The sequence below is a fragment of the Solanum tuberosum genome, unplaced genomic scaffold (genome assembly GCF_000226075.1).
Source record: "Solanum tuberosum cultivar DM 1-3 516 R44 unplaced genomic scaffold, SolTub_3.0 scf00542, whole genome shotgun sequence".
In the NCBI taxonomy this organism is placed as follows: domain Eukaryota; kingdom Viridiplantae; phylum Streptophyta; class Magnoliopsida; order Solanales; family Solanaceae; genus Solanum; species Solanum tuberosum.
Window position 1 is genome coordinate 144,546 of NW_006239465.1, and position 144,179 is coordinate 288,724.

The window sequence follows — 144,179 nt, forward strand, 5'->3', positions numbered from 1 at the left end:
CAATAAAATGAGGAATATGAGTAAATACAAGGATTCAAATTCAGTATCTAGCATGCAACACATTCAACAATTGGCTATAATCAACACACAAAGTGCGCTATTTGAACAATAGACAAGAGGAAAAAAACCTGCAGAAGATTGTGGTCATGGCAGAATGGAAAAATCTGATACGCAGAAAAGCCCAGTACTCCTGCTAAGGGACAGGTCCAAATTGAAGCACATATTGGAATCTATGGAACATATGTGTTTATCGTTATAGCAAGGACACATTTTTGAATGAACAAGAAAGCCAATACAAGTGCAAAATCAATAACAATGGCAAACAACATTGTCACCAGATAAGCCTTCTGAAATAATCACGTGACTTAATAAATTGCCCCAATGTTTCATCACTATCAATGTCAGGATTGTTGTACCAAGGGGCTCGAACCGGAGACCGGTGCTGAGTTGGAATCCCATTCTAACTAAGGATTCTTGTGGTTCTGAAGGATCCAACTATTGGAGAACCAGGAACGGAGGGCTTTCCCCCTTCCACCCGACTCTTTGGTCTTAAGAACGCTGATTTTAAGAATGAGTCATTGCCCTTCTCCAACCCTGACTGCCCAACCTGAGAGCGGACAACTAATGCGTTCCACTTATTGAACAAGGGAGAGTACTGGCTTGCCGCTGTGGATGTAGGTGTTCCCATGAAACGAACCGGTGCCACATTCCGCTAGGATACTGGTTGGAGTTGGTCTCACCGTAGTGACGAGAGTTCCAGCTCGATGACTAACCCATTCCCTCTGTATGTCCAAGCACCATCCATTTGTTAATACAACAACCTGCCCACCGTAATCAAGTAAGAGTTTCAATATTCACTAACCTTCCTTTCAATTATCCCTATAATAAGGAAGACATAGTGCTTGTTGATGGCCACGATTCCAATATGACCCTCTGCTTAAGGATGAAAGAGTACTTCCACCCCAAACCTGGTTGGTAGTTCTAATTCTATTTGTAAAATTGAAGAGATTATGGAGAGTTGGCTATAAAGAATAATTCGTATTTTTTTTAATTAAAAAAAGACAAATAACACAAATTAATTAGTTTAAGAGTTCATGCATAAAAAAATTAGTGATACTCGTATTTTTATCTTAGTAAATTTTGAGGGGCAAAGAAAGGGTATAATAGGAATTTAAAATTGTCTTAAACCCTAAAATTTAAACGTTTTTCACTTTTGCGTCCTTGTTCTTTCTCTGCTGTTTTCTCCCAAAGCTCGAAGAAGTTAACAATGGCGTCTTCAATGCCATCAAAGAAGCAGAAGAAGAACAAAAAGCATGACAAATACTCACTCTCGGACCTCAAAACCCTAGGTCACCAGCTTCTTTCTTCAAGAGCTCATGTCAATAACCTTCCTCTTCTCCTCTCATTCATCACCCCTTCTACTCGTCCTAAATATGCACTTGAATCTCTCCTTTCTCTTCAATCATTCTTCATTCCATTACTTCCCCAACTCCCTTCTTCTACCGTATCCTCTTCCTTCACTTCTGACTCTCAAGGTGATCCTGAGTTTATTTATCGAACATGGGTTCGTTCCAAGTTTGACGACTTCGTTCAATCACTTCTGGATATTGTAATCTGTTCGCAATCCGATGACTCACTTAGAGTAAGTGCTAGTTCCATTTCTTTTATTTTTTTTTCAATTTATGGATATGATGTGTGTGTGTTAATTTCGTGTTTGGATGATTAGGAAGTTGTGTTGGACACGTTGATGGAGTTTGTGAAAGTTGGAAACGGTGGGAAGTTTCACTCTGCTATTTACTATAGGCTTCTCCATAACATTGTAAGTCACCTCTTTTATTTATTGCTTTTGTAGTTTATGCAAGGAATTTGATTTGAGGATACTTTGTTGTCTTTCTAAATTTTAGGTTCATTCCTCCCTTGAAATTGATGATATTTTGCTCGAGTTGCTCGCATCAAAGTATTTTAAGTACATTGATATCAGGTATGGAGACTATGTCCTCAAATGATTGTGTTTTCTTGTATGAGGTTGGGGGTACGGGTAGATTCGAAGTAGGAGTTTTAAGGAGAATGGAAGTAGGGGATTTTTACATGTTTTTCTGATCAGTTGGTTTCTTTCATCAGATATTTTACTTATATCAGCTTTGAAAAGCTTTCCCGAAGCATAGGAGCCAATGATATCTCAGGTATCACTACCTTATTTGCTATATGTTGATATCCTGTCTTTGCCTCTTGCATTTATCTTGTGCCTGTTTTCATCCCTTTTTTGCTGTTTCTACAATCAGACGATAGAAGGGAGAGACTAGACACCACCGGTGTGAATCAGCCAGAATCAAGGTTGGCTTAAATATCCGACTTATGCTTATTTCCTTCAGTGAGAAATTACTTAATGGAAAATACAATTTTTTTTATCAAGTGGATGATACAAAAGTGTTTCTTACACAATTAATGTATTTCTAACTATTCTTCTTTTTGTATTGGATGCTGATTGTTTCTATAACATTTGATTAACTATGGTAGATGAGTTACAGAAAGCCAATGCAATTAATGTTGTTGCACTACGAATTGTGATTATGTCATCCACTTTTGATGCTTCAGTGTGATTTATTTATCCTGAAACTGTATTCTTTGACCTTTTATTTTTCTTAATTTTATAGCAGCACTTCTAAATTGAATATAGATAACTAGAATGTTAAAGAAACATAGGTGATAGGTCTGACAAAGGATCAGCTAAATTGTATTTTCCAGGTCATTGCATCTTGCCTGTCAATTCTCATAGAGTGTCATCTGCATAATGGTTCTCAAAAACAGTAGAGTTCACCTTCTATATCCTTATCTAATTATATAGATGCCAAGTTTTGTGGCTATCTGAATTAAGGTGTCAATTGTTTTTCACTTCAACAGGTCTTCTTGCATAAATCTGAATTTTAAACTTGACAAAGATACATTCTCATTAGTTGACATTTAAGAAGTATTTCTGGTTAATTTTCTGGACAATTACCAGGTTAAACATTTAGCAAATCTAAACTACTATTGTTGCCCTAGCCCATTTACTAGTGAATACTATATAAGCCTGGAAAATGGTGGGGTTTTATGTGATCCCTGGAAATAGTTTTAAGTTTAGCACTAATAGCATGTTAAAATGGAATTATCATTCCTTGGTATGCATTAATTAGCATTTCTAATAGAGCCACAGAAATCCAACTTGGAAGTGCCTTTCAAGATCTCTTTTATCATTTCAACTCGGAAGCAACTTGGTCTTAAAGAATCTTGCAGTCAGAGTAAAACCTTGTCTTCTGTTTTCAATATCTTTTTTCTCCAACAATCAGTAAAATTTCATGATTGGTTGGTGAATATGAACTTAAAATATCAATAAGCTACAGATGGTGAATATTAGGTTAAAGATATGCAATGAAACTTCTAATTATAGAAGTATACCAGTACAATGGTGAAAGTTGTGTATAGATAAAAGATTATTTATTAAAAGGTAGAATATAATATGAAAAAATCAGCGTCGAAGAAAATTTGCTTGTTATAATGAACTGTCGTTATAGAAAGTGATTGTTATAGAAATGTTTTAACTACAGGGTCCAACGACGACTCTTTTATCAATGATTATCTGAAATTAATTTCTTTTTCTTATTTTGCCTTGGCATTTTCTCGTTGATATGTTTCAAGTGTTCCAATATAATTTCTTATAGATAATAATAATAATTTATTTAATGTTAATACAAAAGGTAAAGCTGAAATAGCTGATAAAAATGATCTCTTATATTTGGGGATCGGTTCAAAGTAATCCTTTAAATATACTCTTGATTAGTTCCGGCTTGCCATTTGTAAACCGAGCTTTATCACCTTTTTAGATCCATGATAGTTATCTAAGTATTTAATATGCAGTAGAAGTCTTGTCTTTTTATCTTCCTCATAAGATGTTTCTACTGTATATTAAATACTTTGATATCCTATTTGACAAAGTGTACATGACAGTTTTTTGTTTTGGGTGCCACATCTATTTTGAACTCATAGAAGCAGTTCTTACCTCTAGTGATTACCCAGAGGTTTTAGTTTATTAATGTCAAAACATTGCGCTCAAGATTTTCCTTTTGTAACTTTGTTTTTCATGATTTAAAGCTTGGACCTATCAGTTCACAAGTTATCTCATCTACTATCTTGTATCCCTCCCCCGGAAGGTTCAGATGACAAGACAGAATATGATATGTGGAACCCTGCAGGTAATTTCACTTGACCGATTGTTGAATCCTAACATAGTGCTTCATTTCTGTTTGACATCTAAAACAAGTATTATAACAAATAAGCCCAAGTCCCAAGCAAGTTGGGGTTGGTTATAAGAACTTCACTGCCCATGTTATTCCATTTACCTCTATATCACATCTACTTCTCTTAAGATATGAAAGAATGTTTGTCCTAACGGATTTCATGATCTATCATACTCCTTCCGTCCCATTTTATCTGACACCGTTTGACTTGGCACGGGGTTTAAGAAAAAAAAGGAAGAGTTTTGGATCCTGTGGTCTAAAACAATCCTTAGATATTTGTGTGGTTGTAAATCATTTCATTAAGGGTAAAAGAGAAATTATAAAGTTATAAATTGTTTCTAATTGTAGTAAGGTGCCATTCTTTTTGTGATGGACTAAAAAGGAAAAGGTGCCACATAAAATGGGACGTAGGGAGTAGTATTTAATTTTGCTATTTACTGTTGTGTAATCTCTTCTTATGAACAAATAGCTTTTTAAGTTTTTAATGATGTAATGCAATTGAAATGATCACATTTCATGGTCCTGATATAAACACTTCATGGCCTTATATTTTGTGTATTTGCAATTTTTATGCCTTTTGTATTAAGTTGGCAAAGTAAGTCGGTTTGAAGAACCGTATAAAGGAGGAAGGATTGCGATGGGTTGATGATCAGGGTAGAAACAGTCTAATTATGATATTCTCAAAAAAAAAAAAACAGTCTAATTATGATTGCATTTTGAGTACATGCATTTTTAGCCCCCAACTAATTTTTGGATTGACGATTGAGGTATCTTTGTATGATTGCATTTTTAGTGTAGCTACTGAAATGCAATGCTCATAGTTTGATGAGTGATTTGATCTTTTTAGATTATAAATGCCCTACATTGTTTTCTTTGGGATAAGGTATCTAAATTTATTAATGATGGGGAAACCACATGTACAAGATGTATTCAAAAAGCAAGAGGACCTACACAATTGCCCTGATGTTAATTTTTTGTTTTTTGAAGTTGACCAATTATGTCATGTCTTGAGTTGCACGCTCTAAGATTCTAAAACACAAAACATGAAGTAGCTCAAGCTCTACATAGAACGACAAATCTCAAGTACCCAATGACAAGGCATCTAAATATAACTTCAAAATATGAAAGCTATTAAGATTTGAGGGGTTTATCCATGGTCAAGGATAAAAGTGCACAATACTTTTGGAAGTCCATGCGTCCAAAGTGCAAAAACAAAAATCACGGAACATTAGAACTTTAAATTCTAGAATCAAGCCCCAATAATTTGTTCTTCTGTGACATCCAAATGCTTTTTGAAGGAACTCTCAACTAAGCCATTTTTTGATACCTTTCATGGAGGAGATTAGTGCACAATTGATTTTTACATATCTGTATATATCTGACCAGATCTTAGATAGATGTAGTAAATGGATCTTGCACTTGGCATAACAAAAAAGACACCCTATACAAACGGAAATGTCATCATGAATAGTTAAAAGGACTAAGTAGCATATCAAGTGAAGCTCAAAAAGAGTCGTTACAAACCAGAGAATATGGAGACAGACAAATAGAACAGGAATTTGTACATGAAGCCCCCCCTCCTCCCCTTCTCTCTCTTTTCCTCATTTCTTAAATTTAGAATTGAAGAAGTAATTGCTTTTTTCTGGGATTGCACCTATCTGTTTTATGTGTGTGCTTCTTTGACCTCTGTCCATGACTTGGCTTACCCATGGAGGAGGCCGACATTTTGCTTCAGATTGTTCCATACTTAGAATGATGGTGAGAGCTCTTTAAATAACATTTAAAAGAAAAAGAACATGATCGCTTTAAAAACATTATGATTTCTTAAAATAACATCATTCCCACCTTTTATTGAATTCACTTGCATTTGGCTTCTCTAAAAGAAGTCCCAACAAATACCAGGTCGCCTAGTTGCTACCTCTAGTAAAACTTTTGTCACCTCAAATACCTCTAGTCGCGGATTCAAACACTCCAAGAGTCTGGAATTTGATTGGAGAAAGGTAGGGCAGGTTCATTATCAGTCGAGTTCCAAACTGTGCATCTAGTTATAATAAAACTAAAACTTTTGCTGGCAATGGATCAAGTTACAATGGATTGGATTTTCTTTTTTTAATAAGGGGCGACGATGAATTGGATTTGACTATACTTTCTTGGTTGTTGCGTTCCCTGAGAGTGGTAGCTAGATACTTGCAAAGCAAGGGAAGTAAAATACCAATCACACAGGTGCAATGTGTATACGATACATATATCACTCTATTTGGTTTTGATTTTTGAAACATTCATTTGACAGGATTGTACAATTCAAGTTTTAGCAGTTTCTAGTTTTTACTATTTTAGGCCTATAGCAAGCTGCCCATATCATTCTTCTTGCCAATGCTTGAAATATGACATATTCTACCTGATGTTTTTGTCTTATTTCCTAGTGATTTGATTTTATATTTATATCCTATTTAGGTATATTTACTGAAAAAGAAAATGACAAAGGATACACTGGAAAGCAGCGCAAGGGTGAATCAACTAATATCAAGGTATTTAGTGAAAAAACCTTGTGATTTAAAAAGAAAAGAAATTAAGAATAAAAAAGAACCTTTTCCTCTGTGTACCTCACATTGTTGGATTGTTCCTTTATGGACATCTACTGATTCTCTTTGGGTTTTCATGCAAGCTAATATCTTAAATGCTTTGTGATCTTCAGGTTCTATCTCCAGCCAACATTGCAAAAAAGATGAAACTGAAATTTACAAAAGCCTGGATATCATTCCTTAGACTAACACTTCCTGTTGATGTTTACAAAGAGGTGAATAACAGTTCCATTGACTGGATATCTATTTCATGCATTGGAACAGGGTTTTGGTACTTGTATTATCTTTTTATTTCCATTTTCCGGGAACATTTGTGCTTCCATGATCTCTGCTCCTCTCCTCTTTTCTTATCCGGTATCTCTTGATCCAAGTTGTGTAAGTGATGCTGTCATATTACACCTTGATTCTTATTTGACCTTTAAAGTTTTGTAGTGCATAGCATGTTTATGTGAAGAAATAGAAATGCATCTTATTGTTAATAGTCCCTTTATATATGATTTAGCATTTTCATGAATTTATCTTTATCGTGAAATTGTGAAATTTTATCCTTACTATAGCTTTGACCAACCTCAACTAGCCTTTGAAAGCCGATGGGGAGCAATTCTGGGGCGGAGAAGTAAAATCTATGTCACATTGATTTTTCTAATGACAGATCATCCAGAAGAGAGGTAGTTTCAAGTATCTTCGGTCGATTATCCAAGGAAAATGAGAGATTGACAAGGATGTCACTCATCGTATTTGTATAGTGTGTGGATGAAATGGAGGATGGCTTTCAGAGTCTTGTGTGATAAGAGGTGCCACCTAGAATAAAGGCAAGTTCTACAGAGCGATAGTTAGACCAACTATGTTGTATGGCACGGAGTGTTGGCCAGTCAAAAACTCACATTCAGAAGATGAAAGTGGTGGAGATAAAGATATTATGGTGGATGTGTGGGTATATCAGAAGAGAGAATTAAAAATGAGGATATTTGAGATTAGGTGTGGGGGACTTCAATTGAGGACAAGATGCGAGAAGCGAGGTTGAGATGGTTTGGGTATGTGATGAGGAGGAGATGCACGGATGCCCCAATGCGGAGGTGTGAGTGATTGGTTGTGGATGGATTCATGAGAGGCAGAGGTAGTCCAAAGAAATATTAGGGAGAGGTGATTAGACAGGACATGACACAATTGCAGTTACCGTGGACATGACCTTACATAGGAAGGTGTGGAGGATGCGAATTAGTGGAGAAGGTTAATATGTAGGAGTGCGTCCCTACTAGTTCGTGGGAGTGCTTTGTCTTGTGTCCTTACTAGTGGTCGTAGGATTACTCTTGTAGTTTCTTGTTCCTCGATTTTTGTGAAATATCTATTATTTCATGTAGTTTGTTTGTTGTATTACATTGTTATAGTACTGGTATGCTACTGTCTGTTGTTTTTGTTTAGATATAGTCTATTGTACTTCCATTATGTCTTTTCCTAGTTTGTCTTCGTCTTGAGCCAGGGGTCTATTGGAAACAACCTCTCTACATCACCTCTGAGGTAGAGGTAAGGTTTGCGTACCGACTACCCTCCCTAGACCCCATTGTGTGGGACTACACTGGGTATGTTGTTGTTTTACCCGCTTAACAATTTGGTTGAAGTGGTATTATTCCACAGCCAGCTTTGTTTTGATTCTGTTTTGCTTTTTTACTCCTGAAACACGATTATTATGATGATTTTTAACATTTTCTCTTTTGCTTTCTGATCTCAGGTTCTGGTTAACCTTCATCAAGTTGTTATTCCCTATCTGTCTAATCCTCTTATGTTGTGGTAACACATTGTACTTTCTTCTTGTTTGTCTCATTGATTCTATTCTTTCATACTTGATAAGTTTTGTTGAGTAACTGCAGTACTTTTTCATATGCAGTGATTTCTTAACGCGGTCATATGATATTGGTGGGGTAGTCAGTGTGATGGCTCTTAGCAGCTTGTTTGTTCTCATGACACAACATAGTCTTGAATACCCCAACTTCTATGAAAAGCTCTATGCTCTATTGGAACCTTCTATTTTTATGGCAAAACATAGGGCAAAGTTCTTCCAGGTAATAGCAAAAACTTGTATGTTCCCCTCTTTGTATTGGTTTGCTATGTGGACTATCAGACTATCAGTTCTGTTTTGAGGGATTGTAGTTTGTGCTTAAAAGGTTTTGGTTTGGAGTTCTTCTTGACTTGAGCTGCTATACCAAATCCCATATGTAACATAAATTTCCACCTGAGGGCAGGTACTTCGGCCGAAAATATGTGCATCTTTGTTGCATGCTTCCAATGAAAGTATGAATTACTGTACACTTGGAAATGTTCTGCATATTCTACATTTTCTGCATATGGTTTTAAGATTACTGTCATCTCTGTAGTTTAGGAAGTGGATTTTAGGTTCATAACGTTCACGTAGTTCCATCATTGGTTCTCTGGAGAATTGCATTCTGAACTGATCTGATCAAAGCAGAAAAGGGGATATCTGAATTATGTGATATTTTGTGTTTTTCTTCATTGAAAAATCAGTTGATTTCTGAGCGCAATAAAAGAAGATGCCAGTACAGCATGGTTTACTTGTCAATTAATTTGCTTTATTGTCTTTGATGGAAATACCTTTTTCAATATGTCGCACTATGTCAGATCTAGTTATTATGTTTATGGACACTAACTACAGAATGTCACTTGCAGCTTCTTGATTCGTGCCTGAAATCACCACTTCTTCCTGCATATTTGGCGGCTGCATTTTGTAAAAAACTCAGTCGGATATCGCTCGCTGTCCCTCCTTCAGGAGCATTAGTCATTATTGCTCTAATTCATAATCTCTTACGGAGACATCCTTCAATAAATTGCTTGGTGCACCAGGTAAGACTATGGAGTCTTGCCCTACTTTTCTGCTGAAGTCATTGTTTGAGATGTCGTATCTATGTGGGACAGTGAAGGGATAAAGTGAGACTTAGAGAACCCCTAGTTTATGTAGAAGACTAATTTGTTGAGTAGAGTGGATGTACAACACTCATATAGTTGACCCCAACTGCTTTGGGATTGGGGAATAGTTATTATTTTTTAATGAATGGATGACACACATAAGTGCAAAATATTTCTGCTTGGAAAATGTCAATAGTAAAGTTTTTTGCCTGCTGCCTCATCATTGTGACAGTTGTAAAACTCATATTTGAGATAAAAATTCTTTGTAGGAGGATGGTAATGAGACTACTAAAGACACTACAGGAGCAGAGAGTGGGGCTGACGATGATAGCACTGAAGCCTCCAGTCCCAGCAGAGAAATGTCAAGCGTCAAGTCTAGCATTGATCCTTTTGATGACAAGCAGACTGATCCTTTGAAGACTAACGCAATGAGTAATTTTCTTGTTTCATTAGTTGTCATATTTTAAAGTTCAATCATTCAGCAATTTCACAAAAAAAATCAATTTTTAAAATAAAGTTAATTGTTCAGCTACCAGTCTCCTATACCACTTCTTGTTTCTTTCTAAATTGAGTTGAAAAGGCATTCCCATGACCTTAGTACTCTAAGCTTCAGTCGTTCAACCAATGTAGTGTCAAGCGTTTTGCCATCTCCTCTTTTTTATTTCTAATCAATTAAAAGGCTTTTCAAAGTCCCCAATCAACTTGAATTGGTACTTGTCTTTGTTTTTTGGTTATTAGTATTATTACTTTTTTTTTGGTGGAGAATACTTTTCTTTCTTCTTTTGGTGGAAAGGGATGGCCAAGGAATTACTTGACCTTTCTTAGCTACATGATCTTTGCATTGGTGTTGGGAACAAGTGCAATTTCTTCTTTGGCATTTCAACTTTTGTTTTGTTAGCGTAACTTGATCAAGTGTACCTTTAAGTGGATGTTAAGTTTTCTGGACCAACATTCTCAGTGTTTTTGCTTTAGTCATTAGAAATGTTTGGGTGTATTTGTAACTTGATCAAAACAGATTGTATTCTGTTATTATGTTTTTGGTATACAAAGAGTTCCCCTGTAGATGCAGAAGCAATCCTAGAAGTATTAGAATCATGCTAGGCTTGCTGTTTTTATTCCTAGATTTTCATACTTTTTTGTTAAGGGGCTTTCAGTACTACATAAGTACTGGTTTATAATACAAATTGTTTCCTTCTCAAAAAAAGAAGAAGTGTTCGCGTTCCTCAATGTAAAGTTTTTCCTTTTATTTGTTTATAACACTATTCTTGACTTATATGATGTGTTAAATTTCTACCTTTCTACAGGGAGCTCTCTGTGGGAAGTTGACACACTCCGTCATCACTACTGCCCGCCAGTTTCAAGGTAAGTGTATCATATTTTTATAGCTTTTCCTGTGTCAACGTGCATTAACGGTTAGTTTAATTGAGCCTTTGATTTAAGTCTCTTACTTTTTTCTTTACGTGTTAGATTTGTTTTGTCCCTCGAGAACGATTTGACAGTCAGAGCTAAAACTACTGAAGTATCAGTCAAAGATTTCAGTTCTGGTTCATATGCAACAATTTTTGGTGATGAGGTAATGTTCACTACACAACTGTATTTGTTTTGGTTATATAATCATTCACTTCTTGGTTGACAATACTTTTTTCTTAGAGAAGTTTGCTCCAATTGGCTTACATACTTTCTTCATTATTATGATTGCTTCTGTAACCGATGAATTGTTTCATTTAGTTAAATGGCCTGAGTTTCTTTTCCATTTATCTTTAGGGGTTGTCATAGTAAGATTAAATCTCTTGTCAGGTTTTTGGCATTTCTTTTACTGGTTTAAGCATTTTGGATCCTTCTTTATCATATGCTGGCCATCTGCCTCATTTACTATATCTGTTAATGTTCCATGTAATAGCGTTCTAACTATAATACCTCGTTGCAGATTAGGAGGCGAGTTAAACAGGTCCCCCTTGCGTTCTACACAGCAACTCCAACTATGTTGTTTCCGGAGTCAGATTTTCTTGGTTGGAGTTTCAAAATGAAGGATAAGGATAGTACTACAGTGCTGGACAATACATCAAAAGAAAATGATCATATTTCTGCAAAACGAAGTCGAGTGGAGGAGACCTCATGATCTTATCAGAACCAAATGGTACTCGACCTTCTATCAACTTTCGTTACTAATTTTTTGTTCTTTCTAATTTGTATCATGATACATTCAAATTTCTCCTTTCTTTCTTTCTTTCTTTCTTTCAGGAAGCAATTTTTTTGACAATTTCACTAAGCTGTACTTGAATGCTTAGTGGCTTAATTAAAGTCTTGTATTTTGTCACTGTAGACTAGTCAGGGAGAGAATATAAATTGGGAGAATTTAGTCATTTACTGTTTGCCCACGAGGCTCAAAAATATTACCAGAAAAAAATACCCATTTCAGAAATATTAGATTGTATACCAAATTTGGTAAAAATATTTTATAATATACTTGGTATGTATGTCGTATAGTTTTGGGGGATGCATTTCTTATCTTGTATTGTCATATACCTTAAAGAAGTTGTTTTGGTTACCCGGATGGGATAGACAATGATATCTAATGACTTTTGAGATGAATTATCCCACTTTTTATGTACAATATTGTTTTCGGGTCTAACTTATACTCATAACTAAATGCGGGATAAAATAATCATGCATTTAATTTTGGTATTGTCATTCCTTGTTCCATTGACCAATCAATTAATGTGATTCAATTATTTTTACTTTTCGTATATATGTAATTAATAAAAACAGCACAATTTTGTACTGTGCGAATTTAGTCCAACCTATATAATCATATAATATTCCCATAAATTTGTCTCAATGAATGTAGACATTATTTGCAATAAATTTTCTCTGAACTACGAAAAATAAATTGCAATTATAAATAAATAAAACAATATTTTTATTGTTGAAATTGTGTGTACAATTTTGTGTTTTCTCGTGATTTGACGGTTATTAATAGAGTATTTTTTAAAAGGAAAAAGGAAAAATTCTTTTGGCCAGAAAATTTGGTCAAAATGGTAAAATAACATATATTCACACTATTTTATTGTACATTTGTGAACATTTTACCCTTTTAACTTTAATACATTTTAATAAAAAAATCAGTTTATTTTAAAGTAAAAAAGATATTATAGACTTTAATTTTCTGGTCATTTAACATTACCCTTTTATAGCCTTTTTATAAGCATAAGCTCGAATTTAGGGTGAAAATTACCTCCAAGAAACTCTAATGCCACTTAGAATTTAAAGAACATGAATTGAGTTTGTGTTAATTTCAGTAATTTTCGAGATCTACAAACTCCCTTTTCATTTGTGAAGAATCTAATCAAACACTTAGTTTACATGATAATTGAATATTGTTTCACTAATTTGAAAGTACAATCACATGCATGTAAACACGAACTACACCATATAAAGCCACAATCTAAAATCATGCAGTTACAACCGTTCGTTTCAATACTTTTTGGAGAAGAAACCTTCAAAGAATCTTCACACGAATTTTAATGGAATTGGAGAAGGAAGAAGGAGAAGAAGCGTTTGTTCTTTTGGAATTGTAAAGAATGCTAAGATACGTTGGTTTCTCCTGTGAGAACCCTTTTATAATTCTAAAAGGACACAACTATTCAAATAGTTGTCTTTTCATTATATATATATACGCGCACTCTCTCCGTCCAACAATACTTGTCCACTATACTATTCTAAGATGTCCAGCAATACTTGTTCAATTTATGAAATCAATGGATAATTTTACACTTAGTTTCTAATTTACCCTTATCATTAATTATAATTATTTCTCCATTAAATTTTTCAAGACATTGTATTTATTATATTCAAAAAGTGATATAGTAAAAATCACTCTTCTATTTATAGTTTCTTAAGAAATGTGTAAAGTCAATAGTTTGATAAGTATTATTGGACAAGGGAGTATATATCTATTTTCTTCTCACATTGTTCCTGATTGATCCACATGAGTGACCCGTTCCAATTTCCTTCCATTTGAAAACCACCAACCCTGCCGGGCCTAAAAATCTTATTGCTTCCTCCCTGTGGCCAATCACAGGTCCACAACCTTATTATTTAGTAATTTTTGGATTTTTTTAAAATATAAAGCATGACAAAAGAAGCAGAATCATATTTCTAACACAAAATATACTCTAGGTGTTCATATCTCACCTAATTAATCTTTCAAAATTATGTAATTGAATGCCTCATTCATGTGGAACTTCCTTAAGAATAATTAGGGCCATTAATCGGTATATGAGACTGATCTTTTCTTAATCAGAGGTCTTGATTCGAGCCTTACACGGAAGCGCTTCCTCCTGAATGGAACGTACGCTACACGAATTCAAAATAGTCAGACTCCAATACAAATATAAGGCATTGGGTGGGAAAAAAAAACAGGGTCATTAAGTGGTAATATTAATAGGATAGGATGCACTAGTAGCTCACTTTTTCATGTTTGGATACATATATGTTAAACCTAATTTTAGCAATTTCACTTCAACTGTTTGTCATAGATATGTTTGGTTAACTATGGTGCTTGTTGCTCCACAATATACACGCAAGTGTATGTGGTCGCTCAAGTAATATAGATTCTTTAAGAAACGAGTTATCGTTCCCAAGGGACTTATAATCAATTTATATTTTACACTTACTTCTACAAATAAAAGCAAAAGTAACCGTTTAAGAGATTGTGATGATTGTTATCTACTAATAATTATGCACTAAATAAAAGTAACCAATTGTGAACGACTTTAATATGATGATTCAAGCAAGTAAAAGACAATTCCAGGGCTGCAACATATATTGAATTTCATGTATCATATTTTTGGCTTAGAACTAATTTCAGTTGTCAAGTTATTGGTTTACAGGGTTAATTATATGAGTCGGGTTCACACCTCTCGTCGCCTACCCCAGTTAGCTATCTAACTACATCGTTGAGCAGGGTTAAATAGACTAACTGGCGAGCATTTATATTTCATCCTGTTTCGTAACCAAGCAAGGTGTTCATCTGGGCGTCACTCCTGAACACTAATCACCTCAATCTAATGGGTGTACCGAGCTCTCTATATTATTTGATCTATCTAATCTCTCCTCTCTCGATTTTAAGATTAGACAATATATTTATCTTACGGTGCGCAAGCATAAAATACTAAAACAAGAATATAGAAGTAATTTATAATGACAACCAAGAATTAATTCAAAAGGCCTTTAATAATCAACAATTCATTCGTAGCTACAACCCTAGAATAAGGGCGTTTAGCCACTCATGCTATTAGAAAACCACAAAATACAATTGTTCATGCGATTTCCGGAAAATAGAAGAGTTAGAAGATCAAAACCTATTATAAACTTGGAATCTTGCTCTTGCACACCCAATAAAAGTCGAACCCCAATAACGGAGCCCTAATGATCTATTTATAATAGTAGGGAAAGTTGAAGACAAAACCTACTAAAATTAGGAATCCTTTTAACTAATGTTTTTGTTGAAAAATCGAAATTTTCGTGGAGCCTCGCGCCTCTCATTGCGCCTAACAGTTATTGCAGGTGTTTCCCCTTTGGCGCGGAGCGCCTAGCAGTGCGCCTGAGAAAGTTCTCAGAACTTTGGGTGCTGGCATGTCGCGCCTAGCAGTGCGCCCAAAAAGTCTTTCTGAACTTTAGGCCCTCGCGTGCGCGCCTAGCAGTGCGCTATCCCTTGTGCCTTTTGCCTTAGTCGTTTGTTGGCTCATTTTTGCTCCTTCTTTCTTCGTTTCAACTCCAAATTTTTCGAGAGTTCCTGAAACAACTAATCACGTGTGTGAGTGCACAATCATCACAAGTTACACCAAAAATCAAGCTAATAACTAAAGATCATTCTTTAAACTAATCAATTCATGGGTAAATATTGACAACTTAAGCATATAAATATACCTAAGATCACCACCCCACACTTAGACTTTTGTTTGTCCTCAAACAATCTCTAAACTATCAACTCTTTTTTCACAACCCTTGGACTTATCAACCCACCTTAAAATCAACCAAACAATTTTAATCACGATCTTGTAGTTCACAATGGATGCAATATGTCACAACAATTACACCAAGTTACAACACATGCTCAAAGAATGACCCTTTTATTATTTTTTCGGGATAATGCAAACTCATACAAACACATCAATTAGATAATCCTACACATGCCATGAATGCCCTCACTTGTTCTTGTTTAGTAAAGCCTTTCACTCAATCAATTACAATATCAACAAGGCCTATTTTTCAAACAATCAACTCACTCTCACAAAAGAAGTTCTTACTTTTCTCAACATACCATAAGCTTGCTAATAGTGTATTCTCACTTTCGCATTATATTTCTCAAGGAATCAAGAGAACTTTCATTTGGCTGTAATGTCGGCTTAAGGTAAGGGAGGGAATATTTGAGAACAATTTTTAGTGACTACACCTCCCTAATGCACATGTCATTATCTTGCCAACAATCTCCTTCATTTTTCTTTCCTCTTAGTACACACTTCATGAATATTTACCCCTCTTTGTGGCTCCATCTTTGCCCTTTATTATATATATTTTTTCATGCCTTCACACTAGCCACCCTCACTCTAGATTTTAAGGTTCGAGTAAGGTCCACATTATCCTTGATAGGACCAGGGCCAATGTTTCAAACATGGTTCTGAAATAGCCACCCTCAATTGAGTTTAGGTGCACATTGTCACTAAGGACCAAGGCCAAAACATTTTTTATTTATTTATCCTTTTTTTCTTCCACACAATGTAGCATTTCACCCTTTATTATCTCAATCAACAATTTTCAACCCTTTTTCTTAACATTGTGCATTAAGGCTCTTATTAGGATCAAAAGAACTTGGTTTCAAACAAACGGGTTAAGGCTTATCATGTGGCTTATCAATAAACAAGGCTAAAGGCTCAATGGGGCTTCACTAGGGATAATTTCAATGGTAGACATACAAGTAGAATCAAGAATTGGCTATTTCAAAGAAACACCTCAATCACATTCCCTAAGTCATACAAGCTACAAATTCAACACAGACAAGGCAAGTTCTAGATATCAAGTTAATAAAGAACCAATCAACTCTCACCACAAATGGCATCATGACACATATAAGGATATATCAACTAACATGCTCATTAAACTTGCATTACGGTATCACTACACAATTAAGCCCATTTTTATTTTATTTTGAGTCAAAACTAGGAACACATGCTTGTTACAAGGTTAACACTCTATTGCACTTTTCCAATTATGACTACCCATGATGTTTGGATAACTTATTCGGACATAGTTTCAAAAAATCAAGGTTGGTTTCTTAATCCTACTCCTCTATGTGACTAATTTTCCCTTAAGACGGTCGCCATCCATTCATCATTGGGAACTGCCACTCCTATGACGACTCTAAGACTCAATAAAGCAATAAACTAGTCCTAGTCGGTTCGAATGAACAATCCTCAGTAAAAGTACCGAAAATAAACGCTGAGGAACCCAAAATAAAAAAATTTAAAAAATTTAACTAAAAAACTAACACTAGACTCGATAAAGCAGTAAACAACTATATACAACAGAGACATATTACCTCACCCCACACTTTAAAAATAAGCACCGTCCTCAATGCATAATTAAAGCAAAGTATAGAGTTAGGAATACTCTCTCGGGCCTCTAGGCCTCGTCGTCACTGCCATCGAACACCATCAAGGCATTCTCCTCCCCATCCACAACATCATCCTCCTCATCATCCATAGCTTCATTAACAGTGGCCTCATCATCATCCAGATGCTCTAAGAATGCGGGACCAGTCTTGCATAAAAATGCTGCACTCTCGGTCAAGGGGTAGCGCTCTGTCATGGTTTCCATCTCATCATTTGTAACATGACGGTCACCTATCCGCAGTTGCAATTCCGCCATCCCAAACATTCTTGTCATGACACTATCATCACGAGCTTGCCTCTCTTGGGAAGACAAGACATGTCCATGAGATGTGTCTAGTGCCTTAGTGCGGGTCACATCAACTAACTTACCCGTCAGATCCGGGTGAAAAGCAATAGTCAAGTCACAAGCCTCCTCCTCTATACCCTGGGCCCTCAAGAAACGGTTTATTAAACCCCATAGCAAAACCGCCACCTCAAGTTATTCCTGAATTTCATCACATTATACCTCATGATTGCCCCAACATTAATAGGTATTTCCTTCATCAACATATATACAAGCACTACTCTATCCTTTGTCACCTCAGTCAAATGCTTCGCTGGAAGCAATACACTACAAACTATCTTCAGCCACACCCTAGCAATCAGATTAAAATTCGCAAAGTGAAGGGTGGAATGCCTCCCGGTATCATTACTACGCGTCCACCTAGCCGTTAACTCTACCCCACACAATGTGTGTTGAATATCTCTATATGGGGGTTTCTCTTTCAACCTATTATCCTCCCCATCCACAACATCATCCTCCTCATCATCCATAGCTTCATTAACAGTGGCCTCATCATCATCCAGATGCTCTAAGAATGCGGGACCAGTCTTGCATAAAAATGCTGCACTCTCGGTCAAGGGGTAGCGCTCTGTCATGGTTTCCATCTCATCATTTGTAACATGACGGTCACCTATCCGCAGTTGCAATTCCGCCATCCCAAACATTCTTGTCATGACACTATCATCACGAGCTTGCCTCTCTTGGGAAGACAAGACATGTCCATGAGATGTGTCTAGTGCCTTAGTGCGGGTCACATCAACTAACTTACCCGTCAGATCCGGGTGAAAAGCAATAGTCAAGTCACAAGCCTCCTCCTCTATACCCTGGGCCCTCAAGAAACGGTTTATTAAACCCCATAGCAAAACCGCCACCTCAAGTTATTCCTGAATTTCATCACATTATACCTCATGATTGCCCCAACATTAATAGGTATTTCCTTCATCAACATATATACAAGCACTACTCTATCCTTTGTCACCTCAGTCAAATGCTTCGCTGGAAGCAATACACTACAAACTATCTTCAGCCACACCCTAGCAATCAGATTAAAATTCGCAAAGTGAAGGGTGGAATGCCTCCCGGTATCATTACTACGCGTCCACCTAGCCGTTAACTCTACCCCACACAATGTGTGTTGAATATCTCTATATGGGGGTTTCTCTTTCAACCTATTAAAGTCATCGGCATCACAGTTTAGGGTGCCCAACAGCTCATTCAGAATCCTAGCCGAAAATTTCACATCTTTGCCTCTAATAGGCACAATTTTGTACTTAGTTTCTGTGAGCCAATTAGCATAAAATTCATGAACTAAAGACAGATTACAGTCACCCGGATGATTGAAAATAAATCTCAATCCCAACAAAACGACAGTCCTATAAATACCCGGAAATTGAGACTGCAACCTTACCTCGTCGACGTACTCATCCCCCATATATTTGGGTTTCCTCTGACAGTCAAACCATGTCAATCCATACTGCTGCATCGCCTTTTTCTCAAATTTTTGGGGTGGTTCTCAATTTCTGGACCCGGAAGCTTCACCCTTCCTACTCCGCTTAGCACCCACCACATTCTTAGCCTTAGGAGCCATTACAACCTGTTAAGAAAAGAAGACTAGAGAAAAAAAATTAAGAAAAAATTAGGGGGGGTCGAGTTATGGCAGTGGTGGGGGAAGAGGAAGAAATTCTTATTTTAAATGCCTAGAACCACAATTGGTTAATATGATGATTTTGCCTCAGGATCTCCCCAATATTAATGGGCGTTCCCTTCATTGATCAGATGCTTCAAAAACTTGTTGCTCCACATTGTATTTTACTTGCTTGAATCATCATATTAAAGGCGTTCACAATTGGTTACTTTTATTTAATTAGTGCATAATTATTAGTAGATAACAATCATCACAATCTCTTAAATGGTTACTTTTCTTTTATTTGTAGAATTAAGTGTTAAATATAAATTGATCATAAGTCCCTTGGGAACGATAACTCATTTCTTAAAGAATCTATATTACTTGCGCGACCACGTACACTTGCGTGTATATTGGGGAGCAACAAGTTTTTGGCGTTGCTGCCGGGGATAAATAGACTAACTGGCGAGCATTTATATTTCATCCTGTTTCGTAACCAAGCAAGGTGTTCGTCTGGGTGTCACTCCCGAACACTAATCACCTCAATTTAATGGGTGTACCGAGCTCTCTATATTCTCTGGTCTATCTAATCCCTCCTCTCTCGATTTTAAGATTAGACAATATATTTATCTTATGGTGCGCAAGCATAAAATACTAAAACAAGAATATAAAAGTAACTTATAATGACAATCAAGAATTAATTCAAAAAGCCTTTAATAATCAACAATTCATTCGTAGCTACAACCCCAGAATAAGGGCGTTTAGCCACTCATGCTATTAGAAAACCACAAAATACAATTGTTCATGCGATTTATGAAAAATAAAAGAGTTAGAAGATCAAAACCTATTACAAACTTGGAGTCCTGCTCTTGCACACCCAATAAAAGTTGAACCCCAATAATGGAGCCTTAAAGATCTATTTATAATAGTAGGGAAAGTTGAAGACAAAACCTACTAAAATTAGGAATCCTTTTAACTAATGTTTTTGTTGAAAAATCGAAATTTTCGTAGAGCCTCGCGCCTCTCATCGTGCCTAACAGTTGTTGCATGTGTTTCCCCTTTGGCGCGGCGCGCCTAGCAGCGCGCTTGAGAAAGTTCTCTGAACTTTGGGTGCTAGCGCATCGCACCTAGCAGTGCGCCCAAAAAGTCTTTCTGAACTTTAGGCCCTCGCGCGCGCGCCTAGCAGTGCGCCAGCCCTTGTGCCTTTTGCCTTAGTCATTTGTTGGCTTGTTTTTGTTCCTTCTTTCTTCGTTTCAACTCCAAATTCTTCGAGAGTTCCTGAAACAATTAATCACGTGTGTGAGTTCACAATCATCACAAGTTACACCAAAAATCAAGCTAATAACTAAAGGGCATTCTTTAAACTAATCAATTCATGGGCAAATATTGACAACTTAGGTCAGTGCTTGCTAGCATGTCTTGTCTCAGAGGAGATCAAAGGCTTATGCTGATAATGTGTTGTAAAATTAAAGTAAACAAGAAATGTAAAAAAACAAAAGAAGAGAACTTTTTTTTTCTTTTTTCTTATAAACAAGGATAATAAATTAATAATTAATATGCATCATTACAAGGTAATGGCAACGTGACCAATAATTGTTGGGGGGTAAACTAGAAATAGTACTACTGCAACGTTCTGTAGTAGGAGATAGGCTCTATAAGCCGTATAAAAAGAGTTCCTACTTTGTCTGCTTCTATCATCATTGAAACAAACAATGACGGAACTTCAAAATATCTGCAAATGTTGTCTTCCTCCTTTTAGCCCCTCTTTATAACCAAAATATGTTCAAGTCTTCAATTGTGTACAACATAATTCTTCAAAAAATTTATTTATAAGATTACATCAAGAAATATTAAAAAAAGTCATACATCAAAAGAGTGTTATACAAAAAACAATTTTAAACCTTAGAAAATATAAATTATACCAAAAACTTGTGAAAATCCACAATAATAATATTTACAACATGCAAAACCATATAGTTTAATCATATATAACATGTGAATTATATATTTGAAAGTAATACAACAAACATATAATGTAAAGGTTATGTCATGATTAGCTTTAGGGGAAAGTAGAGCCTACCAATATCTCACTTTTTAGGTTAAATCTTCTTTAGTGAATCCTATTGGTTTTGGTGACATCCATTAAAACTGTCTTTATATAGTGCAGTATCCAATGAATATCCAAATTCATAAGTGGGGTTCTTGTTGATGCTATATATGTTTGGATAAATTTGCGTCTATTTTAAGTAATTTTTAAAATAAAATATTTGTTACTTCTATCCATAATAGATAATTAAATAATTCTGTTCACGAAAATTAAAAAGGATGAAAAAAAAAATATCATTAAGTGAGATTCTTGCTGTTTGGATTTCAGAATTCTATGCTTTGGAAATCATGTTTTTGTTTCTTAAATAAGTGGTATTTTAGTAAAAAAATATATTTTTAAATTAAGTGTTATTTTAGAAATTCAGACAAAAAACAATATATTCCTTCAACTCTATAATTATATATACTTTTCATCTTTTTAATGATGTTTAGTTTTCAAAAAAATATTTATTAAATATAAATAGTTTAATAAATAACACATTACATTTTTTAATTTTTTAATAAATCTAATTTTTATTAAGGTGATATTTATTTTGGAATGGAGCGAGTGTCATAATTGTAATATTTAAAAAAAATTAAAGTATACTCTTTTTGTTTATTTTTCTTGTGTAATATTTTTAAAAATAAATATTCACTTCAATTTGCCACTTAATATGCTAATAAACTTTTTTTATATTTTACCCACAAAATTAATTACTTCTATAATTTTTTAAGATTGCAACTATACATTAATTAATACTCTCTATGTCCACTTTTAATTATATTGCGCTTTTCAAAAGTCAATTTGACTAATTTTTAAAATTAAATTATATTACATTAATTCGATATTTTAAACAAAAAATTTAGATATTCAAAAACCATACGAAAAATATTATAAATTCCAATTTTTTGCATATCAATATGATGGAAAAATACATCGTAAATATTAGTCAAATTTATTATCATTTGATTCTAAAAAAAGAAACTATGACAATTAAAAGTGAACGAATGTAGAATAAATATTTTGATAAAATATTAATTATTATTTTTTAAAAGTCCTGCCACATAAAATATACACGTACCTACCAAAGACACGTGGCTTTATGATATTTCGAGGCATTGCCATATTTGGACTGCTTTAACATACTGGAGTGGTATTTTTAATTAAATCAAATATTCATAGCATGTGTGTGTGTTCCCTCCCTTCGATTTTATGTATTTTAATTAGTAATTTGATTTTATGAAAATAAAAATGTATTTTTTTATAATGAATTAGTACTAATAGTTTGTTTGACTATTTAAAAATATATATATATTTATTGTAGAAAGTTTGAGATATTTGATCATATTTTGTTCTTTGAAAATTTGTACTTTTTGCATAACAACAAAAGTTGAAGCATGTAATTTCTCCTAAAGAAATACTTTTCAAAAGTTTGACCAAGAACTTTTTTTTGGTTCTACATTCATAAAAATATCTTTTAAATTAATCAGCTAAATGTAAATTATTATTCTCTAACTTTTTTGCTTTTTAAAAGCTTGATAAATGGTTTGAATATAAAAAAAATTGCTTTTTTTTAATCACATTGGAGAGAAAATATGTTCATTTATCTGAATAAAAATTGTGCTGAAGTGATGAGTAGTGCTTCATCTTTAATGTTCTTTCCTAATATGAAACTTTTCGACTTGAATTTAGACTCAACACGAGACTTCTTGGCACTTTGATTACTACTTTCTTCATATCATATTAGTTGATCATTCTTCATTTTACACAATATTTAAGAAATTATAAATAAAATGATCAATATTATTAATTTACCTTTATCCATATTGATGGACATCAAAATAATTTATGAAAAATATGCTTAATGGCATATGACATGAATGGATAAAATAAATACTCCTTCCATTCACTTGTACGTGTCATTTATTTCTAAAATAAATTTTCATTTTTACTTGTCACTTTTGACATATAAGAAAAAAATAATTAACTTTTTTGATATTTTACCTTTAACATTAAATACTATTTTCTATATCATTTTCAAAATCCAATACTAAACATTAATTAGTAGGGATAATGTAATAACATACCTTAATCTATAATTATTTGTTTAATAAATATGTCAAGTCAAACAATGATAAGTAAAAATAAACTGAGGGAGTAAAACATAATTAATGAACTCTTGAAAAAAGAAACTTTTAGAAATTCCAAATTTATTTAAGCTTTCAAAGAGTATTAATTATAAGGATAAAATGAGATTTTTTAGTTATTAATAATATCTTGATTTAGTAAGTAAACATGCAGTTTCAGATACATATTTTTAGTAAAATAATCAATTAAAAATATGAATTTCTTTTTAGTCACAGTATGTTATTTTAATTTAGAAAGTAAAATAAGATCGTCACATCTTTTTAGTAAGGTGACGAACTAATACGAGATTAAATTAATTAGGCACTAGTAGTATATTATTACAACCATTTAATTGAAGCTGACCATTGTTGGAGTTGAACCTCCATTTATTCTCTTTCTTCTCTTTCCTTTCTTCTTCCTCCTCCTCATCTAGAGGAAAAATTGCTCTCTTCCTCCTTTTTTCTTTCAGATCTATCCTTCTTGTTCGTTAAATCTCCATTTCATCTTTATCCTCTGTAAGTTCTTGTTTTTATTTCCATGTATTTGATCCAATATTCATCAAGCAAAGTTCCATATTGATCTGTTTCCAATACGTTCTATCTTCTTCATTTCAGCTTCTTTACAAATTCTGTGAATTACCCAGTATTTTTTTTGTTGTTTTTTTCAGTTTGTTGAAGAAAAAAAGTTGTGAATGACGAAGGTGTTATTGATTCTGACATTGCCGAGCTGAGGGGTTGTTGTGATTTTGTGTTTGTTTGATGGGCAATACATGCCGTGGATCTATTGGAGGCAAAACTTTTCAGGGCTACACTCAGCCTGAAGATAGTTCCTGCTCCACCAATCATAACCCTTCTTCCGGCAATTCTTATTCTTCTTCTGACAATTTTTCTCCCACCAGTAACGCTCAACAGAATAGCAATCACAAGAAGGAGCATTCTTTGTCTCTTGTTAGTCCCAGAAAAGCTAGAATGAATCGTTCCGGGAGTAATCAGGCTTATTATGTAATGGGTCATATGACCCCGAATATTCGCGATCTTTATACTTTGGGAAGGAAATTAGGACAAGGGCAGTTTGGGACTACTTATTTATGCACAGAGAATTCTACCGGTGCTGAGTATGCCTGTAAATCAATCTCGAAGAGGAAGTTGATTTCGAAGGAGGATGTGGAAGATGTTAGAAGGGAAATTCAGATAATGCATCATTTGTCTGGTCATAGGAATATTGTTACTATTAAAGGGGCTTATGAGGATCCTTTATATGTTCATATTGTCATGGAGATATGTAGTGGTGGTGAGTTGTTCGATCGGATCATACAACGAGGACATTACAGTGAGAGAAAGGCAGCTGAATTGACTAAAATTATTGTTGGGGTTGTGGAGGCGTGTCATTCTCTTGGTGTTATGCATAGAGATCTCAAACCTGAGAATTTCTTGTTGGTTAATAAGGATAATGATTTCTCTCTCAAGGCCATTGATTTTGGACTCTCTGTTTTCTTCAAGCCAGGTAAATGATGTTTCAGCTTACCTTTCTGGTTTTAATTGCTTTTGTTGGGATGTTTATCATTCCTGTGTTAGAGAATACAGCTTTGTTTGGTTTTTTTAATGAATTGATGCTTCTCTTTTCACCTATGCAATGCTTTGTTATCAAACCTGTGTTTTATTTCCTCAAGAATAGTTTTTGCATGCTTGGATTAATGCCTCTCTGTTGAGATATTCACGGCTGTATTTTCCACTGAGATAGTTTCTAAGTTGATGCTGGAATCATTACTAAAGTGCATTCTTGGAGATGCTTATATATATCCCTCCCTAACTTGTCACATTTGGGAGATTAGTAAATATTAGTTTCTGAGATTCTGATTTAGTAGGGACAGTCATTCGATCATTTCCTTATATTGTAATGTTGGTTGATTGGTATTCGTTGTTTGCTCTTGCAGGACAAATATTCACAGATGTTGTTGGTAGTCCATATTATGTGGCTCCTGAGGTGCTTTTGAAGCATTATGGTCCTGAAGCTGATGTGTGGACAGCAGGAGTCATACTCTACATACTGCTAAGTGGTGTGCCACCATTTTGGGCTGGTATATCCTCTAGTAATCTTAAAGGGTATGTTCTCAACTTTCTATGCATCTCCATAAACTCACAATCTGAATTCTACAGAAACACAGCAGGGAATATTTGACGCAGTTCTGAAAGGGCACATTGATTTTGACTCAGATCCTTGGCCATTGATATCTGAGAGTGCAAAAGATCTTATCCGGAAGATGTTGTGCATGCAGCCCTCGGAGCGGTTAACTGCTCATGAAGTATTGTGTATGTTTATCTAATTACCTTATTATGTGAAAACAACCTTTTATTTGTCTATCAAGGGAATATTTTTGTTTTAGCTTCATTTATTCTCCTTGTTGAGGATAATCTGGCTGGCCTTGCTTGATGTATCAGTGGAGAAAGCAGATTTGTAATGTTGTCCTGAAACTTTATTTGTTCTTTTCATTGGTGATGGATCTGGGGATTCTTTTTTTTATGGTTACACAATCAAGAGGCAGATTTTGTAACGATGTTATGCTTTGTCAAAGTTGAGTTATTATGTAACAGTTTTTGTCCATCATGACTGGAAAAGTGTCGATTTGCACTGTTTGAAGTGTATCAAATTGCATCTGTGTAGTATACATGTGCCTACATCAATGAACTAAGGTTCATATTACAATATCCTCTAAATTCTGCAGGTCATCCTTGGATTTGTGAAAATGGTGTCGCTCCTGATAGAGCACTGGATCCTGCAGTACTTTCTCGCCTGAAACAGTTCTCTGCTATGAACAAGTTAAAAAAGATGGCTTTGCGGGTATGTGTTCAAATCTTGTTATGAATTTATGCGTCAAGAAATACTGTAAAACTCAGGTTCTTCAATGTCAAATCAAATAGTAATACTTTTGACAAACTTTATTGTGTTTCCTCTGGGTTCTTCCAGGTGATTGCTGAAAGCTTGTCTGAAGAAGAGATTGCTGGTCTGAGAGAGATGTTTAAGGCCATGGATACTGACAGTAGTGGTGCAATTACATTTGATGAACTAAAAGCAGGGTTGAGAAAATATGGGTCTACGTTAAAGGATACGGAGATACGGGAACTTATGGATGCGGTAAGGCATTCTTTATTGCAAAGTGATTAAAATATGTTTCCAACATCTTCCTCATTTCACTAATGACGAGACTATCTTCTAAGGAAGTTTAGAATCTTCATCTCTGTAGAATTGCACAAGTTAATGATGGTAAATTCTATCTGTTTGGAAAGAGGAGAGTTGAATTGGAATTTCGGCTCTCTCCCGTGTTAAATTAATTGAGTACTTTTGTAGCTTCTGAAGCTCATTTGCAAGTTGCTCAGCTTTTCTTTTGTGTGTTACAAGTCCTTGAAAGTTGAGGAAATTGTTCAGGCTTAAACTCTGACTTGGAATCACTTTATCTCTTGTTTCGGTCCACATGATATCTCTGTTGATCTTTCTAGATTCCCTCAACTACCAACTTGTGTTTCTATGATGTTCATGCAAAGCTCCTTTTAAACTCTTTAAGGCGATTGATGTAGCTAACTTGCAATTTCAGGCTGATGTGGACAATAGTGGAACTATTGACTATGGAGAATTCATTGCGGCAACTGTTCATCTTAATAAATTGGAGCGCGAGGAACATCTCATGGCCGCATTTCAATATTTTGACAAGGATGGAAGTGGTTACATAACGGTTGATGAGGTCCAGCAAGCTTGTATAGAGCATAACATGACAGATGTTTACTTTGAGGATATTATAAGAGAAGTCGATCAGGATAATGTAAGTCCACTGTTTAAGAACATAAATTGGTCTTTTAGGTACTAAATATGAAATTGAAGTTCTCTTACTAGTTTACCAAACATCTCTGATTATTCACCATGTTTGGAGTTTTGGACGCATTCAGATTCTTTTCAAGAGTATCTTTGAAGATTATGTTATAGTTTATTTGGTCTGATTGCCTAAGCTAATAATCTCAGCCTCACATTTTCTAGTCACACTTGTGGAATAATGATTGTGCAAGGACTATAGGATTCATTAAAGTGAATGGAAAATGTAACTTATGCTCATAAATCCAAGTGTTTAAAAAGGAATAATAAGAAGATAAAGTACTAAATTATGTAGTACAAAACTTAGAGACATCTCTAAGTATTTCAAATCACGTAAAGTATTTCTTGAGTATGAGCCTGCTTTGATCAAACTTTTCTAAAATCTGCTTATTTTGAGTAGTCAATAAGTGTTTTTTGAGAAGTATTTTGGAACTGTAGTAGTTAGTGTTTGGCCAAATCATTTGAGAAGTGCTGTTAAATATTAGTAAAGTTGTTTTGAGTATGGTCAATCCTTTCAAAAAGTGCTTTTAAGCGTCGGTACTTTATTATTATTTGAGACTTTGAGTAAGTTTTTCAATTTGCTTAATTGAAGTCATTTGGTGTGAGATTTGCATAAAGAAAGAGTTGGGAAGAAAATGGCAAAAATTCACGGTGAAGAAGGAGAAGGGGACAACAGTTTAATAGTTGATTTCCTTTTAAAACTCAATAAGGGATAGTTTCATAAATAAAAAATATTGATAAGGATATGCAGTTTCTTCCCTACCTCAGGAGAACTGATTTTGCTGTTGTTTAAAAGCACATTCCATTTGGCATTTTGCCCAAACACCTAATCTCCATCAAAAGTTATTTTAGCTTCCCAAATGTTTGCCACAAACTCACATCCTCATCAGTTTAGTAGATTTTATGCCTCCATGCAGGCAAAACCCAATAATATAATTCATTAGAGTTTGTGCCTAAATCTGCCCACCATGTAGGGAATATTACCTTTGAAAAATCTCTGTGATTATATGCATATAATGGTTCGTTTTATTTTTATATTTGTTGCTTGTCACATATACTAATCTGTTTCCTGGTGCACTTCTTTCCAGGATGGACGAATTGATTATGGAGAATTTGTTGCTATGATGCAAAAAGGAAATCCGTGTATAGGGAGACGAACAATGCGAAATAGTCTGAATTTGAGCATGAGAGATGCACCGGGAGCTCAGTAGCTTCTCAGACAGACATCTCAAGTAGGTACATTCCTGCCTCCCTTTTTTCTTTCAAAGTAATCCTTTTTGTGGAAATGCATCAGTTTTACACTTTTACTGCTTGCATTGTGTTTGGTGTACACTTAAAACGTTCTTTTCTACTAAAAAATGAATTGGAAAGGTGTGTATCCATTCTACATTTAGAGTACTTCAACTTTTGGACTTCGAGTCTTTTAAGATTTTTTTCCTATTCAGTTCTATGGTTATGCACTCACTTAGTCACTTGTGCTGTCCTACATAAAATTGTAAAATGATTGGGCTGATTTTTGGAGTCGAGACCTGGAAGAAGAAGCATTAGTGAGAGTTTCTTATTGACAATTGATTGGCAATGTACAAGAGGGGTTGGTTTTACACTATTTGCAATGGCTCTCATATTGAGAAATTCTGTCTAGTGGCATTTGATCATAAAGTTCCTTGACAACTGCATTAATGATTCGACCTTGTTTTTACCATTGGCAGTGGTGCATATTGTGTCTGTTTTGTTATTTCTGTCGGCCTTGCACCTCCTTTGAGTAATGCTTGAGTCGCAACATCAAGGTCTGATATAGGAGTTACTGGGACAAGGTTTGCCAACTATCTTGTACGGTTATTCACTATATTGTAGTGGAAGTTGCTAAGAAAATTTGATTGAACCTTTGAAGTTCAGTGAGGTGTATGTGTTAATCTGGTGTGCTCTCTTACGAGATTATAATGTTCAGTATCCCAATTTGGATATTCGATTGAAGTGACCATGATGTTGATCAGTATTGTTAGACCTATGGTTTTGTTTAGTTGACTTGAAACGATAACAATGTGGAGCTCACAATTGGACGGGGAGAGGAAGGGGTTTGGGAAATGGGTGGGAAATCAGCTAAAGGGGATTCTGTACAGGGCTGTATCTAGCCCATGATGCTCTTTTTGAGGGCAGAGAACAAAATGACATGGTTCAGGTCAAGAATCATGCAATATGAAAATGCATGAATTAAAGGAAGATACAGTGAGGATGGAACTTTAGGACTGACATTGGCTTACTTTTTTCATCTTAGGCAAGACTACCCCAAAGTTGTGATTTATCAGGAGCTTAACCGCATTTTGGGACTGGCTCAGTCTTGTAGGTGGCGTCAGTTGATGTGAAAAGAACAGTTATCCCATTTCAAGAGAGTGAAGGAAGAGTGAGAACTTTTCCATCAATCAACTATAGTTCAATCTTAAACTAGTTGGGGTAGGCTATATGGATTCTCTCTGTCGATCTTCTATATTCACGCTCTTATCAGAATAGAAAAATCTATTGGGTTTTCTCACAGTAGATGATTATTTGAAATGTTGTCTTGCATCATCCAGATTTGCAACTTAACATGCTTGGTGGAGCATTCATGAGGTATGAATGAGAATTTGGGACACCCAGGTGGTACAGAGTTTATATTGGGGAAGGCATCACAAAACTTGGTGGTATGGTGAACAGACTATGTTTGATCTTGAAGATCTGCTCGTGAATATGCTATCAAAATGTATGATGGTATGTATTAGTAGCATGTTGTAAATTGATTTTGATGTAACTGTGAAGGTCCTTTGATGGCTTCATTGGAACAAAAAGTAAAATAGTTGGATCATGTAGTTGGAAAGAAAAGGGCTACGACAGAGGAGCTGGAGCAGCAGAAGCTATCATACTTTTTGGTTAGGAAAATAGTTGGAAAGAAAAGTGCTAATGATGCATAGGAGCAGAAGCTATCATACTTTTTGGTTTTGAATCTGAACAGAGGGGTAGCGTGGGGTTATGTCGAGCTAAGAGGTTAGAGAGTTGGGAAGTAGAGTTATGAATTCGGTAGAAATTCATGCTTTGCTTTTAAGTGGATGCAGAAAATTGGTGTTTTGAGAAATATTTTCTTAGCCAGCTTCCAAAAAAGATTGAAAGATTAACGAGATTGAGAGGTTTACAAGTTTCAATGAGAGCAAAGTTTCATGCATTTCTTTGAGTCCTAATTGAGTTGTTGAGATCCAAAGTTCATTTGCTAATTTCTCTTTACAAGAAGCGATGAACCATTATCTCCTTGATGAAACTTACATAATCCTAACTTTCTGAGCTCTCCTAAAAGAAAATCACATTAATAACTGTTTTGGGTTCTACTAAAGAAGATTGGCATTGATCATGTGTTCTGCTAAAGAAGTTTCTAATTTTGGCACTGGCTAGTTTGCAGGTTGTACAGAAAAGAGGCCAGGGCAATAGACTTTCATCCAAAGTAACATCCAGTACCTTCGAGTTTGCGTAGAAGAGGATGAGTGAAAGACCCTATCGGACAGCTCTATGCTTCCACGATTTGTTGTGAGCTTTTTATTTAGGTCTTAGTGTTGAAAATGTTCCAACTTATGTGTTCAAATTAGTTGAGGCTTTCGTTCTTGTTTCAAATTGTTAAATTAAGTTGTTTTATCTTATGATGTCTTATTCCATGAATGATTCTTCGCCTTTTCTACTCATGATAATTTATGCTATTTATTTTTATGCTTGTTTATAGTAATATTGTAATGTTTTACTTTAATGGAAGTTCTTTTTTTTTAAAAAATCCCCCAAGGCATATCAATATTTTGGTACAAGGAACTAAGAGAAGTCATTAGCAGAGAATGGTTATTAGTTATTACAACAACTATACCTCAATCCCAATCAAGTTGAGATCGGTTATATGAATTCTCACTAATAGTTTCTCACTCCACGTAAGCTTATATCAACCAATATCATTTATCTCAGACCATTATTACACAGAATTGTTGCCACTTGTGAATAAACCAATGTTGAATATACAATTATATACTTCCTGTCCATTAATTTAAATCTGGGAAAGGGAAATTGAACAGTTGTCTTCCTACTGCTCTGGCCATATGTTGTAGGTAACTGACCCCTATTGTGCTGGTGCTGCACTTTCACATGCTATAGCAATTTCCTGACGAATAATCAAACAGAGTGTCACAATAAGCAGGTGCTTGGATATGGTGATCCATTAAAAAATTGGGTAGTTGATACCCTCTCCATTTCAATTTGTTCATCTAATTTTGATTAGATACAAAGTTTAATAAGGTATATCGATGATATGGAAGCAGCAAAAGCTTAAAAACAGACTGAGAATAAATAAGTAACAAAAAAGTTTCCTTTTTAGGAGAAACAAAAAGAAAACTACTTGCCTTTAACTTCCCATTATCAGAAAATATGCATTTGGATGTCATGGCACGTCCTTGTTCGAACAGCCACCCAACTTCACAGCATGTTTCGCCACCTTCAATGTCTTTCAAACAACACCAGAGTTGTCTTGGGAGCACAACGAGGTCTAATTCATCTCTTACTGTCTTCCTGGTGCTGCCATCGACAAGCTCTTGAATAACTTTCTGGAAGTGTAATTCAGAACTCCCCATTACTTATTCCTTCTGATGCTGACATGCTAAAAAATCTTTATCTCTGATTTAACCAGACATTGCAAGCAACAAAAGAACTTCAATTTTGAAAACGGATAAGCTGAAAAGTGGAGTCAATAAGATGGTGTTTGGTGCACTATTCTATTTGTCAATCTAATTTAGTTTTTAACTACTCTGCCATCAAGTCAACAGTTTGAATCCTTGTTGATTATGGTGTGAAGGTTTTTATTGCCTGACCAAGAAAAGAACATCTAACATGATTAAAATGGAAATTTCACTGAATTATTAAGGAACCCTTATAAGGTCCCATTATCATCCTCAGTTCAGCAAGAGTACAAGCACTAAAGTAGACAACTATTTCTGTCTACGCTAGCCTTTTAGATACTATTTCTGTCCATGTGCGCTTCCCAAATGTATAGAAAGGTAAGCAAGAATCAATATTGAAGATACCTTCTGCCGAGTGTGTTGAAATGATCTGGACACTAACACACCACTACTCAATTTGTTTTCACATTCACTATCAGTTAATCACTTTTGGTTTACAAGACATTTGGCTTTGGTTTGAAAGAAATCAGATTTCTTCCTAAACTAAAACAAGGTAGCAGAAAGTGACAAATGAGCAACTAAAAGAACCTTTAGCACTTTGTTTGTTGATCTAGAAATAAGGTGAAGCGTCTGGTTTCTATGTTCAAACTTCGAAGTTCTACCCATCCCAGGTTATCTTTGGATGCAATAAACGTATGAGATTATGGTTGTCAGCTACTGGGGTAGGAAGTCAAAGCAAATGGCTGAACGTATGGTAAAATTCTCAAAGTACAATTCTGAAAACACTTCTAAACTTGCAGTCAAGGCACTTAAATGTGAAAATATATAATTATGCTCCAAATGAAGTTGTTGAAGCTGCACTAAAAACAAGGTGAGAAAGGAAAAACCTACAATTACAATGATCAAATAGGATATTCAGTGCTCTGGACTATGTGTTATGTAATGTTAGTCAGCCTTGCAAGTCACGGGTAGAAAGCCTGCTTCAACTTGATAATAGCAGGATGATAGTGGAGAGACATAATATAATTAAGTAATTAGAAGTGTATGCTCAAGCTACTTAAGCTTTTAGATGAGATGGTCACACAATTTAACATGCTATTAGAGCCAGGCAAGATGTCATGCGTTCAAATCTCACCACCACCCAAATAGCAAATAGTATTGTACATGTTTACTTTTAGTGAGACGTCGCACAGTTCAATGGATAGGGTCATTTAGTGCTTACTTCTGGAGCATTGTTGAAACTGGAGATGGCATGCTTACCCTCCCAAACACCAATGACTTCTGCAGGGTCCAAGGCTTTGGTAGAAGCAAATGCAGAATCTTTAATAGCACACCCACCAAGCTGATCCCCGTTTCGAAACGGCCCATACCAATGCTCACAAAACACCTTAATGTTTTGCAATACCAACTTTGAATCTTGAAGGCGCACAACCTGAATCAGAGGTGACAAATGGGCGGATTGAATTAAATTTGGGAAGGTAAAACAATAAAGGATTGATTTCTCATATCATAGAAAGTCAACTCTCGTCTTGATACCAATTTTCTTCAAGAAAGAAAGTAACTTTTCTGAGATTACAACTATTACTTGAGTGACCATTTGATCAATCAATAAAAACGGCATGACCTCTAACCTGAACAATCCGCACCCTCGACTCCTTGGCCCGAGGATCAATCAAACAATGCTCCAATTCCCATGACAAATAAGGAGCTGTATTATAATTTCCATCATGATTATTGGACCAGGCAGCCACATAACAACCGGTGGATTGATACACAAAGGCAGAAACATTGGCATCAGAAATATTCCTCTCATCGATGCTATACCTAGTTGCAGCATCAGCTTCACAGCCAACAGTAGGAAGGAGCCGAATGAACTTGTACATGAAAGAGAAGGCATCATCATCACGAGCAAGAGTAGGACATTGAGTTTGCCAATCGAATACCTTCACCTCCCACTCCCTGTAAGCTCCAGGGACTACAGACTCCGGTAGTTCAATCGGCTCACCTTGCTTGCTAAAATCTGCTCCAAACCCATCCCATTCGCCAGACACATTTTTTGCAAACTCAGCCCATCCTTTCAAATTGATATTTTCAGAGTCCATACAAGTTAAAAAAGAAACGAAAATTTACTCAAAATTAGCACATGAACCTATATTTTCACCAGCCATTTAAAAATTGAACAAATATGTCACTCAAATTTACTTATGAAAAAACTTATCAAAATATCTTTCACTAAGACATTCTCTTTGTTTGGTAAGTTATATTGTTTGACATGTTTTTTAGAATAGTTTGAAAAATTTACAATCAAACACAGAGAAAGTTTATGAAATCCCCCCTGCATCACTATTACAACAGTTCTCTGAAATTCACTCTATACCACAATTGGTTTGTATGTATCTATTGCTATATCAATGATATAACCCCTGTTGCTACATCTGGTAATTATCCAAACTATTGTTATGTTTGGTAATTAAGTCTCAATCTATCACTATTTTCGGTAAATTTCTCGGGGACGAAACCCAATTTTTTTGATTTCTGATATTGATGGTGTATTTTTGTGCTTACCTTTAACGGAATTTGTAGTTGATTGGAGTTGGGAAGCTGAGTTCTCCGTTGTCTTTGGTGCCAAGGCGGGTATGGAGATGCTTCTCTTCGAAGTCGTAGTAATAGTGGTATAATTTTCAAGTTTGAATTGTTGGGAAAAGTTTGATATTTTATTGTTAGTGAAAGATGAATGGAAGAAGGTGCGAATGCTCACATGGGCAGAAGCAGACAGAGCAGCCATTGATGATGATACAGTGAGCCGTGCAAACGGTTTTGGCCTAACACTAGTTTTCTTATCTCTTTTCTTTTTTCTATTTTACCAAATATTTCACTACAACTTTTGTATGACGCTGCCAATAAGAATTTTTTTATTCTCATTAGTTTAAACTTTTAGATATTACAATCACCGTAACCAAAACATATAATTTAAGGAGAAAGAATATTCCATTTTACCATTTACCACACCCTAGCTCTTTATGTCACTAATAAAAATCTTGCTACTTTCGACCCACAAATTAGGAATTCTCTAATTTTTTTATGGTAATTTGTTAATAGAAGTAACAAAATAACAACGCATAATGCTATTAGAAGGAATATACTTTTGAAAAGCAAGGAAGATTAATGTGCTAAGTGAAGACATCCTTAGTATGAAAATTATGATTTGCCACAATCATATTTCCCCCCTTTTAATTATGAATTATTCTCATTAGTATTGAGAAAGTATGGGCAAAACAAGAGTATAGTCTCCCCATGACCCAATTAATTCCAATTTGCCACATAAGACCTTTTGGTTAAGCATGGAAGAATCCATCCATCCCACCACATCCTTAACGTTGTGTCTTGTATCTGTATATGTTCAACATCTAGTACCTAGATCACGAATAAATGAGAATTCTATTGATAAAACCTCTTCAATCGTAGCTAGCCAATATCTTTATTACAAGTGATTCCGAAAACTACAGGAGAAAAAAGAGGCATTTACTGCTGGAAAGATTGCTGGGTAGTCAAGCTGCAACTGTGATACCTGCATGGCCACACTACTGCAGATGCACCTAAGCACACAGATGCTTCATTGCATGGCCACACTACTGCAGATGCACCTAAGCACACAGATGATGCTTCATTTGCAATCTAATCTTCAAGAAAAGTTGAAAATAATATCCAATATAATGATTTACCATAATCTTCAATTTGTTGGGTTTGTCTAAACTTCCAGAAAGAACTGATATAGTTGATAGCTAAACTATTTAACTTGAAGCTTCATTATATTTGAAGACACAATCATAAAGCCTTCCTCCAAGAAACTGAGCAACTTCCGGATGCTTTACCTGTGTTTGAGAAACAAAAAAAGCTTTTATAAAATGGTAAAATAATAATAACAAAAGAGCAAAACTTTGTATTAAAAGGGGAAAAGGCCCTGAATATAGGAGAGTTTTTAACTTTCTTTTCATCCTTCCTTTGGTACCATCAGCAAGACATAAAGAGTAAAGGAGGGAGAAGTTGGGGTTGGCTTATATGGTTGTAAATGAAAGCATGAAGGTATTACCATTCCAATCTTGAGGGAATCACATTTGAATCGAGCATACAAGTTTGTCTCTATTCCGCGGCCCTGCAATGAATTCAAAGAGAAGCTAAAAGTTGAGAGAGATTGGAAATTTACAATCATTTAAATTATGGGGAGTGATCCGCTCCATGAAGATATAGCTATTTTTCTGCATAGGATTTTTTTTGTTTAAATCATAACCCTTTTAGATTAAATTCTATTCTTATATTTTTATCAGGAATAAAGTGTTTAATTGTTCCCAAGACTATAGCTTGTTTAGGATTTCCTGATCTACAAATAGGCTTTTGATTGGTGACACTTTGACTTTATGAATAATAATCTGTAGAAGTTTATGCAACTCTCTTAAATTCTCTCCTCTCTTTTCAAGAAACATGAGCAGGCAGGAGATTTGTAAATTTAAAAACTTCAAAAGGATTTGATGTCGAATATGCAAATGCTCATATTTTTTAAACAAAATCACAAAATGGGAAGTTCCAACACAACGTAGCAGGTGCAGGTAATTGGTGGAAAATCTAAATAAGAGGCTTTGATCAGTTTATATAGGTTCAAGAGGAAAAAATAGTTCCTAAGAAGTGGAGGAAGTGCTTAGTAACAAAAGTTATGAGAAGCCACGATGATCCACACCCTTTGTCCTGTCACAACAATACAGGCGAGAGAAGTGTGAAGTGGGAATTGGCAATTAGAACAGGGGACTTACAGGGTGGGTGAGGGGTTGCAGACAGGTCCCAACCCACACGGAATCATTGCCATCCCTAATCTTTTAATGTAACCCTGTTCCCTAAGAAAATAGCTCTTCTAACTTATAAAAGTAAAGAAAACCCATATCTGTTCACGTCCTATAGGCAGCTTACAACCAACTTCATTGAGGAGTTTGAAGCCTTGAGCTTTGCCGATTAGAGTCTTTCCAAATCTTGCTTTACACCCACATTGGCATTATTGCTATCCCTAGACTTCTAAATGTAACACTTCCCCTAAGAACATAGCTATTCACATCCAAAGAGGCAGGCAAATTAATTGTGAAGCTGCCGCTTGCCATATGCTTTCCACATCTTACCTTATTCCCCTCATTTAATCAATTGATACAGTTCACTTATATAACTCATCTCCCATTTAAGGACAATTATAAAGAAGAAAACAAAGGGTAGGAGTATACATAACACCCATAAGACAAGGTACAAATGAACCAAGTCACCGAGCAAAGTTATGCTGTTCGAACTCTACAAAAATGCTGCTGAACCCATGTCGGATCCTCCAAAAACTGCACTACTTTTGGAGGATCCAAATGCACCCGACGGCATTTTTAAAGAGTTTGAGAAATGTAGGAACAAAGTACAACTCCAAGCAGGGAACAGCCCTTGCAATAAAGCTTTTTAGAGGTCAACAACAAGAAATAATCACTAAATTTTAATATGTCACGCCACAGGGCCAGGGGAGATAACAGTCTCCAGTCTCCACCAATAACTGCAAAAGCCTTACCATGCCTTCTAAAATGACGAGGTCAGCATCACTTGCCAAGTATGCCAGCTCCTGAGATACAGTTGTAAGATCAATAACCTGCAACGACATGCATAAATGCATTCAGTAAATAAACCTGACAGCTGGACCAGTCCGAAATTGCCTTGTCAACCACTCAACCTGACATTCATGCAACTCATCACATGCCTAATAGCCCAGCCAAGCCAAGCTGGAGAGTAAGCTCAAGGGTAGGTGCATACTAAATTTAGGTTGGGTGAGAACCAAAATAGTTAGCCCTGAATTCTTCTCGCTTGCTTAAAAGTAGGAATTCTCAATAAGCTAAGACAAAATGTATAATTACGGGCTAAGCAATAGCATGCATGAAATTAGGAGATTGATTGTAAGCCGAGAGGAAATCTAAATGTAGAGAATAAGTTTCCCATCCTCTCCTTGGAGGGTGTGGGAGGAAGCTCTGCAGTATGCAAATGAAGCTAAAAACAACTGCCACTTACCGGCAAATCGTTACCAGAATTGGCAACTAAAAGATTGGATGTGTCAACATCTATGAGCTTCCCATGCTCATCTTTCAACTGTTATAACCAAAACATGTTAATACCAAACAAAAGCTGAGAGCCCCACAAGTTGAAACATAAGATGTCTATTACCTTAGAAATAATCTCTACTAACTCGGGGTAAGTAACATCATTGATAGAAGGTAAGTCATTAGCAGCTAAAACAACCTGGCCAAAGAAAGCAGTAGTTAAATGAGATATGGAAACAGGAAAAATACAGTGTTACCAGAAATGCTTTCATATACTACTGATAAGAGCTAAAAATAGCTTTCAAATATCAGCTAATCAATGTGGCAGCCAATTTGATGCAATTCATACTATCATCATGCTGACATATACGAAACATGTAACTTATTCGCTGGACTTCATACCTATTAAACTAGGGGTTTTGAGGTCCTATGCTTTATTCGCTTCAGGGGATTGATGAAATAGAAACACGACAAGAATGATGATATTTACTATACCAAAAGTGCGGCAACTATGGTTTAGCCATAAAAGCAATACAAAATCCCCACTCGAGTGTAATGTTTTACTGGAAATAAACCATTTTCATTAATATCCTGATGTCGCAAAAAGAGACAAAAGAGCAGTAAATGAGAATAAAGTTACACTCTCAGAAGAGGCAGTCAAAATCCTCTCACAGTGATGTATACTACTTATTGAATTTGTGTGCACTCGTAAAAACCCACAAACCAAGCATATCAAAATACACATAATGGTGTTTTTCAATGCAATGAAATCAAAGAACAGTCCAGTCATTGGTGACATATAATTTGAATTCAGTTTACTAAACACAAACACTTCCACAATCTGTGCATAAAAGGAGCAGGGACTCCAAAACATACCTGTGCTCCATGACGAAGTAATTCTCTAGCAAATGGCAAAATACCCAAAATAACATCTGCACCAGAATTATCAACAAAGATTACAGCCTGTATAAGAGTAAGGATGTCAGTGAAGGAACAGACATCAAATGTACTGGGTACTTGTCAAAGAAAATCATAAAACTTGGAAGTCCAAATGACAACGAAATATGATAAAATAGTCACCTTTTTCCATGTTTTTTTGCTCCATTTTGTAATGAAAATGTCCAAATCATCTATAACCCAGGGTCGAGGGACAAGGTTTTGGCAACTAGCTAGAAAGGACATACCATCCTCTGAAAACAGCTCTGCAAGCTTCAAGAGAGGTTAAAGAAAGTAGACATTAATTACATGATCTTGAAAACTTTGAATCACTTTAAATTTGCTGGCTGTGCAGGGCACAAGATTAAGATATCAAATAAACTCTGGAAGGTTTCAGCTAGTTAGAGTCAGAACAGGTTCCAACAAGATGCTCTGAGATATCATCTTTTATGCAATTTACGGAGCTCTCCCTATTGAAACGTGCATGCTGTGATATGTTACAAGGACTCAGGTGTGCATGTCAAACAGGAATTCGTATATAGGCATGTTTGATTTCTAGCAGGTTTTATGTATCTGTAAAGATCTTTACTGGGAATCTATATTCATGTAACACCCGTTTGACATGAGTAGCTTTAGACAAATGAACAGTTTAACTTTAGACATAGGTATTCTGCAATAAGTTTCTCAGAGCAAACATTCCAAATCATGAATCTAAACCATCTGAACTGGCTGATGTACTGGTAATTTTGAGCCTCATTGTATTACTACCAATGACTAAGCACTCTAAAAGATTTCTCTGCTAATTCCCAGTTGATTTGCATCTTTCATAAAGTTTTTAAGCTGGGAAATACTCCTGATAATAGTCCTGGGAGATTGAAGAGTCCTAAAAATTGGAGAGACAGTGCAAAATGTGATTTTTTTAACTATTAGTCTTAAGCACAAGAAGTCAGGAACCACGAGGCAGACAATAATTTTCAGATCCTGGGAGTAAGACCAGGCAATACGACTTTTTGTTTGTCCGATACTCCAAACTCATAATCCCAAAGAAGGTTACAAGGGTGTCGTTGCAGATACCAATCTTCTCGTAATCCTGTGAATAAGAAGGTCCCCCTCTAAGTAGGATCAGTATTGGGTGCTGAGCTGCTGACTTTTTGGCGTAACAAACCCTTAAGCAAGAGCATATTACAGTAAATAGTATGCGAGGTTGCAGCATTTGAAGTAGATCATGAGTATTGTCAATGAATTGAATAAAGCAGCTGAAATCTGTCATCTAGAGTGTACGGAATGCACTTCTATTCAAGTTCCAAAGGTGGCAAGAAAAGGGAAAAAAATAACTCAAGGAACCAACTGAGGAAATATGAACTTGAGCAACTTAACCTTCCACTAGAATTGAAAACCATCTATTTCTGTGGGTGTTTCTACTTTTGGTATATTTGTATGCTTTTTTATTTTGCCCAAACATTAATAAAATTTATAACTTAATAAAAAAAATTCCACTGGAATTTCTAGATAATTTGGGCATAGTATTGGATTTATATTGTCAAACTATATGATAAACCAAAGCAGTTGATTGAAAGAGTTTAGTTGCCATAACTTGACTTACTCCCAGGGTATACACAATCCAAATGAAATAATACTTCAGAATATTAATGGACTTCATGCAGTGATTATGAAGAAGTCATGGATCAAAAAGCATGGTTTACCTTTGCAGAACCAAGATCAAATATATTTCCAGCAAAAATTCCTCTGACCAAATTCTCTACACGCTTGGCTTCATCCTCAATAGCATCATTAAGACATACTACATCCTTAAATAAGGATATAGCCTTTGCATTTTCTTCATCCTAGCACATTTTAATACACCCAACAATGTTTTGAAGTTAAAACCTGATACTAATTTCTAATGTTGCAGGATAAGGAGCACAAAACAATTGATGATCTTTAAAGAAGTGGGATTGTTTATTTTGTAAGGTATGTCAACATCCACAAGCAGACACCCAGAAGCATGTCTGCACAGCAGATGCACAGCCTATCTTTTTTCTTTTCTTTTTTAATTATGGTAATATCTTTCCCTCAATTATTCTATTTCTTTGACCACTTGCTAACAGGAGAGCCAACTTGAGGAATTTAATATTGAAGAAATGATACTAACCTTGACCTTTTTAAATATATCTCTGAACCCCACTTCCCTAAGCACTTGCTCTCTAAGGCGACAAAGAAGCTAAAAGAAAACAAAGGAGAAAGCGCTTTAGCTTTTGAGCAACAACAAGAAGTTATCAGGAAACTTAAGAGTCAACAATTGATAGCTTAATATGGTTCAACTTACAATGCAATCAGGCGGCCCTCCATGACTTTCAGGATCTTTCTTTATATCCTCAAGTATTGCGGAATACCTATCCACCAAAAGAAGTACAGGTAAAAGTTGGAAACTATCATCAATTTTCAATTTGTAAATATAAACCTCAAACCTTCTGAAGTATACTGACACTTGCTCAAGGTATTTATTCTTCATCATTTTGATGACAAGTCAAAACCACTTACAATTAGAAGTAACTAAGTAACTTGCACAATAATCTTTTTCTTTTATAAAGTAAATATCTTTTTTTTGGATAAGTATTGATGAAATAAGTTATTTTATTGATTGGAAAAAGATGAAATAAGAACAGGTCCGAGTAATTCATAGTAAATTAAGAAGATTTATATAACCAGCCCCAACTAGTTTGAGATTGAGTTATATTTGTTGATTGAAAAGGCAAATCTCGTATATAATACTTGAACTAATAGAGAATCTTGTACAAATGATTCTCTACTTGTAACATCCAATCATCTATTGCTAACTTGTGAATCATAGGGTACTCTAAATAACATACAATCGAGTGAAAAATCCCTCCCACACTTCCCATGGCTAGAGTAAATTGCACACCTTTCTTTTGCACACTTCAAATGGTTGACCACATAATTGCTTTCATGTTTGTTTACCAGGACCAACTTAGTCCTGTTTTTTTTTTTTATCAAGCAACTTAGTCCTACTATATCCTCCCACTTAACAAGCCCCACCTTGATTATGTTTCATTTCATAAGAATAAGACATCCATAATTAACATTCCCAATTCTCTCCCTCTCATCTGTCCTCTTCCTCTTCCTTGCTTCTCATTTCCTTTGTTAGTGTTGTGGAAGGCAGGCTTGAGGGACTCTAAAACCCTATGGTTAGGTACAACACAAGATGGGCACTTAGCTTCATTTGGGCGGCACTCTTTAGTATATTCATCAAATTGCTGAAGCATGCGGCTCATTACACTAACAGAGTGAGTGCCTGCTATGTTGCTCGGACTCTTCAAAAATGTCAACGGGTGCGTGTCAGATTCGACAAAAGTAGTGTATTTTTGGAGAATCCCACACGGGTGCGACATCAAGAGTGAAGAGTCCGCACAACTATAAACAGTAGATATAGTTAGTTAATCATTAATTAATCAAATTGAATGAGATGTTAGTACCTAAAAGTAGGAAATTAGGGATTTATTATACGGAACTAGTCTGGGAACCTATATTAGAAACTTCAAATACATCTTTGCATATCAATCAGAAACTTGAAGTAATTTTGTAACTTGATTGACATCTTTACAGTCGTTCTTTTTGGTCAGTTCCTTTGTCTATATAATTTCACTTGTGTTTATAGTTAGTCTTCCTTGCATTACATTTGTTTTAATTTTTCTACTTACGCCCTTAATCACAAAAAAACTTTTGCTTGGTACTTCTATGTGCTTTTTGCCTTTGATAACACTGCATTAGCTGGAAGTTGCATTATCTAACATAAAATACCAAACTTGAAAAGTACCAAAAGAAAAAAAAAAGAAAAAGGAAAGAAAATGTAATTACATAGTAAAAATCCCGCAGCTGCTCCACACAGCCTTTTCAGCACATTGTACTTAAGGTGGGTTGTTGGATACGAGATTCAAAGAATAGACTAAAAACAGCTGTCTTTCAGCACAATGTACCCACTACTACCATCCTCTAACAAACAGGATGAAAGAGATGAACTTGTTCTCTATTCAATTGACTATCCTACTCTCTGAAACGAGGGTTAACATGAAACACACAATAGTATAGAAGGATACCTTCAGTTTCAAAAAAAAAAAGAGTAGGGAAGGATACCTCTGAGCAAACTTTTCAGCTCGAATAGGAGCATCTGGAACAGTGTCATCACTCTCAGCCCTCTTCCTGCATTAAGTAACAAAAATCAAGAAATTCGATGGGTTAATCCAAAGAATGATCAAAACTCTGCACCACTCACAGATACTGCTTTTCCTATATTGTTTAATTATAATGCAGTAAAATCAGATATACAAATTATTTCGAGCAATAACAAGGTGACTATTAAATCCAAAAGGTATGATCTACACATCATTTCTCGAATCTACAACTGGAGGTGGAAAACAAAATAGTGCCTTCTCATCCTGACAGTAAAAACGCACAAATCTAATTCGAACAGAAAAAAAAATACCTAAACGAAGGGATGGAATTCAAAAAGAGGTTGATCCAGGAAAGCTCGGTGGGGGTTGGTTTCTTGGGATTGTCGGAAGGGAACCTGTAAGGGATCGTGCATGCTCGGTAATTCGATTCAATCGGTGTCGTCAGCAACGGGAAAGGCACCAGTTCGCCGGAGCTCTCCATATTTTGCTCCTTCTCTCGCTGCGCGTTTCAACTGGCTCAGTGATCCCGGATGTCACTCCTCCTTATGCTTTCGTTGCAGTAGGCAAAAGGCAAAAAAAGAGTCCAATGAAATGAAACTTAAAAACTAAAATAACACACAGTGAGAGACTAGAGAATATTCTCTTTTTCTTCCTTTTTGGTAAGCCCTCCCCCTCCCCCAAAAAATGAAAATCACTCTAGTCTATTTGGTGAATTTTATTTTTTTTATGAAATCCGCAGTCGCTATCTTTTTGGTACGCCTCCCGTTCCTATGCAATAGCTCGCAAACCACATAGTAGAGGTAACCCACACTAGACAAGCTCGGTGCAACGAGCTTGACCCAGAAGGCAAACCCTTGATTTTGCTGGCAAGGGATTTCGAATTTGAGACCTCCAACATGGAAGTCCCGAGCTCAAACCACTAGACCACCCCAAAAGAAAAAAGAAAAATATTTACACTAGGTAGCCTATATTTGAGTTTGTTATTTGGTTTAGTGTATATTTGTGTATAAATATTTGTTATATACTATCACTTGCTTTTATATAAGGTTGATACATTATGTATAATATTTTTCTCCAAGTATTATATTGTATATCGAGTTTATGCGACGTAATATTTTATGTTAGATTGTATTTTTTTAAATTTCACAAAAAACAATTTAGAGAACATTCATTACTTCGATCAGAATAGTATGATAACTTGAATATTGCATTGGTGACTCCACCAATCGACAAGCAACTTTTCTCTATGACCATGTGTGCTTTTATTATGAATAAATTGATCAAGTTGATTCTCACACACAATTTATTATCAACTTTGGTCTAATATTAACTTGTCATTAGGGAAAATGTCTTGTTTTGCCCTTGATCTCTTAATCAATAGTTGAGATGTAAAATTGAGCTTTTTTTTTAAAAGAATTTGCCCTCATAGAGTCCACCTATTTCTTTATTGGAACTTTCTTAGTAGTAATGGAAAATATAAGTCAATTTGCTAACAATAAGGGTATGAACGGACCAAAAGTATAACTGTGAGCAACATTGAGTAATTTAAGATAATATAGGGGCACATTTGGACCTTTTGACAAAATGGAATCATGCCTTTAAGTTGATATGGTATTCAAAATGCACTTGCCTTCTGGGTCGAGCTCGTCGCACCAGGCTTGCCTAGTGCAGGTTACCTCTCCTATGTGGTTTGCGAGCTATTGCATAGGAGCGGAGGTTTTACCTTGTGAGCACCCAAAAGGGTAGCAGCTGCGGGTTTCCCTTGTCATCAAAAAAAATAAATGCACTTGCCATAAAACAAGTTATTGTGAAATAGTATTTTCTGCGACTATGAGAAAAATGCTCTAATAACTTAACTTTCTTAATTTTAAAAAGTATTAAGGGAATACTGATTCACAAGTATTCAAAGATACATCAAAATAGAATGAGTTAAGCTTAAGTGGTGGTAAATGTGAACAAACTTGCATAGTCAAGTATATTGGTGCAAAGTCATCAAAAAGAGAAGTCCTTTAGGCACAGTTCAACTCTAGAGATTGGGGAAAAAGGGGAAATTTGGTGCACAAAACATCCCGTGTTAGCAAGATATGGGTAAGGGTTGCACCAAAAGGGTTGTGAGGCAAACAACATGCCCTAATGCAAGCATTAGTGGTTGTTTCCGCGGCTCAAACTAGGTCACAGAGAAAACTCTAGAAATGAAACATAATAAAATCAAAATACTAAAAGTAAATGCAAGAAATAATCAAATAGCCTTTTCATCATATATTAACCACTGATCAAATAGTTTAATACATTGGCTTTAATCTTGGTACCTCCTCTTCAGTCTCATCTAGGAAATCTAGGGACTGGCCATAATACTTTTCTGCTTCCTGCCTTACAAAAGCTGAAAGATTCGTTTCTTCATTCGATTCCAAACCATTTATCAATAGTTTAAAGGTCAACTTATCAGGATCACATCCTCTCAACTTCATCAAGTAAAAGACTTCCAGTGCAAGCCTCGTAAGATTAAATTTCATTAAGCTTTCCAACAATGCATAAAAGCCCTCAACGTGAGGTTCTAAACTACTTTCCATTTTCAATGCCATGATAAGACAGCTGATATCTTCAAGCAATCCGTTGCTTCCCAAACAGGACACAATTTCAGCATACAGTTTGAGCTGTGGCCTATAGGATATCTCCTTCTGAACTTCCTCGAAAACCTATATCAGGGTATACATAATAATTAGGAGCTGCCAACATTGTGGTGGTCAATAAATGTTTGATGAATCCAGAAGTGCAAAGCAAGTGTGATGTAACAGTTCCAAGTACGACTAAACATCACCAAAACTTTGGTCATTAGAATGTCTTCTATAGTCCCATCAATCATAAAATTGAACAGGAAACTACCAATCAAAGCACAACCTGGACAAAGGAAAGAAGAAAAAGAGAAAGGATAGCTGAATTAGAAAGTAGATAAAAGCAGGGAAAAGATCATGAAACGATTGATCATGTTAACCTCCCCTGTTATTTGCTACGAGAAGGATATATCTCTGGGATGACATTAAATAAGTCTCTATGACCACGTAGCATAAATGGGACTCATATCATCTTGGAGAAGTAAGATGACTGGATTATTAGTTAAAGAATGCTTCCCCACATTTTTCAAATCCCCGGTCCATCTCTCACTCTAAGAAAACCCAAAAAACTTCTAGAAGAACTTCAGAACATCACTGCACTACTCTTCAAATAGAAATAACAAAATGCCAGTGGAATTGAACACAAAGATGAAGAAGTCTTATCTTATGTAAAGTTAAGAGTAACAATGGAGTTAAAAGTTAAACGGAAAAGGGCCTAAATACCCCTCAACTATGCGAATTGGTACAAAATTACTCTTCTTCTACCTTTCGGGCTTAAAATGCCCTTGACCTCAACCTTTTGGCTCTATTTTGCCCTCATCTTAAACAACCTAAATAATAACCTCAATTAGCAAATTCATTTATGATGTGTCGCTATCCTATTGGCTACCCTAATAATTAATTAAACTAATTAAAAAAACCAAACCCACCCATAAACCCAGATCTTTTAACCCAATACTCATCCCCAAACCTTTTAACCTAAAAAAAAACTTACGCTCATCATCTTCAAATCTCCTCTCTTCTTCTTCAATCGAAGCTCACCAGAACTCAAACTTTCCGGCCAACAATTTTAAGTTTCTACTCTTCATGCTGCGGATTAATATCCTCACCCACTCAAGTAGGAATTTCTCTATTTTTAGTTAGGCTTTCGGATTTGTCTAATGTTGTTGTCTATTTACATTTTTTACGATGTTACATGTTTGTTGTAGTTGTTTTTAGAAGATACATGTGTTTTATGTTTTCGTTATTATCTTGATTTATGATTTTTTAACAATGTTGTCTCGAGCTGAAACTTTTATCTTATACAACATATATTTTTCCATGATTTCTTGACTGTTAGGTATGTCATACTTGGATGATATTTATTTTCGGTGTTGCATTCTCTATGTAATCTGATAGACATAACATGTGGTCCCTATCCCTTTATCATTGTCTTCACATAAAGTATTGGTAGATTCCTTGTTTGTTGTATAAGTCACTTCCTCTTTTTTTATATATGTCATGTGACTTTCTTCAAAGAATGACGAAAAAGGTGGTCTATAACTATGGGGACAAGTGGGTCATGACTCCTCAAGTTAATTACATTGAAAAATTGACTCATCTATGGGAAGAGTATGATCCAGATTTGCTATCATATATAGACCTTTGTTCAGAATACACTGAACAATTGTGTTTTAGTAAGGTGAAACAACTGCTATGCTTGGGGCCTTCTAATAAGTATTATCAAGTAGAGGGTGATTCAAGAACTAAAGCACTGCATTGTCTACTCAATCTAGTGTGCTTCAACTGTTTGTTGTTGAAGATATTGTTCTTGACATCAGTCAACTTAATGAACCTTTCCCTATCACAACAGTAATTGATGGTGACATCCAACTGAATGAATCTATCCCTATTACAGTAGATACAATAATTAATGATGATATCAATCAACTTAATGAAACATGTCTTGTGACAATAGATGCAGTAACTGATGGTGAATCAAGTGAGGAAGAAAAGGGTGAAAATGAACCTTTTGCTAGAGATCATGATAGTGATGAGTTGAAATTTTTTAGGAAGGAAAAAGAAGAGAAGTAACTGAGAAACTAAACAATTTTTTGGAGTTGGAAAAAGGTATGAGCTTCAAGAATCTTAATGAAGCTAAAAGAATTGTGAGCTATCATTCAATTGTTAGGAAGAGGGGCCTTAGAGTTGTGAAGAGTGACTCTACTAGACTTAAATATAGGTTGTCCTTTTTTGTGTCTAATATTAGAAGTTAAGAAGGGCCAAGGATTCGAAATTAAGACCTTAGAAACAAAACATACATGCCAGGAAGCCTTTAAGAACAAAAGAGTTTCTCAACAAGCTTTAGCACACTACTTCAAGAACAAGGTTCAGAATAACCCCAAGTACAAAGTGAAAGACATGAGGTAGATGATGACTTTTCCTTTAATATCAGTTATTCAAAACTGAAATGGGTTAAAAGACTTATCTTGGAGAAACTGGAGGATAGTGTTATTGATGATTTCACAAATTGGAGGCTTCAGCTCAAGAATTGAGGGATAGCAATCCTGGTTGTGATAAACATATCTAAAGATGCTTTAGAACAAGGTAAAGATGCTTTAGAACAAGGAAAAAGAAGATTTTCAAGAATGTATGTTTGCTTTCAAGCTTTGAAAAGTGGATGGAGAGCTGGTCTGAGGCCATTTATAGGGCTGGATGGAACATTTTAAAAAAGAATGTAAGGGAATATTGTTGGTTGCCCTTGGACAAGATTCAGTGAAGCATTTCTATCCACTTGCTTGGGCAGTGGTGGATAGAGAAACAACCAGAACAAGGAAATGGTTCATTGAGAAATTCATTAGAGCTAAAAGATTCACATTTATGTCTGATATGCAAAAGGTAATAATTTGTTAATTTCTTTATCACTTTTCTTTTGTATACACTTGAACTACATAACTTGTTTTGTTGTTTATTGTTTCCGGGGATGATCGGTGTTGTTGGTCAATTGTTTCCAAAAGCACACCATAGATGGTGTGTAAGGCACATAGAAGCCAATTGGGCCAAGACTTAGAGAGGTGTAGAGATGAAAAAATTATTGTGGTGGTCTGCTTGGAGTTCATATGAAGAAGAATTTCAAGATCAATTAAAAACCATAGGCTCTATGTCTGAACAAGATCCTGAAGATCTGTTATGCTACCCGCTACCCTGCACAACATTGGTGCAGGGCCTATTTTGACACAATTTGCAAGAATCAAGCATGTGAAAATAATTTTACTGAGTCATTCAATAAATGAATTTTGGAAGCAAGGTCAAAACCAATAATTAAGATGTTGGAAGATATCAAAATCAAGGTATTATCTATGTTTATTCATAACTACTTGACATAATATAATCTCACTATGTATATATATATCATTGTTATGTTATGAATAGGTTGAAAGATCCTGGTCAGAAACTTTATGCGAAGATTAGGAACAGAAACTTTATACATATATGAACATAGTGAGATTATATTATGTCAAGTATTTATGAATAAACATATATAATACATTGATTCTAATATCTTCCAACATCTTAATTATTGATTTTGACCTTGCTTCCAAAATTCATTTGTTGAATGACTCAGTAAAACTATTTTCACATGCTTGATTCTTGCAAATTGTGTCAAAATAGGCCCTGCACCAATGTTGTGCAGGGTAGCGGGTAGCATAACAGGTCTTCAGGAGCTTGTTCATTCAGACAGAGCCCATGGTTTTTAATTGATCTTGAAATTCTTCTTCATATGTACTCTAAGCAGACCACCACAATAATTTTTTCATCTCTACATCTCTCCAAGTCTTGGCCCAATTGGCTTCTATGTGCCTTGCACACCATCTATGATGTGCTTTTGGAAGGAACATACCACCAACACCAATCAGCCCCAAAAACAATAAACAACAAAACAAGTTAAGTAGTTCAAGTGTATACAAAAGAAAAATCAGAAAGTGGTAAAGAAATTAACAAATTATTACCTTTTGCATATCAGACATAAATGTGAATCCTTCACCATCTTTTAGCCCTAATGAATTTCTCAATAAACCATTTCCATGTTCTGGTTGTTTTCTATCCACCACTGCCCAATCAAGTGGATAGAAATGCCTCACTGAATCTTGTCCAAGGGCAACCAACAATATTCCCTTACACTTTCCTTTTAAAAATGTTCCATCCAGCCCTATACATGGCCTCAGACCAGCTCTCCATCCACTTTTCAAAGCTTGAAAGCAAACACACATTCTTGAAAATCTTTTTTTCCTTGTTCCAAAGCATCTTTTGATATGTTTATCACCACATCACAACCATGATTGCTATCCCTCAATTCTTGAGCTTAAGCCTCCAATTTGTTGAAATCATCAATAAAAGTACCCTCCAGCTTCTCCAAGATAAGACTTTTAACCCTCTTCATTTTTGAATAACTGATATTAAGGGAAAAGTCATCATCTACATCCTGCTGAACCTTGTTCTTGAAGTAGTGTGCTAAAGCTTGTTGAGTAGCTCTTCTATTCTTGAAGGCTTCCTGGCATGTATGTTTTGTTTCTAAGGTCTTAATTTCAAATCCTTGGCCTTTCTTAACTTCTGATATTAGACACAAAAAAGGACAACCATTATCACACTATATCTAAGACTAGTAGAGTCATTCTTTACAATTCTAAGGCCCCTCTACCTGACAATTGAATAATCGTTCATAATTCTTTTAGCTTCATCAAGATTCTTGAAGCTCATACCGTTTTCCAACTCCAAAAAAATGTCTAGTTCCTCAGTTACTTCTCTTCTTTTTCCCTCCTAAAAAATTCCAAACTCATCACTATCATGATCACTAGCAAAAGATTCATTTTCACCCTTCTCTTCCTCACTTGATTCACCATCAACTACTGCATCTATTGTCACAAGACAGGCTTCATTAAGTTGATTGATATCATCATTAATTATTGTATCTACTGTAATAGGGAGAGATTCATTCAGTTGGTTGATGTCACCATCAATTACTGCATCTACTGTGATAGGAAAGGTTCATTAAGTTGACTGATCTCAAGAGCTGGGACAGTATCTTTACCCTCCTCAACAACAAACAGTTGAAGTTGAAGCACACTAGATTGAATAGACAATGCAATCTACACTGTTCTAATTCTTGAATCACCCTCTACTTGATAATACTTATTAGAAGGCCCCAAACATAGCAATTGCTTCACCTTACTAAAACATAATTGTTCAGTGTATTCTGAACAAAGGTCCTATATATGATAGCAAATCTGGATCATACTCTTCCCATATATGAGTCACTTTTTTAATGTAATTAACTTCAGGAGTCCAAGACCCACTTGCCCCCATAGTTAAAGTACATCAACCTTTTCAGCCATTCTTTGAAGAAAGTCACATGACAGATATAAAAAAAGAGAAAGTGACTTATCAGAAAAACAATAAAGAAAACAACAAACAAGGAATCTACCAATATTTTATGAGAAGATAATGATAAAGGGTAAAGGGATAGGGACACCACATGTTATGTCTATCAGATTACATAGTGAATGCAACACCAAAAATAAATAAATGCATTTAAGTATGACATACCTAACAGACAAGAAATCATGGAAAACAGAGAAAAATACATAAAATATATGCTGGAAAAGATAAAAGTTTCAGCTTGAGACAACATTGTTAAAAAAATCATAAATCGAGATAATAACAAAAACATAAAACACATGTATCTTCTAAAAACAACTACAACAAGTACATAACACATGTAACAACATAAAAAATGTAAATATACATCAAATTACAACAATGTTAGACAAGTCAGAAACCGAACTGAAAATACTAAAAATAGAGAAATTACTACTTGAGTGGGTGAGGATATTAATCCGCAACTGCACGAAGAGTAGAAACTTCAAATTGTTGGCAAGAAAGTTTGAGTTCTGGTGAGCTTCGATTGAGGAAGAAGAGAGGAGACTTGAAGATGATGAGCGTAAGTTTTTTTTAGGTTAAAAGGTTTGGGGATGAATATTGGGTTAAAATATCGGGGTAATATTGGGTTAAAAGATCTGGGTTTACGGGTGGGGCTTTTGGGTGGTTTGGTTTTTTTAATTAGTTTAATTAATTATTGGGGTAGCCAATAGGATAGCAACACGTCATAAATGAATTTGCTAATTGAGATTATTATATAGGTTGTTAAAGATGAGGGCAAAATAGAGCCAAAAGGTTGACGTCAAGGGCATTTTAGGCCTGAAAAGTAGAAGACGGGTGTACCAATTTGCATAGTTGAGGGGTATTATAGGCCCTTTTCCGTATGTTAAATGTGTAAAAATTCACTGCATGTCTACTTTCATTGAACACAAGTGGGAGAATACTGTCGAACCCATAGAATATTAAGTAGGATGTACATATTCCATAGAGTATCATGTTGAAAATACCGTAGTAAAATTCCTATATAAGGAGTTCCTTTAGATGTTGTTAACCAATCCACTAGTATCACATATATCAAAGCCTCTGCTATCTAGGTAAGCAAATAAGTAGTGGCTTAAGGCTGCCTGTGTGGCCAAAGTTTTTTGTTTCCTATTTTTTTAAGTTTTTTTTTTCTTTTCAATGATGTTCCTAGCCGTACCGTCTTTCTACTCTCCTTTGTAAAGCTCCTGATGTCATCAGCCCGCATAAGCTAGCCTGTCAAGTCAGCAATTCATAATTGTCAAGAGTTACTGGTCCAAGTAAACGAACTTGTCAAGTAATCACTCTACACCTAACTAGTCAATTAGCAATCTATTTCAATTGATCTATTAATTCAACAGCCCACAGCTGTCCAGTCAGCATCTAGTCAACTGCAACGACAACATCAACAATCATGTCATTATCCTGTCAGCTGCATATCCCTTTCAAGTTAGCACCGTGCATTGCCAGTGATCACTAGCCAGGCTGGTAGTATCTTATAATTTTTAGTAATATAATCAAATTGGCAGCACATGTGTTCCAAATTTAATCATGCCTCATGAATTCATGATAACACCATGATCCAGTTAGTTTTCCTAACAGCGGCAGCAAAAGACAAAAGTCAATTTGGCATGCTCACCTTAATTCTCCAGTTCTGATTTTCAAACTCAAGCAATTTCACCACCTTAAGTTGTTAAATAAAGAAAATTTTCCAGCATATCTACCTTAGGCGCTGCTGCTGCTGGGGGTCTTTGATGAGTAAGACCCATAATGGTAGTATGAGGAGTTGAAAGTGAGGGCCACTAAAATGTATGAGTGACCTACAGAAATATCTATGCCGAAGGTGTTTGGTGAATGTACTTTCAGCTAAGATACCAACCTCGTCAGCCAACTGAATGCCTTACTATCATTCAGGTAACACATGAGTCTTGTGACTTGTGTGATGAACTTTATTTTTTATAACGGTGGCATTCGAGCCAGCTTATGTGCATATTGACTATTCCATTGCGTATCTGCAACCTCCCATCAACTTTGGTACCGGGTAACTCTGTTCAACAAGGCTTAGGCATATGAGAAAAAAGTGCATAACATTTTGTCTCTTGCCTCTGCTGGAATTTGAACCTTGGTTTCCAAACTTTTCACGCACTTCATTGACCGCTAGTTCACCCCTTTGGGTACTTGTGTTGTGGACATTATAAGTATTGAACACCAATACTTATAATTGGGAAAGGTGATTAGACATGATATGACACACTTGCAGCTCATCGAGGGGTGAGGACATGACTCTAGATAGGAAGATATGGAGGTCGATAATTAGGGTAGAAGGTTAGTAGGTAGTCAAGCGTTGTCTAGTCTCCCTTACCAATATTGTTATTATTACTTACATTCTATCTTGTTCTTCCATTTTATTGTTACATGTTGTTTTCTTTGCATCAGTTATCATATTATGTGTTGTTGATGTTGTTCTCTTTTCCATTATGTGCAACATGACTGCTTCACTACTGTATTTTCCTTTCCATAATTAATTTTATTATGTTTTACTTGAGCCGAGGGTCTATCGAAAACAACCTCTCTGCCTTCAGAAGGTAGGGCCTTCCCCAGACCCCACTTGTGGGATGACACTGGGTATGTTGTTGTAGTTGTTAGTCCTTTCTCCAACTCATACAATCCTTGGATGAAGAACCATCACAACCTTACATGGAGAATCAGATTGCGATAATACCTATGAATGGATTCCAACCTCAGTCCCACCCTGGCACAGCCTACTCAAAACAGGATGTCTTTGGAGGGTGTACATAGAAAGAATATCTGCATATATTAGCTTGTAGCAGCTGGAATAATTCTATTTTATATTGACACTATTAAGTAAGAGCCTCATCCTACATTATTGTAATTGTGGAAGATATGGTATTACTGAATATGATCAGGTACCATCAGGAAGTGATTGAGGAATTAACACAACACATCCTTTCTAATTACAGTTATAAGACTTGGGATGGCTTATGCTCTTTTGGGGAATAAAAGTTGCTTAGTCCCCCCAGCTGGAACGTGTCCATCTGAAAAAGGGACAGTACTCTCGATATCTTCGCCAAAAGTGGCATGGTAAACTGTTAACTGATCTTGGTCAGAAACTTTATGCGAAGATTAGGAAAATACTCAGCTTATCAGGTTTACAGATGCAAAATGAGTTGAAACTCTATCTGACAGGTGATTCACATCCGCTATCATGAACTGATTGATGGAAAATTGCTCTCTTGAAACAAAAAGAAGTGAAGGTAGTTGCTGCCAAGATCAAGCACAGAAGTCGAGCATAGAGCTATGACATTGGTAGTGAACTTATGTAGTTGAAACAATAACCTGAGAAGTTAAAAGTTTGAAAGGTATAGTAAATGAAATTGATTTGTGACAATGAAGTTATAATGCATATTGTGTATAGTCCAGTATTACATGAGTGGACTCAAGACATTGAGTTTGATTGTCAGTTTATGAGTTTATCTGATAGTAAGTACAACTTTAACTTCTTCTCCTATAATTCTGTTTGGCTGATACATTCAGCAAAGCACTGTAAGGACCTAGGATAATATATATGTGAGGCAAGGTTGGAGCCTATGATCTACTCCATCTTGAGACAGAAAATTACAGTATGACCAGATTCATTGCATTACTATAGGAGAAAAGATTATTCCAACCTTCCCTATGATATCGTAGAATATTTGTATTTAATCATTGGATAATTACTTACATTGTTAGGCATAAAGAACAATTACATAACTAATTTTCGATATTGTTTGCAGCCTTAGACCTTTATATGAGATACTGCTTTTGTACATAGTCGCAGCGGTAGATCCAGGATTTAAAGTTGGTGGATTCGACCTTTAAGGTTGTTAGTATGAAACTCATTATATTTTTGAAATTATGGGTTCAGATTTAATATTTGTTGAAACTTTAGTGGGTTTTGACATATATTCTACGCTCCACATGGTTTTGGATGAGCCGTTTGCCACAGAGCTACATCCGCCACTGCATAGTGTCTCATCAACCAATATAAAGTTTATCTTTTTTTCTTCGTGTTTCACATCTCATATTTTGCCAAAATCGATAAATCTACTAACCCGGATCCATTAACTAGACTTTAGTGTCCTAAAAGAAACAATCCCTACTCCGCTGCCTTCCATTTCTGGGCAAGCATCTTGAAAAGACATAATACTTCCTGGAATCATTCAGGCACAGGTCCCAACCATTCCAATTCAAAACGTTTAGCTTCATTGTGTTCCCTCCCACAACCGCTATGGGATTTCAACACATTTGAGTATAGTCAAACATCTTCTTACAATTTCCCTTTCCAAAATTATCCTCATAACTGACTGGAAACTCCAATTGCTTCCATCTTACCTTTCTGCCTTAAGCTGCAACGACTCTTCAGAGTAGAATTTTATTAGGTCTCCACCCACCTGCTCTCAAATAAAGCTTGAACTTCCTCTTCGGAACTTTTTTTAAACATACCCCCAATTGCTTGCTTTGTTTTTGGAACACTCATTTTACCATTTTAACACTTCTGTCACAATAGTCCATATCTTATGCCCTTGCATGTTTAAGGAGGTAAGTGATTAATACTGAGGGTGTAAGAATTGGGGCTTTTTTCTGTTCTTTTCTTCTTTCAGTTGGGAGACTCTAACTAAATGACATTCAAATTCCAAGACGAGGATTCACAATGACAGCATCCTAAAACTAGAAACTAGATATAAAGGATTTGCAAATTGAACAACTAAACAAGAGAATAAACTAGAATATGAGTGGCGCTAACCTTAAGAGCTAAGACGCATTGATTCTGGCGGAGAAGTTCACGGAGAACGGCTATCATATCATTCTTAATCAAACGCCTGACCTTGCTATTAAACACCTGTTCCACCGCGGAGTCATCGTTTTTGCTAGCCACCCGCTTCAGTGCCTGAACAGCTTGAATAGCTTCAATACTGAGGTTTCTCCCCTTCTGCAAGGGTTTTCGATTTTTGCTCCTGTCTCTCATGCTAATTCTCAGATTTCCACCACATTTAGACCAAGTCCTGGACGCTACTGAACTGAATACGATTTCCGGTAGATGTCTCCGGCCGTGAATCCCTGCATCAAGAGGATACGCCGACAATCTTGCACATTGGCACCAGCTATTCATAATGATACGAGAGAGATGAGAAACCTCTCTGTTCGTGGCTTAAATGCTCTGTTTTGAAATAGTAGGTGTTATATAAGAGGAAATTTAGCGTGGTGTCCTAAGACTTTAGTGTTTCAATGTCACGTACGATATGTGCGTTTATTCTAAATTTTAAACTTTGCCTGATGGTAAAATTTGAAGTTAGTTATATATTAAGTTGCTCGAATTCTTCAAAAATATTACCGCATCTATATTGAATCCTTCAAAAATATACTAATTTTGGAGAATCCGACACGCACTCATTGATATTTTTGAAGAGTACGCCGAACAACATAGGTTTAATAAGTTCAATATCTTGAAATATGGATTCAAAACGTTGTAGACAATTCGGTCCATATCTGGTGCGGGAATTAGAGCATTGAAAGGATCTTTTCCTAGTACGAGAGCACTGTGAATGACGCATCTCTAGTGTATCAGTTATCGTGCCCACGGTATAGTCAAATGCGAAGCAAATAACTGCTGAAAGCATCTAAGTAGTAAGCCCACCTCAAGATGAGTGCTCTTCTATTATGAATTTTTCAAAGCTTTTGGTAGCACAACCGAGATAGCACACTAATAATTATAAGAAAATGTTTTTTTAAAAAAATAACTTTATATTGATTTGATTTGATTTATAAATTTAATAAACCTACATAATCGATTTAATTATTTATCAGTGAAAAATCAAACCAAACAAATTTATGTACGCCTTAGACAACATACCAAAATTTTAAGTTTTGCCTAGCACAACTTCTAGTCAATTGAACAAGTTTGTTGTCTCGAAACATTTTAAATATTTACCTTATGGATATAAGTTAGGACTTATGCAGAAAATACTCTGAACGTATGTTTTATGGGCAAAAGTTAGAATTTTCTAAAGTACAAACTATTTTTTTTAAAAAAATATATGATTATTAAGCAGGGTTAAAAAAATCAACACCACCCTTATGAAGAGCATTTTTGTTAAACTTTTCTGATGGGGGATAAAATATCAAAAGACTAGACCATGTTAAGATCATTTCTGAACTTGACCCATTATATAAAGACGAAGCCCTTGATGCACGATCCAAATGGCAGCAAATTACACCAAGAAATCCCCCATTTAAAAAAAAAAAAAAAAAAACTTTTTTTAAAATGCTTTAATTTAATATTCAAATCGCTAGTTATAAATAAATCTAAAAAAAGTTTGATTAAAATGTAAGTTCTTGACCTCATATAAATTTATATTAGAACGCATGCTCTTAACCTCATATAAATTTTACTATACCATTTTAGGGTAAACATATAATATTTGGCGTTGAGGAAGATATTCTAATAATCAAACACCAAAAAATACTTTTCATTAAAAAGGAAAAAATGATATTAGTTCTTCACTTATGTTTTATTTATACTACATTTGAAATAATATAAGTACTCAAACTTTAGAAAATGTGGTATAGTGAGACAATTTCTTATTAAAAAAATATTGTCCTTTATACCAAACACATAAAAGTTAAAAAGAAACCCAAAATACAAACACACAAAGTACTTAAATTTAGTAAGTATTTCATTTCCCTTTTCTCTAAAATTCAGAAACTCATTAAAATCTCAAATTTTAAAAGATTAATAGATGTGAAACATGTTAAGATTAGCTTGAAGAATTTCTTCGTATCATGTAGTATCTTTCTTTTTCTTTTTTTAATTTTTTTTTTTTATATTTATATACTTTCCACAAAATAATGGTTTTACTAGAAAAAATAAAGCCGCGTTGAATCAATGAATTTTGTCTTCGTGTCATTTTGACATTAGAGTTTGAATATTTGAAAGATCTATTCTTGTTTTTTATCTTCACTCTAGCTTGAAAATGAAGGTCTCTTTATATCTATACTCTCTCGTTTCGATCTAGGAAGCCCAATTTTCTACGTCTTTTCTCTTCCCCGCGCAACTCTCTCCCATCCATCCAACCAAACACCCTCACATCCTCCCCCATAAATTATTCCTCACAAGTTTTTCTTTGCTTGGTGTGTCTCTCGTTGGTTCTCCGTAGTAATCGGAGAACTAGTAAAAAATAAAAAATAATATTGTACTTTAGTTAAGTGAATTGAATTAATTCAATGTCAACTTTTCTTTTCTTTCTTTTTTAGTACTCTAAATAAAATAAAAAAATTGAGGGTGGTCATCTACTACAACATTGATCAAGATCAAGAGTGATTCCAAAAAAAAAAAAAATTTATGATGAAGAAAGGAAACATTTGTTGTCATGATTGAGAAGAAGACCACCCAATTCATTGTCACGTACATACGTACATTTTTCACGAAAATAAATTAGCTAGTTTTACGTAGTTTATAAGGTTATGTTTTGAGAAAACTCGAAAAAAATATAAAAATGGCAAGCTTGACGGGTGCACCATCAAAGAAGACAACGCGTACTCCTGGAGGAACAAATCCAGGAGGCTCTCAGGGTGCTGGTGGTAAAACAGGAAGTTCTAGTGGACAAACAGTGAAATTTGCACGAAGAACGTCTAGTGGACGATATGTTAGCCTGTCTAGAGAAGATCTTGATATGTCTGGAGAGTTATCAGGAGATTACATGAATTATACTGTTCAAATTCCGCCTACGCCTGATAATCAGCCAATGGATACGTCTGTTGCTGCCAAAGCAGAGGAGCAATATGTTTCGAATTCGTTGTTTACAGGGGGATTTAACAGTGTTACTCGTGCTCATCTCATGGATAAGGTGATTGAATCTGAAGTTAATCATCCTCAAATGGCTGGATCAAAAGGATCATCATGTTCCATGCCTGCTTGTGATGGAAAGATCATGAAAGATGAAAGGGGAAATGATGTAATCCCTTGTGAATGCAGGTAATTTATTTTTGTTTACTAGTCTCTGGGAACGTGCGTTCATCACATCTTCCTCACAATCAACATATTTTATAAGTTCAGACATTGATATTGTGCAACATGAAAAATTTGTTGTAAAGAATAAGATTCTTACCAAACAAATATAATGAATCATCGAACTTAATTATCACATATATATGATTATATCTCGTCCTGGAATAATGAATGCCATCAAATTTGAGGTTGTGGTAATGCATAGATGAAGAAGGAATCAAATAAAAGAAGAAACTTTGAAAATCAACAATTGAACACTACTGTTTCTTATGATTTATCTGATATTGTCCATTGTCTTAATTTATAGTTTGCAAGAACAGCTTTTTCCTTGGTTAATTTAACTTTTGCACTTTGGAGCTTCCGACTTTTAATAATATATGATGATGATAAGATGAAAGGTCAAGTAGTCAACAAACTGAGCTACTGAGAATCCCCGAAGTTGATGTGTTTGTTTTGTGTTTAGGTTCAAAATATGTAGAGATTGCTACATGGACGCACAAAAAGACACAGGTTTATGCCCAGGTTGCAAAGAAGCATACAAGGTGGGGGATCTTGATGACGAAATCCCAAATTTTTCTAATGGAGCATTGTCATTACCGGCACCAGATGGTTCGAAAGGTATGATGAGGAGAAATCAAAATGGAGAGTTCGATCACAACAAATGGCTCTTCGAGACACAAGGCACGTATGGATATGGAAATGCTTATTGGCCTGATGAAAGGGATGGAGATGATGGTGATAGAGCTATGAATAAGACCATGTTGGATACATCTGCTGATATACCTTGGAAACCCCTCAGTAGGAAGTTGCCAATTCCGCATAGCATCATTAGCCCTTACAGGTTTGTACTTCTAATTTTGGTGTATGCAAACTCTATTGTACATCGGCTTGTTCTGCTTTTAATTAATGGAAATGTATGTACAGGTTGTTAATTGTTATTCGACTTATTGTACTGGGGTTCTTCTTGACATGGAGAATACGACATCCAAATCCAGATGCAATGTGGTTATGGTTCATGTCGATTATATGTGAAGTATGGTTTGCATTTTCATGGATCCTTGATCAAATGCCCAAGATATCGCCAGTTAATCGGTCAACTGACCTACTGGTACTACGCGAGAAATTTGAAATGCCATCACCATCTAATCCTACTGGTAGGTCGGATCTTCCAGGAGTTGATATGTTTGTGTCAACGGCTGATCCAGAGAAAGAGCCACCCCTTGTAACAGCCAACACCATTCTATCCATTTTAGCAGCTGAATATCCTGTGGATAAGCTAGCTTGCTACATTTCAGATGATGGCGGTGCCCTTCTAACATTCGAGGCAATGGCAGAAGCTGCTAGTTTTGCTGATTTGTGGGTACCATTCTGTAGGAAACATGCTATTGAGCCAAGGAATCCTGAAGCGTATTTTCTCCTAAAGGGAGACCCTACAAAGAACAAGAAAAGAATTGATTTCGTCAAAGATAGACGAAGGGTTAAAAGAGAATATGATGAATTTAAGGTCAGGATAAATGGTCTGCAAGATTCAATAAGAAGGAGATCAGATGCGTTTAATGCTCGTGAGGAAATGAAGATGTTAAAGCACATGAAAGAGAATGGGACTGATCCTGCAGAGGCAATCAAAGTGCAAAAGGCCACTTGGATGGCTGATGGAACTCACTGGCCTGGATCATGGGCTGTCCCCAGCAGGGATCATGGAAAGGGTGATCATCCCGGGATCCTTCAGGTTACTAATTTCTCAAGTAAATAGTACATAATTGTTAATTTCTAATCACGAATATTGACATACATACATGAAATTGTAATTTACAGGTAATGTTGAAACCCCCAAGTAGTGATCCACTAATGGGAGTGGGTGATCAAGATAAGCTATTGGATTTTTCGGACGTGGACATAAGACTTCCAATGTTTGTATATGTGTCACGTGAGAAGAGACGTGGGTATGATCATAATAAAAAAGCAGGTGCCATGAATGCCTTAGTGCGAGCTTCTGCTATATTGTCTAATGGTGCATTCATACTCAACCTTGATTGTGATCACTATGTATACAACTGCTTAGCTATTCGTGAAGGAATGTGTTTCATGATGGATAGAGGTGGAGAAGACATATGTTATATTCAATTCCCTCAACGATTTGAAGGAATCGATCCCTCAGATCGTTATGCCAATCACAATACTGTGTTTTTCGATGGAAATATGCGTGCACTTGATGGCCTCCAGGTAATTATAATCACTCTCTTCAAATTTCTCGTTCATTTCATAGATCGAAAAACATTATAAACTTTCTCGATCGTTCATATATAGGGTCCTATGTATGTTGGGACGGGTTGCATGTTTAGACGGTTTGCACTTTACGGATTTGAACCAGCAAATCCTGATAAGACACCACAAAAAGGTGCAGAGGCTCAAGCATTGAAAGCCACAGATTTTGATCCTGACTTAGATGTGAATCTACTACCTAAGCGTTTTGGAAACTCCACAATGTTATCTGAGTCTATTCCAATTGCTGAGTTCCAAGGCCGCCCTATCGCGGATCACCCTGCTGTCAAGTATGGAAGACCTCCTGGTGCTCTTAGAGCCCCAAAGGAACCACTCGATGCCACCACTGTCGCGGAAGCAGTCTCTGTCATATCTTGTTGGTAAGTTAATGAATTTCATATTGATCTTATACATTCACATTTTAGTTAATTGAGCAATGTAGCATTACTAAATTAACTCAATTTATTAGGTATGAAGACAAGACAGAGTGGGGTGATCGAGTTGGATGGATTTATGGTTCGGTGACAGAAGATGTGGTTACTGGATACCGGATGCATAATCGTGGATGGCGTTCTATTTATTGCATCACCAAACGTGACGCGTTCCGTGGATCAGCTCCTATAAATCTAACAGATAGGCTACATCAAGTGCTCCGTTGGGCTACTGGCTCTGTTGAAATCTTTTTCTCAGGGAACAATGCCTTCCTTGCATCCCGAAAACTCAATGTCCTCCAACGTCTTGCTTACCTTAATGTCGGAATTTATCCTTTCACTTCATTTTTCCTCATCATCTACTGTTTTCTCCCTGCACTCTCCCTCATATCCGGTCAATTCATTGTCCAAAATGTCAACGTCGTGTTCCTTGTATTTCTATTAACCATATCACTCTGTCTCATCGGTTTAGCCATCTTGGAAGTAAAATGGTCCGGCGTTGCTCTAGAGGATTGGTGGAGAAATGAACAATTTTGGCTCATTTCAGGTACTAGTGCCCATCTTGCTGCTGTTATACAAGGTCTCCTTAAAGTTATCGCAGGGATTGAAATATCTTTTACCCTCACTTCAAAATCTGCTGGAGATGACGAAGATGACGCCTATGCTGAATTGTACATGGTTAAATGGACATCATTGATGATACCACCTATAGTCATCGGTATGGTTAACATAATCGCAATTGTAGTTGCATTCTCTAGGGCAGTATTTGCCGTTGTACCCCAATGGGGAAGATTCATCGGTGGTGCATTCTTCGCGTTCTGGGTGTTAGCTCATTTGTATCCTTTCGCTAAGGGACTCATGGGTAGAAGGAGAAAAACACCCACCATCGTCTTCGTCTGGTCAGGACTCATTGCAATAACACTCTCCTTGCTATGGATAGCTATTGGTAACCCACAAATTGGTCAGGGACAAGGTGTTGCTGGTGCTGGCTTTCAGTTTCCTTAAGTAAAGCTACAAAGGGCAGCCCGGTGCACTACAGACATCTCGCGACCACAAAGGTCTATTGTATGCAGTCTTACCTTGCATTTCTGTCAGAGACTGTTTCCAAGACTTACACACGTGACCTTAAGTAAAGCCACATTAACTAAAATCAAAAACATGATACTTATGTTGCATCAGAATTTAATTAGAGAAACTAGAATTCAAATTAACTAATGTAATGTATTACAAATATATCTTTTTGTTTTCCATTTTTTTTTCACGTATATAAAGTTGGGTAAAAAAATAAATAGAGCGGTTCCATCCAACTTGAAAAAGTTTTGATATGGAAATTAAACACTTTTGCAATAGCCTGCATCTCTAAAGACACTAATGAAAAAACGTTATGTTTTTACACAACTTGCATGTTATGGTTAAATGTCTATGCTGTCTGTTGCACACATGTACTTAATTCCTTGCTTGTTTTCCTATTTCACAAAATGATCAACTTTCTTTCATTTACTGTGAAATGAAGGCAACCTCAGTATTATTAGAGTGAAGTATTAAACCACTTCAAATTCGGTGCGAATTATTAGTTTTTTTTTTCAAATTATTGACAGGCTTAAAAACACATCTATACTTAAGGAACGAAGCTTAAATACATCCCTCTCATACCATACTGTCATTCACGCGCTACACGGATTTTGTTTTTTCTTTATTTAAAAAAAATAAATTAACATAAAAGAAATTTAAAAAAAAAGAGGGGTTTTGTCTCTAATTTCTTCCTGACCAAAAATTTTCAGCGTCTCACCTCTCTTCCGACCAAAAGCTTTCTACAATTTTAAGCTTGAAAACGTTGATTAAAGTATTGATAAGGATCTGTTTTTTTTATTTTGTTAGGGTTTTGTTCGCGTTTTTCTTAAGAATTGAATTTCTTAACACGGCTGGAAATCCACATCGACAAAAAATAGTCATATGAACACAATAGGAGGAGAAAGAATATTATAACATATGAAATTAAGCAATTAAAAAAGAGTGGAAATTTTTTTGAATCTTGTTTTGAGGTCAGTTTTAATGGAGGGGAAGTTAAATAGGGAGAAGAAGGGTATTGTAGCTGTTGGAAATTAAAAATCGAAGGAAAAAAATAATAAAAAGTTTGATATAGCGTTTTTGTAACTTTTCATGTGCTTAAGGAGAGTGTAATCAGTTAGGATGGGTGAATTTAAGTTTAGTATATATAGGGGTGTTTTTAAGCTTATCAATAGTTCGAGGATTAAATCAATAATTCGCGTCATGTTCGAGGGTGTTTTTAATACTTCTCTTTTATTATTATTATGGAAAAAGGTCAAAAATATTTTTGAATTATAGTAAAGGGTTTAAAAATATTTTTTGTCCATTTTTTGTTCTAAAAAATATCCTTCTATTTATTTTTTGATCTACAAATATTTTTTCATTCACATTTAACTCACTTATACTCTTGAAATTAACAATGCTCTTTTTATTTTGATTTTTTTTTTTTATCATGTATCATTTTCTTATTGGATGAAATAAAAACCCATCTCCATTAAATTTTTTCTCATAATTTATTCAAGCCAAAACAATATACCTCTTCGAGAAAAAAATTTCAAACATAAATCTAGTAGTTTTTTTTATATTTATTGTAGTTTTTTTTTCTAAAAAGCTAAGTTTGTTTTGGGATCATAAGAAGGATATTGTTTTGACTTGGAAAAATAATTGGGGGGGGGGGGGGAATCTAAAAGAGGGGGGAGGGGAATCTAAAAGAAAATTATTTGTTGCATTTTTTTTGTGTCGTCTTTTTGGGATCATGAAACAGATATATTATTTTGATTTGGATAAATTATGAAAAAAAAATATTAAAAATTCTTTTTTAAAATACCTAATATTTTTTGGAATTTTTATCAAGAAAGTAAGTTTTTAATTTTTATCATGTTATAGTAAAAATAAGGAAAATTATTCAAATTTTATTAAATAAAAATTAAAGAAAGTTAATACGGTATAATAAATCACTTTGATCAAAATAATGCTTAATGTGTAGACAATGCTTTATTTCGATCCTTAATATATTTCACTTAATTTAAATGGTCTTTAATGTATAATAAAAGTGTCCATTTTGATCTTTAATATATTTCATCTGATTGAAATAGTCCTTAATGTATAACAAAAATGTGGTTATTTTGATCAGTTACTCTATATCTAATAGATTTAAATAAAAAGTGTTAAATTTAGTTGCGGATCTCACGTAGTTAAAAAAATCCTCCATTATTTTCTTCTTTGATAGCTTCAAAATGCTCATGCACACACATAAAGGATCGGATATGGATTTTTTTAATCCCCTTTTTGTAACTTTGAGGGAAAACAATAATAGATATTAGGTTAGTGTAATAATATTTTAGGAAAGAGAAAATAGTAATTTGTTGGAGAAAGTAGTGAAAATAGTGTGAGATTTTATAGAGATCTTTTTTTGAAGCTAGCAAATAAGACAATAATGGTGAATTCTGTTAGCCACGTAGGGTCCACAATTAAATTTAACATTTTTTGATAAACCTATTAGCTTTGGGGTAAATGACCAAAATGAACACATTTTGTTATATATTAAGAACTAGGGGTGTTCACGGTTTGGATAAAAACCGATCCAAACCGAAAAATCAAACCAAACTGATAGAATAAAAACCAATTTTATTTGGGTTTGGTTTGATTTGATTTTAGATTTTTGAAAACCGATAGTATTTTGGTTTGGTTATGATTTTATTCGAAAAAACCCGAAGAAATAACGAACCGAACCGATGAATTATATACATATATTTTATTAATATACATACTTAATATATTATTTTTATAAACAATTTTAAAGATCGTATACATATTTTCATTAAAAATTCTTTATAATTTACTTATTGAAAAGCAAAAAATGTCCAAGATGAAACATTTATCTTATTGATTTCATGTATATGAGTGTTTATGTCAATTCTTTGTGGGACTAGAAATGTTATTGTCTCTTCCTTCTAGGCCAATATAGTGAATTTTAAAGCTTTATTGATAGTAAATTTAGTGATTGAAAGTTTAGTAATTTAAGTCATTCTAACTATTTTCGTTTTGAATGGATTGTTTCTTTTATTTTTTGTGTATGGTTAATAACCGAACCAAACCAAACCGAAACCGATAATCACCAAACCGATAAATGTATATTATATTTTGGTTTGGTTTGGTTTTTGATAATTTTAAAACCGATTAAGTTGGTTTGGTTTTGATTTTGACCAATAACCGATCCAAACCAACCCGTGAACACCCTTATTAAGAACCATTACAATCCAGTGAAATATATTAACGACCAAAATGAACATCTTTATTACTATAATTTATACATTAAGGATTGTTTAAATCAAATAAAATATATTCCCTCCGTTTCTATTTAGTTGTCATCATTTTAGGTTTCACGTTTCTTTAAAAAATTAGGTAAGTTTACTACCCTTATTTAGTGTTTTCTTGAAGTCAAATTTTCAATAGATAAAATAATTACTTTGTTTTTCTATGTTGGTCAAATACATACTTTCAAGGATAAAATACGAATAATAATGTCATTTATGCATTGATTTTATGAAATGACAAGTATTAAATAACATGTATTTTTAGTAAAGACGATATGTAAATAAGAACGTACGGAGTACGGTAAAATATTTAAGCATACTATATAAACATGACCCTTAACTTAACTTCAGCGGACAATTATGTCCTCCAACTTTGAGTATGCACAAGTAAACATTTAAATTTGTATAAAATTGAACAAGTAGACACACATTTACTTGTATACAACCAAAATTAAAGATTATAATTACCGGCTGACGTCGAGATAATGATCATGTTTATGTATTATGTAAAATATATTACCCATAAATTAAGGACAATTGATCATTTTCTCGATATTAATACTTGATTAAAGGTTAAGTTTTGTGTAAATCAACAATTAAACATTAAAGGATGTTTTAAATTAAAATCTCGGTGGATCTGTATACATATTACAGTTTACCCCTCCTCCCCTCTCTTCCTCCTCCTCAAAGCTCCGTCGCTTCTACCACCGTGCACAGCGGAACACCACTGCACAATCACCGCTACCATCATTCAGTTCTGCCGCTTCCTTCTCTGAATCAGGTTTCAGTTTCTCCTCCTTTCCGGATCACTCATGAGTAGTTACTTTTTTTTTCTTCGTATTTACAATTTCCAATGTTGGATCACAAAAGAATTAGCGTTATTTGTTGTAATTCGAGCTCAAAATCATAATCAGAAGCTGAAAATCGGTACTTTAGATTTCCTTTTATTAATTGGAGTATTAATTCTGATTGCTATTAATTCTGATTGCAATTTCTTTGCGATTTTTCAAAAATATTTTTTAAAATCTTAAGTCCTTATTTAAGTTAATTGACAAAACTGAATACTGTTCCATTTTTATTTTGATCTACATGCAACAATGACAATTGTTCCTCAGTTCCAGACAAGTTGGGGTTATTTTGTTCTATATGTTAATTTTTATTTATTTATCATACATCAATGGAAATGCTAATGATGTACATAAAATTCAGGCAGATATATTATTGATTGATGGACTAAACATTCGTATTAATTACTCTATATGTCCCAATATAAATGACACCATTCTACTAATAATATTATTCGTTATTGTTGTGGTGGGGGTGGATTCACTAGCACTGTTATCCCAATTCCATAGATTGCTGCCGATCCTAGATAGTTGGGGCTGCATAATATGCAGTTGGTGGGATGGAAGGAGAATAATTCTCTCTTCGCTAGTAGTTATAGTTAATCAATTAGTAACTTTTGGAAAGAAGGAGTTGGGCTACCAGCAATTAGCTATGTTGCTTGAATTCTCCAAAAATGCTGCCAGGTGTATGTGGGTTCCTCCAAAAGTATTGCATTATTTTGAGGATCTGTATGGGTGCGATAACATTTTTGGAGGATTCAAGCAGCATAGGCCATTAGCAAGCATGTGTATATTGAGATGCGAATGGGGTTTTCCGGCTACCAGCCGGGTTTGTAGAGCTCCTAAATACTGATATTGGGGCTTCAATTGTATTTCTACGTGCCTATATTGTTAGGGGGCATCCTTTATCAATTATAAGTATGTTCATTCACTTTAGTATAAGATTTTAGTTTGTTCATATTGACATGTCTCTTTTGATTTCCATGGAGATGGTAACGAGTCATTTCCTTTCAGGTTTCGTTCTGATGAGTGATGACTAGAGAACAAATCACCATATAGCCTGTTGCAATCTGTAGTCAATCATAGAGGAAACAGAAGAAGATAGAGATGTTTTCATTATTTTATGGACTATATAAATACATGTTTAGCAAGACAGAGTTTCATGTCCTTATTCTTGGGATTGACAAGGCTGGGAAAACGGTACATTATCAACTATTTTCTTCCTTCAAACTTTTTTTATAATTTTGTGCAATGTTTCATGTACTTTACTCCATCCAGTTTTACGTTTAATCGCTTGTGCTAGATATCTTCTAAATGATATTATAACAACAACAAACACAGTGTAATCCCACAAGTGGGGTCTGGGGAGGGTAAAGTATTACCCCTATCTTGAAAAGGTAGAGAGGTTGTTTCTGATAAACCCTATATTCTAAATGATCATTTGAATTGCCAAAACTATTTATCTTAGTAGCAATATATTCTTACTCAATCTTTGCAGTGGGTTTTAGACCAGCGGTAGGTTTTGAAATTCTAGAAGTGGTCTTTCGAGGGCTAGTGGTCCATCTCAAAATTAAATGTATTTCTAGTGGGTCATAGCTTTGCTGTCTTACTTTATATCACAGTGATCTTTAAAGTTCAGCAATAAAACAACACTTACATGTCTAGAAAAACTTAAGAACACAACTCCCTTTAAGTTGACATGTTAACATATGAGAGGGAGAGGTCAAATGGATAATATATGGATGGAAGCTGAGGTAATTGTTGTGTTTTCTTACTGTTTTGTGGCTGGAAAGATTCTGGTTACTCTGTAAGGAAATGCAAATGCAGAAACAACAGTGAATAAGTAGTAGAGTGGGTCAAAGTCCCACATTTGTAAGGGAATGGACTGGTGGTCTGCTTATATAGACTTGTCCTCCCCTCATGTGCTAACTTTTGGGGTTGAGTTAGACTCAGATGCCATATCTTTACATGGTACCAGAGCCAGGTCCATCCGTGGTTTGTCTTCCGACCTATGCTCCAGTTGGGCCTCTGGGAGTGAAGGGGGGGTGTTCGAGTGGGTTGAAGTCCCACATTTGTAGGGGATTGGACCGGTGGTCTGCCTATATGGACTTGGACAATCCTCCCCCTCATGAGCTAGCTTTTGGAGTTAAGTTAGACTCAGGTGTCATATCTTTATAATATAGGATAGAGAAGAAAGATGGGAAAGAAAGAAGAAAGGAGATAGGGTGTACCGAGAGAGAGAGAGAGAGAAAGTAAAAGTAATCGCTTGAAGCTTCTCTAAGATCACTGTATTCACCGTGTCAAACACAAAATTAACATGGCTTATGTGGAGAAAAAAGCTAAAGAAAAGACTAGATGTAAACACCAACTTTTTTTTACACCCAAAGGTGTGGCCCAATGGTCAATAAAGTGGATTGAGCACCATGAGGTCTTCGATTCAATTCCAAGCAGAGACAAAACACTAGGTGATTTTTTCTCAAATGTTCTAGCCGTGGTAGACAGGGTTACCTAGTACTTGTTGCTAGTGCAAGGTGGAAGGTATCCCGTGGAACTAGTCGAGGTGCGCGCAAGTTAGCCCAGACACCATGGTTATCAAAAAAAAAAGTTAGCACCAACTTTTGACAAGCCCCAAGGTAGATTCAGTTATTGAAGCTTGTTTGTGAATTTGGATTCCACTTCATATTGTAATATTTCCTAAACTTTCTTGGATTAATATTTATATCATCTCTTGCTGGTTTTGTGAACAATCTCTCTATCTCCATAAGATAGGGGTAAGATCTGCGTACACTCTACACTCTACCCTCCCAAGGTGGAGACTCCACCTGTGTAATCTTACACTGGGTTTGTTGTTGTTCAATAGAATTTTTCATCAGACATCCTCCTCCTTGAATAGAGACTCTTCATAACTAGAATGTCTTCAGTTTCCTCCTGAACAGTAGTAGCAGCAATCACATCGATCTTATTAACATCTCCACAATGGACTGTCTATGTTGAAGACATTGGTAATCCCTGTGTGTGGAGAGCTTTTAATGGTCAAGCATTTACAATGAAGCTTCTTTTAGTGTGGGTTGAGAATTGTTTCTGGCACTTAACAATAATTGAAGTCCCCAGCTTCAAAGTCCTCTCATCGTCAATGTAGAGCTGCATAAGATTTGTAATCTGCATTACGATAGATAATCTTGGGTCGTCTGTTAGTATGAATTTGGTGAGCTATGCTCAGCGAATGCTTTCCTTTTGGAGCCTGAGAATGGTGAAGGAACTAAGACAATAGGTTTCCTCGGTTTCATACCCATCTCAATTTCAAAGGGACTGGGGACCAGTGGTTTAATCGACACTAGACGGAGTTATTGTATCCGAAGTTGACCATAGGCAGAACTAGGTCCCAAGCGGTTTGTCTCCAACAAGATGACACACAACAAAGTAGATCCACTAAACTTTGAGTACAACCTAAGTTTGGCCATGAGTTTGAAGGTGAAAAACAGTTGAGGGTTATAGCTTAGTGCTCTGAAATGCCAAAATGTCCTCCACAGTAACTAGTAAACTGAACGCCTTGACCAGAATCAGTAGTTTTGGGAAGTCTATGAAGTCACATGAACTGGGCTTTCTTCATGTAGTCTCTGGTAGTTCCCATGATACTGATGAAATTCACATAAATCTATTAGAAAGTAAAGACCTTGTGAAATTGCTGATGAACCTCCTTGTATGATGTAAATGTTAATCCAAGAGAGTTTGGCAAGTTCTCTGAGCAGAATTCTGCTTGTAAATTAAAACCAAGTGTTGCCATGTGATACAATTAAACCGTGAAGTTGGGCAGTTTACCTTTTTGATGGATCATCAACAGGAGAAACAACACTAGTAAACGAATCTTAAAATTCTTTTCTCAAGTTGGACCCTGATTGGCAGCAAGATAAGGAAGGTCAAACAAGACTGCAAGAAATATAGAAAAATCACTGCCAGAATCTTGAGTAAAACCCTAAGTTATTTGAAAAAAATTAGATATCTAGAAACATGCACACATCTACTGATGGAGCGCAGGTTCTTAAACTTGGGAAGTAAGACAAAAATAAAAGAAAAAAACTAGTCCATATCCTTTGTGAAGGAAGTATATATGGGAGTAACAACAGGGTCTTTTGCCGTGGAAAAAGATTTGGTTTAGCAAGGCTAACGACAGGGTCTTTTGGCCTTGAAACAATATTTGGTTTAGCAAGGCTTCTTTGAAGGTGTCTTGCTTCTCTTGGATTTAGCTAGGACGGCACTCAACTCATTCCAACCTCCAAAAGAGGGGATTTCAGCTTTGTAGTAGGTGCCCATGTGTGAAGAGCACTCTGAATATGTTGGCCACCTCATTTTGCATTGTAGAGTTACTGTAGTTATGTCTTCTCACTCAGGCTTAATGCAAGGCTGCAAGCCTATATAATATCTTTGATTACTTGTAAGCAGAAATTAGGATATGGGAGTAGACTGCAATACAACAGTACTAGAGCTAGAGGGTAATACATGAGTGAAGTCCAATTTAGCTTTACTTGAAGAGATGAAAAGTTATCCTTCATACTTAAAAAGGGCAGCCCGGTGAACAAAGCATCCCGCTTTTATGCAGGGTCCAGGGAAGGCCCGCACTCCAAGGGGTGTGATGTAGACAGCCTACTGTTGCTTTCACGGCTCGAACCCATGACTTATAGGTCATACAAAGACAACTTTACTGTTGCTCCAATGCTCTCATTCTTGTCCTTCATACTTATTAGAATAAAGTTGTCCCTGGAATTAGTTCTCTGTGAACGTTAATCTGAATTGCATCTTTATTTTTTGACATGCCATTGTCTGAATTGCTTTGTTACTCTTTTTTATTTGCTTTTAATTTTTAATCTTTTTGTAATTTCTCTTTCCCTATATTCGTGTCTGCGTGTGCGTGTGAGTGTGCGCGTGAATTTTACATGCTTAACCATTACAGATATATTACCAAAGTCTAGTCTTGAAAGGTTTCTTTCTAATCCTTCTTTCTATTATCAAATTTCTAGACATTGTTAGAGAAAATAAAGTCACAATACTCAAACTTGGAAGGCCTTCCACCAGATCGTATTGTTCCAACTGTGGGGCTCAATATTGGTCGTGTTGAAGCATCAAATACGAAGCTTGTATTTTGGGATTTAGGAGGTCAGGTATGAACTTTGCTTCCTGTGACCTCTGAGATGATTAAATTTCCATTTTAGAACCGTAAAGGGTCTGTAAAATAAATGCAGCAGCAGATAAATGTATATGTAATACAAAAGACAAGTTTGAAGTGCTTGACATCAGACATCTGCTTTATACTTCTAAGTTTGATGATGAAGTGCATGTTGTTATCACAGTTGCACGATTTTTGGCGTATATTGTGCAACTTATGATGGTCATCTACTACTCTTGTTTCAGAAGTATATTTCCAACCTTGAGATGTATTTTGATAATTCTCTGCCTTATATAGGACAGTTCTCAAACTTAAGATGTATTTTGATAACTTTCCACCTTATATAGGACAGTTTTCGCTGGCATGACCTTTGTTATAAATAGATGAAGGGATTATACAATATTCTTATGTTTTCTCGCTAGAGCTTAGTCAGCAGATAGGGGTGTCAGTTCTCTGACAGCAAGATACTTTTTTATATTTCAGCTGGTTATAGACAGTTCATATAAGTTTCTCTGACTAACATGAGACCATTTATACACTTAGCCTGGTCTTCGCTCAATCTGGGAGAAGTATTATGAAGAGGCACATGCTGTGATATATGTTGTTGATGCTGCTAGTCCATCACGCTTTGAGGATTCTAAATCTGCACTTGGTATGTACTGTTGGTTAGTCATGTGTTCAAACTTTTGTCTAGTTCACAATTAATGGGCATCATAGTTTGTTTATTTTTTTACTTCAATAACTGGCAGAAAAAGTTCTCCGGCATGAGGATCTGCAAGGAGCCCCACTTCTGATATTAGCAAACAAGCAGGTAAAGGCACAAAGTTTCTTCCACACAAGAGGTTCTTTATCATGGATGTAATGATTGAACAGTGCACAGCTTTTTGTCTCTTCCTTGTCTACTTCATTTGTCATGATAGTTATATTTGTAAAACCTCTGGATCTAATAATCTTTATACTTTAATTGCCAAGACTAGATGTTGTCATTATATTTCTTGTTTTATCATTGTCAAAAAAGATTCTCTTCTACATGTGCTTTCATCAGAAAAGAAAAAATGGATTCCAAATATGTGATAAGCGCATACCGGCTTCAGTGCTCTAGATATTCCCTTGATTCCTTTATTTCTGTTCTGCTTATATGGTGAAAACCCGCCTTTCCAGATGGAGAAAGTGATAGTTGACAGATGACATTAACTTTGTGTGCTTGTCGTGACTATTCATTTGCTTATGCACATCAATTTGTTAAAGCAGGACCTTGCAGATGCTGTATCAGCAGAAGAAGTTGCCCGGTATCTCGATCTCAAGAAACTCGATGAGAGAGCTTATACCTTTCTAGCTGTTTCATCCTATGACGGGTGAGTAATACATCTTTATCAGTATCACACATTAGAACTACATCACTCCATGTTAGTCATATAGAAGACCACTGTATAAAACCATTTTCCGAGAAGGTTTGACTCATTATGGTTTTAAAAACTCTTATCTAAGAGTCCTGGAAACACGCTTGAATAATACAAGCTTTCGCTTGCTTGATTGCAGGTTAGGAATCAAGGAAAGTGTGAATTGGCTTGTAGATGTAATGGAGAGGAGTAAGAGAACAGAAATGTTGCAACTCCGAGCAGGGGCAAACCTTATCTCTAATTAGAAGGAATCATCCATATTGCAATAATTTTTACCATACCATTCCTGTAACTTTTGTAAGTAAATCAGGTTCACATTTTAGTCCCATCTTACCTGATATTGGAATTTCGTCAGTGATACGTGCAAAATGTGATGTTAACCTCCACAACTGCAACCAGCTGTGAAGTTTACCTTCAAATTATTACGCGTCCTACTTATAAAGTCTTTGATTCTCATCGTCGTTGATTTGTATATTTTTTCATTCTGAATGGAAAACCAGTTTGTGCACTGCATTCATATGATATTGATGGGTGATATGGAGCATTTGGCAAGATGGTTCTTTTATTTGACATTGTCAAGTACAATGCGAGAATCAGATTCAGACTTCAGTGGAAGATAACTTGCACATATATTAAATCCCGCAAATTATGTCGTAAAAGGCATAACAAATTATGCCCCTTACATTGAAACAACAATTGACTTTTTCGTGACATAAGTTTATACGTTCGTATCATAATATCCTACAAATTATGCCGTAAATAAATTACGGCTCAGAAGTTGTGAAGAATCTGAATCCTCTCATCCCCTTATTTGGCTTTTCACTCTCCACTCTCTTGCTACTGTATTTCTATTTTGTGGTCTGCTTTCGGTATTACCAGCGGATGGTTGAAAAACGATAAACGACCCAGGGCCAATTCTGGTTCTTCTTCCTATCGAAATAAATCGAATCAATATGCTATTAAAGTTTCCCAGTTCTCTGTTTGCTCTTGAGTTAATCCTTCGCACATTGATAACAATGTGAAATATTTCTCTTTATATATCACTTCTTTTTCCTCTCAATAATTATCCAAGTAGTAATTTCAGAAACTCTTTGCTAATCGCTTTTTCATGTAGCTTGGTACCCAAAACCATGCTAAGATTTACTTGTCTGCTCAAGACAATAATAACTACTCCTATAAGCCACAATAGTTAATAATTCAAAATATTTAGAAAGTATTTGAAAAGATAATGTTTTTCTGACCGTTCAAATAGTAATTATGACAAACAAATTAACACGGAGAGGTCCTACTTTCTCAAATCATCTTGCATTTATGTCGTTATTTACTAATGAGAAAAGGGAAAAAACAATCTTGTTTTTTCACTTCAATAATACAGAACATGACTCCACTTTTGTTTCAAAAGCAAATATTACACTTTTCCTTTTATTTCTACTTTTCTGTGTCTGTCTGCCATTTTGAAATGTTATCTAATCAACAATCCCACTTTAATAATGCTGTCATTTTGACCCCATTAGTACCAAGGGTGGCAATTGAGCATGTTGGGTTAAATTTAGGCGGGTCATAATGAGTTAAGACAATAATCAGGTATAATCGGGTCAAGACACAATTCAACCCAAATTTACTTGGGTCAAAATGAGTTAGGTAACGTGTTATATAACGGGTCAAGACCCAACCCAACCCAATTTTTTTTGGTAAACTGTGAAGAATTACCATTAACAATAAAAAAAAAATACACCTAACGGATGATGAGCCACCTTCCAGGAAGGGTACTCTGTCCCACAGCCTCAAGCAAAGAAAGCCTAATTACAAATTTTCTGAACTAAGTTTCAGTTTTTACTAACATTAATTATTTTATTTGTTCTTTTAAACTATTTTAATATCTAATAAAATTATTTTTTTCATTATGACTATATATAACATATCTTCTTGAGAAAAAAAAAAATTTAAAAATATTTTGACAAGATTCATGTGCCAATTCGAGTTACATGTCAATCCATTAAGGCATTAAATAAGTTCGGTTGAAATGGATTGAACTAATGAATGAGTGGGTCAATCATCAACCCAACCTTAACCGGGTTGGGCGGGTTGGGTTTGATTTGTCACCCCTAACTACTACTATACCAAATTCTCTATTATTGTTCTAGTTAAGCTTTACTTCCCATTAACTAAGAAAACCAGTTCAAAAACAGAGAATTGAAAAAACTATTGAGTAATATATATTTAGCAGAGTTCAAAGACTTCAAATTGCTATGGATTTCTTATGTAAAGTTGTGGACAAAGTCGGAGATTGGTTGATCGATTCAGTTGTTGGAGAGATTAAATATTTCTTTACCTATGAGAGCAACATCACATCTTTGAATAATGAATTTGAGACGCTGGAGGATATCAGAAGTGGAGTGCAGCTAGGAGCAGAAGCTGCTCGGAGAAACTCACGTGAGGTTGCACCAACGATCCAGCATTGGTCAGCGCGTGTTGATACCACTACTAGTGATGTAGCTACTATATTGCAACGTAGAGCTGAAGTTGAAAGAGGTTGTTGCTATGGCCGGTGTCCAAACTTGAAGTCGCGTTACTTGCTGAGCAAGAAATCTAAGGAAATTGTACTGAATGTGATTGGTCTTCAAACTGAAGGCAGAAATTATGTGGATTTTTCGTATCCTGTTGAAGTTGAAGTTATGCCTAGTAACACTGGTGAGGAATTTGAGTCCAGAAAATTGAAAGAGGAAGAAGTGATGGCTGCTTTGAGAGACGTTGACGGGGTCACTATGATTGGGATATGTGGTATGGGTGGTGTTGGTAAGACAACAATGACTGAGAAAATAAGACAAAAGGCAAAACAAGAAAGGTTGTTCACTGATGTTGTCATGGTAACTGTGAGTCAACAACCGGACTTCAAAAGAATTCAGGATGAAATTGCAAGAGAAGCTGGGCTGACCTTAGAAGGGAATAATTTGTGGAGTCGTGGAGATCAGCTGTGTTCAAGGTTAATGGATCAGGACAGCAGCATCCTTATAATCTTGGATGATGTTTGGAAGGCTCTTGAACTAGAAAAACTTGGAATTCCCAGTGGTAGCAACCAAAATCATCAGTGTAAAGTGATATTCACAACACGTTTCCGATCTGTTTGTGAAGCAATGATAGCTCAGAAGATCATGGAAGTTGGAACCTTATCTGAGGAGGAAGCATGGATCCTTTTCAGCCAGAAAGTTGGTAATTCAATCGACGATCTTTCTCTACTTGACATAGCAAAAGATGTCGCCAAAGAATGCAATGGGCTGCCGCTTGCAATTATTACAGTTGCAGGAGCACTAAAAAAGCATAAAACCAAGCGTTCGTGGGACTGTGCCCTTGAACAATTGCGTGGTGCAGTAACAATAAATATCCCTGAAGTTCTCACAGAGGTGTATAAACCTCTGAGGCTAAGCTATGATTACTTGGGAAGTAATGAAGCTAAGTACCTCTTTTTGCTTTGTTCCTTGTTCGAGGAAGATAGTGATATCCGTCCTGAAGAATTACTCAATTGCGTGGTGCAGTAACAATAAATATCCCTGAAGTTCTCACAGAGGTGTATAAACCTCTGAGGCTAAGCTATGATTACTTGGGAAGTAATGAAGCTAAGTACCTCTTTTTGCTTTGTTCCTTGTTCGAGGAAGATAGTGATATCCGTCCTGAAGAATTACTTAGATACGGAATGCAGCTTGGCATCCTATCAGAAATCAGTAATTTAGAACATGCAAGAAATATGGTGTGTTATCTATTAGAAATATTGAAAGATTGTTTCTTGTTATCCCAAGGTTCAAACAAAAGTTATGTCAAAATGCATGATGTGGTCCGTGATGTGGCTATAAGTATTGCGTCTGAGGGAGAGCATAACTTTATGGTAAGTCACCATATGAACTCGGAAGAGTTCCCAAGAAGAACTTCCTATGAGCATTTCAGTCACATGTCAATTGTTGCAAATAAATTTGATGAGCTTCCTAGCCCAATCGTTTGTCCAAAACTGAAGCTTCTAATGTTAAAACTCTGTTTCGTAAAGCCATTCAAATTACAGGACAATTTTTTTGATGGCATGAGTAAACTCAACGTCTTAAGCCTGAGTGGATATGCGGACTCCATTTGGTCTTTTCCAGCATCCGTTCAGAGGTTGTCATGTCTGAGGACGCTGTGTCTGAGTAATGTACGGTTGGATGACATATCCATCATTGGAGAACTTGTCACTTTAGAAATTCTCAGCATACGAGATTCTCAGTTAGAGGAGCTGCCAGTGGAGATAGGAAAATTGACGAATCTAATTATGTTAGAGTTTTGGAATGAGAATAAATCACTCGAAAGGATTTCAGCAGGGGTCTTAGCAAGACTAACTCGATTGGAGGAACTACATATGATGAAAGTTAAACATTGTAGTTACTCCACCTTGAGTGAACTGGAATCTTTATCGAAATTGACTGCACTGACACTGAGTGAATGTTCCGAAGATGTGATCTACAGTGACTTGTGCCTTCCCTCCAAGTTGGCACGGTACACTCTTACGGTGGGTGAAGCTTACAGAGCGGCTTCAAACATGGATGATTACGACAAGAATATTGCTTTAAATGTCACTGAGACTGCCCCATTGGGTGATTGGATCTGCCACACGTTGAAGAAGAGCGAAGTTGTACATTCAACCGGAAAGGGCTCTAATAATGTGTTGACTGAGTTGCAGCTGAATAAACTTCAGAACGTGAAATGTCTCAGCCTCTTTGATTGTGATTTAGTCACACATTTATTGAACATCTCTCGGAGTACACATGAAGTAATCAAGTTCCCGAATTTACATGAGTTGGAACTTCAATCTCTGGAATTCTTCACACACTTTTGCAGTGACAATGTTGAGGGCATTGAGTTCCCTCGGTTGCGGAAAATGAAGCTCAACAGATTACATCAGTTCCAAAATTTCTGGCCTACAGCCAACAACTCCATCACTCACTCAACTCCTCTTTTCCATGAAAAGGTTTGCTTCTACTTTTCTAAGTGATCATTATAAAAAATTATACTCCCTTTTGTTTGGTCATGAATATTACCTTACTTGAGCACTAAAAATCCTTACTTTACTTGCACAATGCCTATTTTTCTACTATTACTAGTGTTACAAAAAAAAAGGGGCTTGATATACTCCTTTGGACCATTTATGTAACAATAGCTATATATGTGAAGGTACTGTTGTAATGAGGGTATATCAGCTCTAAATCGCAAATTTGAGGGGTCACTTTTCTTTTTTATGAAAAGTATTTCATATATTTGCAGGTTTGTTGTCCGAACTTGGAAGTGCTATTGATTGATAAAGCTAACAGCATAAGTGCTCTATGCTCTCATCAACATCCTATGGCCTACTTCAGCAAACTTGTACACTTGAAAGTATATAGTTGTGGAAAATTGAGAAACTTGATGTCTCCGTCAGTGGCCAGAGGTATTTTGAATCTCCGAATACTACAAATAGCAGCCTGCATATCAATGGAAGAAGTGATCACGGAAGAGGAACAACAAGGAGAAGAAATCATGACTAATGAGCCTTTATTTCCCCTATTGGAAGAGTTGTACCTTTACGATCTGCCAAAGCTGGGGCATTTCTTTATGAATAAGTGTTCTTATGACTTTCCATTTCTCGGAGTAGTGTCGATTCTTAACTGCCCTGAAATGAAGACATTTGTCCAAATCAAGGGCGTATACATATCCAGGAGGGGGTCATCGGGTTCACGTGAACCCATGGTCCCCTCCTAAAATCATATATAGTAGTGTTATATTTTTTAAAAATATTTAAATATAGATGCGTGAACCCAAACTTGAAGTATCATATAATGTAGTACGATGATGATTGGGTGCACCTTTCTAGGTGAGGTTAGAAATTTGAATCTTTTATCTATCTTGTTTTAGTTTTCTTTCTAAGATTTTGTAATTGGTTTGGATAAATAAAAGTTAATTTTGGACCTATGATTTTAAAATTTTAATGGTTTTCAGTAAAAAGAATTTAACCGATCAAATTTATGTCTTAGATCCACCTTTTTGTAATAGTGCACCCATTATCTATAAATCCTGAATACGCCGCTGTCAGTCCAATAGGGATCTGATTTGTGAGTACACCGAGTCTTGAAAGTGTGAACAATGACAATGAGGTGAAAGTAGTTGATCTTAATAAAGCGATATTCAATTCTACGGTTTGTCTTGCGCTGCTAGCAAGTTAGTGGAAGAAAAAACGTTTGGAATATTACACTAAAGTGTAAGAAAAACTTCCACTTTACAAAGTGTAAGAAAAACTTAAAATTTAAGAAGTGTAAGAAAAACTTACACTTTACAAAGTGTAAAAATAGTTCAGTTATATATTAAAATATACACGTTATGAGACTAGCGGAAAACGTTTGGAATATTACATAAAACGGATTTTTTTCTTCCACTAAGCTTATTTTAGTTACTTACTAGAATAGTGGCATATTTTGGTCACTTTTATTTTTTTGTGGCTTAATTAGATTTCAAACTCGAGTTAGTAATAATGGAGTATTACAATTATTAGGTGCATGGAACCAAGTCAAGAATTGGTGATAAGCCTGTTCCGTGAGCTTTTATTTTTCTGAGTAATAGTACAATTATCAGTTGGATGAACCAAGTGATCTATTGTAGAGTATTGCCCAGAAATAATTCTACAAGGTATCTTTTATCTTCCACAAGCACGGCAAGGAAAAATCGAGGACAGAAGAAGAAAAAAAGAACATAAATCCAGTTCAACCCATCTTTTATGACTCAATTTACCTATAAGGCAAACAGTAGGCTACAGCTACAAGCTTCATAAGTACCTGAACTTAACAAAGCATAATCAATGTACTTTTAACTTGGTGATTGCATGTTAGTTACAATAGTTAACAATGGGATTTATCTGTAATTACCTTTATAGATAACCTGATAGATGATTAGTGCATATAACTTAAAACTATTAATCGCAAAAGCACAAACGTCAAGCTGTTTGTCAAAAGGAAAATTATAAGGTAAACAATATTGTATTATGTTTAACACTAAATATATTTTAGCAGCAACGGCAGTTCTCCAGTAGCTAGTGCAAAGGTTAAAAACAATGAGATGCCTGATCAATGCTAAAAAAGAATGTATTTCAAAAAGACCCAATTCTACAAGGAAGAATTCACTGAACGTGTCAATGGCAATATCACACATCACAGCGGATCCAAGATGGTCATCACAGGTGAAGCAAGGGTCCAAGTACTCGTCACCTGATTTCAGTAGAACTATATTTAACCCAAGGTATGCATGTATACAAGATTCATAGGAGGCAAAGTTGATATCCAACTCTTCAGAGATAGTTTCGGGCAATCTCCTCATACGCTAACAGCTCCAACAAAAAATAGCCGATGAAGGTGTATGCCTAACCCAGGAAAAGTTGTCCATGCCTTACTGCCAATCCATCATTGACAAGTATTATGCATCACTCTAGCATTGCCTTGAGGTTAAACAAATTTCCTTCATTAACCAAACAATAGAGATATACACACCAAATTATACTCAGCCCCCCTACCTCAGATACGGTTCTACACAAGATCACAAACAGGAAACTTGTGCAAACTTTGTCACCCATACCTTCATGAAACTTCAGCAGCAAATGCAGGTATTAGCCCATACTGTACTAGTTAATATTGCAATCACTTAAAAACTGATTTTCCTGGTTTAGGAACTTCCGCCAGGAAACTGTATAATCGTGGATGCCCAACTCAAGCCAAGGTTTCATGTTACCATTATAATGCAGTACTCTCGCATTTTTCACAGTTTCAATATCAACTCCATAGTTATAACCCAGTCCTGATAATACCCACTTATCATCAAGAGCGTAAAGCTCACCCTGAAAAGTAAGCAAGCTTGCACGCAATGCAACAGCCTCTTCTGAATTCATCTGCAAGTTAAATAAAAAGGTGACAGTGTAAGTCAATATAAAAATAGCACATAGATTAATGGAGACAAGAAAAATGTATTAGTCCATTAAAACAATCTAACATGAGACTCCACACCCAGAATCTTGTCCGTGAGTCATTTGTATTTACATAGATAAAATTACCTAGCATAGTCCCACTACCCAAGAACTCCCCCCACCCAAAACCCCCCACAGCCCTACTCCTTAACCATAAAAGTTGAGTGTGTAAAACAAATGCTCAATGGGTTACATTAACTTGCAGTAGACTTTGATGACCCATAGTTTGTGGGGCTCGGAAGGGTTAACCCATGGACTCCAAAAATCCACACCAAAATGAAAAGAAACGGAGGCCCAAAACATGGGACGTCTTTATCTAGGTTGGTAGCAGCTCACATGCCCACAAAAAACAATCCTAATATTTACATAGAGAGAACAATAAAGAATGTGTTAAAGTAACTTTCCACCTTTTTATGCTTCTCATATTTTGTGGCGCTGGAAAGGGTTAAGCCCTGACTATCAAAAAACTACTCCAAAATAAAATGAACGGGGGATCAAAGGGCATCACTACATTATTTAGGCAGGTAGAAACCCACATACAAGAAGCAACATGAAACAATCTTGAATATTTGTCTTGAGAGAGCAATAATGAACACAAATAGTAGTTTTCCATCTTTTCTGTTTCAGTCTCCTAGCGCATGCAAATGACCTTTTTCTTTGTCCCCTTTTGTATTGGGTATACTATTATTCACCATTCATATTGAAGGAAAAAAAAACGTTTATAACATTCATATTAAAAGTCAACATATTACCAACAATGGGTATAATTCAATACCTCTCTGAAGCTTAAGGAAATAATTCTTGTGTTACTTTGGTTCATCGGTCACAGTTTGGCTTGTGAAAACAACTTTACCCAAATATATTTCTGATTTCAAGCTTCATTCAAATTCAAAGCAAGTCATCTAAAGTTTGTTCGATTTTAGCTCATTTCTTTTTCCTTATAATCGAAAAATAATTTTTTTCCAATTTTAAAACTCATGATTAATGGGGTTGCACTCTACCCTTCTCCAATTAAATATTAGGTGTGGTCCACCAGCAGGACTCGAACTCATGGCGTACGCCCTTCCACACATCCTATGTTGTACTACATTTGCCACTGGTTGTATCGAATGGCTAGGCTAGCCTGCTGGCATGGCACTGAGTGTAATGCCAACTCGTGTCTCGTGTTCGTATTTGAGATAAGTACAATGTTGAGAATGTTGTCCCGTAAACTAAGTGAGCACTTACTATAGTCTTGTCTCTCAAATAAAACTGATACCCAATGAAGTATATGTTGTGTAGCCAGACATTACGGGATTGAAGTATGTTGTGAGGGAGAAAATCCATCTCAAGAAATGAGATATGTATGACTAGGATGATCTCATGTGTATGTCATCCATATGATGCCCTCAATTGTCTTAAGCATAGCCCATCTGTGAAAATCACAGAGCTAAGGAAAATACGACTCTTCCTTAGCTCTGTGATTTTCACTTTTTAGTTTAATTTCATCTTGCTGGTAGAGTCGTATTGCTATTTATTTATTTTTCCTTAGTTTTTGGGTTGATTAGACACCTTTAACTTTCTGGGTTGTTGAAGTTGTTTATAGAAATTTCTGGGTTTTAACAGATCTCTCTTTCTGGGTTCTGGGTTGTGAATTGTGAGTTGTTTGGCTTTATTCAATCAAAGTTTGGATTTTAATCCATGGATCATCTCTATTATAGTTAAAATAGTCCTTTTCAGCTGAAATTTTGGAACTTTAGTTGGGTTTTTGAAACTTTGTTAAACTTGGACTGGCATGTATGTGCAGTTTTAGGGCCTGTTTGGATTGGCTTTTGGCTTATGACTTATAAGCCAAAAGCCATAAGTTAGGATTTCTAACTTATGGCTTTTGGCTTATTTTTGTTATTTTGACTTAAAAATAAGTGCTTATAAGCACTTTTTAACTTTACCCAAACACTTCAAAACAGCTTAAAAGCTATTTTAGCTTAAAAGCACCTAAAATAAGTCAATCCAAACAGGCACTTTGTTAAGCTGGTTCATTTCCATCAATCAAAGTTAGGTTCTTTGATCTTTGAATTATCTATATTGCAGGTAGAGTTGAGGGATGATTGCAATTGAATCTCTAGGATAGGCAGTTGGACTTTTTGATATGTTCATCTTGATTTGTTCCCATTTGTTCTAGCCTTCATCTATTCTAGTCAGAGTTACCCAACACATGTTACTGATGGGAGGTGGGAGGTATCATATGTAGTAAGTCGCGGTCTATGCAAGCTGGTTCAAACACCAGAGTTATCAAATATATATATGTTGATTTGATCATCTCTTATTGATTAAAAGTTATGTAGTTGAGCTCTTTAGATGTTAATCATCTCATGTTTCTAAGTAGTTATATAGTTGGACTTCTTGATATTGTTGAGTTATCGCATTGTGTAGTTGAAATTTTTTATGTTGATCATATCATATTGTTAATATGTATGTGGTTGCATATTTCATATGTTATTTTTGTGAAAAGGTAAACTCGCAGCCGCTACACTTTGGGTGCACACAGGGTAAAACCCCCGCTCATATGCAATAGCTCGCAAGCCACACAGGAGAGGTAATCCCCTTGCTTTCACTGGCAAGGGCTTTCGAACTTGAGACCTCCAACATGGAAGTCCTAAGCCCAAACCATCGAGCCACCCTAAAGGGTTTCATATGTTAATCATCTCCTGTTTTGCTAAATATGGATTTTTGTTGTGTTGATCATCTTATTGTGTGTAGTTGGGTTGTCCATATTAAAAAGGTTTTCTTTTTGCAGGTCTCTTGTGATCAATTTACTAGGTTTAATTTCAGGCATTGATATAGTTACTATCCAATAGTAGTGTGAAATGATCAATGACTGGTCTCGGTAATGCATGCAGCAATAAGTTGAAACTTTTCTTCCTAGTCATGAGAGATCAAGATCTTGTCTATCCACAAAGTGTACCTCTTATTTCTTCAAGTCAAGTTTGCCTCCATAAGTGTAACATCAATGATATCACATATTACCAAAAGATCCAATAAAAGTTATTTGCTACAACCTCCACCTCCCAGGAATTGTAGCGGGACTACCTTCTTTCATAAACCTTATAACACTTAGGGGTCGTTTGGTAGGAAGTATTAGGAGAAATAGTCTATGTATTATGTATGATATTATTTAGTACTATGTTTGGTAAGAATTTGGGCCTATGTATAACTAATCTATGGATTAGCTATACACCCTACATGGTATTAGAGGATGTATTACTAATACCTTCCATTTGAAGGTATTAGTAATACATAGGATTTAATACCATGGGATAAGTTATGTAAAGACAATTTTATTTTATTTTGAGATTGGAAAGACAAATTTATCCCTCAAATCATTTTAATCATTTTGTTTATTTTCTTGATTTTATGTTTTATATTCGTACTAGTAAATTTATTTAAAAAAATTAGCTCACAAATTATTTAGAGAGAGGTATTTGTTACTAAATAAATCCAATAGAAATCAATACAATATTTGAAATGTGAGTTGTTTAACATTTACTAAAAGACATATATATATATATATATACACACACACACATATATATATGTTGTGTAAATTTCTAATTATTTGTATTTTGAACAATTTATAAAATTGCATACATGTTAAAACTACAACTTGCAATTTTTATGTGTAAATGTAGATGGTTTACTCAATTTTACTATTATTTACAGTCTTTTCGGTTTTAAAAGTAGATGGTTTATCTTTTTAAAGTAGAAAATTGACATTTTATGAGTGATCAGTTTATTAGATGACAATTATTTATCCTCAAATAATTCAAGTGAAAAAATAGCAAACATGACAACAAAATTGTTCTTCTCATAGCTAGTTAGAAGGTCATAAAAATAATATTGTTCAACAATCATCTACCTTGACCCAATTACATGGTAATACAAGGGTGTAATTGGAAAGAAGCTTTTTATAAAGTTTTAATCCAAACACAAGATGAGGTGGGAAACAATGAACCAAACACTCGATAAAACTAAACCTTGCATTACTAATCTTTGCACTACTAATTCCTGCATTACTAATCCATGCATTACTAATCCCTGCGTTCTCAATCTTTGTACCAAACGCCCCCTAAGTGATAAGTCTCTTACTATCTCCATCTTTGACACACATCCACGAGCTCATAACAAAGTGATTATATGTTGGGCAGTCCATATCAATTGCCAGACAAAGTCCTATCTCCGTATATTTAAAGCGTTAGACTTTGCACCAACTTGATTTCTTTTATTGAAGACAACCCTACTTAACGGTTACCCGACATATTTTGACCATTTGTTCCCTAACCATAGCATATTTGTTTTTAGTGCAATCCCTGAGGTGAGTCACTTGCACTTCTTGATCACCCTTTTCACAACTTCTTTTTTTAGGGTTGTTGATCCCTTGATACTCCACATCATTACCCCTGAAACATAGGAAAAGGTCTAAAAATACCCTTTCATTCACCTTTTTGGCTCATGTATACCCTTGAAACTAACAACCCTTTCTTTCTTTTGTTTTTTAAAAATATTTATTATGTGTCATTTTCTTATTGGATGAAATAAAAAACTCACATCTACTAGATTTTTCTCATAATTTATCCAAGCCAAACAATATACCTCTTCAAGACCCCCAAAAAAAATCTAGTAGTTTTTTGTATTTGATGTAGCTTCCTTTTTTTAAAAAAAGTTTGTATTGGAGTCATGAAGAAAGATATTGTTTTGACTAGGATAGATTATGGGAAAAAATCTTTAAAGAACTAGTAGATTTTTGTATTTGATGTAGTTTTTTTTAGGGGTCATGAAGCAAGTATATTGTTTTGGCTTGGATAAATTATGGGAAAAACTTTTAAAAAATGTTTTGTTCTTTAACTTTAAAGTCCTGCAATTATGTCCCGTTTCCTTCTAAAGATCATATAATTGGCATAAGAAGCTCTATGGAATTTTTTTGAATGGCTATTGGTTTGGCATTCCCTAAAGCTTCAAGCTTTCCCCTTTTTTGGTTCCTGTGAAGCTACAATGCAATTTGTTCTTTTATTGAGCTATCAAAGTTCGACTTTTTTAAAAAAAATTTGATTTGGGTTGTTAGTGAAGTTGCATATGTAGAGAAATTATCCTATTTGGTGGTTTAAGAAGTCATTTTTGTGAATTAAACCCGATTTTTTTGAATTTTACATAGAACTTGTTATTAAAAGTCAATTTTTTTTTTCTGGTTTCAAAGAATCTCTTCTGTAATTATTGGATTTTCCAGCTAAGTCAAAGGATAACTTGACTTTGCCGATAGAAAGAGGAAAAGCTAACTGTGTATATATATTAGGAAATAGGTTTATTGGATTAGTTGGGTCGGGTAGAAGAAATATACTGGGAGAAAATTTTAATTGGGATAAAAATATAACCACTTAGGTGCCACATAGCGCCAAGTAAGATCATAAGGTGGGGGCATGAGAGTTAACAATTCAAGGGTAAATATGTGCCCAAAGTTAGATGGTAAGGGCAAATATGTCAAAAAAGTATGAGGAGGGTAAATATAATATTTTTCTGAGAGTACAAGGGCAAACATGACCCTTTTCGGTATCCTTAATGACCTAGTGTAAGCTACAGGCACACCCTAGAGTGGATATATTAGAAATTATGATTGTCAATGGGATTGTGGACATGAATTTACTAAGAGTCCAGACTACATTGTGTGAGGGAATCAACCAAAACTTAAAAATATGGAGAAGCACTCTAGAAAGTAACAAATTGTTGATCATTTTTGGGGCAAGTACAATAGAAATCACTTTTACTTACAAAAAAATGATTTGTCATGTTGTGGTATTATTTCAAAGTAGACATAGAGCAATAGAACAATGACAAGCTAATTTTCAAACTGTATTAGCCTCAACAGATGAAAATAAAGAAGGAAATATTTTACTAGCCTTTGCCTTACATCTTGCAGGCAAAAGTTGTTGAAAACAACAAATGTATGTCAAAAGATAGTGTCACTGACCTCTGTTACCAACTTCAGGTATCTTCCAGAAATATCTTGTTCCCTCCACCTCACTAGATCAATAACATTTAATCCAGACATCCAAGCACAAGATGTTTCATCCAATCTCTTGTCAGCAAAAAGTTTCTGCAGTTGAATCAGTCTAACTGAGCAGCACTGAACTGCACCATTCACTTTCCCGTCCATATTGATGCTCCATAAGACTGACAAGTCTCTTTGCACAATAATGTCATCATCCAAGACAACGACTTTCTTCAAACTAGGGAATATCTCAGGAAGAAGATAATGGGAATGCGAAAAAACAGATAGGTATTCTGTTGTTGGCGGTCCATCAACCTTGTGGAAGGAGACACGATATTCTTCAGGTAGGGAAAGATGAATTGACGTTGATGCCTTATTATTTTCCAGCTTATGATCTTCAATATTCAACACCTCAACTGTGGCCTCCATATACTTATTCCTCGAGAACCATAACTTCATGGCAAAGTAATTCTGTCTATCTGTTACCACATGAAATACTTGATTCTCACTTTCCTGCATATAGAAGAAAACATGATCAGAAAAACTGATTAAGCGTTACAGCAGAAAAAAATTGCAATTGAAGAGAGAATATACAAACCATACTTTTGCATGTGTTACAGTGGAGTTAATTACAGCAGACGATGCTAGCACATTGCTGGAGAATATAACGAAGTGGTGCAGATCTGGATTCAAATGTCTCTCTGCCAATGACTGATCAATATCAGGAGGAGGGTCTCTAAAATACTCTACAGTTAATCGCATTGACAGGCAATGATGACTCTTGGGCATGGTTTGAACTGCTAGTTGGTAGAGGAAGGCACTCTGTCTCATATGGAAAGTAGCCTCATCTTCAGTAAGATCTACTAGTTGTCTGAATTTCTTGTCTACATTACTGCAATCTACGCGGCATGCCTTTGCTTGAGCAATTACAGCTTCCATCTTAGGTAGCTTCTGATCAATCCTGGTGAACAAGCAAAAGCATGAATTTTTCTGTAAAAGGTTTACGGAATATAATGAAAAGATGCAATTACAGATTTCTTCTAGCTACAGGCAAAGGAACAAGTAAAAGACAAGAAACAAGTAGTTGAGATACTTCTATGCCTGATTAAAGCTAACAAACAAATGCAACAAAAGTAATTAGACTAGAAGGCAGATTAAAAGCGAAGCTCAACTACTGGAGTTCGAGCTAGGCCAGGCTAAAAGTAATTTGATTCAAAGAGGTGAATGTTAGGGATCTTCGTATGTTACCTCTATACTTCTATTAGCATCACTAAAGGAAGAGAATAACAGAGAGGGAGAGAGATGGGAGAAGATGGAAAGGAGACAATCAAGCCTGAGAAGTGGATACTGAGGAATGTTGAACTCTGCATCTAGTATCAAACATTCACTCCTGGTCTATTTGAGTTGAGCTGAAGTTAAGTCTAAATTGCATGAAGGCGTAACATCTAGACAGCAATAACCAACAACAGAGGTCAAAGACTCTTTCCAAAACATATAAAGCAAGCTACACTCATTTCACAATCTTAATCACAAAAAGATAAGATTAAACATTTTGACACTACATGATCATTTAAAAAATAAGACTGAGTCCAAACATTTGTTTTGTTGCATAGTTGCAAGGAATCTATTTGTACATACAGAGGAGGAAGATCTTTGTCCACCGTAGTTACACTAAGCACCCGCTCGAAGTCTTGAATGTTTTGCTTCATTTCATGCGACAGCTTGTCAAGAGCCGGAAGCTTCGCGATGCTAGGATAATATGCCCGAGCCACATACAACAAGTCTTTCATCTTTCTAACAGTGAAATCATTCACTTTCTCCTTATGATTGCGACGCCATAAACAGTAGCTCCCAAATTTTAGCTCACATAATTTCTCACCCTCATCAATGTCTCTGATATTCTCAGTGGCACCAGGCGTAGAACCAACATCGGTGCTCTGCTTTTTTTTTCCCAAGTCACCAACACCTGTGCTCTGCTTTGTTTTTGCCAAGTCACCAACACTTGTGCTCTGCTTTGCTTTTGCCAAGTTACCAACACCTGTGCTCTGCTTTGTTTTTCCCAAGCCACCAACATCTGTGCTCTGCTTTGTTTTTTCCAAGTCACCAACACCAGTGCTCTGCTTTGCTTTTGCCAAGTCACCAACACCTGTGCTCTGCTTTGTTTTTGCCAAGTCACCAACACTTGTGCTCTGCTTTGCTTTTGCCAAGTTACCAACACCTGTGCTCTGCTTTGTTTTTGCCAAGTCACCAACACCTGTGCTCTGTCTTTTTTTTGTTAAGTCGCCAACACCTGTGCTCTGTTACACATATCAAAGGTTAATCTTATTTTGTATCAGATGGAGACAAAAAGAATTAAACGTGTAAAAATTCATTTTTGTGATGAGAACATGTAAAAACATAAGGTTGCAGATCTACATACATTTACTCCTAAGCGCTCTTTGGGCAATCCATCCAACAAAGGAAATCCTGGAAAAACAATATTGCAAAGAGGAATAGCTTAAAAATCTAAATAGATCTAAAGATTAGTTAATCATGGTTGATGCAAAATTAATCAACTATTTCCTCAGTTCCAAAATTATATGTGTTTGTTTTTAATCTGAGCAAATCTCTTAAATTATTAGCTCCATCCACTAAAAAGGGAAGAGACAGGATCATATAAAAAGAGAAGGCTTAACACCCAAGGGTGTGTTTAGTATGAAAGAAAATGTTCTCCATGGAAGATAAATGAATTTCTTATTTATTTTTGGTGTTTGCCGAGTAAGAAGAATGTATTGTTCCAAACACATTTTATATAATCGGCAAGCACTATGGGGGTGGTAGTGAAGGGTAGGAATGTGGGGATGGTGGGAGCGAGAGCTATGGGGGTTGGAGGTGGGGTGTGTTGGAGGGTGGAGAAGAGACAATTAATGTGGAATGCCACTTATGGAATTTGTCAACTCTATTTACACTAGGAAAGTCATTTTCCTCATTTTTTAAGGAACTTGTTTTCCAAAAATTTTACCAACCAAACATGGGAAAACTGGAAAGTATTTTTGGTGATACCAAACACACCGTAATTGCTACGTGAATGTGCATATTCATAGGAATTTGTCTATGTCTATTGACAAAAATTGTTTGAATATGTAGCATGCATAGACATAGTTACACATTATAAAGCGAGAGACATGTTCCTCTTTAGAGAATTAAGTTGGAATATCCTACCAGCAGTCTTGTTCTCCGCTTTCCCGACAACAATATTTTCCCCAAAATCCTGAGAAAATGGTGAAGAAAAATCAGTCAAATAACTTATATGTGAAGTAAAGACTGAAACTTTGGAGGACGTATCCTATACCCATTTTAACTGTAAGATGTGATTTCTTCCAAGATCAAAAACACAAATGACAAAAGAAAGCTGAAATTATTGACAAGCTTGAGACATGTGGACTACCTTAATTGTTCAATGTTCAAACTACCTTTGCGTGTCTCAATAATGTCAGTTTTCTTTCAAAAAGAAGCTGAAATTATTGAGAACTACCTTCGCGTGTCTCAATAATGTCAGTTTTCTTTCAAAAAGAAGCTGAAATTATTGAGACAAGCAACAGAAGTTTGAACATTGAACAACTAATGTAGTCCACATGTCTCAAGCTTCTCAATAATAGATATTTTTAACATCAAGCTTCATTCTCTCTCTTCTTTTTTTATAAAGCATAAAACTCATCTTCTTTTTCTCCTTCCTCATCTGATAGTATGGTCAAATCAGTATCTTTTATTTTTTTCATAACCGTGGTATCTAGGCTAGCTTGTGGCGTACCTCGACTAATTCCACGGGATATCAGCCACCTCTAACCAACAACAAGTACTAGAGTTAGGTACCAGATATAGCTCAGTCCACCAAGGCCAAGACACCAAGACAGATGGGAAAAAATCACATAGTATTTTTGTCTCTTAGATTTCGAGCTTGAGATCTCATGGTTCTTAACCCACTTCATTGGCCACTATGCCACACCCTTGGGTGTGGTACTTTAGAACTTCTAAGTGAAGAATTGGTATCATGAAGTAGAATAAGAAAGCAAAATGGGTGATAAGCAAGATCAAACATCTACAGCAAACTAATTAGAGTAAGAAGACCCAAACGAGCTACTGCTGAATGCTGATTGACGAAAATGATAGTGTTACAAATGTCTATTCATGTGAAACTGCATGCTTCTTAGTTAGATCAGTACCTATGCATGAGTCCACAATTGTGTTATATAGGTAAATCACATGCAAGTTCAACGAGAGGATACTAAAACTTATAATATCTATCCACACAAAGCATCAATAAATCTAGAGCATTCACTTGCATGGTTGCCTGAATTGGTTGTAACATTATTCTTTTAAGTTTTCCATTATTTGCTACTATAATAAGCACATTGGCAACTTCTCATTCCTGATTCCTCCATAATTGCTTATCTTATGTCTTATTGTCTTAAATTGCTTGTGAAGTAGTTTCAACTCTATAAGGTAATTACAGCCTAGTATTTCAAAGTTCAAAATATGTAAATGAATTATCACAACAGTCAAGCCAAAAAGAAACTTTTAGAGTATCTTTTATCCCGATTGAAAATTACATACAGAAATGTTACCTTTGAAATCATTCCAGAGAAGTGTTAAAACAGATAGACAGGTAACTGGAAATAGGTTTCCTATAATATAGACTATTGTTGCAATACACTGGGCACAAAATCCGCACAACAAGAGACAATGAAACTAAGTAGAACCAAATAAAAGATCCTAGTGGTGTTACTTTTCATATGTTCATGAAATGACAAGAATACTCCATAGCCCGTGACTTAAAATTTGAAGGTATCAGGATTGATGTCAATGGTGGAACAAGGGAATGTAAATGTAGGGAAAGCTTGCATGTCTGAAATTCTCAGGTACTACTTGAAAATTTCAACATTTATTAAGGAGAAAAAACAAACTAAAGGGGAACATTGAGATAGAAGGGGACCTCTACATTGTTCAAAATCACGTCATTATGAAACTTTTTTTTTTGATAACCGAGAAATCCGTCTGTGACCTACCCTTTGGACCAATCACAGTCTTCTAAACTCGGTGGATAATGGACCCGCCCCTCTACCCTTCTCCACTTAAATACCAGCTTTCATTTTGCATGGTGTGGGGCTTGAACTTGCGATCTAAGCCACAAATCCTCCACCTTTTGCCACTCGAGCTAGGCCTTGGGGGCCATCATTATGAAACATTAAATTTGTGCATCTATCGTCTTTACATGTATGCTCATGATCTATCATTTAAACTGCCAACATCTAGGACCCCAAGATTTCAGACACTAACCATATCCGGCAGTAATTAGCTGGGTTGTCAAAGGTGCTTAAGCCTTGAAGCGAGACTCAAAACATGTTGAGCGTTTCACCTCACTTGATGTGCGCTTCAGTGTCATCATCAAGGGCATGCTTTCCCTTGCCAATGAGCCTCTTCTGAAGCAATTGATATTACATTTTATTGTAAAAAAATTCAATTTCCTTTTTCATGTATTTGTCATTAATGCTTATAATTTGATAATTTGACTAATAATATATATTTGTATTTTTTTCTCCTTTTGCACCTTTTTTTCATTAAAGCCCACACTTTATTTGCGCTTAAGGCACCAACAGACCAACCCTTCGGGGTGGCCCAGTGGTTTGGGCTTGGGACTTCCATGTTGGAGGTCTCAAGTTCGAAACCCCTTGCCAGCGAAAGCAAGGGGTTTGCCTTCTGGGTCGAGATCGTCGCACCGGGCTTGCCTAGTGCGGGTTACCTTTCCTATGTGGTTTGCGAGCTATTGCATAGGAGCGGGGGTTTTTACCCTGTGCGCACCCAAAGGGTTTAGCGGACTCGCGGGTTTCCCTTTGTTCATACAAAAAAAAGGCACCAACAGACCTTAAGAGTTTTTTTGTGCTTTTTGCTTTTGATAAAACTGGTAATTGGAAGATTAAAATATCTCCGGCTCATACAAGGGGTCAAGTAGTACTAAAAGAGTGATATTGAGAAACTTTGCTTTAAAATTAGCTCCAAGTGAATTAAAAGGTTGGACACTTCCTATATGTGCCCCGCATCAAAGGGAATAAGAGGGGCATCTTCAAATCTCTTCATAGAGAAAAAAGAAAAGGGGATGTTTTCAAATCAAACAAGCTTCAATCAATAAAATGATATTCCAATAGAAGATTCATGACAAAAGACATCAATATATGCTATATGGAGACTCATAACATGAAAAGTTATTGCATTAACTCTCTCGGGTCATCAGCAGGTTGATTGGTTAGGTGAATGGTGGAAAAAACCTTGTTCTCCAAATGAGACATATTATTTTCAGTCCTTTCAAAATCTTTTTTCTCCAACCAGGATGTGACATGACATATCTTTCTTTCCCCTCAACTTATCCTTGTCTTCTTTTTGTTCCATTCATATTCCAACAAATACATCCAATTACACCTAAAACTGAAAGACACAACACTAGTAGCGAATAATTTTATGTTCCCTATGAAGTACCATGGAGATTTCAGCAAAATTGTGTATTTCAAGCAGCAGTTAGGTGCATCCTCCCAAACATGAACTTTTTACTCAATGCATTTTTCAGATACAAATATATAATTACTAGTCTTTAACTTGTGCTGGAACGACTATAAACTAGACAAAACCACACAAGTTTTAATCATCAGTTCTTACCATGGAATGACAAATGGAATGTGGTTGCTACTTGATTCAATATTAGCTCTAGATCTAGTACTACATGCAAACAGCAAACTATATGGAATGCAAAAGGAAAGAAATAGTGGCAGGACCACTTTCTTAAATCATGGAAGTTGCATTTGCATTAGTGTGATAGTTACAGTTGCCATGTTAAGTACAACTAATTGACAACATATGAAGTTTTGTTATTAGTTATCATTGAAGGTCTGAAAATTAAGTTAATTATCAGTGTTATAATATTGAGAAAATGGGAGAACTAAGAAAAAAAATGGCATGCATCTGTTGAAAGGTTTAATAGCATATCTCAAGTAGTTTAACAAACAAGGATTAGCACAAATCAAGCAGTCTGCAGTCCTATAAGTATAGATCCTAAATCTTCTTGATCATCACCTTATTCAATTATCAGTAGTCAGTCACATACTCATAAAACCATCCTTCTTATTCACTAAGTTAATGATTACAGCATTTTGTTCGTATGACCATTAAAATTACTTTATCAATTGAGGTAACAACGGATATTGGAAAATCATGATTTGAGATTTGATTATTGCTTCTTATGCTTCAATACATCTACTATCCTATCTTTCTCAGCTTGATCTTCAGTCATACATCACAGAGAGTTTTCCAAGTCTAAATACTTTTTATTTGCAACAACAAATTTTGTTCATAGAAAAAATAGCAGCCAATAAGACCAATAAATATGAGGATGAATTTAATTTGAAAAGGAAAGCAAGGGCACACCATTAACAATATGAAAGGTTGTAATAACACACATCACAAGTTCTGCTAACCTTTTCACAGTTAAAATCAATTTTAAGGAGAACTTTCCAGAATAGCCCAACTAGTAAGTTTTACGTATGTGTATGGGCATTTTCAAGGTAAAACATCCATTATAGCAATTCACCCAGTCAGTAACAGTCCATTCAAATTGCAAAACTAAAACTCTTAACAAACATAATCAGAAAAAAATTTGAAAAAAAGAACCTTGGGAAAAGTTGGTTCCAATCTTTGCATTAGGTCATCTACATGTGTTGATTCATCATCCTGCAACAAGATACCGGATGACTGTTAGATACGTCATGATCACCTTTTTCTCTTTGTGTACACACAAAATGCAACAATGAACAAAAATATGTTGCCTAGTTAGAGACCTAGCATCGGGAATTAAGGTAGTCCACTTCTTCTACTGGCTAAAAATTTCAAAATGACCAATGATAAGGCAGCTCATGAGGTTGCTTATAGAGAAGAAATTACCTCCGATTGATTCTCAATCTTAGGAGTACCATGTCGACCATAGATTCTAAGTCCCACCTGATTCCATCAGGAGTTCCCCAGTTATTAGATCAATAAGTAATTACTAAATAGCAATATCATTAAAATGCTGCAGGTTACTTACTGAAGCTGAACTGTGTTGTGGTGTTGTATATCCTGCAAAAAGTAAATGCCAGATCAAGTTAGAGCAAATCCTTCTAAAAAAAATGGCTATAACTAAAAAGCTTCGTGAAGATATGTCTTCTTCCTATCCATAATGACATTTTGTTATCTCTCTTCTTCTTTTCTCTTTATACATATTGGTGTTATCTTTTCAGCAGGGCCGAGGAGGATCAGGAACCTTTCTTTGATCTGGGAAACCAATCAAAGTTACTAAAAATGCTATTGTCTGGATTGCTAAACTTGAATGTTCTTCCTACCACATAATGGAAAAAAGGATTTAAACTTGAAATTTGCCCAAAAATAATAGAGATTGCCTAATTGCACTACAGATTTACATTAGAAGTGAGCAGGTTAAAAACAACAATCATGGATCCAAATTGCAATGAACAAAAGTTTTTAGCATTCAACAAGCGAAGAACCAGGGTTCATTACTATTACCCGAAGAGTGAAACCCGTTATGGAGGCCAAGCAGAAACACCAGAGGCACGAGTAATGAAAGTAAAACGAGACCCAACACCGCAATTACCAAACCTTTCCATCGCCTCTTCGCCGGAAGTATGCCACCCTTCATCTCTTCCTCCCTTGCCTAATCCTCCTCCTTCTCCCTCGTTTGCCTTCTCCACCTTCGCAATTCGCTTTGATTTGCTCTCCTTTCCTCAACTGCCGACAGCGTTTGTTCCAAATCTACACAGCACGACAATGTCTGTTTCTGGTAGCCTGTTTTCCGGCGCCGTCGAAGGAAAATCGTCCGGCCGAGCCCCGGTGGGTGGAGCCGAGAAGTAGAGATCGATCTGATCAGAAAAAGTAAAAAACAAATAACAAAGCGTAAAGATCTGAGGGTCACTAACTATTTTGGAAGCTTTTTGGATATGCCAATATAGTCCCCGACTTTATATAATAGGAAAAAAAATTACTCCTCCAATTTCATAAAAATAAATAAAAAATTATTCTTTTTAAATTTGTTACGTGTAAAAATAAACTTTTGCTTATAAAAGAACATAAAACTGAAAAATATTTAAATAACCTGAAAACTTACTAGTATTTCATTATTTGTAGATATTTTAATTTCAATATTTCCAAGTAATTGTCTGTTATCATTAGTGGCGGGGCTAGGATTTTTAATAAGGATGTTCAAAATTTGAACTAAACACACGAACTAATCCATGGAGGTTCGACATTTACTAAATATACATAAAAAATAATTTTAACCATATATTAATAGTAATATGTCCCCGAAGGGGGTTCAGATGAACCCCTAACAGAAGGCTGGCTCTGCCCCTGGTTATCACTATTTGTAAATATGAGTTTTAATATTTTGAAACATCATTGTAGATATCAAAAATTTTGAGGCCTCTACCAGAGGAGTTCTGTTTCAGTTACAGTTCTTAAAGACTACTTTACTTTAGACCCTAACTCATGCCTATGTAAAAGGTACTCTCTATCCAATAATAGTTGTCCACTATTGACTTGGCACACCCCTTAAGAAACTATAAATAAAAGGGTAATTTTACTATATCACCCTTTGAATATAATAAATACAATGTCTTGAAAAATTTAATAGGAAAAATGATTGTAATTAATGATAAGGGTAAATTAGGAACTAAGTGTAACATTGTCCATTGATTTCATAAGGTCAAACTCATCAATGACCCCCTAAAGTTGGCACTAATTTCACTTAGACACGTTAACTGAACAATGTTCATTTTAGACACCTCATGTAGGGTCTTGTTGTGTCATTTTGACACTTTTTCCTGACATGTCAAAGTGAGTGTGATACACTCAACAATAGAGCGTGAAAGGCTCAACTTAGCTATTTTTTATTTTATTTTCTCTTCTTCTTCTTCTCCATTTTTGAAGTCACCACCTCCCACCATCTCTTGAAGCTTAAACTCCTTCAATGGACAAGTATTGTTGGACATCCCAAAATAGTATAATGGACAACTATTGTTGGACGGATGGAGTATTATATAGTATTCTCTTAAAAATACATTTTGAATGTTCCACAAATTCATGGGATGAGATATTTATAAAGAGATCAAGATATGACAAAATTGTACCCACATTAATTTACCAATAAAATATTTTTGTTTCTTCAGATTTTGCTTGTGGTTGATTTATTTTCATATATTTAAAATTTGTTGCAAACAATCACAATATTGGTGAAAGCTCTAGTTCACAAAATTTAAGTTTTGTTAAGAAAACTTTGTTTTGAAACATATTTTACAACAACATACATAATATAATTTTATAAATAGAGTATGAGAAGAATAAAGTGTATGTAAAGCTTAGTCTTACTTGGGAGATAAATAAATTATTTCCGAAAAAATTAGCACAAGTAGAGAAAGTAAGACAAAATAATATAAAGAGCATGTCAAAGCATGTTGGGGGAGAAAACGTCACCATGACAAAATAATACGATAATTGAAGTGCAAGAATGAGTATTACTATACTGCTAACATACTACATACTAATAATCTTCCACCCTAATCCGTATTTTCGACAACCTCTTATCTAAGTTATGTTCTCAGTAAATTGAAATTGTGTCATGTCATGTTTAATCATCTCTCCCCAATAATTCTTGAGTCTACCTCTACCTCTCTTGAAACCATCCATAACTAATTTTTCACACATCCAACTCGAACCATCTCAATCTTGTTTTCCGTATCTTGCCTTCAGTTGAGGTCACTCCCACCTAATCCATATCTTTATTCCTAATTTATTTTTCTAGTAAGGCCGAACATCCGCCAACATTTTCATAAACATAAGAGTTTTTGACTGACTAACACTTCACCCCATACAACATAATAGGTCTAACTATTACCACGTAAAACTTATCTTTAAATTTTAATATTGTTGTAAAACTTAAGAACAAAAGAACAATATAAAGATGAAAACAAGAAGAATATAAGACAAGAGGAACAATATAAGATAACTTTCTTTCAAGTGTATACAATATGAACCCTTATGCCTCTATTTATAGTGTAACATAGAGACATACAAAAGGATACTCATAAACATGAATATAATGGGGGAGGTTATGGAAGTGAAAGGTTACAAGAATAATGGTTACAAAGGTGGAGGTTATGGAAGTTATGGTTATCTTCAAAATGGAGGAAAGTAATGGAGATAATGGGTGAGAGTAACTTTTTGGTGTAGTGGACATCCACACTATAATATTTTATAACATTCCCCCTTGGATGTCCATAGATAATATGCCTCGTTAAAACCTTACTAGGAAAAAACCCCATGGGAAAAAAATCCTAGTGAAGGAAAAAGAGTACACATATTTTTAAATATGCTTTGAATGTTGGCTTGCTAAAAACCTTACCAGGAAAATCCAATTTGGATAAAACCATGGTTAAGGAAAAGAGTACAACGCGTATTTTTCTCCTCCTGATAAAAACTTTACTTGATATCTCAGAGATGATGCATTGTAACGATCCGAACCATCGTTAATTAGGAAAAACAAAGATTCGAGAAAATCTAGGTCACTGACCCGCTAGGGCGGGTAATGTGCCGCTGGGGCGGGGTAAGTTGGTGCCAGAGCGGGATAAGCGAGACAGAACATAAATTACGAGAAATCATATTTTCTCCATCTTCCTAAAATACCTAAATAAGTCGTAAAATACCCTAGAAACCTCAGAAAAGCTGCTTTAAGCTTGGGAATGAAGGAGAAGGAGATATCTAGCGTAGAGATGGAAAAATCTTACGAATTTGTATCAGAGCTTAGGTTACCGGTCTCCCCGTACAAGAGCAAAATGTGAACTAGACTCTTGTTGATTGGTGTGTTGACGTCCACATTTAATCTACAAGAGGCTAGGAAGCATTCTAGGAAGTCGTTCCACTTATTCTCTCCTTTCATGCGAAGTGTCGCTTGAGGTATGAGTTGAGTCCAATTGGTATCTCAACAAACGTACACCAACAGGTTAATTGGAACGGAGAAGGTTCCAATTGGTATCTAGCCGTATGGGCTAAAAAAGGGGCATGGACGACTAGTAATGGTCATCTTGAAACAAATTAACTAATGAGTGTAAATTATGCAAGTTGTAATGTCTGGGTGTATTCTGGGGATGTGTGGGTGTGACGTTGAATTAATGAGAACTAGTGAGGTACCGTGTCGTTAAGAGTGATTCAGATTAGTTAATGATTTTCCTAGCTTGTTGATTAAGCTAGTTCGTATATCGTAGTTGGAGTTTTAAATTTGATGGCCTGATAAAATGGGAACCTCGGGAAAATCATAGAAGAGTGAGAAAAAACCAATAAATTATAAGCCTGGGTTCTGGTTCCATCTGAGCCACTGGGGCGGGATTAATCCCGCCATAGCGAGGCCGTTAAAGCGGGATCCTCCCGCCAGAGCGGGACAGGGCGAGGCAGAACCTCAACCCTACCTCCTCTGTTTTCCCTAATTTCAGTTATCAACCCTGAATGAGATCCGAACAAATCCCTACCAGCCTATCAATGTTCAACAACATGAGTTATAGATTAGAAAAAACCGTAAGGATTAAATAAAAGGCTGCATCAGACAGCAAAACAAACATCTATGTGCTACCAAAACATAGAAAGTCAAAAGATAAAAACAAGTTGTCTTAAATTACAAACCCAAGAGGGGCAAAGGGAAAGTTGATCAAGGACTCTCGGACTGGGTGGTGTCGATGTCTGAATCAAGGTTCTCTGGGGGTATCACGCCATTCCAAGCCTCATTCAGCATAGAGAAATCCCTGAAGTCCAGCGGCTCGAGTCGGGGAAGTTCCTTGCTGGGGGCCACGTAAGTAAATATGGTCTTGATAGTCTTCCACATCGAAAGCATCAGACGATCCCTAACCACACCCTTTCTCCTCTCCTTGCGCAGTTGGCGGCGGAGCATTTCGACCTCCAGGGCAGTGCTGGGTGGAATCGGAGTGAATTCAGTATAGGCACTCCTTATCCTCTCCCGGACAGCCTCTAAGTCTTCCTCAACCCATGCACCTGAGAGTGGGTCCTCGTCGTCCGAATCCACAGCCGTCTTGCTGCTGCTAGCCTTGTTTGTTCTCCTCCTCTTTCCCTAGAAGTGGAACCTGACCTGACCAAAAGAGGGTGAAGGGGGGGATCCATGGGAAATACCTTATCAGCATTGAAGAGCGGCACTCCCGCTCGCTTGCACAACGCAGTGATGAGTCCTGGAAGGAAGAAAGCCTTTTTGTTACCCCGATAGAACATCTTCCACTCTGAGATGATTTGTGCCCCCATATTTAACTGGATGCCCTGTATAGCGCACGCCACCACCAAGGCCCGGGGAAAGGTCACGTCGGTACGGTTGCCCGACGGGCGGATCCTCCTAGTCACCAAGTGTAGCCACCTCTTAGCATCAGGTGACCAGTCCGTGCTAGTAATGCCCTCTGCAGTAGCCCAGTAAACCTGATCCCGATGCGTGGGCTCAACCAGTGTGTCCCTCTGCCACTCTAGATCCATCTCTCTTAGTTTGGCCTCGTAATAATTATTTGAGACCTCATGTACCTCTAGTACCTCATTTATGGTGGTGGCCTTCAAAGGAATATCGACTCCCGGAACCCGGATGACTGGGTAAGGAACATCCCAGCGGACGGTGGGGATGATAACATAAAACTCCCTCACCTAGGTGGAGCGTGCATTTGGGGGAGCCTCAGTCAGTGGGACCCATCTGAACTCTACCAGACGAGCATAGAAAGCAGGCTTCTTCTCCTCTAACATGTGCTGCACAAAACCCCTCTCGCAACAGAACCCCGTGTTACAATGGTCATGATGTTTTTCCCGACGCAGCATCGAGAAACTGGACAAAAGGCAAGTGTTCGTCATTTTGTCCTGCCATTTAGAAGCCTGCATTAGGCTGAAGATGAGTTAGAACATTATGGGATAGTTGGATAGAGCTAAAACAAAAAGAGCTAAAAGTTGGTGTTAAGGGTGCAGGCCATTGGTCTGGCAAATCCCGCCACAGCGGGATACAACCTTCATCTGTGACGAACACCAGGTGCGACAATGGCGTATTATCATCCCAAAATCCCTGTTTCGTTAGAATTTCAAAATATTAGAGTATATCAATTACCCTAGAACCTATCTATGCAATTATATTGGTGGAATAACTCTTAAATACCCCTCAAATTCGAGTTTTAAGTAAAGGAACTTTTCAACTTCCCCCACCCATTTTTGCATCGATTTACTCGTATTTCTACGAAATCCTTACGCCCAGGACGTTGGGGACGTAAGGTAAGTGACAATGCTACGTTTTTCTAATAAATCTAGCAACCTAATTCAATTTTGAAAACTACCCCAAACATCATCTATTTTTGATTAGTTAATCATCATGCAATTATCGTTAATCGAGTAATGAGGAAATGAGTGAAGGGAGAACGAGATTTTTTACCTTAATTTGACGTTCCGAGCAAACGAGTTGAGAGAACTTTTGGGGAAGAATTTTGGGAGAATAGGAGGAAATGGGGGAAGTTTCATTCTTTTCTGGCCCCCATGTACTGGTTCCCGATTTCCCGCTCCAGCGGGAGATCTATCACCACAGCGGCCCCGCCTCAACGGGAGGGATGCTGCCCTGGTAGGCCAGGTCGGGTAATTTTAAAAACGTGTCGATCTTCGTGTGTTGCATCAAAGTTTCTTCTAGTCTTGGGTTAGAATACCTTTTCATGTGTTAATTAACTGAAAAGTCACGATTCGTGGTGGTTTCCGTGTTTGATCAATAAGGTAGTTGGGAGTGTCTCGAAACTAGAGCGTGTGATGTCTATAGCCTAGTCGTTCGGGGATGAACTAGGGGTAAATTGGTATCTATTGTAATGATCCAAACCGTCGTTAATTAGGAATAGCTAAGATTCGAGAAAATCTGGGCCACTGGGGCGCCGCCGCCAGGGCGGGTAAGTTGTCACCAGAGCAGGATAAGCGAGACAGAACGTAAATTACGAGAAATCCTATTTTCTCTATCTTCCTAAAATACCTAAATAAGTCGTAAAATACCCTAGAAAAGCTGCTCTAAGCTTGGGAATGAAGGAGAAAGAGATTTCTAGCGTGGGGATGGCGAAATCCTACGAATTCTTGGCTAAATTCACCGTCACGAGTCTGGAAAACTCGAATCGAAGTCCAAAACTTCGTACAACTATTTGGTGCCCACGTAGGCTAGGTTTTACAGTTGAGTAATTTTAAATTTGTTCTTACTATGTGATATATGTAAATCAATGGTAGGGTTGTGTGTATACCTTCGTGCACCGAGTAAATTACATAAATAATCCTTAGAATTCAGAGTATGCAGGTTTATGCCTTGTGAGGAGGAATTAATGAGTTGTTAGAAGAACCTAGAATTGCTATCATGGATAGAATTGGGTCAAGAATGAGGACATGAAATCAAGAGTGAAACTAGATTTATGAATGTATGTTACATCCGATAATTGAAGTGATGAAATTGAGGAATTATGATGAATGGTGATTAAAAACTAATGAGAAATCCTAACGACAAACCAGGGCTGAGTATGGTCAATTATTACATATGTGTTAGGGATTGAGGAGTAATTCGTAGGTGATGATTGTGATTCTATGTTTGTGGGATGTATGATTGTTCTTGCTTCATTGTGATACTTGTGTATGTATGAATGTTGAAATGGTGATCACATTTGTTGTAAATGAGATAGATGAATATCATTGCCATGAAATAATGACTTAAATATATGATCTTGACGATGTACTTGTATTTGTGATTGTGGTGTGTGAATGGGATCAGATTGCCACGTTCCAGCATAACTAACTTGGATCGGATTGCCACGTTCCAGCATAAGTATGGGATCGGTTGCCACGTTCCGGCATAATATGGGATTGGCTGCCACGTTCTGGCACATTAACTTGGATCGATTGCCACGTTTCGGAATGCTAACTGTTTGGGTTTGGGTTCCGTGAGAGGACCAATAATGTGATATAAATGTGAGTAATACGTTGTTGATTACTCTGGTTGACAATATTGTATATGTTTGATATACGTTTGTGAGTAAAGTATTGTATTGGTTTGTATATGTTGTACTTAGTGGATTCGTGTCATGACGATTTATAGTGGGCTGTCGTGGGTTGTAATGGCGAGAGTAGAGATAGTGTAGGTAAAGGAAATTGTTGGATGGATTTCACCTTGGAGGGGGGGGAGAGATTAAGTTAGTGCTAAGGAAGCTTGAACTATTGTATTATGTGACTATGGTGGGTAATGTGACGAGGAAGCAATGGTATGACGTGAGTGGTTAGTGGAATTGGCAGTGGTGGTACTTGGGGTTGACTATGAGTTTAGATTGGTTAAGCCCTTCCCTAGAATCTGGTAAGTGGGTTGATTTAAAGGGGTTAGTAGTTAGAATGCTAGTGTATATTGGAGGTATCTCCAAAAGAGAGTAAAAGTGGAGAAACGAGTGGTTTATTTCATGATCTTACTAGTTGGTTTTTTATGTTATGTGGTGGGCGTCGGGTTGACCGATGATGCCTACCAGTACGTGTGTTTTGTACTGATACTACTCTTGCTATGTATTTTTGACATAGTCTGGATGCAGGGTTGGTGACGTTTCATTAGGTGAAGACGAAGAAAATCTCCAGTTGCTTCTGTTCTTCTTTTCGCATGGCGGAAGCTGTGTCTTTATTTAATTGTCCAGATTGTACTCTTAGTAGCTCTTGTACCTGTTTAGACTAGATCCATTAAAGTTGTTTAAATTACCTTTCGAGTTTAATTAATAGTGTGACCAAGGATTTTATTTAGAAATCATAGTGTTATATTTATTTCTGTTTTCCCAAAAATTTCTGCATGTTTTTACTATTCGGATATGAGGGTTCTCCTACTTAGGTGTTAGAGTGGATGCCCGCACGGCCCGATGGGTTGGGTCTTGACCAATCCAATCTTATATCACAACTTCTCAATTATTGATGTTGGCAATCCTTAGTGAATAAGTTTACAAGATTATCACTTGAATGGATCTTTGAACGTCTATCTCACCATTTTGTTGAAGATCATGTATGAAAAAAGATTTTTGGTGAAATATGCTTTGTCCGATTTTCTTTGATTGTATTCTCCCTTCAATTGAGCTATATGTTATTTTCGTATATGGTGGCTAGACTATCCTTTGCTAAAGGAAAATCATATATTTTCTGAATATGATAGATCATGATTCTAACCAAACACATTCCCGACTTACTTCATAGATAAATATTATTTCTGCATGATTTGAAGAAGTGGTTACTAATGTTTGATTCTATGAATGCCAAGATATTGTTGTGCCTCCATATGTAAACAAATAGCTCATTTGTGATCGAGCTTTATGCAGATCAAATAAATATTCTGCATCTACATAATCAAATCATTTTTACTTAGAGATTGATCATTTCAATTTTATTGAAGCTCGTTTTTTCTTCTCAAAGAAAATCACACATCTTCTATGTGTTGAGTCACTTGCTTTGTTAGTTTCTTGGCATAACTTGAATGATAATATGAAAATCTCTCACATAACTTTATATATATATATATATATATATATTTCAAATAATCTTTTAGCATTTGCATAAACAACAATCTGTAAGTGCACCAATTGCACTAATACATGACATTTTTAATCATTTTCATGAGATTGCAAAGATTCTTTCTATGTGTTAAGCAATCTCAGAACCATTGGGTACTCAATGAAATTGACAAATTGTTTTAAGACCTTTTAAATCATTCAAGAATTTTCATATAACCTTCATCGTCTAGTTAGACAGATAATCAGTCATTATACATATTCAGGTATTTCATCTATTGCCAGACTGAAATAAGTCTCATTGCATCCAACACTGAAGAACATATTTCCATTTAATAATGTCAGGACTTCTGCGAAAACTCTTTATGCCCTGAGGCACAAACCGTACTTTATATCTTACGGTTATACTTTCGCACAATGATTCATTTGTACCTCACTGACATATATTTTGATCTATGAACTACAAGTTCAAAAAAATCACTTTTCTAAGTGAAACAAAATATACTTGAATAATGCATTTTATTTGGCCAATCATTTATCTATCCATATTAATATATGACATATTCGAATTTAAGATCCTCGTAACCACTTATAGCATTGAGTGTTACTTCATATCAAAGATACTGTCGACGGTCATTTGACTCGATTCCAATACGACATAACTTATCGAGATCTCTTCATTTTCCATCATTTTCAGGTACATGAACCTTTGCCAAAGTTTTATGAAGTGTTATGTCATAGTGCTCTTTCAAAGCACTTACCTCATTATCATGACCATTTTGATAATTTATTCCTCTCCTTCCTCAAGAAGTTTTACGTTTGGAATCGATTGGTATATCACGCTTCTGGCGTACCATAGACTGTCTTTCAAAGACTATTTATTGGAGCATTTGCAGCTTTATTAAAATATTGGGTTAGCAGATACATCTGGCAAATTATTTGCAACATTTTGCAAATGAATTATCTCTTGAATTTCAAGTTCACATTTTTTTAACGAGGATCTAGATAATTCACCCCACACATAATTTTGAGCTGCTAATCATATCTCCCCCTAATGTTAGAAAATCTAACATTTACCCCCAACCTCACTTGGGGATCCATCTTTGTGCGTGGTGGAGCAATAAAATCATATGTGCACACATCAAATTTTTAGATGGAAATTATTTGGTTCCTGACCCTGAACCAATTGTGATGGGAGAACCTTGTTAGCTTGATGCGTACATGTTAAAAAAACTCATCTCATACCAAAATTTATTTGAGAGATTTGTTCTCATAATCATTGCTCTAGCTATAATTGGAGACATACAATTTCTGCTAAACCAACCAACATTATCAACATAATTTTATAATTTGGAACTATGCTCTTAATTTAACAATTCGAGCAAACAATCTTACAAAAACCAATTTGTAAGTTGATGCAAATGCACATGTGACCATACCATAGATGCTGTTGACATCCAATTTTTGACCTACACAATGTATATTAATTATCGAGCTTCTTCAATTGCAAACGATTTAAAATAATTAGTTTTATAAAAATTTCGAAAAAAATATAGTTTTCAAGTTATTTTGAATAGTTGTATCATTTTTATAATTTTTAAATAATATATGTGTTATATATAAATATGTATAATTAGTATATTTCATGAATATTCAAAAAATTATCTCATAAGGATTTTATTTTAATGAAATATTCTATTAAATTAGTTTAGTCTAAATTATAGTTATAATTCTAAGTCATTTGGTTTATATGAAGATTAATTATTTTATTTCGTTAAGATTAAGAAGCTCGTTAGTTAATTATACTAATTCGTCATATTTAAGTTTAGCCGAAGTCATCAAGTTAACTTAAATCGGCTAAATTTTAAATTTAAGGTGGCTAATTTTGCAATTCATTTAGCCACTTTTCATAAAATCTTTCAACCCCTTTTAAGCCGAAAAATTGACAAATTAAGACACCATGATTCGGACCCCTTTTTTCATTCAGTGGCCCAAGTTCAATTCCAAACAACAATCCCAACTGGCCCAGCCGTCCATTCCCACAAAAGAAACCCATTCAACATAACAATACAATACAACATACCATATGACCCCTGTACTCTTCGTTCTTCTTCCCTTTTCACGCAGAAATCGACCCCACTGCCCATACTCGTCTTCTTCCTTCAGACGCAATCCAGAAAAATCTCAGCAAATCTGAAAATCCCATCTAACTACTCTGCGAACCCATACCCTAGCAGTCCCTAATAGATCACTTCATCGTCCCCTTTTCGCGGAAGTCACTATTTTCCTCATCCCTTCCACTGTTGGCTCGAAAAGGAATGGATAGATTCAAAATTCAAACGGGTTTTACCCCCCCTAAATCTGCCCTCCCACCCCTCTATAAATAGCCTCCTTAGTTTTCATTCATGGCAGGGGAGCATAGGAATAGGTTTTAGAGCTTGGATCTTGGGCAATACTCATTTTACACTCAAGAAATTTTATTATTTGGTTCTCTAATTTTAAAAAAGGGGTTAAATTTTTGTCCCAAGTCTCTTGTTTTGTGATTAGTATTCAGATTTCGTGATAGAAGGATCATCGTTTTCCCCTGCTTGTTGTTCCCAGTTTGCTGCTCCAAAAAGGTAATTTCGCCCCCTCTTACATTCTGATTCAATACAACATTGTGTGTTCATTTTTTTATGAGTTATATTATTAAGTGTGGTTAGTTCCTTGTCTTAATGTTTTATTCCTCTTTAGCGAAGCTTTCCCCTGATTCCTGGACAGTGAGTATGAGTGAATACTAATAAGGCCAGCTATCTCCATTTAATTTTGTTCGAAGTCTTCTGTAGTTCATTTGGTTTCAGTTTAAAGTATATTTACTATACAGTTTTGCTTCTTCAGTGTCCTTTGGTTATTCGCTCTGTCGTTCTGAATTACCGTAATAGATTCTTATCTTGTTTACCCAATCTCGTAGTATCTACTTTTGTTCTTGCTCGACTCAAAAGCTATCCATATCCCTTTACGTTTTCAGCTTGCGAAGCATGTTTGTAATTCACCTTAGTCTTGTTTTAATTTGGTTCGTATGCTCGTAGTTAATATTTTCCTAATAGGTGTTTTGCCTTTTACATATTGGAGGTGTTTCGCTTTCGAAAATGTGGTCAAAAATCTGATTGTTCCTTAGCTTTCAGAGCGTGGTCTGATTTTGGTGTCACACATTAATCAAAAATCTGGAAATTTTATTTGATATTATAGTTGTTCATATGATAAATGTACTCTCTTCACAATCTGTGGCCTGCTATAGAATCAAGTGAATACGATTTCATGTTGGCTTAAGTTAAACAAACATGTTCTCAGCATATTTTCCCATGTGTCTTGTAATTTAGTCATTATGTATTTCCTTCTATTGTATTGCTTTGAGCTCTCGAGTTTAATTATCAATTTGGTCAAGCTAGTAGTTTATTTGGTTCTTGGTTGGATTGAGAATATTTGGGAGTAGCTACGGTGAGTCTTAATATTAAAAATCAGTAGCATTATTTAATGAGCTTATGTGGCAGGGTTTTACTTCTTTTAATTTTTCTTATCAAGTTCCCTGATTATATGTGTGTTCATAAATTGAGTTGAGGAGTTGAACTATGCTTTGTCTTAAAAATGGGTCTTGGTAAGCATCTTAAATGTAACCTTTCTAATGCATTTTTCCTACCCTTTTAACTCGAAAACATCTACTTAGTTGTATTACTATTTTTTTCGGAGAATGATCCACTTTTCCTTTGGTCCATAGAACAATTTCTTATTACTATGCATTTATTGGATGTCACTTGGAATGTTTTCACTTAATTAGTGGTGGAAATTTTTGATAGTAGCTTATCTATAATATTGAGAAATGATGCAGTAATATTTGTTTATTAGTATGATCGAATTTTTGTGAGAGTAATTATATGGGTTTAGTTTCAATTAGCCGTGTGGTTTGAAGGTTGCTTAATAAATTTGAGTATCTATATTTCTCTATTATTATTTAGCCTATTAGAGTTTCCTTATGAGTATTATCTTTCATGTTCAAATTGAGTTTTTTTCCTTTTCTTTGTTCATTAGGAAATCACATGCTTAAGGTAGCTTGTTTTCTTAGTGTAATCAATTTCTCCCTTCGTCTAGTGAAGACGTAGCTTAAATGTAGATATAGTTGAGTATTTGTGATTAAGGGCCTAAGTTTTTCCTATTTTTCTTTTATGACATTATTGTTTTCGTCCTTTCCAATTCCCTTCGGTAATTAATTCTTGTCCCCATAAGCAAATACATTTAATGTTTATCGACTTAATTGTGAGTAATGTTCAAGTTTAGGCGAGTTTACTTTTAAAGTGGAAGATAAATATTTGTCTTACTCTTAGCTTGCTCATTGAGTATTTATTTTTATGCCTTTCCTTAGTAATTTTAAATAATCCAACTAATTCATTATGTGTCGCTACTGTAGAGCGTAAATTCCGGCTTGCATCTTTCATTTACCAGAACAATAAATTGTTGTTAATAGTCTGAATGCCATATTCTTCTTGCTCCTGCTAATTTATTTCTTTACTTTGTTTCCATGTGATACCATCCGAGTTCCCTTGGACTCCATCTTTCTCCACTTCATATTTCGGATGGGCCATAAAGGCCCAAAATTCTTTTATCGAGTCATTCAACCTAGAGAAATTGAAGAGCAAGTCTTTGGAGTTGACTTACAGGTCCCAGAACGCAGAAAAAAGGGCTGTATACATCAGATATACACTCATATACAACAACTGTATACCAAAAACGGGATTGAGCCAAAAGCCCAAATCAGCAAAAAGTTTGGCCCAAAAGGGCCCAAATTCAATTTTCTCCTTACCTTTAAATTATTTAATTGTCTTTTGTTTTGTTTTTCTTATCATTAACTCTAACTTTATAATTTTTAATAAACTTAATTAGATTCCCCAAAATATGAGTTATTTTCTTTGTGTCGGTTTAATTTTAATACACTTCATGTTTTCGTGTTCATTAAACGAGTAAATTGATCAAAATTTTATATTTTCAATTAAATTAATCTTTTTTGTACTTAAAAGAGATGTTCTTTAATGTGTTTCGCTTAATCATATTTTACTCATTTTAAAATTATTTTAAGTTAAAATATTTTTCTCAAATAAACTTTAAAAATATTAGTCAAAACCTTTACAATTAATTAAAATATAATAATGCTTACTTAGTCATTTTCTCAAAAAGTTTAGTCAATTAATTCAAAATGATATTCATGCTTTAATTTATTAAATTGGTATAAATTATTATTTCAAAATGAATTAAATAAATTCTAATTAATCTAGTTTTATTAATATTTCAATCACTTGTATTTCGAGTCAAATGTATCATTTTGGATCCCTTCCTACTAAAAAAATAAAATGAAATAAAATGCGTCATTTGTTAAATTATTATTTCTTCTAAAAATAGTCAAATATATTTTAGTCAAGTCGCAGGTCAACCACATGTTAGCGGGCACTTCGAATGCTTAAACCCTTCTCGAAGTGCAAATTGAACCCCGAACCCTTTTTGGTATTTTCAAATAATTTTTTCTGTTTAAATATTTGAAAATTATAAGTTTTCTTGATTTCTTTAAAAAATTAAGTGGCGACTCTTTTCTAAGTATTTTTCTCAAATTGTTTTATACTTAGAACATTTCAAAAAGTGATTTTTCTAGAAATAGTTAAATTACGACACAACAGATGCATCTATAAAATCATAATAGTAAGCGATCCGCACTGCAGGTGAACGGGCCCATGTTCACCTTTTTATATGTTCCAATTAATTTCAGGGGATACAATCCCAACCTTAGCTGGTACAATGGTCATTTTATCATGAGAACAAGCAACACAAGAGAATTCTTGAAGAATCTTTTATTTCTTCAAACATAATCACGTGAATTCTCAATTTCTTCTGCATCACATTTGAATCAGAATGGTCAACAAATTATGCCGACTGATATTTATTCTAGTAAACTTCTGGTTTACTTTTGCATGTGATTCCTTCATCATGCCCATATCTTTATACAACAAACAAGAGAAAGACGGGTAACCTTTTATGTAAATATTCATAACCCCTTTGATTGTAGTAATTTGAAGATATTTAATTTTTCAATAATTTACAGTTTCAATATAATAATTTTTCTTTTCAATTCCTCCGAAACTTAAAAAGTTTCTTTTGAGACTTACTACAACCTCAATATTATGAACTATTTCATTTTCTGGATAGTAACAAATTAGTCCTTCCGAAACTTTCAATTAATTTTGTGTACTACCACAAATTTCACAACATCATTCTTATGGTGACCATCTCCTTCAAGGAGAAAAATATTATTATTGTCATGGTTAAAATTATTACTGCAAGGCTTATTTATTGACAACCAATGACAAATTTGTGTTGCCACACAATAATATTTATTTTGGTCATGGCCACAACCTTTATAGGAAAGAATTATTTCTTTCTTTTGTCCTACAATAGTTTATGATAGAACATACCACAATATTTGTGATGTACTCAAAGTATATGACCAAAATGACCATTTATGTCAAAATATATTTTTTTTCAATATCTCAAACCTCCCATAGAGGTGAGACCTCTATGTGACATTCATCCAACCATACATGAACATGTCTTTATCCGTACGAACATAAGTCACATTCTCTTCAAGAAATGACCATAACCCTTTGTACATGCTCCATAAGTTTTTTATTAATCATACTTTGACATTATCAAATTTATTGACCCACCTTAACATCACTTTAAAAGTACTAAATGTATTACCACTTTGTATTTCTTTATTTTGATGGAGGATTTACAAAACTTTCAAATTGGGTTGCATCAACAATAATGTGCCCAATAACTTTTCATACCACTTTGATGGCCAAAAATTACCTTCATATTTGAAGAACCATCTTAAGAACTCATAATGTTCTTCCTTTTAATTACCACAATGATGACCATTACATTTTACCACACTCATATTCATACATTTAACTACTTCTTTTTTTCAGACACATTATGTCATACTACCACATTCACATAAGAGAATGAAACAAATCAATTGAACAAATTTCATGACTTTTATCAAGAGCATATCAATTTGCTCAGTCATCATTACATCGTCATTATTTTACGTTGGGACTTGAACCCAATGTCTTACCCATAAGAAGACATTTTAGGTCATTATTTGTTGGGACCCAACCCAATATTTTATTATCCTGTTGCATCAGGACTCTCACCTGATGTATTGCCCTCTTGGTGCAATAGGACTTGAATCCTTCGTCTTACCCTCAATCAATGACATAATAAGCCAAATATAATAGGACTCACCATTGAGCCTTAAAAAATTATTGTCACTTTGTGATTAACATGCACAATAAAATATAGAACAAATTGCCACTTTGTGATTAACATGCATAATAAAATATAGAACAAAAAAAAACACAATAAAAATATTCTCAACAAAGTATGTACTAATATTTTAAACGTGTCAAAACAGAGAGTTACATATAACATTATATTATATTATGTTTGCTGCATAATTTTTAAGGTAGTGAATTGCCGTTATAAATCAAACAATCAATTGCACACTAAGAAAATAATAATTCCAATTACACTAAAGTAAAATTGCTTACTACCACCACCCTTTTTTCAATTTCCATGTGAACCCAAAATATTTCACTCACAAAACAAAATAAATTAAAATCTTATGTAATAACCAAAACAGTGAGCATAATCATAAGTAAAATATAAAATAAGTTTCACATACAAAAGAAAGTATATATAGTCATAAGTGAAAAAAATGCACAGTAACAATAATATTAATCATTCACCTTGTTCACAAGTAAAATATAAAATAGATTCCACAATAATTTAATTACCTTGTTCCTGAGAAAAATAAACACAATTATTTTACCTTCTTTTGTTTACTTTGTTTTAATCCTGTAATGGTAGAACATTCGTGTTGATAACGTGTTGTAAAACTTAAGAATAAAAGAATAAAATAAAGATGAAGACAATAAAAATATAAGACAAGAGGAACAATATAAGATAACTTTCTTTCAAGTGTTCACCAAATCTTCAAGCAGGGGCAGATCTACGTGTAACGGTGGGGGTGCCACGGCACCCAGTGATTTTGGTTAAAACTTTGTATATATATGTATATACGTATAAGATATCAATATATATTAACTTTGCCACCCAGTAAATAAAGTTGTGAAAGGTGCTGCTGGCAGAAGATGTGGTCTGCCACACTCGCAATGCGGGTTTCGAACCTTGCTTTGGGCATTAATTTTTTTGCCTTTCTCGAAGAGCTTCTCAGATCTTTTTTTATCCTATTAATGTGGGAAGGGTTTTAGTATTTTTTTTTTCTTCCATTGGTTCTTATTTATATGCTATTCTTTAATAATTCAAATCGACTCCTTTTTGCTTTAACTAATTCTTAATTTTTTGTACTTTCTCTTTCACTAATTATTAATCTCTTGATATGAGTATTACATGTGTATTCTTTATCAATTAATGACAACTGAATTATGAACGTCACATAAATATTACTAAGATTATATTTAAATAGTATATTTTTTAAGTTTTAAAAATGATGAATATTATTATGTTAGAGTTCTCTTAATTTAAAGGTTCTTTCGATCTTCATCGACTTTCTTGCTAAGTAAGATGACGGGATTGAAACTATAATTTTTATTCTTTCTCTACCACATTTCAACAACTTATAAAAGTTCGAATTTTTAATGTGGAAAATCCTTTTTACCGCAAAGTTTTAGAGAATAAGGCCTCTAATTCCTTAAAATAAAAAATTGAATTGTTTAGTTATCTCTAACCTTAGAATATCTAAAAGAAAATATTACTAACAAGTAACATACATGTTTGATCAATTTGTTTAATCGAAAAAGATAAATAACCCGAATTATAATCTAAAAATGGAGGAACCGACTCGTTTATCTTACTTGGACGATGTGGCACCCACGACTTCCAAATCCTAGATCCGCCTCTGTCTTCAAGTGTATACAATATGAACCCTTATGCCTCTATTTATAGTGTAACATAGAAGCATACAAAATGATAGTCATAAACATGAATATAATGGGGGAGGTTATGGAAGTGAAAGGTTACAAGAATAATGGTTATAAAGGTGGAGGTTATGGAGGTTATGGTTATCTTCATAATGGAGGAAAGTAATAGAGATAATGGATGAAAGTAACTTCTTGGTGCAGTGGACATCCACACTATAATATTTTATAACAAATATTCATTTCATCAATCCAACATTATTACAGTGTATGGCATCATTATCAATCTCCTTTATTTCCTTAGATAATAGGACAGCAAGATACTTGAAATCTCTATTTTAGGATTGTTTGTACATTAAGCTTTACTTCCACACTAATCTTATGTGTTAACAAATATTTTATTTTAATTCTTTTATCAACTTCAACCAAATATTGTTCAACCGTCTTATTAATGTTTGAAAATGTCAACCAACTGAAATTCATAGGACCTATAATTGTAGTGTTCTTGATTCTGTTTGAATTGGTTTTATTCAAATAATTATACTAATTATATCAATATGCTAAATGTATAAAACAAAATTTAATTAAATATAAATAACCTTTTCTCCTTTTTGTTTTTGTTTTTGTAGGGTTTTCCTTTTCCCTTTTTTTTTTTTCGTTTTTCTTTTCACTTTTCCAATTTCTTCATGATTTAAATAAAGTATAGTAAATCACATTATGAAATTGTCTAGATGCTATCATTTCTCAAATTATCAAAAGGTTAATTACTAATTCAAAGAATAAAATGATGAACTTCCTTTTTTTCACATGGCTGTGATCATGTTACTCTAATTTTGTCCCTGCAAAAGTAGGTTTGCGTTAAAGCACATCTAGAGATCCATGTCCAATTTTTTTTTATTAGTGATAGTTATCATATATTGCTAACTTGTATCATCTAGTTTAAAAATTATATACACAATATATAAATAGTATATACGTTATATATATATACACCTATACACAACACATATAACCAAAGTATATAAGTTGTGTATACTTCGATTATGTTTGTAAACTAGCTAGACGACCTAAATGCATGACTCTTGTGTTTGTAAATATATTTATTTCATTTAATTATAATTAGTTGATGTAAATTTAATTTTATTAAATCGCTTAATTAAAATAATTTAATTATAATAACACAAAATACGAATAAATGTTTATCATATTTATGCAACGTGTCACGACCAATCGGTTAACAGCCAACCACTCTACCACTAAGCTACAGAGAAACAACGAACTTAATGTTGGAAGCCGACTCTCGTTCTTTGGACCAATCTATAACCGAACAAAAATGAGTTCGTCACTCTTTTTCACATACACCGAGAGAAAAGGTTACGCTAGCAAGCCCCTCCTTGAGGCGATCAAGAAACTATGTGAAAGGGCTCATTCTTAAAATAATAATAATAATAATAATAATAATAATAAAATACATATATATATATATATTTTTTTTTTTATATATATAAATATTGTAATTATAACGTAAAGCTCCAAAAGAGAATATACAAATTGAGAGAGAAGTATAAATATTGTATTTCTCTGTTCTCCATTGTGTCTTTCATAAGTCTATGACATCCTATCTATACAGTACAAAATATCATCAAAAAGTTTAATGAGCTAATTATTGATATATAATCATGATCCTTAACTTGACTTCAACGGATAATTATGTCCTCCAACTTTGAGTGTGCATAAATAGACACTTGAATTTGTATAAAATTGAACAAGTAGACGCACGTGTCTTACATGGCATAATACACGTAGGATACAAAATTGTCATGTAGGGTGTCATGTAGGACGAATGTGTCTATTTGTTCAATTTTATACAATTTTAAGTATCTACTTGTGCAAACCCAAAGTTAAAGGTGTCACGCCCTGAACCTACACCTTGGGAGGGACTGACACTCGAGAACCATTGCTGGCCCCAAGCGAACCCTTGGCCTAGCTTAACTTATAGCGGAAGACTTAACAACAAGAAAATAGTCTCAAGATATAACTCATGCAATAACTTAAAGAGGTATTAAACTTAGCCGAGATGGCAACTCAAGTCTTAATGTATACAACTGAAAACGGAAAGACTAAAGAACTATAACTACTCGTCTATGAAGCCTCTAAAACAAAGAGGGATGTCGGGACAAGACCCCCGATCATCCTAACAACTAAAGTACTAAATCAAATGATAAAGGGGTCCTACGGAAGCAAGGAGGCTCACCAACTGACTCTGAGTGCTTAATTGGATCAACGAGGCGCTGAATGCTGATCCTGGTTACCTGTGTCTGCATCATAAAATGATGCAGGACAAATGGCGTCAGTACATTGAATGTACGAGTATGCGAGGGGAAAACTCAACATGCCACAAGCTTGAAGGAACACTTACCTTGGCTTTACTCAACTCATGGATACTCAACTCAAATGCAAAGTAAAAAATAATAAGGGTGCAGTTTATACAAAGCATTTAAAACAGTAGATGACAACTCAATGTATTAAAGAAATACAATAACAACTCATTTTACATATAAAGTAATATAATATTGTGGGAGTTTCTCTAACCGACAACCACCACTATGAGCTTAAGTGATGATACATCGTCTCGCCCATGCTGCTAGAACTCTCATACACTTTGCCGTCATATAGAACGTCTCAACTAAATGGATTCACTAGTCTATGCTAAAAAGCACTAAGGAATCATCTAAAAAGTATGATCCTTTCTACCCATGATGTCTACATGGTTGATGGAAACTTGAGTTATTATGAACTCGCGTTTCCATATCGGTACTCAATACTACTCCCAAAATATACTCAGCTCATATGTTTTAAAACAAAACTCTTTCTGTGATTTGATATAATTACTCAAAAACTAGCTCAAAGGCTCTCTTGAAAATCGATGTTTCCTTTCTTGTTCAAATGGAAAATCGATGTTTCCTTTCTTAGTTCTCGTATAATCTTTGAAGAAATGAACTTTACTCTTACTCTTTACTCAACTCAAAGCTTAAGTCTTAAAACAAAGTGAAAACATTTGTAAAATACTTTTGGAAGACTCTATGAACTTCTCTTGACTCAACTCTTAACCTCTTGACTTGACTCTTAACTTTCCTTGAATTGAATTATGGATTCAAGGTTCATGATCTCGTGTTTATGGATGATTTCATGATGTTTAGACGTACCTTAGAGTGTAGAAATCAACTAGAAAACATAGGTACATTGCTAGGGAACTAGTACGGAAAGAAATGGGAAAATGTGAAAGAACTAGCGTCTCTGGCGCTCTGAGAGGCGCGGAGGCCACCCTTGAAATTTCAGAGGCTGACTTGAGGGGCTCTGGCTGGCGCGGCATCCCAGAGGTCAAATTTCAGAGACTACTTTTGGGGAGCGCTAGAGGCGCGGCGCCCAATCCCCTTCCCAGATTTTTGACGAAATTTCTTCTTCGTTTTTCAACTCTAAACCCTTTAAATTCAATTGGTTCTTTCCCCAAACACTTAAAATCGACTATATCCTCTCAATATATGAAAGATTCTACTCAAAATCAAACCTAATTCACGAATCAATCTCAAGAAACTTCAACAACAAGAACCCACAAGATTTCAAACGAATTAATCATCAAGAACTCATAATATTTGCTTTCAAACAACACAACTTCGCTGAATTGAATCATGATTGGCGCGTGGGTGAACTAACCCAACGCTATGTGATCTCACATACCTCATAGGGATCACCCCTTGACGAAAACCACGATCTTAGCTTCGAGAATTTGACGATTCTGGCTCTTTCTCCTCTTTTCTCCTCTTATTTTCTCTTCTCTAAAAACCCTAACTCAATATTGTAAAGCGTTCACTGAAACAATTCAGTTTAGACCGCAACTAATTACCAAAAAATGAAATTTAATCATGGGGTGGTGAAAAGACCACAATACCCTTCAAAAATCCAGATTAAACTTTCCTTATCTAAACAACCCAACTTCAAATGAGCATATATCAGTCATACAAACTCGAAATTGAGCAAACTCAGCGGCGCTGGAAAGATAATTCCAAGATCTTTCCTACGGTATCTTGAAGCACACCTAACTCATCCTGAGCTAGGATTTATGGTCATTTGAAGTTGACCAAAACTCAAACTTAACATAACTTAACCAATTTCAGTTTTCATCTTTCCAAAAACGACTCTTTCTAATTCTAGCTCTTTCTAGTTCTTTCAAATAGCCAGTGGCGGATCCAGGATCTTAGGCTCGTGGGTGCTCACTTCTCTTATTATAAAGTTACTATAAATGCATTGTATAATTGTATAAGTGTGCAACTATTTAAACTTTATAGTTAAAAACTCTTCATTTTTTCTAAGAAATGAAGTCCAAATTTTCCTAGCTTCTCTTACCAATTATAACTAATAATTTACTCTTGAAAGTTTTCCTCATTTATTTTTATATTAAGGAAATGAGCACTACACAACCATTAAAAAATTCATCACCTATACTATTACGAAATTCATTTTTGATGTACTTCATGGATGAAAAAGTTCGTTCCACAGAAACAGTAGCAACAAGAAGAATGAGAGTCAAATTGATAAGCAAATAAACAAGTAGCTAAGTTTGATGCAGATTTGACTTCACCAATACTTTAGCAAAGTCACTAATTATCTTCAAGTTGAAGAACCTCTTATCAAAATTACGAGCATAAACTATAAAATTATCAAGCTAACAACTGAGATCTCGAAGCTTATTGCTATCAAACTCATTTTTATAATACCCAATCAATATCATTATCATGTTCTTATCAAAACCACCAAATGAACTAACTGAATTCAAGCTAGTCATACATAGAAGTAAGTCACTACTCACAGCATTAAAACAATTATTAAGCTCTTGAAGATGTAAATTAATAAAAACATAACAAATATCAACACGCAAATGATGAGAATATATAACATCAAGAGATTTATGCTTGGACTTTCTTGGAAAGTATCTACCATTAATGAAAATGTAACATCAAGAAGTGCTAATTGCCGCTAAAAATACACATTTAGCAGTAATTAAGCTATTATCGTTAATTAAGTGTCGCTAAAGGTTATTTTTGTTTTTGTATCTATACATATTGATACATAATTTGCAAATAAAATTTTAAATGTTATATCAGATATTGATCACCTACTGTTAACTCAAGAGTCAGGCAAATCAGTCTTTGGTAGGGGTGGGCAAAATCAATCCAAATATTCATGATTCGTCTAATTCATTTATGTTTGGATAAGTTAATAATCCGCTTATTTTATTACATGGACTCATTTGATCGGTTTATTTCATCCCATTTTAAATTTGGGCAATTCAAATTGATTCATGAGAAATTACAAATGTCTTTTTCAAAACATTCAAATATAATTTCTCATGAATCAATTTTGAAATGCATTTTAATATGATATTATAAATAATAATTTATTTTATGTACAAGAAAATACATGATGTGAATGAGAGATATGTTTCTAAAGATTACTAAGGCTTCATTAATTGATTTTCAAGAATGAGATCTAACTTCCAACCTAAATTATGTAGTGTGGTCAAATCGATCCCTCGACCTACAGCCCCACACGCATGACTTTTAAGATTGGGCCCTGAACCAAAGCACCCATCAGTGCTTTTGTTCAAAATTTTAATGGGTGCTGATATCTATTATATATTTATTTTCGCAGATTTTCTATATAAATATACAAAAAATTTGTCAGGGTCAATGGGTGCTCAAGCACCCGGCACGCTCTACGTAGATCCGCCCCTGCAAATAGTGAGGTGTTACAAAATGTCATAGTTAAGGATCATGTTTATATATTATGTTGCCTTATTCAATTGGTACATGAGTTTGTAAAAATAATTAAGAAACAAACTTCTAACTTCATTGAATTTATAATATTTTCTTTTTAATATTCACAAATAATGTATCTTATTAAAATATTTTTAGAAAATATATCTAAAAAGAAAAGTATATACACATTTTGCAATATGTCTGAAATTTATCTCATTAAAAACCTTACTAAAAAACTACAAATATGACAATCTTAATTAAGAAAAAAAAGTACTGACACATTTATTTCTCTCGATGAAAAACTTTTTCATGATTTCCTCAAAAGCAACACATTCAAATCTATATATCACTTTCTCAATTATTAATGTTGTCAATGCTTTAGTAAACAATATGTGAATTGTCACTTGAAGAATTTGTTATAATATATACATATTTTTTTTAAATTAAAGAGGTACTAAAAAAAAGGATAACTAAAAAAGAAAGTAGGTAAAATAAATTTAAACGGAGGGAGTTCTTGACTTCAACTCCTAGCAACATTCAACTTCAACCCAAAAAAGGTTTCCACGCGAACAATGCTTCCCATCAAGAAATTGCTAAAAATGGAAAGTTATGGTAAGAAACCTTCTTCTACATATGTTTCATCTTCTGGTGTTTCCTCTAAATTCCGTATTACCCATATGGAGCCAATCTCCATCTTATCAGTTATCCATTTCCTAATGGTCTGTGCTTGCTGTAGCCCCACATATGGGAAGTGCCCAGAGTGATTGTAGAGTTTAACAGTCAAATTCTGAAACCCGAATCCTTTCAACTTCTGAGCAGCCTCCTTAGTATACCTATCTGGAACGAGACCATCATCTTTGGCCTAGAAAGGAAAATGGGCAATGATTGAGCAGGACCTGCAGCCTTTTCTGTCCCCTCCAAAAGCTTTGAACAGGGTAGCCAACCACTATATCCAACTATTGCGCTTAATTTGACAGGGTAGTCCTTGCCATTCCCGAAACTCCCACGTGCATAGCAAATTGCAGAATACAGAGCGACACTTGCAACCATGTTGAAGTCTCCTATCCCAAGTTTGATGCCGGAAGGTTTGCCAACAAGAATACTGGCCACATATTCTGCTATCTTATCCAATTCCTTAACAAGTGCATCTTCAGAAAGGTTTTGTAATATTATACCAAGCAGTGGAAGGTGAGTCTCCCAACAACTCTACTGGTGAGAGAGGGGCAGTTGCACAGATCCATTTAACACCAACACAATTCATGCTGGCAAAGCGCGGGTCAAGCTTGAGCTATTATCTCCAAGGTCATGGAGCCAAATGATAGTAGCCTTGTGTAGTTTGGGGTTGCAAAGTATCTAATTTTGCTACAACAGAATCAGCAATCTCACCATAATTAAGTGGAAGTGGAAGCACAAGCACAAGCACAAGCACAAGCACAAGCAGAACTTATATTATAATCACTAAAATGTCTGCTACTTATCAATTTAGCAATAGCGCAAGACGGAGACGAAGTCGAAATGGAGTTGAAGTCGGCAACTTGACGTGAATGTAATTCATCCGTTTCTGAGAGTGATTTGTTAAAACATGTTGAAAATTATTGGTAAAAAAAACATGTTGAAAATTATTGGTAAAAAAAAACTTGAAATGACACAAATTTATTACTCCATATCTATTTTTCTTCTAATGTATCTTTCCCTCTAGAAATATAAGTACCATCTTGTTTATACAATATTTTTGGAATATTCTTTTCAAAGAAGTATTACACGTTTTCAAAATGTGTTGAGTCGCTACCCTCAACTATATGAGTACTCAGTTATATTTAAGAATGACTATTATTTCTAGATAATTTGTAGCAGTTATAATTGAGAAAAATTATTTGGATGAGTGTCTTTTAATGAATAATTACTGATTTTAGCAAAAAAATAATTTATTACCATTTATAGTAATATATAACAATAATATGTTAAATCTGCAATATGTATTAAAAGTGAATTATGTATGCAATATATATGTATTACAACTGTTTTTTTTTAAATATATTATGGTTGTTTGATAAAAAATTGGCACATTGTATTATAAGTGTATTAAAATGTGTAATAAATATTTTATCCATCAATAAAACTTGTATTATATGTGAATAATAAATTGTTCTTTGTAATATGTATTAAAATTGTATTATAAATATATTAAAAGTGATCAAGTGAAAAAAAATATTATTACGTAAATATTTTTTATTATAGTATATTTATGTAAGTTTCCCTAATATTTAATTGTGTTTAATGTCATGAAAGTACTTATAAATAGATAGTTTGGAACGAATTTTATATGGACCAAACAAATAACCCACAATAACATAATCAATCATTTGTGAATTGCTTTACAATAAATTAACTTATATCAATGGTACTTGGAGGTAACTATATGATTAACATTTTTCTAATTACTTTTTGCCGGAGAGGAATTGAATTTTTCTAATATACTTAGTGATTGCTTGATAGTTAGATAAGAAATAAGTTATTTATGTATTAATTTTCATATAACGACAATTGTAGACAAATAGAAAAGAGGAACTTTCACATATAGCCACTCACAAATAGTTTAATTACTCTTCATAGCTATAGTTTGATAATTACAATCCGTAGTTACATGTTATAGGGAGGAGAGAGGCGAGCGAGACTGGGAGAGAGAGGAAAGAGGCAAGCGAGAGAGGGCAATGAGTGGGAGAGAGGTGAATTGTATATGTGTATCGGTTAGATAATTGTATATTATACATATGTATTTGTATATATGGCAAGCAAGATTGGGAGAGGGAGGAGAGAGGCGAGCAAGATTGGGAGAGGGAGGAGAGAGGTGAGTGTCACTCCCCGAGCCTACATCCTGGGAGGGACTAGCACTCGAGAACCATTGCTGGCCCCAAGCGAACCCTTGACCTGACCTACTACTCAGCGGAAGACTTACTCATGATAAAATACTTTAAAAGCCAACTTAAATCTCAATAAAACTTAGAATGTATAAAGAACATTCACTAGCCAAAATGGCACTCAAGTCCCAATCATCAAAACATGAATGGAAAGACTCAAGAACTAACATCAACTACTGCCTATAAAGCCTTTAAAACAAAGAGGGATGTCGGGACAAGACCCTCGATCATCCTAACAACTAAAGTACTAAATCAAATGATAAAGGGGTCCTCTGGATAGCAAGGAAGTTCACCAACTGACTCTGAGTGCTCAACTGGACAACGAGGCACTGGATCCTGATCCTGGTTACTTGTGTCTACATCATAAAACGATGCAGGCCAAATGGCGTCAGTACATTGAATGTATGAGTATGCGAGGGAAAACTAAACATGAAATAAGCTTGAAAAGAATCTGAAAGGAACACTTACCTTAGCTTTACTCAACTCATGAATACTCAACTCAAATGCAAAGTAAAAACAACAATAAGGGTGCAGTTTATACAAAGCATTTAAAACAGTAGATAGCAATAGGGGTGTGTATCGGTCGGTTTGGTTCGGTTTTAACTATTATCGATTCGATTTATCAGTTTTCGGTTTTTAAATATGCTAAACCGATAACCAAATCAATAAGATATTTGTTATCGGTTTTCAGTTTATCGATTTTGGTCTTTAACAGTTTGGTTTTCGATTTAACCAATAAGAAAATGATTTCAAAACAAATATATGACTTGTCCAATAATTTAACACAAAATAAAAAAGAGAGAAATCTAATTACTCATTGAGTGCAAAAAATTTGCTTAGTGTAGTAAAAGTATAGCAAATACTCATAATTCACAACCCTAGTCGTTGCCTAAAAGACTAAAGTAATGCTAAAATTTAAAGAATAAATGCAGAGAGCAGAGTTAATTAAGTAATGTTAATTGTGTATGATCCTTATAGTTAAAGTTTAATATAATGATTATATTAATATTTTTTGTTTGATACTTATGTATGACTACAATTAAAATAGTAAATTATTATATTGTTAATGGGTTATCGGTTAATCCAATAATCCAATATTAAAAAACCAATATCGAACTGATAACCCAATAATTTTTTTTTATAAAAACCATTAAATAATTGTTAACCCAATAACCCAACAACAATAAACTAATAACATTTTTTTCGGTTCGATTTATCGGTCCTTTCGATTTTTGCACACCCCTAGATAGAAAATCAATTTGTTAAAGAAATGCAATAACAACTCAGTTTACATATAAAGTAATATAATTTTGTGGAAGTTTCTCTAATCGACAACCATCACTATGAGCCTAAGTGATGATACAACGTCTCGCCCACGCTGTCAGAATTGTCCTATACTTTGACGTCATATAGAACGTCTCAACTAAGTGGATCCACTAGTCTATGCTAAAAAACACTAAGGAATCATCTAAAAAGTATGATCATTTCTACCCATGATGGCTACATTGTTTATGGAGACCTGAGTTATTATGAACTCGCGTCCCCATATCGGTGCTCAATACTACTCCCAAAATATACTCAGCTCATATGTTTTAAAACAAAACTCTTTCTGTGATTTGAGATAATTACTCAAAAACTAGCTCAAAGACTCTCTTGGAAATCGGTGTTTCCTTTCTTGTTCAAATGTGAAAATATTTTAACTCTTGGGAATACTTAGTTCCCGTATAATCTTTGAAGAAATGAACTTTACTTTTACTCTTTACTCAACTCAAAACTTAAGTCTTAAAACAAAGTTAAAACGTTTGTAACTTTTGGAAGACTCTATGAACTTCTCTTGACTCAATTCTTAACTTCTTAACTTGACTCTTAACTTTCCTTGAATTGAATTATAGATTCAAGGTTCATGATCTCTTGTTTATGGATGATTTCATGATGTTAAGATGTACCTTAGAGTGTAGAAATCAACTAGAAAACATAGGTACGTTGCAAGGGAACTAATACGGAAAGAAGTGGGAAAAGGTAGAAGAACTGGTGTTCCTGGCGCTTTGAGAGGCGCGGGTCGCCAGCCCTGAAATTTTAGAGGTTGACTTGGGGCGCTCTGGCTGGCGTGGCGCCCTAGAGGTCAAATTTCAGAGACTGCTTTTGGGGGGCGCTGAGAGGCACGACGCCCCAACCCCTTCCCCAGATTTTTGACGAAATTTCTTCTTTGTTTTTCAACTCTAAACTCTCTAAATTCAATTGGTTCTTTCCCTAAACACTTAGAATCGACTATATCCTCTCAATATATGAAAGATTCTACTCGAAATCACGCCTAAATTCATGAATCAATCTCAAGAAACTTCAACAACAAGAACCCACAAGATTTCAAACGAACTATCATCAAGAACTCATAATATTTGCTTTCAAAACAATGCAACTTCGCTGAATTGAATCATGATTGGAGCGTGGGTGAATTAACTCAACGCTATGTGATCTCACATACCTCGTAGGGATCACCCCTTGACGAAAACTACATTTCTTAGCTTCGAGATTTGGCAATTTCCTTGCTTCTTCTCCTCTTCTTTTCTTTCTCTCAAAACCCTAACTTAGTTTTCAAAAGCGTAAACTGACCAAGTTCAGTTTAGACCCTAATTAAACTGCTAAAAACGAAATAAAATAATTGGGTAAGGAAAAGACCAAAATACCCTTCCAAAATCCGGTTTTGACTTTCCTTATCTAGACATCCCAACTTCGAATGGGCATATCTCACTCATACTAACTTGGAATTGAGAAAACTTGGCGGCGTTGGAAAGATAATTCAAAGATTTTTCCTTCGATTTCTTGTAGCACACCTAACTCATCCTGAGCTAGGAGTTATGGTTGTTTGAAGTTGACCCAAAACTCAAACTTAACTTAATTTTGTCAAATTTCCAGATTTTCATTCTTTCCGAAAATGACTCTTTATAATTCTAGCTCTTTCTAGTTCTTTCAATTAGCGAGGTGTTACAGCGAGTGAGAGAGGGCAGAGAGTGGAGAGAGGTGAATTGTATATGTATATCGGTTAGATAATTGTATATTATACATATGCATTTGTATATATGGCAAGTGAGATTGGGAGAGACAGGAGAGAGGCGAGCGAGATTGGGAGAGGGAGGAGAGAGGCAAGCGAGAGAGGGTAGAGAGTGGGAGAGAGATGAATTGTATATGTATATCGGTTAGATAATTGTATATTATACATATGCATTTGTATATATGGCAAGTGAGATTGGGAGAGACAGGAGAGAGGCGAGCGAGATTGGGAGAGGGAGGAGAGAGGCAAGCGAGAGAGGGTAGAGAGTGGGAGAGAGATGAATTGTATATGTATATCGGTTAGATAATTGTATATTATACATATGCATTTGTATATATGGCAAGTGAGATTGGGAGAGACAGGAGAGAGGCGAGCGAGATTGGGAGAGGGAGGAGAGAGGCAAGCGAGAGAGGGTAGAGAGTGGGAGAGAGATGAATTGTATATGTATATCGGTTAGATAATTGTATATTATACATATGCATTTGTATATATGGCAAGTGAGATTGGGAGAGACAGGAGAGAGGCGAGCGAGATTGGGAGAGGGAGGAGAGAGGCAAGCGAGAGAGGGTAGAGAGTGGGAGAGAGATGAATTGTATATGTATATCGGTTAGATAATTGTATATTATACATATGCATTTGTATATATGGCAAGTGAGATTGGGAGAGACAGGAGAGAGGCGAGCGAGATTGGGAGAGGGAGGAGAGAGGCAAGCGAGAGAGGGTAGAGAGTGGGAGAGAGATGAATTGTATATGTATATCGGTTAGATAATTATATATTATACTTATGTATTTGCATATTCTGGCAAATTATACATATACAAACGTGGTTAATTATACAAACTCGAAGTCAACCCGCGTAATTAATGTATAATGTTAGTCGCAAGTGGTAATTATAGCAAACTATAGTTATGATTAGTAATTAAGTAATATAAATTTGCTTAACCGCGTAATTTTTCCAATAGAAAATAAGTTATTTGTGTATAAAATTAATATAACATTTGATTGACAATGCAAGAGCCTGTATAACTAATACATATATACATAATGAAGAAATCTATATGTATTATATGTAAGATTTATGTATATATAAGATAGAATATGAAATAACTAGTAAATGAATAATTAATTCATCCATAAGTAATATACACATAAAATAATACATTGATTCACTCGTAATTCATTCCTAAAGTACATTATTAATACATATATAACTCTAACCAACTCCCAAATAATCTATTACTGCAAAAATTCCATCTGATATGGCATTATTAACAAGTACATTAATGTTCCAATTGCACAAGATATGGAGTCTCATTAGTCATTACTAAGGAGATCTTCATCATTTTCTTTAGGCCGGAATGAACTTTTAGTTATGTCAAGCATTCTTATAACCATTAGGTGCTCAACATAGTTCATTCAGGTAAACATCGTGCTAGAACCTTTTCAATGTATATAAATATTTCATTTATCAAATGCTCAATTTATAATCCAAGATAAAAATTTATCTTCTCAAATTCCTTTATTTCAATTTATTTTAAAAAATATTATATTGCCTTTGGAAGTTCTTACAGTTATTATGACGAATTTAGCTTCAAGCTTCCTTATAAAAGTGCGATAAATCGGATAATTTTTGTAACAATCCTTTAGCAAATTTTCTTTAAAAAGATGGTACCACATTCATCCTGATTGTTTCAATTTTCATAAAGATTTATTGAACAAGTACTCCGAGAGCCTTTATATGCTTCAGACAAGTTGAACTTTTCAAGAATTCTCATAATTTTTTTTGATCATGTTTCAATGAGCCATATAAATAGAATGGGACAACATTATCAGATGCATTGAAGAATAAATTTGAGAAAAAGAAGCAACAAAAATTAATGACTAGTTAAAGAAAAGGGAGTTAACAAACCACCTTTGCGATGTATACATACATGACAAGAAAAGATGATCGTGTAAACAACATTACCAAATGAAGGGAAGAAAGATATCAGACGCATTTTCGGACAGCGCATTCAATATTCGAAATTTACTGACTTGACTGCATAAAGACCTTCTAATCCATATTAGGACGAGAGAAGTGACGAGAACCTGGTGCAGCATGCAAGGAATTAGGTCTCCATGCAGAAGCAGTAAACAAGCAAAGATCTTTCCATCCAAGCTTAAGAGTTCCATTATCCTCAACCAAAGTGTATCCATGAGACGGGAACATTCCGAGTAAAAGAGTAGCTTGTGCAGCAGCATTACCTGCAAGAGACAAGCATCTAAATCCAGACTGTTGAAGCTTCTCTCTCCAGTTGTTGAATTTCGCGTCCCCGCTCCTTGATGGACCTCCTACGGCTAGTACATTACGTATCTCCTTTGACAATAGTTGTTGCTCCACCACATGTCTTTCTTCACTCTCCTCCCCATAGCACGCGCCCAGTGAGTCAAATAGAGCTGAGTAGTAATGTATTGCCTCTACAAACCTCCCTAGGAATGAACCCGCGTGGCTCAGATCCTGCTCCACCACCGTCACCACCTTCGGAGCCAACCTGAAGTAAAGCAAATTAATCAAACTTACGTACAGATACAGTGGTAGGATGTAGAGCACAAGTGATGTGGTAAAATTACAACAAATACTTCATATTTCTCTATTCACTAATACTTGTCCATTTTGAATTTTGGACACCTCTTAAAAAGATACTGATTGTAGGGATATTTTACTATAATATCATACTAATTGATATTTATTTCTATATTAACTGATCACCTTATTAAAAATATATGTCCCAAATTAATGTCCACTTACTAAATCAAATAAATTAATAAAATTTTCTCATTTTATATCTATAGGTAACATGGAAGCCTAAAAAATTTAAAAGTTCCAAAATTTTATTTTTCCTAGAGTTCATCAGTTACTTTCTATCTATTTCAATGATATCTATCCATATATCCTATACTATTAAACATATTTTTCATATTCTATTTTGATGTTCATCGATATAGATAAAAGATATTTATTTATGATTTTTTAATTATCATGTAAAATGAAAAGTGATCAACTAATACGAGAAGAAGGAACTATTAGGTTTTGAAAAAAATTATTTAGGAGAATAAATAATGCTAATAATAAAACGTGAAGAGAAAATAAAAATGAACCGAAAAAATATTAGACATTAACTAATACTATGATATTATGGGTATTAAGTATATCAAGAGAATTTTCTTTTTCTTATTTTACCCTTTAACATTATTTACTTTTATCTTACAAAATTCACACCAAGTGGTAACTAGTTTTTCTCTCTAGCCTTTCTATCCTTTTGGGGCGTGCTCCCCAGAAATTTGACAATTTAAACTTCTTTTTTTAAAAAGAAGAGAATTCACGGAAAATTAATTAGGCAGGAAGGACTCAGTAATTCAAAGAGTAGAAGCTTTTGCTTCAAAAAGTGATTGGCCTTTTTCTCCTCCTTTTTTCAGGTTTACTGAAAAAGAGAATCACCGCTGGTCAAAGAGAAGCGCCGTGTAATAAAGGAAAAATAAATATCTATACTAGTACGAATCATTTTATTTGTAATTAATTAAATATTTATCACTTTTTTTTTTTACAATATTGTTATTAGCAATTGTATCATCTACAACACAATATTCATATCATGAAGAGATTCTTTTTTCCTTACGTTAAAGCTGCATGTTGGTTCTTTAATTTGAAGTGCAGATAGTTAGTCATGGAAAGTGATAACTGAAGGTATACGTATTTGACTAGACGACATGGAATGAAAACGCATGGAAAATAGCAGCAACAGTATTTTTGAATTTGGTGATTTCAAATATGTTAAAAGCCATTTTTTTTGGAGCTACAAAAGTATATTTATAAAGTACTAAAAAAAGAATAAAATTTGAATTCAAAAAAAAAAATCCAAACATAGAAATTGTGTACCTTTGCAAGAGGGAGAGTGTATTAGAGTCGCTGCCAGTAACATCGTAAAGGGAATGTTGCAACCAATGAACCGCTATAGCTTCTCTCTTGCTCACATTCAATTTCTCAGGGTCCAAGTTTCCAACTTTATCAGCAACTGGTAAAAACTCGAAATGAAGGCCTAATCTCTCGGCAAAATCGGATAGTCGTTTGCCGGTTGCTTCAAGAGCATCCATGGATGTTCCAAGCCCGGTGAGCCGAACAAAAGGAGGTCCACCGGGCCTGGAAGCCAAGATGTGGAAAAGACCGGGCCATTGAAGACCTTGCATTATATCAAGGTCGATTATGTGTACCCGGTCTTCTCTCTCGAAAGCTTCTTGTATAGCTTGATTGGCGGTGAAATGTGAGAATTTAATGAAGGGGCTGATTCCGTTAAACACCTGGAAAGCGGATGCCATTTTCTGTGTGTAAAGCATGGGGACGCTGGTCATTGGTAGGGCTGCGTATATTCCCAAGCATGAATTCAACAGCCTTGCTGACATGGCTTCTGAGAAATATGCAGCAACACGCTGTGCAGATGTGCCAAACGGTGTGGAGAGTTCGGATACTTCTAATAGCATTTTATTTGCCTCTTCTAAATTATCAGCGGATACGGCTTCTGCACATTGCAATAGCAAGGTCAGAAGGTGTAATCCTTCTTCATCCCTCTTCTGTTGTCGCTCTTCTTCCTTTTTTTCTCGGTACGTGTTGATCGGGACTGGTTGAGCTGGTGTTGAAGTTTTTGTTTTGGCACTATTGTCAGCTACCGACGTTGGAGATAGAGAACTAGAAGATTGCTGCTGCTTCTGTTGTTGCTCTAAGTCTACTGCGGCCTGTTGCTGAGAATGAGAACGAGAATGAGGAGATTCTTGTTGTTGCTGTTGCTGCACTTGAGGAGAAAGTGTAACAAATGAAAGATCTGTTGTAGTAGGATTATTGCCGCCAAGCTGCTGGTGCTGGTTCAGAGAAGGCGCCACCGGAGCGTTAGCTATTTCCCAGTTTAAGTATTGATTATTTGAGGAATCAGGAAGGGATAAAATATTGTGCTGCAATAAATTGGCATTATTTTGGGCCTGTTGTAAACCAGCGAGCTGTGGCGGCAGCGATTCTTTCCTTCTCCAGCACTCCATGGGGTCATTTTGATCAGCACCACCATTATTATTACTAGTGAGAGAGCGAAGCCGGTACTCCAGCAGGGATGCGAGATACGGATTGCAAGGGTGGATTATCTCCCTTACATTCTGGATGAGTTGGGGCACCGATACTTGAGCGGAGCTGTTGATTAAATCCTTTATAATACTGTCAATCCATGCCGTTGCCGACGTGCTATCCTCCATGGAATCGATTCTTCCAGTTGTAAGAGGTGAAGATACAACAGCTGCTGCAGCAGCAGGAGGTTGCTGCAGTAGTAAACCGCTGTTTTGTCGGTTTCTATCCGGAGGAAAAAGGGGCAAACCGGAGAAAACACAAACAGATGGGGATTGATTGTTGCTGTTGTTGTTGTTCTGGGTTTGAGTACCTTGTTGTGGCTGATGATGCGATGTTATGGCGTCTGTGTAAGTTAGGTTTGGGGTTGAATTAGAAAATCCGGTATCAATCCCAGGCCCTCCTCTTGACGTCACACCGCACAAGTTCGTGGAAGAAGGTAACATTTGCATAGTGGAGTAGTTAGAAACCTGGGTCGTCATCGTCGTCGTCGTATTACTGTTCATACCATGACCAAAATTACTATTTCCACAAACCCTCAAATCACCAATCTGAGAGTGAGACCCGCCTATTATAGCAGGCCGGCGTAGATATCTATGCTCTTCACCGGCGCCGGTCTGGATCTCCATGTCAGACGCCGCTCTCTTCCTAACCATTTTTCCGTTTTCACAGTGAAAAAGTTCCTTGCTTGTAGTAGCCTGCAGGTTCTCACCACTACTATCACCGACGACGTTTACACCGGTGCAGTTCTCACCACTCACAGGTAAAGCCTTCGCCATGATATATGAAATAAATTCTCAAACTCTATTAAATGTTTCATCTCCATCATATACTGTGAGAGGGATCCGGGTTAATAAAATCAGTTACCAGAATCCAAACATATAGCGGTGAAAGGATTTAGACAGCAAGCATTGGGATTCTGTGGTTTAATTTTTCTCAATCAAAGACCATAATGCAACACAACACGTCCTTCACCTAGGGCAACTCTACTATACTTGTTTATAAACACTTGACTGGTTGCATTTTGGATTTATATGCAATTTCAGTATTGCCAATGAGAAAGAGGCTAAGAAAAATGAAATTTATTGACGACATAAAGTACCGAAGTTGTTGAAAACTTATTAATCATATCATATTAAAAAAAAAACTGTAATCCATGAGCTATCTTTTCCTCTTTTTCCCCAACATTGCTTTTCAATTATTATTGCGGCTATTAGTGCTATGACACTAGATTTTTCTATGTATATTGCAATGTTGATATTGTGAATATAGTATAGTATAGATTTTTTTTTAAAAATATTTTATAGTTATGGAATGAAGAGAGTTGATAGAAAGTGTTGGGTCCACGAGGGGTTTTCAAGTTTTTCTGAGCAGTGGTTCAGTGGAGATAGGTACCTTTCTCTGGCAAGTTAAGGGGAGGTGTTGGCTTAAATGATGGAAACTTTTGTTTTCTTCTTCTTTGCTTTCTTTCTTATCTCGATTAGTGTATCGTCTTCGTCCGTTTGACTTTAGCAACTTATTACTTCTTCTTCAACTTACATTCCGGTCCACATGAATTTTTAACTTTAGAGTCATTGTAAGATATATAGAATAGTAAATTTGGGATAAAATACAGGGGAAAATGACAAATATATCTCTGAATTATCGTAAATGATATTCAGATATCCTTCGTCATATTTTTTGGAAAATTGGTGTTTCTGTCGTTAAAAAATTAGAGCATATATGCCCTTCACTCTAACGGAAGACTAAATAGGAACACATGGCACAATCTTACCTGTTGATCTGATATTTAATAAATGTTGGATGGGTGGATAAGATTATGACACGTGTAGATCCGTTTGTATAAAGGATATATATGCTCTAGTTTTTGGACGGTAGGGGCACCAATGTCTCAAAAGTATGACGGAGGGTATTTGCATATCATTTACGATAGTTCGAAGATATATTTGTCATTTTTCCCTAAAATATAAGATTATTTTATCGTACATTTGATTGAAAGTTTAGGTAATCTTTAGATTATTTATATTGTAGTGATGAAATAATTTAGTCCATATGTATAATAAAATAACTTGTACTGAAATAATTTATTTCGGGATAACTTCTTCACAATCAAACGATCCCTTAGATTTGATTTAAAATAAGTACGCATTTCGACATAAAAAATGTAAAATTTGAAGAAAATAATTAAAAATATATTATTATTTTTGCAATATTGACGTTGTGTTTAAATATAAATATAACTTTAAAAATGTGAAAAATACTAAGGAATTGTTTGGTTTGAATTCAAGCTATGATTGAATTAGTTATGATGAGATTATTTTTTATTGAGTGTTTGATCTGTTGTATTCAAAATAATATGCAATGCATAAATTTTTGTTTACAAAATCTCCCTTCATGAATATGAAAAGTGATGTATAGAAAGAGTTTAAAGGGATATTTTTATCATTTACTTAATTTTCTGGGATAAGTTATCCCAAGATTACTATACGAGGAATGATAACTTTTATTCCGATACTAATTATTCACACCAACACCAAACGACTAAATTTTTTGCGAGTAGGTGTAAATATGGTGGTTCCTATGATAGCTCACAGCTCGAGATAAGATAGCCAAAAAGGTCGTTGGGGATCGGATACTCTCAGCATTGCTTTCTATGGAATTGTCGACAGGACGATAAAACCAGTGGGTGAAGCTGTCTTATAATCTTTATACTAAAAATATATAGAATAATTTTGTTATATTAAATTTATCAGAAAAAATCAAAATAAAGGAGGTACACTCACTGTTTATTACATGTGACAGTTTCAATTTAAAAAGGAAAAAACCTATCTTATTTATTCATTTAATAACAAAATGAAAATAATATTCTCAAAAATAAAACTTAGTTTACACCCAATTAGGACAAAAATATCGTAACTTGTGAAAAATAAAAACAAATCTTGAAAGAAGAAGCAAATACTATATTTAAAATATATATAATAAACAAATTAAAATAACATTCTCAAAAAGAAAGGAAAAAGACTAAACCTAAAAATGAAATTTAAAGAATTCGCAGCTTCTGAAAAAATAAAAACAAAAAGTCTGGAAATATTTTGAGGGAAAAACTACATATAATTAGGAGTCCAGAGTCAAAAGGGTAATAAAATTGAGTAAATTTTTCAAAAGAGAAACAAAATTGAGTCGACGCTGACTTAAAAAAAAATTAATATTCCTTCTTCATTATTTATTTAATCGTTGTTGTGTTTCTTGTTTATTTATTTTTTCTATTTTCACTATTTTTACATGTAAATAAAAATGTAAATGATACAATCAAGCTTAATAGTTTTTTTTTTTTTTGTATAATTTGATAATATTAAGAACAAAATATATGAATATAAAAAAATAAAGAGGACATTTTCAATATATTTTTTATGTTAACAAAAAGAACACGCATTTATTATTAAAAAAAAAAAACAATCATTATAGAGGCATGTTATTGTCAACAAAGTAATTTTTATATTTTGCACGTTGTTGTCTACAAAATAGTTTACATTACACTTTAAATTATTTTTGTATGATAATAAATTATCATGTAATAGTTAAATTTAAATAATGAAAATAGAAAAAAATATGAAAACACAACAATAAAATGATTAAATAAATAATAAAAAAAGGAATATTAATTATTTTTAAAGTCAGCACCCTTTTGTTTTAAAGAGAAGACTTATGTGTAGGGCTCATGTCAGAATGAGCCTTTCAAGACTCTATACTCGATAAGTAGTAAGGCTCTAAACTCAATAAGTAGTAGATTAGTATGTAGTTCAACGTTGTTGAACATATTCTCCTATATTAATAGTCGTAATATTACTTTTATAATTTTTCTTATCCTTTAATTTGTGTTATTATCCTTGTTTCTTATATTTGAATTATTATTTTGTGATAGTTCCATTTTTGTTAATATTTCAATATACTACTAGTATTTTGTTAAAGCTTTTCAGTTTTCACTTCTATTATATGTTTTTCAAATTATTTAAAATTCAGGATCTATCAAAAAATAACTTTTCTGTTTTTTCAAATGAAAACAATAATAAGAAAACTCGTCTAAAGGAAAATGTGGACTTGTAGGGAAAAAATTGAAAAACAAAGTACCATTAAAGAATGTGGATTGTGGTGCACTGAATTGGCTATACCAAAAATCTGTAATAAAAAGCATTTTTTCGTCGAACGAATACTACATAACATAAATCCAAATAACCAACAAGTGTTGTAGTAGAGTAATTAATACTCCTTCATTTTTAATCAAGAGGTCTCGAATTTGAACCTCTTGAATACAAAATCATTTTTGTTAGGGAGCGTTTACTTTCAATGTGAAATTTTCTGACACAAATCTAAATTTAATCAAGCTCTAACGTAAATATGAAACACTGAGTAAGAAATCAAAAAAAATATGAATCTAAATATAATCAAAATTTAATAAAAAATACCGAACATCAAATAAAAAAAATGGAAAAAATGAAGGTGTGTGAATAGAAGGATGAGATAGGTTCAAAGAGGGCAGGTAAGTGAGAGGACATGTCAAAAGAGTTGCTAAGGTCGAGGCAGGAGGGTGTCAGTCCCCAAAAGGCAAGCTAGTGTTTGACATTTTGCTTTCAACGGCATCATCATCTCTATGCTTTTTCCCCTCTTTGGATCTTCCTTTGCTTTTCTTCTTGTTTGACTCTTTGCCCCACTACTCTACCTATTGCAAAACTCATTTAATAATACATATATATACATATACATACTAGTAATAAAGTACTACAACTACTAAGATCTACTCTACTACTCCTACTATATCTTTGAACATAATAATAGTAGTAGAAAAGAATTCATAAGTATGAATAAAGGGTCGTTTGGTTGGGAACTAATTATTTTAGGATTAATTATTTTGAGATTAGTTATTCTGGAATAACTTATCTCATCCTGTATATGGGATAACTTATTCTATCACTATAATATAAATTGTGGGATAAGTTATCCCAAATATGTCAATTAAACAAGACACCAAACTTTTATCTCAGTATTATTTTTTTTAATCTCAAGACTATATATTTTTATCTCTCACACCAAACAACCCTTAAGGGTCGTGATAGAGTGGTAACTACTTTTTAATCTTTAATCAAAAGATATTCGACATTGAACCTTGTTTTTTTGGTACATACATAGTACTTAGTTGTTTTTTTATTGATGATAAATATGTACCGAAATAAAGTTCATTAACAAATAACATTTCATTTTTCAATTTGATATTTTGGTAAGAGAAGCTAATTGCACAAATATAATGTTAGAAAAAAGAAAAGAGCAAGAAAAATAAGTTCATAAATTTGTTACATTTAGATTTACCATACAAGTAAATAAACTTATATTTATTTAATAATACAACTTATTGTGTTTGATGCATTCACATGAATTATATAAATATTTTATCTCTTTTATTCATTACTTTCATTCCTTTATAAATAATGTAATTGATAAAATTAATCACAATTTTATTTTTATTTTATGTATAATTCTTTTGTTTCGTACGTGGACTCAATTGGTGTACAGTGTACACCAACAGGTAAATGCGAGAGCAACCCTATGAAGTTTTGATTTTAGAAAAAATATTTTATTTAGTTCTAATAAATTATTTATATGCATTAAATGAATTTTTTAACACGAATATAAAGTATAAATTAAAACCAAAAAAGTTATTGAACTGTAAGTAGAGTTCTAACACCAAACAAATGTGCGTAACAAATTTTAACAGGAGATAGCGCTGTAAAAATGAGAATTAATATATAATACAATATATATTTTGATATTTGTTACCTCATACCGATAACAGGACCATATAACTCTATTCACAAGGCTAAAAGATGGGAAAAAATAACAGATCTCATGATTTTTAACCCACTTTATTGATTACTAGGTCACATCCTTAAATATTATATTAATATATATTTTGATAATTGTGGTGTCCAAGTCAGTTTTATGTGTATCTTGATTAATTTCACGGAATATATGTTCCCTCATACAATAATAAGTACTAGATAACTCTATTCACAAGGCTAGAAGATGGGGAAAAATCATAAATAACGTGATTTTCAACCACTCTATTGATGATTAAGTCACACCCTTAAATATTATATTATAAAATATTATAACTAAATAAAAATAAAATAACTTGTATGCTTTAAGTGTGAGAAAGTTACTAATAATAATTGAAACATCCTATTAACTAATTTGTATTATTAATAATTTTACTCGTATCTTTTACTAATATATTTTTAGTCATGGCTATAACTCATAGAGAGTATAAATGTATGATATTTTCATAATATAAATGCTGTAATTGTTTATATTTTAAAATATAAGAAATGTATTTAGAAATTAGATTATATTAGAGGAATATTTAATTTAATAAACCTTTAATCTCATGGGATACCTTTAATCAAAGATAAGTTGAGACTTTGATTTGGTTGCTATAAATAATGTTTGAAGATTTTGATATTTTAACTAATGTTCCTTCCAATTACATTTTCATTTGCTAATCATAACCTAGTAATCCAAAAGTAAGAAGATTATATTTGGAAAAAATTGGTAACTAGTGTTTGTCATATAATTGGTTATTTCAAGTTCCCAAGTTCTAGAAAAACATAGAATTTGAGCCAGATTTTAGTATTCGAGAATTTTATTTTTAAATGTTTTTTTATCCTAAACTTTTATATTTTATAAAACACCCAACATTTATAATTTTAGACTAAATTTCATTCCTAGTTTGTTGTACAAAATTTATAGCGTTATATACATATTTTATATAATTTTTATCCGAGCGTACTCTCCGCACTTCCAATTACAAGTAGTAATAGTAGTTTTTCGTATACAAATAAATGGTTTTTTCGTTTTGTTTTCTTCCCTTTTTTTTGACTTCATATTAATTATGTTCGTTGTCATTGCTTTTCATGAAATATTTTCATTATAAAATGACAATACAAACTTATGAGTATTTTTAATGAACTCTTAAAACTTATAGGTATAAATCATATATTATTTTAATAAAAGTCAAATATATCTCCCCAAAAAATCTATGGCCAAACGCATAACAAAACTTCACCCAATAATGACTTGCCAAAAATATTTGTAAATTTGTAGCCAAACACATGGCAAAACTTCACCCATAAATGACTTGCCAAAAGATTTAGAAGTTTGTAGTCAAACACATGGCAAAAATTTACCCCCAAAATATTTGGAAATATATGGTCAATAATATTTTACCTATTTAAATTTAAAGTGCATATCTCATTACAAATATCATATCAATTTCATGTTGCTTTTATAATTTTTTTCATGAAAAAGAATTGATTTAACTACTATATTAGGTTAGAAAGTTAATGCTTCGTCGTAAAAAAAATTTGTGATACTTACAAATAATCGTGATATTTCATTTCTTATAAACATCCTAATATTGATCAATACTTTATATAAATGAAGGTGTTAATATGTCACATTTCAAAACTTGTTCATGCTTATACAAAAGGCTAGTGAATTTGATGTTTATGATGGAATAATGTTATTTTCATCAAATGGTATTATTTATAAGTAGTTATTGATCAATTTTTTGAATCTTTATATTATAGTAAGTGAAAGTACTCATTTTATTATCGCTTATTTCAAAATTCTTAAGGTTGTTGTTGATCTTGCTCACTTTGTTTCAAGTCAACAAAATGAGCACTTTTATTTAGCATTATATTACGTTTTGAAAATCAATCGATAATTTCAAATTGTTTGATGAAAATAATATTATTCAGATATTAACATTACATTCTAATTTACTAGCTTTTTTGTATAAGCTTGAATGATGTTTTGAAAATGTGACGTATTGATCATCTTCTATCAACGGGTTGTTCGCATCCTTTCATCTATATCCAGGTATGGATTTACTTCTTGTTAACAATAAAATTTCTTGAAATTTTGATAATACCCAATTAGTTTGGTATGAGAACTTTCACTTTGTTGGTGAGGTATCTAGCTATTCTCCACCTTGTAATTATTCCCTCCCCAATTTCATCTTCCCCTATCCCCTATGTAATAAAAAAATTGATTGGGACAAAATAAATCATTAAAAAAAAGTATCTCATTAGTCACATGAATTAATCACCAAATTAGAACACCAATTGGGTGAGTTTAAGAGTGAGTATCCATGATTAGTTTAATTTGTTCAAGAAATTTCAAGCGTTTAGTAATTTTTACAGCTAACAACGAAATTAGCTCTTAGTATTGCATGAAAAACACAGACACACGCACGCACGCATGCACGCACCCACGCACCCCCCCTCCCCACAATTTGTCCTAAAAAGGATAAGAGGCAGTAGCAAATATAATCCATTTTTATATGTGGAATCGATCCTAAAGAGAACTTTTTCCGTCATACTTTCTGATGACAAGTCAATATTCAACAAAAATAGTTTTTGATGATTGACAAAGTAAATCAGATTCTAAAAATGAGTAGCAAAGTAAAGTTGCATGAGAATATATTAGAATTCGCGTAAGATTCTATAAAAGGAGTAGCCGACTTATTGAAAAATCACTTTCGGACTCAATTAGAGTTTTCAAAACGCACAAAACAGGATGACTATAAAAGGAGAACGTTGCATAATGAGACTTTAGATTTGGCACACAATGAATATCGTTGGTTTCAACAAAAGGCAAGAAGCGGCAGAAGGAGCATACAACGACAAAAGAAAGAAGGACTAGAGTTACATTTTCTTTCTAAAGTATGTATTTTGTTAAAGTAACTTGGAATCATTATTATGTTGTAATAATTTTAAGTTTGAAAGCAAGTCTGTGAGAGTTGTATTAAGAATTTGTTGTGACTTCTTGGAGAGTAAAGATAATGGTTATAGTTAATCGTTTGAGTTAATGTTTTAGAGTTAGTCCCTTAAATTATAGAGTTGGAATTTAAAGTCACTCTTCGAAGTTAGTGAGAAGTTTCTTAAAATCCTACACGATGTAGGCAGTGGCAGAGCCAGAATTTTTATGAAGGGGTGTCAAAATATAAAGTAAAAATGTATAAGTGTTGCTATCAAGGATAGAACACACAATCTCAAGCAATTTTTTCACCCCTTAATCGCTACATTAAACCTTCAATTTGTGTCAAGAGGTGTAACCCTTGTATATATATTTATTAAATTAAATTTTGGCCTATATATACAATGTAATTTTCCGACGAGACACCCCTTACCCTAGGGTAGCTCCGCCCCTAGATGTAGGTCGTGGTTTTTCTTCCCTTGAGCAAGGAGACTTTCCTCGATAAGACTGTGTTATTTTGTGTTACGAAGTTATGTTAAAGTACTACAAGAACCAGGTTCTTGTATCGAATAGGTGATATAGGTTTCTTCACTTTCATATCACCGAGAACATCAATTTAATCAACTGTTTTGAGTTATAGTATTTTTGTTTTGTAACTTAGACAATCAAATAATAAATAAAAGGAGTAATAAGGTTATCACTTAAATAATATGAGGTTTTTTCAATAATAAAAGTTATAGGACAATGATTGCTCATTTATCCGAACAAATTCCTAATGTGTTAATTATAATCTTGTTGAGTTATTTTCTATCGATCATGAGTCTTAACTTACTAAAATTATCTCTCTATCAATTGTTCTAATTTTCTAGAATTATTGCCTCGAACTTACCAAAGTTAGCAACTCAAACTACTCACAAGATCACATCAAAGCTTCATTATCTCTAGTACAACTTTTAAATTTAAGTAGTTAATCTCTTAATAACTTCTTTTTTTCTTATAAATGGGGGCAGGGAAAGGAAAAATGGAGAGGGGATTACAGTGTGGGGAATCAAATCCTCACCAATAAGGTAGGAGTTTAGGTTACCAATCAATTAAAGTACTAAGATTCCCCACGATCAAACGTATCTACAATCTCTTTAACTAATTTTTATTTTTCATTTTGAAGCTCTACTTTAGTCATGTTCTATTTCAATTTTTAAATATTTTTTGTACCATTTAAACATAAAATACTAATTTTATGATTTTTAATTTTTTTTATATATGCTTCGATTATAATTTTGCATTTTAAAATTGTCTGTTAGTTTTTATAAAATAAAAAACAAAAAACAAAGATTATCGGACGAATAATAATTATTTTAAAATTTCGTCGGTTACTTTTCACACAAAAATATGGAGAACCTCTCAAAAAAGAAATTGTTATTTAAAGAAATCAATATTCATTTATCAATTTTTAGTTTGTTTTTTTTTACGAAAACGAATGGGCGAACATCAATTTTTAAAATGTAAAATTGTAGTTGAAGAGTATATATATAAAAATAAAGAAGTCATAAAATAAGCATTTTGTATTTAAATAATACATAAAAAATAGAGTTAAAGAGTTAAAATGAAATAAGGCTAAAATAGAGAACAAAATAAAAAAATGAAGGCGAGTTAAAATGGGTTATGTATTTGGCTTTGGCGCATAAAATAGTGAGTCCTATTTGTATTATTTCCTAAATAAAAGTAATAAATAAGAAAGATAAAATATTTAAATAGTTCATGTGGATTCATAAAATACAATAAATTATATTAATAAATATAAATTTATTTATTTATTTATTAATATAATAAATTCATGAACTTATTTTTATAATCTTTTTTCTCATTCATTGTATTTGTGTAATTATCTTCTCCAGCAATAATTATATTCTCTTGCAAAGTATAAAATTGGAAACTAAAAGTCATAAAATAAAGTTCATTAACAAATAACTTTTATTTTTCAATTTGAAATTTTGGGAAGATAATATAATTGTACGAATATTCTGTTGAAAAAGAAAAGAGTGGCAAAAATAAGTTCATAAATTTATTACATTTAGATTTATTACACAAATAAATAAACTTATATTTATTGTAAAGATCCGAATCGTCGTTATTCAGGAAAAACAAACTTAGGTAAATATTGGGCCATTGTCCCGCCAGGGCGGGCCAGATACCACTAGGGCGGAGGCGCCACGGCGGGGTAAGTTGGCGCCAGAGCGGGATAGGCGAGACAAAATATAAATAACATGAAATCCTATTTTCTCCTTCTTCCTAAAATACCTACATTAGACGTAAATCACCCAGAAACCCTCCAAAAAGCTGCTCCAAGCTTGGGAAAGAAGGAGAAAAAGATTCTAGCGTGAGGATGGCGATATCTTGCGGATTCTTGGCCAAATTCACTGTCATGTCGTCCGGAAAACCAAAATTTTTTCTATAATTCGTCAGTGCAGTTGCTTGGTGCCCAGGTAGGCTAGGTTTTACTAATTGAGTAGTTATAAATATGTGCTCACTTCGTAATATAATGTAATTCAATGGTAGGAGTTATGTGTAGGCCTTCGTGCACCGAACAAAAGATGATTTAATCATAAGAAGAAGACTTAGGTGATGAACTAGTGCTAAGTTGGTCGAATTATAGTTAAGTGATATATGTCGTTGAATACTTCATGGTGAGGGGTGTGATTGCATGATTGTGTGGTATATGTTGTTCTTGCATCAATATGATACGTGTATGTATGCGAATGTTGCATTGTTGATCACATTAATTGCAAAAGACGATATACGAATGATGAATGCCATGAATCATGACTTGATTGTATGATTATGAGAATGTGATTTGTGATTGTGATTGTGGCTTGTTGAATGGATCGGGTGTTGCGTTCCGACACGCTAACTTGGATCGATTGCCACGTTCCAGTACAATTATGGGATTGGTTGCCACGTTCCGGCATAATCATTGGATCGGGTACCACGTTTCGGTATGCTAACATAAGTGTATGCCTTAAGGATTGTGAAACTGTACCTTGTTCGTAATGATAATTGATATTGTATTTTCTGGAGTTTTTTTATGGTTAGGAGGACTTATGTTTGATTGTTCTTCTATGTTGAGTAAACTTGATGTGTACCTTGATGTTGAGTGAACCGGAAGGGGCACACCCAACCGAGATGTGACACGGTAGGTGGGGAGTCAACGTTTCAAGTAAAGGGTGTCGTGTGTTTTAATGGTGAGGAGTGGGGGTATTTTACGTGATGTAAGTGCTTAGGTGGATTTCACCTTAGATAAAGGGATTTGTGGTTAGTAGAAAGCTTGACGTAATGTACTCTGTGGCCATGACTGGGTAAAATAAAGAGGAAGTAAGGGTATGACGTGATGCGGTTAATTGGAATGCATGTAGTTGTATTTGGGGACTTTTCTATGTGTTAGAATGGTTAGGCTATGATAAAAAACCTAGTAAGTAGGTTGACCGAGAAGGTGGTTAGTAGTTAGAGTACTAGCGTGATTCGAGGGTATTTTGAAAGAGGGTAAAAGTGGAGAAGCGAGGGGTTTTATTGCATGATTTTACTAGTTGCTTTCTTATGTTATGTGGTAGGCGTCGAGTTGACCGATGATGCCTACCAGTACGTGTGGTTTGTACTAATACTAATCTTGCTATGTCTTTTGACATAGTCTGGATGCAGGTTGTTGAGGTTCCATTAGATGAAGATGAAGAATTCCCCAACAGTTTCTACTTTTCCTTCCGCATGGTGGGAGCTGTGTCTTTTATTATTTATGTCCAGTTTATATTCTTAGTAACTCTTGTACCTGTTTAGACTAGATT

At 34.8% G+C, this 144,179-nt stretch overlaps 10 protein-coding genes across 15 annotated transcripts; 5 read left to right on the top strand and 5 right to left on the bottom strand.

Moving 5' to 3' along the window:
* Window positions 1-1,212: 1,212 nt before the first annotated feature.
* On the top strand, window positions 1,213-12,276 carry LOC102579410 (nucleolar complex protein 4 homolog). Its single transcript, XM_006365255.2, has 16 exons — window positions 1,213-1,642; window positions 1,727-1,819; window positions 1,905-1,981; window positions 2,122-2,183; window positions 2,283-2,334; window positions 4,129-4,229; window positions 6,729-6,802; window positions 6,970-7,071; window positions 8,586-8,644; window positions 8,742-8,916; window positions 9,539-9,712; window positions 10,045-10,207; window positions 11,080-11,137; window positions 11,243-11,348; window positions 11,703-11,912; window positions 12,017-12,276. Exons 1-15 carry the CDS (start codon window positions 1,268-1,270, stop codon window positions 11,892-11,894), a joined length of 1,863 nt encoding a protein of 620 aa, XP_006365317.1. The 5' UTR covers window positions 1,213-1,267; the 3' UTR covers window positions 11,895-11,912; window positions 12,017-12,276.
* An 11,998-nt stretch (window positions 12,277-24,274) lies between these two features.
* Window positions 24,275-31,146, top strand: LOC102604043 (calcium-dependent protein kinase 4-like; the record flags this gene model as incomplete). The annotated part of the gene is given in 8 exon segments (NM_001287877.1): window positions 24,275-25,110; window positions 25,541-25,684; window positions 25,764-25,916; window positions 26,330-26,445; window positions 26,572-26,739; window positions 27,197-27,421; window positions 28,557-28,704; window positions 30,893-31,146. Coding segments are annotated over 7 exon segments (1,674 nt in total). The 3' UTR covers window positions 28,680-28,704; window positions 30,893-31,146.
* Window positions 31,147-31,275: 129 nt separating this feature from the next.
* LOC102604379 (uncharacterized) lies at window positions 31,276-35,029 on the bottom strand. Of its 2 annotated transcripts, XM_006365246.2 has the most exons (5): window positions 34,707-35,025; window positions 33,773-34,215; window positions 33,364-33,573; window positions 31,869-32,069; window positions 31,276-31,630 (listed from the first exon to the last, which is right to left on the bottom strand). In XM_006365246.2, the coding sequence occupies exons 1-5, from the start codon at window positions 34,924-34,926 to the stop codon at window positions 31,589-31,591; spliced, it is 1,116 nt and encodes a 371-aa protein (XP_006365308.1). In that variant the 5' UTR covers window positions 34,927-35,025; the 3' UTR covers window positions 31,276-31,588. The 2 variants fall into 2 exon arrangements, with proteins under 2 accessions (XP_006365308.1, XP_015159860.1); XM_015304374.1 differs by lacking the exon at window positions 31,276-31,630 and having other exon boundaries at window positions 31,977-32,122; window positions 34,707-35,029.
* A 527-nt stretch (window positions 35,030-35,556) lies between these two features.
* On the bottom strand, window positions 35,557-44,035 carry LOC102604710 (uncharacterized protein At2g17340-like). Of its 2 annotated transcripts, XR_001472112.1 has the most exons (13): window positions 43,683-44,035; window positions 43,334-43,399; window positions 41,508-41,574; window positions 41,334-41,402; window positions 40,885-41,025; window positions 39,326-39,454; window positions 39,122-39,208; window positions 38,370-38,444; window positions 38,217-38,294; window positions 37,726-37,803; window positions 36,232-36,294; window positions 35,864-36,013; window positions 35,557-35,785 (listed from the first exon to the last, which is right to left on the bottom strand). XR_001472112.1 is itself a non-coding variant. In XM_006365247.2 (12 exons), the coding sequence occupies exons 1-12, from the start codon at window positions 43,850-43,852 to the stop codon at window positions 35,933-35,935; spliced, it is 1,104 nt and encodes a 367-aa protein (XP_006365309.1). In that variant the 5' UTR covers window positions 43,853-44,035; the 3' UTR covers window positions 35,557-35,932. The 2 variants fall into 2 exon arrangements, 1 of the variants encoding a protein (XP_006365309.1); XM_006365247.2 differs by having other exon boundaries at window positions 35,557-36,013.
* A 1,570-nt stretch (window positions 44,036-45,605) lies between these two features.
* On the bottom strand, window positions 45,606-56,653 carry LOC102605053 (pentatricopeptide repeat-containing protein At1g62350-like). 2 transcript variants are annotated; one of them, XM_006365248.2, is made up of 2 exons: window positions 56,221-56,653; window positions 45,606-46,067 (listed from the first exon to the last, which is right to left on the bottom strand). In XM_006365248.2, the coding sequence occupies exons 1-2, from the start codon at window positions 56,584-56,586 to the stop codon at window positions 45,654-45,656; spliced, it is 780 nt and encodes a 259-aa protein (XP_006365310.1). In that variant the 5' UTR covers window positions 56,587-56,653; the 3' UTR covers window positions 45,606-45,653. The 2 variants fall into 2 exon arrangements, with proteins under 2 accessions (XP_006365310.1, XP_006365311.1); XM_006365249.2 differs by lacking the exon at window positions 45,606-46,067 and adding an exon at window positions 46,077-46,269.
* A 2,308-nt stretch (window positions 56,654-58,961) lies between these two features.
* LOC102605616 (cellulose synthase-like protein D4) lies at window positions 58,962-63,355 on the top strand. The gene is made up of 6 exons (XM_006365250.2): window positions 58,962-59,448; window positions 59,945-60,322; window positions 60,406-61,210; window positions 61,297-61,704; window positions 61,789-62,123; window positions 62,213-63,355. The coding sequence occupies exons 1-6, from the start codon at window positions 58,970-58,972 to the stop codon at window positions 63,177-63,179; spliced, it is 3,372 nt and encodes a 1,123-aa protein (XP_006365312.1). The 5' UTR covers window positions 58,962-58,969; the 3' UTR covers window positions 63,180-63,355.
* A 3,803-nt stretch (window positions 63,356-67,158) lies between these two features.
* LOC102605951 (ADP-ribosylation factor-related protein 1) lies at window positions 67,159-74,461 on the top strand. Its single transcript, XM_006365251.2, has 7 exons — window positions 67,159-67,319; window positions 68,398-68,583; window positions 72,399-72,539; window positions 73,088-73,196; window positions 73,294-73,355; window positions 73,796-73,899; window positions 74,084-74,461. The coding sequence occupies exons 2-7, from the start codon at window positions 68,491-68,493 to the stop codon at window positions 74,187-74,189; spliced, it is 615 nt and encodes a 204-aa protein (XP_006365313.1). The 5' UTR covers window positions 67,159-67,319; window positions 68,398-68,490; the 3' UTR covers window positions 74,190-74,461.
* Window positions 74,462-76,123: 1,662 nt separating this feature from the next.
* LOC102579735 (probable disease resistance protein At4g27220) lies at window positions 76,124-79,723 on the top strand. The gene is made up of 3 exons (XM_015304376.1): window positions 76,124-77,345; window positions 77,510-78,934; window positions 79,228-79,723. The coding sequence occupies exons 1-3, from the start codon at window positions 76,194-76,196 to the stop codon at window positions 79,699-79,701; spliced, it is 3,051 nt and encodes a 1,016-aa protein (XP_015159862.1). The 5' UTR covers window positions 76,124-76,193; the 3' UTR covers window positions 79,702-79,723.
* Window positions 79,724-80,934: 1,211 nt separating this feature from the next.
* LOC102606291 (probable galacturonosyltransferase 7) lies at window positions 80,935-96,958 on the bottom strand. Of its 3 annotated transcripts, none has more exons than XM_006365253.2 (10): window positions 96,549-96,958; window positions 96,073-96,104; window positions 95,931-95,987; window positions 95,661-95,720; window positions 91,167-91,215; window positions 90,385-90,431; window positions 89,604-90,226; window positions 88,569-88,926; window positions 87,945-88,478; window positions 80,935-81,871 (listed from the first exon to the last, which is right to left on the bottom strand). In XM_006365253.2, exons 1-10 carry the CDS (start codon window positions 96,679-96,681, stop codon window positions 81,608-81,610), a joined length of 2,157 nt encoding a protein of 718 aa, XP_006365315.2. In that variant the 5' UTR covers window positions 96,682-96,958; the 3' UTR covers window positions 80,935-81,607. The 3 variants fall into 3 exon arrangements, with proteins under 3 accessions (XP_006365315.2, XP_015159861.1, XP_006365314.2); XM_015304375.1 differs by having other exon boundaries at window positions 89,604-90,262; XM_006365252.2 differs by lacking the exon at window positions 95,931-95,987 and having other exon boundaries at window positions 89,604-90,262.
* A 31,302-nt stretch (window positions 96,959-128,260) lies between these two features.
* On the bottom strand, window positions 128,261-132,776 carry LOC102580378 (protein SCARECROW). The gene is made up of 2 exons (XM_006365258.2): window positions 130,315-132,776; window positions 128,261-128,929 (listed from the first exon to the last, which is right to left on the bottom strand). The coding sequence occupies exons 1-2, from the start codon at window positions 132,315-132,317 to the stop codon at window positions 128,452-128,454; spliced, it is 2,481 nt and encodes an 826-aa protein (XP_006365320.1). The 5' UTR covers window positions 132,318-132,776; the 3' UTR covers window positions 128,261-128,451.
* Window positions 132,777-144,179: the final 11,403 nt, after the last annotated feature.

Excerpts from the sequence above, each read along its gene's own strand:
- LOC102579410 (XM_006365255.2), top strand. The coding sequence starts at position 1,268 with ATGGCGTCTTCAATGCCATCAAAGAAGCAGAAGAAGAACAAAAAGCAT. Across the intron at positions 2,335-4,128 it reads GTGAATCAGCCAGAATCAAG|CTTGGACCTATCAGTTCACA; the intron begins GTTGGCTTAAAT and ends CATGATTTAAAG. Across the intron at positions 11,349-11,702 it reads CAACAATTTTTGGTGATGAG|ATTAGGAGGCGAGTTAAACA; the intron begins GTAATGTTCACT and ends ACCTCGTTGCAG.
- LOC102604379 (XM_006365246.2), bottom strand. The coding sequence starts at position 34,926 with ATGGCTGCTCTGTCTGCTTCTGCCCATGTGAGCATTCGCACCTTCTTC. Across the intron at positions 34,216-34,706 it reads AACTACAAATTCCGTTAAAG|GATGGGCTGAGTTTGCAAAA; the intron begins GTAAGCACAAAA and ends TCAATTTGAAAG. Across the intron at positions 32,070-33,363 it reads GTTTCAACAATGCTCCAGAA|AAAGTTATTCAAGAGCTTGT; the intron begins GTAAGCACTAAA and ends TTACACTTCCAG.
- LOC102604710 (XM_006365247.2), bottom strand. The coding sequence starts at position 43,852 with ATGGAGAGCTCCGGCGAACTGGTGCCTTTCCCGTTGCTGACGACACCG. Across the intron at positions 41,403-41,507 it reads GAGGGCCGCCTGATTGCATT|CTTCTTTGTCGCCTTAGAGA; the intron begins GTAAGTTGAACC and ends GTTTTCTTTTAG. Across the intron at positions 38,445-39,121 it reads TACTTCGTCATGGAGCACAG|GTTGTTTTAGCTGCTAATGA; the intron begins GTATGTTTTGGA and ends TTCTTTGGCCAG.
- LOC102605053 (XM_006365248.2), bottom strand. The coding sequence starts at position 56,586 with ATGAATAGCTGGTGCCAATGTGCAAGATTGTCGGCGTATCCTCTTGAT. Across the intron at positions 46,068-56,220 it reads AATGCGTCTTAGCTCTTAAG|GTTTTCGAGGAAGTTCAGAA; the intron begins GTTAGCGCCACT and ends ACCCTGATATAG.
- LOC102605616 (XM_006365250.2), top strand. The coding sequence starts at position 58,970 with ATGGCAAGCTTGACGGGTGCACCATCAAAGAAGACAACGCGTACTCCT. Across the intron at positions 61,211-61,296 it reads ATCATCCCGGGATCCTTCAG|GTAATGTTGAAACCCCCAAG; the intron begins GTTACTAATTTC and ends TGTAATTTACAG. Across the intron at positions 61,705-61,788 it reads GTGCACTTGATGGCCTCCAG|GGTCCTATGTATGTTGGGAC; the intron begins GTAATTATAATC and ends GTTCATATATAG.
- LOC102605951 (XM_006365251.2), top strand. The coding sequence starts at position 68,491 with ATGTTTTCATTATTTTATGGACTATATAAATACATGTTTAGCAAGACA. Across the intron at positions 68,584-72,398 it reads TTGACAAGGCTGGGAAAACG|ACATTGTTAGAGAAAATAAA; the intron begins GTACATTATCAA and ends TCAAATTTCTAG. Across the intron at positions 73,900-74,083 it reads GCTGTTTCATCCTATGACGG|GTTAGGAATCAAGGAAAGTG; the intron begins GTGAGTAATACA and ends GCTTGATTGCAG.
- LOC102579735 (XM_015304376.1), top strand. The coding sequence starts at position 76,194 with ATGGATTTCTTATGTAAAGTTGTGGACAAAGTCGGAGATTGGTTGATC. Across the intron at positions 77,346-77,509 it reads TCCCTGAAGTTCTCACAGAG|GTGTATAAACCTCTGAGGCT; the intron begins GTGTATAAACCT and ends GTTCTCACAGAG. Across the intron at positions 78,935-79,227 it reads CTCCTCTTTTCCATGAAAAG|GTTTGTTGTCCGAACTTGGA; the intron begins GTTTGCTTCTAC and ends ATATATTTGCAG.
- LOC102606291 (XM_015304375.1), bottom strand. The coding sequence starts at position 96,681 with ATGAAGGGTGGCATACTTCCGGCGAAGAGGCGATGGAAAGGTTTGGTA. Across the intron at positions 96,105-96,548 it reads TAACGGGTTTCACTCTTCGG|GATATACAACACCACAACAC; the intron begins GTAATAGTAATG and ends TACTTTTTGCAG. Across the intron at positions 81,872-87,944 it reads ACCTGAAGTTGGTAACAGAG|ATGAATTCAGAAGAGGCTGT; the intron begins GTCAGTGACACT and ends TTTAACTTGCAG.
- LOC102580378 (XM_006365258.2), bottom strand. The coding sequence starts at position 132,317 with ATGGCGAAGGCTTTACCTGTGAGTGGTGAGAACTGCACCGGTGTAAAC. Across the intron at positions 128,930-130,314 it reads ACACTCTCCCTCTTGCAAAG|GTTGGCTCCGAAGGTGGTGA; the intron begins GTACACAATTTC and ends GCTTTACTTCAG.